At 38.8% G+C, this 121,896-nt stretch overlaps 8 protein-coding genes and 1 non-coding gene across 13 annotated transcripts in view; 2 read left to right on the forward strand and 7 right to left on the reverse strand.

Moving 5' to 3' along the window:
* ctss1 (cathepsin S, ortholog 1) overlaps positions 1-1,653 on the forward strand; it is an 8,805-nt gene extending 7,152 nt beyond the window's left edge. For both annotated transcript variants that reach the window (XM_023271234.3, XM_055017769.1), the window contains exons 7-8: positions 857-962; positions 1,043-1,653. In XM_023271234.3, coding sequence (XP_023127002.2) covers positions 857-962; positions 1,043-1,142 — 206 coding nt within the window. In that variant the 3' untranslated portion in view covers positions 1,143-1,653. The remainder of the gene's footprint in view (positions 1-856; positions 963-1,042) is intronic.
* Positions 1,654-21,336: 19,683 nt separating this feature from the next.
* Positions 21,337-47,471, reverse strand: LOC111575036 (synaptic vesicle glycoprotein 2A-like). Its single transcript, XM_023279938.3, has 13 exons — positions 47,168-47,471; positions 39,930-40,655; positions 37,487-37,667; positions 36,513-36,664; positions 35,280-35,413; positions 34,995-35,084; positions 33,364-33,471; positions 32,232-32,320; positions 31,973-32,137; positions 31,754-31,887; positions 28,737-28,943; positions 28,499-28,658; positions 21,337-26,633 (listed from the first exon to the last, which is right to left on the reverse strand). The coding sequence occupies exons 2-13, from the start codon at positions 40,537-40,539 to the stop codon at positions 26,450-26,452; spliced, it is 2,214 nt and encodes a 737-aa protein (XP_023135706.1). The 5' UTR covers positions 40,540-40,655; positions 47,168-47,471; the 3' UTR covers positions 21,337-26,449.
* A 4,954-nt stretch (positions 47,472-52,425) lies between these two features.
* Positions 52,426-60,307, reverse strand: sf3b4 (splicing factor 3b, subunit 4). The gene is made up of 6 exons (XM_023279963.3): positions 60,212-60,307; positions 59,110-59,238; positions 58,449-58,991; positions 57,147-57,314; positions 54,776-54,934; positions 52,426-52,764 (listed from the first exon to the last, which is right to left on the reverse strand). The coding sequence occupies exons 1-6, from the start codon at positions 60,243-60,245 to the stop codon at positions 52,595-52,597; spliced, it is 1,203 nt and encodes a 400-aa protein (XP_023135731.1). The 5' UTR covers positions 60,246-60,307; the 3' UTR covers positions 52,426-52,594.
* A 2,156-nt stretch (positions 60,308-62,463) lies between these two features.
* Positions 62,464-74,627, reverse strand: lix1l (limb and CNS expressed 1 like). Its single transcript, XM_023279976.3, has 6 exons — positions 74,054-74,627; positions 69,979-70,142; positions 69,529-69,669; positions 68,328-68,423; positions 67,262-67,339; positions 62,464-65,582 (listed from the first exon to the last, which is right to left on the reverse strand). The coding sequence occupies exons 1-6, from the start codon at positions 74,385-74,387 to the stop codon at positions 65,331-65,333; spliced, it is 1,065 nt and encodes a 354-aa protein (XP_023135744.2). The 5' UTR covers positions 74,388-74,627; the 3' UTR covers positions 62,464-65,330.
* A 7,246-nt stretch (positions 74,628-81,873) lies between these two features.
* On the forward strand, positions 81,874-84,538 carry LOC111575059 (type-4 ice-structuring protein LS-12-like). The gene is made up of 4 exons (XM_023279966.3): positions 81,874-81,961; positions 83,014-83,082; positions 83,181-83,304; positions 84,172-84,538. The coding sequence occupies exons 2-4, from the start codon at positions 83,034-83,036 to the stop codon at positions 84,359-84,361; spliced, it is 363 nt and encodes a 120-aa protein (XP_023135734.2). The 5' UTR covers positions 81,874-81,961; positions 83,014-83,033; the 3' UTR covers positions 84,362-84,538.
* A 296-nt stretch (positions 84,539-84,834) lies between these two features.
* On the reverse strand, positions 84,835-94,437 carry LOC111575041 (polyadenylate-binding protein 1A). The gene is made up of 14 exons (XM_023279941.3): positions 93,705-94,437; positions 90,068-90,261; positions 89,346-89,461; positions 88,894-89,033; positions 88,656-88,750; positions 88,436-88,573; positions 87,966-88,061; positions 87,419-87,785; positions 86,592-86,702; positions 86,331-86,476; positions 86,140-86,224; positions 85,864-85,994; positions 85,491-85,590; positions 84,835-85,217 (listed from the first exon to the last, which is right to left on the reverse strand). Exons 1-13 carry the CDS (start codon positions 93,895-93,897, stop codon positions 85,498-85,500), a joined length of 1,905 nt encoding a protein of 634 aa, XP_023135709.1. The 5' UTR covers positions 93,898-94,437; the 3' UTR covers positions 84,835-85,217; positions 85,491-85,497.
* LOC111575070 (small nucleolar RNA SNORA5) lies at positions 88,177-88,312 on the reverse strand. Its single transcript, XR_002746706.2, has one exon. It is a non-coding gene; the product is annotated as a small nucleolar RNA SNORA5 (small nucleolar RNA).
* Positions 94,438-96,330: 1,893 nt separating the features above from the next.
* Positions 96,331-106,114, reverse strand: LOC111575028 (14-3-3-like protein). 3 transcript variants are annotated; one of them, XM_035952684.2, is made up of 7 exons: positions 105,589-105,686; positions 105,242-105,279; positions 102,715-103,016; positions 100,946-101,069; positions 99,683-99,846; positions 97,960-98,055; positions 96,331-97,841 (listed from the first exon to the last, which is right to left on the reverse strand). In XM_035952684.2, exons 1-7 carry the CDS (start codon positions 105,669-105,671, stop codon positions 97,755-97,757), a joined length of 894 nt encoding a protein of 297 aa, XP_035808577.2. In that variant the 5' UTR covers positions 105,672-105,686; the 3' UTR covers positions 96,331-97,754. The 3 variants fall into 3 exon arrangements, with proteins under 3 accessions (XP_035808577.2, XP_023135694.1, XP_023135695.1); XM_023279926.3 differs by lacking the exons at positions 105,242-105,279; positions 105,589-105,686 and adding an exon at positions 105,960-106,114; XM_023279927.3 differs by lacking the exons at positions 105,242-105,279; positions 105,589-105,686 and adding an exon at positions 105,721-105,875.
* Positions 106,115-111,368: 5,254 nt separating this feature from the next.
* On the reverse strand, positions 111,369-114,679 carry znf706 (zinc finger protein 706). 2 transcript variants are annotated; one of them, XM_055018203.1, is made up of 4 exons: positions 114,542-114,632; positions 113,470-113,595; positions 112,443-112,578; positions 111,369-112,249 (listed from the first exon to the last, which is right to left on the reverse strand). In XM_055018203.1, the coding sequence occupies exons 3-4, from the start codon at positions 112,575-112,577 to the stop codon at positions 112,154-112,156; spliced, it is 231 nt and encodes a 76-aa protein (XP_054874178.1). In that variant the 5' UTR covers position 112,578; positions 113,470-113,595; positions 114,542-114,632; the 3' UTR covers positions 111,369-112,153. The 2 variants fall into 2 exon arrangements, with proteins under 2 accessions (XP_054874178.1, XP_023135696.1); XM_023279928.3 differs by lacking the exon at positions 113,470-113,595 and having other exon boundaries at positions 114,542-114,679.
* Between the last annotated feature and the right edge of the window lie 7,217 nt (positions 114,680-121,896).

A 121,896-nucleotide genomic window follows, 5' to 3' on the forward strand; every position in this document is an offset into this window, starting at 1 on the left:
GATTTATCTCCATAATTAGTCATTTTTGTAGGGTTTCAGGCTTAATATGTATTCTATTCAAGTGTAGAAATATTTTAGATAATTTTTATACTCGTATTACTCTAGTAAAATCACATATTACCCATATTCCATTGAATATGGGTATCTTTTGACCCATGTTGTGCATCAAAGGGTTAAATCCATGTTTTGGTTTTGGTATCACCTCGGAAATCGAAGACATTTGTTGAGAATTAAATCAGCTGAATGATTTTTGTTGGTAAATTTAATACAGAACAGTTCTATAAAATGCCTGGCCAAAAAAAAAAAAAAGGTTGCCACCGGGATTTAATTCCATTGGATATCGAATGCAACACAAACAAGATGAAACAGTCAAATCAAGACAATGTTTTATATAGCAGGTCTATGGCATTATAAATGGTGTCATGAAAGTAACCGAATAAGACTAAACACCGAAGTAAATAAACTATATTGTTATTCAAGGTGTGATTATACTAGAGTAATGTGAGTATAAAAATTATCTAAAATATTTCTTCACTTGAATAGAATACATATTAAGCCTGAAACCCTACAAAAATGACTAATTATGGAGATAAATCTAGCTAACGTGATATATAGTTTGACACTACAGTATTATAAATTTCAGGACTTAATCTAACTGATATAAACATCAAGGTTAAAACTCTACAGTGTTAATAATTATGCAGATTAACCTGACTTATTTAGAGCTATTTATTTTAGTATTTTACTGTTCTAGTTCATTTTATAGACTTAAAGTTGTCAGAAGTGTACAAAAAAGGCAGCAAAATGTTACTTGACCTTAGTAAAGTCTCTGATATTAAGCATGTGCATCTCTTAGGTTTATATAACGTTCCTAACTGCAACCCGAGGTTAATAAATCACGCCGTCCTGGTTGTTGGCTACGGCACAGATGCAGGACAAGACTACTGGCTGGTGAAAAACAGGTGAACGTCTTCATCTCTATTAGCAAGAGAGTAAAACATACGTGTCTCTGATATGAAACGTAAATGTTTTGTGCTTTCAGTTGGGGAACTTCGTGGGGAGAAGAAGGCTTCATTCGCATCGCCAGGAACAAGAATAACCTCTGTGGCATTGCCAGCTTAGCGGTTTACCCGACACTGTGAAAATGTGGCCTGCCACCTCTATATAGGTTATTTAATTTAATATCCAGATGTTTGGGATTTTTTTTCTTAAGCAATTTAAAGATATAAGTGCAGACGCTGGCCTAAACATAAGAAATGCCAAAGACAATTTGTTCAAGAATTACATAAAATCATTGTTGCCTGATCAGCCTGGTAGCCTGATGGCGTGTGACTGAATTTTTGAAGTATTTAAGTCTTAGTTTCTCTTCTTTTGTTGGAGTTTACACTGGAACACACACACACATTCCATATATTATTTAAAGACTGATATTTAAATGTTAGCTTTTCACTGTTAGACTTAATAGATTTAATAAAACTCATGTCAGTCTTGGGAGAAACAAACAGATGAAAGTGTCTCATCTGCTGTAGCTAATATAAGTTATTTTGGGGTGACATGGAGATTAATGATCATTATTATTTTTAATAGGAGGAGGAGTTTTTCTCTTAGTAATTTATGTAAAAAGATGAGAAAATAAACATTTTCTAAACTGGATTCCTTTTGTTTTTGGTGGTGGTTAATAAGGATTTTCAGCCTAATATGCCTTTGTGTTGTTTTGCTGCAGACCTCATTTGTTTCTCCATTATTGCATGTTATTTGCCCCTTCTGTGTTTGACAACTATGTCTACAAATGCAGCTCATTTTTCAATGCAGTCACATTCACTGAAAAGCCGCCTGGTTCTACTATGACAAAGTGGATTTAGCTTATGTAGCGTTTCATTTCTGGTGCAGCTGAGCATATTTAGAACATGTTCAATAAGCATAAATGTCACTGACTCATTGTTCTAAAGCAGGAGTCACCAACCTTTTTGAACCTGAGAGCAACTTCAAGGGTGGTGAGTAGTACGAGGGGCACCTTGTTTGATACAAACTTCCTCAATAGCAAACTTGTGCCATCATATTTAAATAATAATAATATGAAAATAATATGTAAAAAGACTTTCTGATCACATTTATGTTAATTATTCCTTACAATAATTATTAACGACGATTTCCACAACAATGACGGTAGGAAACACACACATGTTTATGGAAATCTGTTCCAATATTTAAAATTCAGAGGTATTCCATCTCTGAAACTTTTGTAAATATCTTTCTTGGCAGTTTTGTATGAATCAGCATATTTGCAGCATTTTGTTCAAAATCACACCAGTTACATTTCTGTGCAAATTATCACTTCTAACATTTTTAGGAAATCATTAACTGTCATCAAATCAAGCTTCATTTGTACAAACCCCTACCTTTGGAACATTTTTGAACAATTCATGAACTCTGTCCCATTTTTGTACAAATTATCAGTTATGTAAGAAAAAAATCAACTCTTTCACATTTTGAAATGAATCCTATCACATTAGTACTAATCACCAGCATTTTTCACCAGCATTGCAACATTTTTAACGGATCATAACAACAAATCATTACACGTTTTCAACAAATTATTTTTCACATTTTTGTGTAATTGCACGGTGTTTTGAATGACAACATGTTACCTCTTTCTCTGTCTGTAAATGTGTGTTAGTGGGAAGCCTGGCATTGCAGAGCTTATCATGTCTTACCTTTACCTTGCAGCTCACAGTTCAGATGGTTCAGTTTCCCAGTGATGTCCGTTAAAAATGAAAGGGCAAGAATCCACTCAGTGTCCTCAAGCAGCAAGGTGTCTTCCCCTTTGGATTGCATCAACTCTTTGATTTCGGCCAACAGTGACAAAAAAAAAAAACGCTGCAAAACTGTTCCCCTGCTGATCCATGGGGTTTCTGTGTGTAGTAACAGATCACCATGTTCAGCTGACAGCTCCTCTATCCGCTCTGAGACCTCCTGATGAACTTTCTCCGTCCAGCTCCCTCTGTATTCTTTGGTCCGCCACCAAAGACAGAAAAGTCTCGACCTCTTCATTCACCCACAGTACAGGTCTGGCTGTCATATTAAAATTATGAAGAACAGAGAGTTCCGTGAAGAGCAATGCACACCGTCGCTGTTTAGTTTTTTTTTAAATGCCGGTTTTGTTTTTTTTGTTTTTTTTTTCAGAGGTTATAGACTCTTTATTGTCATAGTTTTTTTTATTTTTTTTTTATTGAATGTTCATAATAACATTACATTTATTATGCCAGGGGTTTTAACTTAAAACAAAACAGTGAGAAACAATAATGTTCAACAAATAAATAAAAATAATATAAAGACAATAAAAAAATACAATCAGCAGTTATATTGCATGAAACCTTCCAATGTTTTCACAGCTTTGGGATTTGAAGGCCGGTTTTGTTTTCGTGCTGGAGTCGCTCTCGTGTGTCGTCACTCCCTGTCCAATCAGTGGCCTGCACTCCTGTCGAATCAGTGGCTTGGGCTATGTTGACGTCACATCTCGGCTCACTTCATCTCGCTTGGAGCCTCGGCCGAGAAGGTACAGAAAATCGTGCCTGATACCATGCACTAATCCATATGGAAACGCTCGCAAACAAAGACGAGCCGAGCCGCACCGCGCCGAGTAGGTGCTTGTGGAATCGCGGCTTATGTGCGCTACCAGGTGAGTAGTTAGCATGGCAGCTTTGTGGCGGCTAAAGTACAGTCTCTCCACATTGTGCCGCTTTGCCGACGGAATAGTCGCCCCCGAAATAGGACACATACATTTATCTTTCGCTGTCGTAAAAAAGAACTCTTCCTCCCAGTCATTGTGAAAATAGTGTTTTCTCTTTCACTTCTCTGCAGGGGTGAAAGTAAGCCGGTACGGTCCGGAACGGCGTTCCGGTAAGAGTTTAGGTCCCGGAACGGCGTGGTACGCAGATCACGGGAGATGAGCTGCCAGCTCAAAACAGTGAACCGGCCGCGGATCCCGCGACCCGTGCGAATCGTACTCGTGAACACAAAAAAGTGATGCTAAAGCATGAAGCCTAAAACATTAAGCACTTTATTTCCTACGTAAATTTCAAACACGAGATTATTTTTGCTTGCAACGCCTCCGTGGGCGTCTGTCTCGCTCACACACGAGAGCGAGAGGCGAAAAGCCAAACCCGGCGAAACTTTTCCTTTACTCTAAGCCGAGTAGCCGAGAGCGAATTGAGCATGCGCGGTCTGCAGAGGGGTGCGTTTGATTTGATGTTCGGGGACACTTGCTTCTGTCAAAACCAATCATTCACACAATAAATTTGAAAGCGGGCCAATGCAAATAATAAATGAAATGACAAATAAATGTGTATGTTTTGATAGGGTAATTTAAAAGACGATTTTTTGATACTTTGCGAGGATCAAAACTAGAGAGAAAGAAAGAAAGATAGAAAGAAAGACAAAAAGAAATAAAGATGCAGAGAAAAATTGATCAAATATTTAAGCGGAAGATTTCTACTGAAAATGAATATGTGCAGCCAAAGAAAAATCCCAGAGAAGATGTGAGTCAAATAGATCAGATTCAGGATGAGGACAATGAGGACAACAGAAGAGAGCCAGCAGCAGAATCAGAGGCAAGCCCAGGTGATGCCACATCCAACTATCCATCTATATGGACTAAGGAACAATACCACCAGTTCAAGGATAAAAATGAATGGCTCTTTGCTAAAAATGGAATGCTTGGTTGCACATTATGCCACAATGTTAAAGACCTTGGTGTCATGTCCTCCCGTGGTGTGAATATTGCTGCTAATTGGGCTGAGGGAAAAATATGTTCATTTGGACAAACAAGGGAAATTCAGCTTACGTCGCTAAGGAAAAAAATAAATGAGCACAAAAACTCCCTTGCACACAAAGGCAGATAAAATACTGCAAACAGCAAAGAAAGACATATTGATGAATATAAATGCCACAAGTCAGGAATTTGCCTTTGAGACAACTGCCAGAGTCTTCAGAACAGCTTATTATGTGGCCAAATCTAACAAACCTTTCACTGATTTTGAAAGTTTGATAGACCTGCAGGAGGCAAACTCAATGAATTTAGGCCGTGTTTTACACAGCAAAACTGTGTGTGGACATTGTGGATCATGTGGCTTCACAGATGAAAAATGAGATCTTGAAAAAGATTATCAAAAATAAGAGTAAACTCACCATACTGGCAGATGAATCCACTACAGTTGGAAACAAGTCCACGCTGATTGTGTTTCTTAAGGCGAGTGTTGCTGGAGCCATGGAGCCAATAGCTTTCCCACTGGAGCTGGTTGAGTTGGATAGTTTGAATGCAGCTCACATCAAAGAGAAACTCCTAACCTGCTTGCAAAAAAAATGGTTTAAGCTCTCAACTGCTGCAAGAACAGTTAATTGGATTTTGTAGTGATGGAGCAAGTGTGATGCTGGGAGTGAAGTCTGGAGTCGGAAAGCTACTCAAGGATGACTTTCCATCTATTGTGCTGTGGCACTGCCTTAACCATAGGTTAGAGCTTGCTGTGGACCAAGCACTTGATAAAACAGGAGGAACAAAGGACTTTCATGCTTTCCTGGATTCACTGTATGCCCTGTACAGCCAGTCTCCTAAAAACACGAGAGAGCTGAGCGAATGTGCCCACAATCTACACATCACCCTCAGAAGAATAGGGAAAGTGTTTACTGTTCGCTGGGTGGCTTCTTCATGGAGAGCAGTCAGTGCAGTGTGGCAATCATACCTAGCCTTGGCACAACATTTTTGTGAGGCATCAGAGGACCACAGCAGAGACAGTAAGGAAAGAGCCAAATTTAGTGGATTGTTATCCAAGTTGTGCTCTGTCAGTTTTGTCAAAAGTCTGGCACTGATGGTGGATATTCTAACAGAGCTGAAAAACTTGTCTGAAATACTTCAGAGCAGGAAGACCACAATCCCTAAGGCCCATGAGATGATGACCATCTATGTGCAGCGCATTGAGAGCCTGTGTGACTACCCAGGGAAACATACAGTGGAAGCAGTCCAGAGTGAGCAGAAGATGATTTTCAAGGGGGAACAACTGAGAGTGGGAAAGTCCCCCATCATTGATTCTGTTCAGTTTATACATGCAGTTGTTGAAAATATGAAGCAAAGATTATTTACAACGACAGCAAACAGAGCACAGAGCAGTGTGGTAACTAGCCGCAAAGAGGCTTACAACAGTCTGATCAATCAGATGGCAGTCCTCAACCCAGACAGTTGGGTGCAAGACAATCCTCACTATGGAGAAGAGGAAGTCAAAGGTTTATGTGATGTCCTAAGCATTAATGACAAGGAGGCACATATTGGATTCACTGAATACAAAGCAAGTGGTGGCAGAAGCATCCCTGACAAGTTGAAGAAGTTGTTCACAGCAGTGAACACCCTCTCTGCAAGTAATGCAGATTGTGAGCGTGGTTTCAGCACAATGAACAACATCCTGACTGAATACAGAGGACGTCTGACAACAGTGAATGCATCCAATCTATTGCTCATTAGTTCTGTGGGCCCCCCCTTGCAAGAAATGGGATCCACTGCCCTATGTGAAAACTTGGCTGGGGAAAGGCAGAAGAGCAGCTCATGCAACAAGTGGCATGGCACGCAGTGACCCTACAGAAGATGACTATTTTAGCCCACTTTGGGATATGTTGTAAGCTTCAGATTATTTTAAATATGTTGTTCTTTTTCAAGTTAGTTCTGCCATTCACAGTTTATACATTTTCATGTTGTTTACATTGTTGCATTGTTGCACTACAAATAAAAGCCTGTTTACATAACTGACTAGACTTTTTAAATCAATAAATGTATTTGATGAAATTAAATTATAATTTAAAAAAAAAAAAAAAATTAAAAAAAAAAAAAAAAAAATATATATATATATATATATATATATATATATATATATATATATATATATCATGATTTTTCAATTTATCTACAGTACCAGCAAAAAAAAAAAATCTACTTTCACCCCTGCTTCTCTGTCATATTTTAGGGACAAAAACTACATCTAGCTTCCCGAAGTGTCTGCATCCGGACACTGCAGCAGAATGACGTGGTGGTTTGACATGCGCAGTGAACTCTGACTCGGACAAGGTCGAAGTTCATTTACACCAAAGACGTTGTTGTTGTTTTTTTTTTTTGTTTTTTTTTAATAAATATTGTAATTTAAAATCTGCATTAATGTATTTCCGATTTAAAAAGAACAGCAACTATAATTTTTTATAAGGAATTTCATGGTGACTAGTGTTATTTTTAGAACGTGTTGGGGGCAACTCACATGGTCTCTGCGGGCAACCAGGCACCCGCGGGCACCGTGTTGGCTACCCCTGCTCTAAAGCTTTTAATTATTCTCTAACGCACAGTTTTGATCTGGCAGAAGTTAAAATGTCCGGTTTTTGGGAGAAGGAGACTTCTTGTACTTCAAAACTATGTTTTTTTTATTGAGAGCCCAAGGTTGTTCACTTATGGTCTAACCGTTTTGCAGTTATTTCCGAATGAGTTTTAGATTTATTTATTTTTTTGGAACTTTTGAAATTGATTGAATTAGTTAAGCACACAGAATAGACAAATACACTTCTGTGATCTATAGAAACTACATTAGGTACAAAAGGAGTGTGCTCGGCATGCTTGTAAAAGCATTAATACTAGTAGCAGCAGTTATAAAGAATATTTTTAATACTTTTTAACACTCCACAAGCGTGACTCCAAATGGAAAGTAGTGCTGCTCTGGATGTGCTATCAGTTTTCTGTTCACAGTTTGTTTCTGCTGCCACCAAATGGCTTAAAAATGCAATGAATGCGCTTTGGATTATTTGCAGTGAGCATGGAGACAGATTTAGATTCAGCTTTGTTTTTAGCTGTGAGTCTTCATGTTTTAGAGCCTCTATTGAGGATAACTTCTGATCAGGGTCTGTTTGATTTTGAATGTCATATCATGCTTTAAGTGTATAGTATCAGTCACTTTTCTGCATGCATTTCTTCATCTTCAAACCTATGTCAAAACATGAAGATCTGTCAAAACATACCTTCTCTAAATGTCATGCATGTGCTAATGTCTCCAACATCCTTTACAGTTAGATGGATTTGTTCAGCTCAACTGCTTTTAAATGTAAAGTGGCATCACCTGGAACTGTTTAAACCTGCTACTGCTCTCCAATCAAAGTTGAAAACGAGTCTTCGGTCTGTTTGATTGCTTCTCTGTCTAGATCTGAAGGAAAACTTCTTCTTTTTCCCAGATCCTGAAAATGTTTCGGAGCCTGATTTTCACCATTTTGTGTGGATTTGCAGCGGCCGATACCAGTTCAGAAATGGATCAGCACTGGGAGCTGTGGAATCAGACGCATAACAAAGTATATTTTCACCAGGTAAAAACCTGAGTCTTTGATCTTGTCAGATTAGACACTTTAAGAAGATGGGTTCTCTGTTTCAACAGTCAGTGTCATGTGAGGTGTGTCTTTAGTTTAACCAAGTCAGTAGACTAAGTTTAGTTTGGGCATGAAAACCTGTTTAAGAACTTAATCTAGAGGAGTAACTGGTTGGTTTCCTGCACTAAACACTGATTTTAGTCACCTCTGTATCCCTCAAATGATGTGATGACATGTGGTCATTTGTAATGTACTGTGTTCCAGATTGAGGAGCTGGGTCGCCGACAGATATGGGAAGAAAACTTGGAAATGATTAACGTCCATAACCTGGAAACCTCTTTGGGTTTGCATACCTACAAGCTGGGGATGAACCACCTGGGAGGCAATGTTCCCTCTAATTTTTCATGAGTGTGAGCAAACACACAAACTCCCTGAGCGTCCCTTGGACCACTGTGAGCAACATCAGACGTGTGCACTGTGGTCACACCAGCATCACATCCATTCAAGTTACATGGTTCATTAAAAGAATCAAATTACAGCATTTACATTTCTGTTAAAACACTTTGTCAACAGGAGCCAGTTGAAGGCTGCAGTGATTTTAGTGACACTACAATGTATAAGAGTGAAGTTATTGAATATTTGTCTCTCTTTACTGTTGCAGCGGTTTTGCAAATTGCAGACGGACCCTGTTCACTCCATAGACACCAATGTTATTCCTGTAGCTTGAAAGACAGCTACTTTTGATAAAACTGGGCTTGTAGCACATTGTCTGCCTTGCAACAATGGGAAAGAGGCACCGTTTATGTTTTGACAACCTATATCTAATGAGTTATTGATGCTGGAAGTCCGAATCTGTGAATATCTTTCCAACTTTACTGAACTTGGGGCCACTACCACCTAAGGAGTGATATATTTAATTTTGAAAAAAGCATTTAGCCATACTTAAAGCTTTAAGTGCTTTATTAACACGGAACTAAAAATTTTGTATTGTTTTATTATCACAGCTTCTGTCTGAAAAGAGGTGGCATCATTTTAAACAGTGAAATCAAACTAACAAAATGTAATGACCAACCAGTGAGCAATACTGGATTCTGCAAAAACATAAACAACTTTTTTAAAAATCTAAATCTTATCTTAACACAGTTAATGTATTAACTTATTTATGTGTGTATGCATGTATTTATTGATTTATTTAGTACTGTTAACATATCAGAGTTCTGAGTGAATTTTTCTTAAGATAGGCAAAGGCCATTTATTGATTACATATAGGCTATTAAATGTTTATTAAAAAATAAAAAGCATTTTAAAAAAAAACAACTTAGGCATTTATTGAGTCACTAAAATACTGTAGAGTACAGACCACATCAGCATGATTATAAGCATCCTCTGGTAAATGAACAACCAGATACTGATGTCTCTCACCATATGGACTTCAGGAGATGACTGGGGGATGATAAACTGTGACCTACTGGTTGGGTTCTCTCTGTTCTCATGTTTCTTACATGTTTGTCCCCTGACAGCCGGGTCCTAATGTTTTTTGAGCAACACACCATACTATGATGTTTTTACAATGATGGTTCTACTATGGAACCAGTTTGACATGTTCAGGTGTTCTTTGTGTGAAAACTCAGAGATTTCAGGTATCAGAAGGTGGTTTTCAACTTTCTTTGTTAACTTTCTGCTTCAACTTTAAACTAAATTTCCTTCACTAACCCAGCCCTTTGGACTTCCAGTAAGCTGTGTTCCCATTGGCTATCCAGGTGGCTGCTTGGTATTATCAGGAACACCTGAGCAGCTCAGTGTCTTCCTGCTTTATGTGGCTGCAGACAAACATTTCCTCTGCTTCTCTTCACCACCGAACCGGGTTTGGCTCCGTTGCTTTAGTTTGTGCTTTAGGCGTTGGCTTGCAGCTTCCAGCAGTAAAATAGTCTTTAATGTGTTTCTTGGTGTGTTTTAGGGCTTTGTACCGGATAGTTGTCTTGGTAAATGTGGTTCTTCAGCCACAGTTAGCACATGGTGCTAATGTGTGCAGTGATTAGTGGATTTGGTGCAGCTGAGTTGTGTCTTTATCTTGGCTGTAGTGAGTCTTTAGAGGTTTTTGGTCAGACACATTCTGTATTCTTGCTTGAGAACCAGCGTTGGTTGTCCAGAAGGTAAGAGTTCCTGTCCTGATTCTCTGTTCTCAGAGGTTCTCTGGTAGGCTGCAGGAGACTTTAGCGTTTGGGTTGTGCTAGTTTGGTTTTTGTATGGTTTCATTTGGACGACTATCTTGAGGCCCCTCCATGTGGTTTAGTGAGGTTTTCTGGAACAGTTCTACAAAGCAATCTGCAGCAGAAGAGACTTTGAGAGTTTTTAGGAAGTTCTGGAGAGCAGACTTTAGAGCAGCAGAAACATTTGTCAGCAGTTTGAGCAGGAGAAGGTGAGCTTCAGAGTAGAAATAAGATGGAAACCTTCTTGACCCGTGTGGTGAGGTCCTGTACCAAGAGTTTGAGCAGGTTGTGAAGAGTCTGTACTTATTTGGTCTGAAAGCACAAGAAGAGTTGACTCATTAAAGGAGAAAACAGGAGATATTGTTGGTTCTTCTATCACTCTGCAGTTTCCAGTTTCCTTAGACTGAATATCAAGTTTATATTTTAAATGATTTACCATGTGAGCCCAAGAAGACTTCAATAAACTCCCTCCATCCCCTGGACACAACATATTTTATTACCATGTTAAATCTTTTTTTTTTTTTTTGTTTGTTTTTGAGTTTTATTCATAGTTTTAATCATAGTTTGTTCTCTTTGCTTGTTAAGTTTTGTAATCTGTGTGAAAGGTGCTAAACAAATAAAGTTGAATTGATAAACTGAATAATTGACCAACTCATGATTGTTACAACAGAAGTATTTTCATTGTGATATAAGGGTTTGTTTCATTTTTAAGGTTGGGGTTAAAATCTTGACAGAAAAAAAATTAAAGAAATAAACTACAGTAAAAAAGCAATTAAATGAAAAAAAATTAATATAATAAAACTTTTAAAAACAAAATTAAACATTAAATACAATTAAATTATATTAGACCAAATATTTAATTAGATAATTAAACGGAAGATACAAAGCATGTAATTATGAAATTCAACAAAATTTTTTAAACAAAAATATTAAACATTAAAGTTTTAAACAAAATTTTAAACAAAAAATGAAATATTTTAGATAATTAAACATTTAAAAAATACTATTAAACAAGAATATTACACATTTAGAAAAATACAAAACATTTTATTAAATTATTAAACCTTTAAAAGTCAAAACATTTAATTAAAAAATTAAATGTTTAATTAGAAAATTAAATCTTAAAGACAATAAAACTTTAAATAGGAATTAAACAGAAAATACAATGAAGCATTCAAAAAGAAAATTAAACGTTAAAAGGTGGTAAAACATTTAAAAAGAAAAACCTTAAAGATTTAATCGAAAAATTAAACATTGGGAAAGAAAAGGAAATTTTTCAAACAAGCCGATAAAACATTTGAAAAAACAACAATTAAACATTAAAAAGACAAAACATTTCAAAATCAGATCAGACATTAGAACTGAATCAAAGGTGAGAAAAGAGCAAAACTAAACATTTAAGAAGAATCAAACTAAAGACAAAACATTTGAAAAGACACCAGTTAGACTTTAGAAGATCAAATTAAACACAAGAAACAATAAAATGATCAAAAGAGCAAAAACAGATAAAGACCTTAAACTGTTTTCTAGTCTGAAATGAAAACATCAAGTTGTTTCTTCAGACATTTCCTCTTTCTATGTTCTTGGTTTGATTGTGGACATATTTACTAAGAACTTATTTCAAAAAACTGATTTCCAGATAAAGTCTACTCGAGGTTGAAGGCATTGATCAAACTAATGTTACCTTCTAATCTCCACAAACTTTACTTCAGTGAAGAGAATCAAAGTTTGTTCAGGATTTCTAAAAAACCCACAGGTGAAAGTCTGAGAAGAACTCAGATGGATGGTCTAAATGTGAAATCAAGACTCATGGTCACAAGTTTTAAGGCTTCTGTTAACCAGAACGTTCAAACTAACAGAGAAGTACTGAGAAACTTTTAAAATTTCAGTCCTCAGACTGTCTAAAGGTTCAAACTAAGAGAGAAGTACTGAGAAACTTTTAAAACTTCCGTCCTCAGACTGTCTGAAGGTTCAAACTAACAGAGAACTACTCAGGAACTGAGAAGATATCACTCCTTGGACTGTCTGAAAGTTAAATCTAACAGAGAATGACTGTTGGACCTAGAAAATTTCAGCCCTCAGACTGTCTGAAGGTTCAAACTAACAGAGAACTACTCAGGAACTTAGAAGATATCAGTCCTTGGACTGTCTGAAAGTTCAATCTAACAGAGAACTACTGTGGGACTTAGAAAATTTCAGCCCTCAGACTGTGTGAAAGCTCAGGTCCTGAGGACTCGGGAGGTGTGGAGGCTTTGGAAAGTCTTGGAACTGAGGGTTCAACCCTCCAGCACAAAGGCCGAAGTCCCACCTCCTGAGAAAATCGGTCGAGTCGAGACTCGAGTTAAAAAAAAACTCGAAAACGACAAAAAATAGATGATAAATGCGCAAAAAAAAGGAGAATTAGTATCTGAGCGAGTAGCTCAGGGGAAAAGAAGACAGACTCCCAAGCGGAGGGTCGCAGGTTCAAGACCTGCCACAGGCCTTTTTCTTTGTTTGTCTTTGTCAGGATTTTGATAAAACTTAAGAAGGGTCTGGTCTTGAACCAGCGACCTGCAGCTCCATAGGCAAATCCTTAACTCACTGAGCTACAGATCAGATGAAAAGAAATGATTTCGTCGTCCCTTTGGCATCGTAGTTCCTCAAGTGACCCCATGGGTGGAGCCAAGGCGGAGTCTGGGTGGAGTCAGGGCGGAGAGTAGGCGGGGAGGTGGGTGGCGGCCTCCCCCCTCTACTCCCCCACCTCCCCCCACCGCCCACCACACCTTCCCCCGCCCGACGAGTTCTTCGAGTCTCGATGAGTTCCTCGAGTCTCGGCAGGTTTTCCCGAGTTTCTGGAGTTTCCACGAGGTCGGAGGCAGAACAAGTTGTCATGAAGAGGTGTTGAAGTCAGCCAAGATGGACTGACTTTTTACAGCGACTAGAAGGAAGACCACTAGAAGAGCAGGTCTTTAACCACCATCCATAAAATCCATGGAGTTGACTCCAGAGAAATGAAGGGAGGTCAACTTTTATCAACCTCCATCCACATGTTCAACTTGATATCTTTACTTTGACATTTTTAGCACTACAAACCTTTAGTATCACACTTTATTATCATTTATTAGGACTTTAATAGAATCCACCAGCAGATTTAGTTTTTGTTGAGAAACTTTATTCTTGTTGTCATGGGATTGCAGTATTTATAACTGTTCCTTCTATTTGACCTCATGTTTATTAATTTTAGTGGAGAAAGTTATTTTAGTTGTCGACTAGTCTCTTAAAAACCAAATAAATTGGATTAGTCAAGAGGTTTAAATTTCTTACTTTGTCCCATTTTAAATATGACAAAAAAATATAAAAATAAAGCGTCGAGACAATTTGACCTGTAATTGGCGTTATATAAATAAAATTGAATTCAAATTGTATGTATCTTGTAATGTTGGAGTAATTCAGCCATATATGCTTGAAAAGACATTTTCTTTGACCATTAATCTGTTGTTTTCTCCAGTAATTCATCTCTTGTTTTGGTTTATAAAATGTCAAACCCAAATATATTCAGTTTACTGTCATAAAAACCAAAAAGATTTACATTCATGATGCAGGAATCAGGCAGTTTTTCACTTTTCATCTTAGTTTAGTCTTAAAGATAGTTGATAATGTATGAATTGTTGCAGCTTGTGAGCCGTAGAAAGTTTTAATGTTTGGGGCCGAGTGTTAAAAAACATTTAGAAACAAACATCAACAAAACACTCAACAAAGATTTGAACATCATTAAAGGGAAATCCAACTTTTGCATGACAATGTCTAATTAAAGGACATTTATTTCCAACATAAATGTGTGACATTCATCCTCTGGAGCTTTCTCTTCACATCGTCTTCCACCTGGACTGGTTTGGTCGGGAGCATGTGCAATAAACATTTGAAAAACTGCACTTTAACATCAATGAATGACACTGAAGTTTAATCTCTACATAAATGAGACTGAGTCTGGATGTGCTACTCTGTCATTAACTCCTAAGTTTAGGGAAAGTTCAAACAAAAGAGGACAGTTCAGATAAGACTTGAAAATGAGCTGATTTTGAACAAACATCTCAGACTTTCTGAGCTTCAGCATCTCTAGCAAGATATTTTAACAACAAGCAACTCAAGAGATCCAGAAGTTGGAGAGTTAGCTTTAGCTGAGCCAAAGAACATGTGGGACGCTAACCTAGCAAACATTTCAGACTTTTCTCTGTGAATTCTGAGAAATAATTTCCTATTTAACGACAGAGCTACATATCTTAACTCAGTCTCATTAAAACAGACTCTAATTCAGTGTCATCCATCCATATTAAAGTGCAGTTACCCAAAATGTTTGTTGCATGAGCTCCAACAAAACCTGTCCAGGTAGAAGGCCACTTTGACAAACAGGAAGTGGAAGATTCCAAGCAGATTTATAGAAGGGGGAACTGGACTGTACTAAGTGTGGTCGAGTATAGAGGGGTGTTTTGTGGGTTTTTAAGGGTGATAATGATTATTAGTGAGAAGTCTGGAGTAGATATTCATTTGCAGTAAATGAAAGTATTTAAAATCTTGGAGTTAAACTTAGAAGAACACAAACTCTAACAGAAAACTTTGTTGATACATTTTTGTTTTGTTTACAGATGTTAAGTTAAAGGAGTTTTATTCGTTACGTCTAACCAATCAAATCACTCCAGAAGACAGAGCGACCACAGGTAGATAAAGGTTCAGAGCCAAAGTAGCGCCATTTTTAAATGTATTTATTACCGTAAATCAGTAAAAAATAAAATACTGCTAATCAGTAAATCAGTCAGCCCACAATTACTACAATTTTACAATGTATGTCTCTTTCCTTTGACTTGTTATTTGTACAATATACGATGTATATGATGCCGTTTTTTCATCCCAAAGGCTATACTATGATGTTTTCTAAGAGACATAATGTGCTACTCTGTTTGTTCTGGCCCTGCACTCCTCCTCTGTTGTTTTCTGGATTGTACTCAGCTTCATGCCTTCGTCCACCAGGCCTCCGTTGACTCGTCCCGCCTGCCGTCTCTGGAGCTGAAGCTGGATTGGAACAGACCAAAGTACAGTCCAATCACGATGCCAGCTGCCTCTCAAAAGGCTCCTTCATCTGGCAGGTGGCAGCACTTCTTCTGAGGGGAAGCTGAGCTGGCCCGGCAGAACTTTGGAGATGTGTTCCAGTGGTTGGTGGATATGTGGGGAGATAGAGAGAGACCTTTGAATTGTTCACAAAGGAAAACAGGGAACCCATTGGTAGTTTTAGTTTAGGGTGCTACTGCGGTGTGTTTTTGGGTTTTAAGAGGTGAACAGGAAGAGTTTTTTTTCGTATTGATTATCTTTTACTTTGTTCCTGGTTGGAATGCCCATCAATGTCAACATGGAGTTCACTTTTAGTTCTGTTTATTTATTTTTATTTTACTAACACCCATTTGTTTTTAACCCCCTCACATGTTGTGTTGTTGTAAACTTACTCTTTCAAATAAATACTCGTCTAACTCTCTGGAAACCAGCGTTTGTACTGTTTTTGTGTTGCTCCTCACCTACTGACAGCTGTGGACTAAAGGCTATACTCTGACGTTTTTAGAGCGACATGCTATACTATGTTTGTTAGGCGACACACTATACTATAGGCTTTTTTAATTGACATATTACTGACCTTTTTTGTTTTAGTTTTTTGTTGTTTTTTAGCAAAATATTATAAGAATTTGAACAGTTTTAAAACTTACCATACTTTTACTTGTGCAATGAAATTATTATTCTATGGCATTTTTTAGATGACATATTATACTCTGATGTTTTCTTGAATTACATACTATTTTGACAATATACTGCACTATGACATTTTTTGAACCACATATCATGATTTATAATCTAGATTTTTTTTCTGTTTTGTTTCTTGACAGGATTACCACAGACCTGACTGTGAACACCGTTGACACCCACCTGAGGGAGATGCTGTCTAAGATCTCAAGGCTGCTTGGTTGTGGTCTTTCTGGCACGTACTCTTCAAAGATGAGCCGGGAAGTTTAACACTGATGGAATGACACCAGGTCTAAGCTGACAAACTTCCAATTCCTCCTCAACCCATAGTCTCTGGGAAACCTACATGGAGTAAGAAAAGTAGACAGAGAAGTAAGTAAGTCTGTACACAACATATTAAAAAAGAAATCATGCTAATAAATTAAGTACAAATAACTGAATTTGCCAATATACTGGAGACCAGAGCTATTTAATTTGATAAGTATAACCTTGTTTAATAACATTTCAATTATTTGAGAGCAGTCCTAAAGAACTGCCTGTAATCCCAATCATAAAATGGGTTTGGAGGAAGAACATAGATGGTAATCTGGATATACATGAGTTAGGCTTTATAACTACTATTGGTAGTATTGGTGGTAGTAATAGCAATGTGACTACTACTAGTAGTAGTGGTAGTACACTAACTACTGCTGCTGATACTGGCACTGCTACTACAACTTGTAATACTATTACAAATGCTGATATTACTTCTATGACTCTAACAGCTATTTTATACTACTACTGCTTGTACTTTTAGTATTACTACTACTGCTTGTACAACTATACTACAGCCACTATTAATCGTCTGGTATTTGGTTGTCAAGCTGCTAGCTCGCCTTAGTGTTTTGCTAGTGGCTAACTAGTTAGCTTTCATAGACTGAAAGCTCTCAACAAGATTTCATAATGAAAAAAGAGCCAAAAACTATTCTTACCTATGAAAAGTCATTCCTAGTTTCCTTGTCTCAATCGTACGACGTAGTGTGTAATTGTATGCAGCACAGTGAGCCGGCATACTTGTTTCCGTTTTCACGCCGTCTACATCAACGGAATGCACTGAAACTTTGCCCCCACTAGCTTAGCCTCGCTGTAGCACGCAGCTCAAAGGGGCGTGTCCTATCTACTCATTCATATCTATGACAACAACGGTGGCTACACATAAGGACGCCTAACGTTGATTAGCTGCGTAAATACCATTATATACAGTCTATGGTAAATACGTATGTGAATCGCATCATTGGCTGCAGCAGCCAGTCACTGGTCACTCACTGACTCACACTGAAAAATAGCACAGAATGAATTGTTACGTGTTTATTTTATTTTTAATTTAGGTTGGATTTTTTTTGTGTGTGCGCAGTGCAGATTTTCTGTGCGTGGACAGCAGTGCGCAATTGCGCAAGCGCACAGCTTACAGGGAACAGTGCTGGTGAGCATTTACCTCCAACCACTCTATGTATGTTTACATGTGGATGATAGTTACAGGGGTTTTCAGCACTGTCGGGGATTTATAAGTCATTTTTGGTGACTGAACCATTGTTTTCAGCATCTAAGCTATCACTCTTAACATTTCTGTGGACTGTCATGTAATCTAAATTTGCTTGCAGACTACTGAGGAGATCGCAGGAAGTCCCACAGGCACTATTGTTCCATCCGACCTGGACAGGAATCCTTCAGACTTCATCTGGGTCAACACCTCTCTACCAGATTCACTGGACTGGATGGATGCAGATCTGGTAATTGAGGTCAAAAAACAGGTGAGGTCATCAGCAGGCTACATGCTAACACCGAACATCTGGACTGTTGTGTTACAAGCAACCTGTCCGTCTTCTAGGGTGGTTGCGCCTCTTGTTGGGCCTTTAGTGCAGCCAGAGCTCTGGAGGGGCAACTTAAGAAGTCTGCAGGCACCTTGAGGTCCCTCAGTGCTCAGAATCTTTTGGACTGCTCCCCAAAATACGGCAGCAATGGGTGCAAAGGCGGCTTCATGACGCAAGCTTTCCACTACGTCATAGAAAACCAGGGAATTGACTCTGATTATTCTTACCCCTATACAGGAAAGGTGAGTAAAGATGGTTGTTTGCAGGGTAAAACTACAAGTATGCTGACTAAGCCTGGACTCCTTGCACATCCCTTCCTTTCAGTATGGTCACTGCCGCTACGAGCCACAGAATCGGGCAGCTAACCGCTCAGGCTTTGCATTCTTATGAGATGGGGATGAACGTGCATTGAAGGTGGCTGTGGCTAACATCGGGCCCATCTCTGTTGCAATCGATGCTTCCAGCAGGAAGTTTGCCTTCTATCGTCATGGTGAGCAGTCATACCTCCAAAACTAATACACAAGTTTAACCATAATGGAATTTAAGGAGGTGAGCTGTTGTGACAGCATTTATATTTGCTTTATATTTATATTTGCACTTTGTGCACCTGCTTCATGTGACCAACAGGTGTTTACCAGGACGACTCCTGCAGCCACAATGTGACCCACTCAATGCTGGCTGTTGGCTACGGCACACAGAGAGGACAGGACTACTGGTTGCTCAAAAACAGGTCAGTTTTTGGGAATTTTTAGACGATGCAAATAACTATATTCTCCTGTTTTCCATCATAAAGGTAATTCTAGTTCTTTTCAATTAGGGTGTGAAGTACGGAGACGAAGGATACATTAAAATGGCTCGAAATAGCCAGAGCCAGTGTGGCATCGCCGACTACGCTTGTTTTCCCATCATATGATCAGAGGGTTCACATTTCGGGATGTACATCTTTTAAAATAAACTGCTTGTTCCTTAACTTGTGGTTTTTCTTTATTATTTAACTGATGAGCTGAAGATTTTTTTAACCAAATGCTCACTCACTACAGTTTTATGATGCTGAAACTTTCTTCAATGCCTCAAGGACATCCACACTACAGAACAACTACCAACAGATGCACATTTGTGACTTTATCTGTGCATATACTAAACAAAATATCCATGTCATTTTAGCCCTTTGACTACAGCTTGAATGTTGTTTTTCCCAGCAAACTTGGTCTTAGTTGTTTTTGGAGACGTTTATCGCCTCTACTGTGCACTTAGAAGCACAGGTCAGTCCATGGATTGCCACAAATGTGCATCACCGATTCCATTAATGCAGAAAACTTGTGAAGTACAACTTGTTTAAGTTAATTGGACACCTGGATACCATGTGCAGCTACAGTAAAACTACATGGATCAAAAATATATGAGGCATGCAGACTGTTGGGTTTTTTCTGACTTATAAAAAAAGTCAGAAATTCTATTTCTATTCTGTTTAGGAAAAAGTCAAAAGAGAGCCCAGAGAAAGACAAGAATCTGCTGTTGGATGGCTGGATGCCAACATGTCAGTTCGAGCCATAGCCTGGCACTTGAATGTCCAACTCAACCATTTGTCATCTAAGAAATAGTTTTGGACAGCTCTGGATGAATGTGAACGACAAATTCCTGCAACTGAAAATGTGTACCAGGATCGAAAACCTCGTTAACTCTGCCTAAAATCATTTCTAATACAGAGCTTACTTGGTTGTTTCATGAGATCCATTCTCTTGTACAGATCTTACTTGTTGCATTGTTAAAACAACAAAATCTTTTTAGAAAGATGAAGTCATAATTTGTTCAGTAAACTAGTATTTAACTTAAAAATTGTGATTTTTGTCTATCGTTAAATCCCTACTTTCGGTTTGTTGGACGTCAGTGTGTTTCTTGTACAGCAAGATTTGACCAAAGAGAGGAAAATAACTCCATTTACATACAGTGCCTCTCCTCCTAAGTGGCTTTACGCTGTGAAAAATAAAAGATTGCATTAAAAAATACTTGCCCCAGTTTTTGTGTCTGCAAATTGAATACAATATTATGAGCTGAGTTTCTATTTTTGTTCAGGATAATAGATGAAAAATCGGAATAACTGAAAATAGTGAATAGATGGAGGGATTTTTTTTTGTTTGTGCCAAATCAAAGCAGCACAAATGCTAAACGGAGCCTAAACTGCAGCCTCAAAGCAGCACCACTGTGGTGGTGTAAATGCTGGAGTACTTCTGACAGGGCTGTAGAGGAGTAATAATAAATAGGATGGTAACTGTACCACTTGCTAACTGCAGATTAACTTCAGAAATAGTGAAAACAAAGATGGATGGTTTGCTTCTGAGGCTTTGTGCACACATACAAAAGCTTTTTTTTTTTTAAAGGAATGAAGAGTTTTTCCTCCTTCATTCTCAAAGAACAATGTATGCACATGAAAATGCAAAAGCACATTGCTGAGCATGCCAAATGAGCAGGGAGCCACACTGGTCAGTCAGAAGCCTGCAAAACTCTATGACAGGTTCCATTAAGGCATCAACAGTGGCACATGGAGGAAGCAGGAATCGTGGGCACTGATTCTAACTGTACATTTATGTGTTAAAATGTAAAAAGTCCTGTTAGTAAGGTCAGCATCAGCACTATTTTGGCCACATCTGCCTTGTACAAAATCATGTAAACGAAGAAGTTAATAACAAAAACTCTAAATATCTTTACTATGGATGTAGTCTTCCATAAGGCCCATAACTGAGTCATCTAAAATAATTTTTATGAATAGACAAAAGGCCAAAACAAATAGAAAAAAGGTACATTTTAAAAAATATCCTCAGTTTAAGCTTCTAACACGCCAGCCTGATGCTCTTATCCTCAAAGATGCGATAAAAAGAAAACACATGTGGGCAGGATTTACCAACTGATAAGTGCAGGACAGCTGAAACACTGGATATGTGCCAGTTTTCAGCAGAGTAGCTGAAACTGAAAGAATCCTGAGGCATCCACAGAGCAGAGGTTTTCAGAAACAAGACACTAAACTCTCACCAGCAACAAGAAGCGACACTTTTAACGATACTTGTTGCAAAGTACAACCTCAAAGTATGAAAATATATATAAAAATGTTGAAAATAAACTGATCTCATGCCGTTCAATGCAGTCCATGACATTTTCTTTTCTTTCTTCAAGTTTTATTTCCATTATGATTTATCATTTCTTCATAGAACTGGATAAATGGCACAAAAGTGCAAACTCCAGCATAATGAACAACTCTCACATAAAATAAATACAGCACCTTTTCAGCATCACTAAAATATTCTCAATATCCAGAAGTAATAAATACTGAATGTACCAAGATTTTCAGTCTTCATTTACAAAACACAAAGACAACACACAATAGATTTTTGTGTCATATTGAACTTTTTTTTTTTTGGAATAGTTTTCCTTGAATCTTTTGTTCCACAAATTCCAAATATTTGCACGTACAAACATCTACAGTTTCTACACACAGTACATTGAATTTTGAATTGAACTCACATTTAGAGTAGAACTTGTATCAGTTAATAAACAGGTCAGAGTCAAACTAAAGAGAACACAAACGGAAACTCCTTCGGTCCCAACTAACAGTGAAGGATTCGTGCAGTTCTTTGCGGATGAAGGAGTCGTTTTCTGGCATGGTTCGGTCCGTGTTTTCTTTTTTTTTTTTCAGGATTCATTCAGGACTGATCTGTGTGCTCTTAAGATTTGAGTAGACAGAAAGCATGCCATAAAAAAGTCCTCCACACCTTTGACAGACCGCCATCTTCAGGCTGGTGTTCGCTTTGTTCATTTGGCCAACATCCCATATCACTGCCATAGATAAAACTCAAACCTGCAACCCTTTTGGTAGTTTATACATGTATATATTCATATATATATATAGAATGAAAATTCTACACATAGTAACATTAAATAGTAAACTTTTACATTTTGGACAGGCGCTTCAATTTGACAGAGGGCGCTCTTTTGGTGAGTTGATAAAACCGCAGTCCCTTTGACTTCTTGTTTCCTTAGATTTGGGGAAAGCCTCCACTTTATTGCTCAAACTTCTCCCTTTTACACGGACCCATGTGAACATACGAGTTCATGTCAAATTGTACTTTTTCTACATCATTTATGCACATTTTTCCTCCTTTCACTTAAGCGTATTGCCCATTTCCGGGCATAACTATCTTGCACTTCTGCGACAAGAAGAATTGCATGATTACAAGCATCCTCCTCAGAAAGTCAGGCAATTATCTATATATATAAATTTATATATATATATTTATATGAAAAAAAAAATAAAAAGTTACCTGGGTCCAAGGTAAACAAGGAGCACAGTCACCACTAACTTACTTTCAGAACACATACTCAAGTTTCACCAATTTTTAAACCCACTTTGATTAAGAACAATCACTGCAAGCAACAAATCTATGTCATCATACAACAATGAAAACACTAGTTCTTGCTTTTGGACAAAACAGCTGGCATACAGGACGTCCAAGAAGTCAGACAATACGATACAAACATGCGTCACGATTGGTTGAATACAGAATTTTTAGGGGGGTGTAATTGTTTCTGTGAATTTAGGATGCGATCCATTTTCGAAGCGGAGGAGCAGACCGTACGTTACCTCTGAGAATGGGGTTCGTTTCTAAAGACTGAACTGTATCAGCAAAAGAGCACCCAAGTCTGTTATGAAGAAAAACACAATAAATTCTACACTGCATATATTGCGTTAGGTTTCTTCTCCTCTTTTTAGTGTAAATATAATCCGTGGTCCCCAACTGAGCTGTGTTCATCGCAGGGATGAAAACATCGCAACAGAAAAGAGTAGAAAAATATGTGACGGACGATTTAGTCAGCATATGCGCACACACACACTCAAACAACTCATCCAAACAGTTCTTCCAACATGAACAAGACGAGACAAATCTGTTCATTGAATACACAAAGTTCTGAGGGATGTGCTACGAAGCAAGTTTAACAAAGTCGGGCTTTCTGAGAGTTCCCTAGCGCAACAAAACTTAAACCACAATCAACGATAAGGGGGGTCACAACAGTCTTGTTTGCTGAGGTTTGCTTTACTAGACTCTCTGTGTGCTTCCATAATAAGGTGGTGTTTTTGTTATTTGACTCTTCTGCACAAAATAGACTCATCGTGTGCCACCCACTTCAGTGGAGATGAAAAGGTTGTTCTGGAGAAAACATTGTAAGACATTGATTTTTCCCATTCTGTACTTACAATGCAGCTGCTTATTTCTTCTGTCACAGCTACACATTAGAGCTCTTAAACTTCATAGATTAAAACAGGATACTGAAGAAGTGCATTTAGATCTGACGCGGTCTCACGAGGAAAGACACGTGGAAATCACTTCAGTTTTTGACCAAATCAAACTGAAATGAATGTTATTAATTGAATATTCTCTTGTATATACTGATAGATCAGTGTCCTATTAGCTGCAACACCAGCAGTGTGAAACCAAGCATTTATGCATTTTCTTCATCATCGAATAAAGGCTTTTGAGTTCCCATGGCAACTTGATGCACAGAGTTTCTGTTTGCTGTAATTCCACGGCTTTGTTTACCGGTAATACCAACGTAAGGCTCAATAGGTGTGCAGATATATACCGTATTCTTGCTATGATTCTGTATCGCTAATGGAGACTTGTCAGGAAAAGATGGTCAAAGGGAGACACTTGATTTAAATCCCAAACTCAGGTTAGCGGTGCAGCATCAGTTACCATGGAGACCTAGCAGGTTTAAAGACAGCCACCTTCTTGACGTTTAAAACTCTGACTTTAAGCTCAACATACCTCGCTAACCCGCTAATCTCACTTCACAGCACAGCCCTCTGATCCTCAGAATCGAGATTTGACAACACTGAAGAACAGTCAAGTGTTTAATGAGGAGACTGATTCCTGTAAATGCTAAATACGAAGCTACGGTCAACTGGTGGTTAGCTTAGCTTAGCATAAAGGGGGCAACAGCTGAGGCAGGCTAGCTGTTTTCCCTACCTTTGAGTCTTTATGCTAAGCTAAGCTGGATATTTATATACTCTGGGAGGGAGGCCGATAGCAATGCAAACACACATGTTCACACACACGCACGATCCAGAGGACGTTTTTAGGTCAAACATCAAACTCTCACGTACTCGCTCACTGATTGTCAGCACACATATTGATGTACACCTTTGGAAAAATGATACTGAAGTACAGCGATACGTATAGATGATGATACTGTACGTGATCAGCTTCCCTTAAGTGAGGGATTCTGTTCAATTTAGATCAACAGCATTAAGTAGGTACCATTAAAGACCACAGAGCAGAAGCACAGTGACATTTTCACTCTGTCTGGCGAGAAAGGATGACGGAACTGGAGCCCTTAACATAAAAATTGGACTTTTGTGCCATGCTGCCTGGTCAAATATTTGTGTTTTTTCTTCTTCTTTTGGTCCCATTTGATTTGCGCTTATGAACATAATGAACTCATGAGAAAATAGCAACCAAACAACTGCTTGACTGCTAAGTCAAGATCCACTTACTGGCATTTTCAGAAGCTGACACCTGAGCAAACTCCACTAGTTAGTAGGTGGACCTTGACCTAACTACACTGACCTTTTTGTTTTTTGTTTTAATATTAAAGCTGCAGTGTGGGACTTTTACACATAAATTAACATCTGTTGTATTCAAGGTCTTCCCAAAAAGTTCAGAAAATGCTGATTAAACCCAAAAGCGGCCGATAAATCTCTAAATGTTTTGCAGTATACCAAAGTTTTAAATCTGGTTTCTGCAGCGTAGCATTGCATTTTAACCAGCAATGATTGGTTTGCCAAAGCTAAATATGGCCACAGCAATTAGGATTATGGTGGAGAAACTCAGAAACTCTACAATTAAATCACAAGCAGACGTAAACAGTGTTTGTGTAATTACTCTCACTGCCAGAGGGGGGAGACAAAAGTTCCGCACTGCAGATTCAAAGCCGATTAATGTAGACATGATATGAAGCTGGACCGTCCTGTAGGTAGAATATGAATGATATATTACCACCCCTGAGCTACTGCATTGAAACTATCATAAAAATATGTGCCTCTGCTGTTTTTTTTACATTCTGCTGTTGGATAAACGATTGAAAAAGATGGTCCACGTGGCTGCATTCATTTGCACCAAATGATGGGGTTTAAACAAATAAATCAGACACACTCTCTTCCTCACACATGCAATAAGACTCACGCACACACGCACACACGCACACGGCTAATTTAGGCAAATATTACACATTACCATCTGCTCTCACATCTTGACCAAAATCCGTCCCACAGACATCCCTGCGTTGCACTCATCATCACACTGGGAGGGAGAACATTAGTAGAACACTGAGGAACTGGATCAAACTGTTCCCATTTACAACAGAGAATCCTGTGAAATGCATCTTGACCTGTCTGCCTGCTGTGTCTTCTGAGACCGTACATAGAAGAAGACCGGAGTTATTCAGGGACAAAAGCAACGAGACTTCTTTGTTTCTGAATAAATCCAGCCTCTGTGGAATGTTTGAACAGTATTTGGTAGAGAATAACAGCGCTCAGCGGGTCTGGCTTCAGTCGGAGGCAGTGGTCAGGGGTCAGGGGCGTTTCTAAAAGAAAATATTCATCTTGAAATTCACGGTAAGATCTTTTTAAAGAAAAAACTTTTCGACAAACACGTCTGAATGGAAACTGAACTGCACCATTAACAGCAAATCAAACAGCAGCACTGTAAGCCAGCCACTGAGGTTGAGGACAGACGTGAAAGAAAAACACTGCAATCAGATCTGAAAACTGACCACATACATGGACCAAATCATTCCCCCAGAAACGGCTTTTTTTCAGTCCCATCTCTTCATTTAACCTTTCTGTGTCACTGTGGGCATTTTATCCTAACTGCACATTTCCACTTGAACCCTGTAACTCTTCTGTAAAAGATCACATTTTTTTGTACAGAGCAGATGGAATAAAGATGCATCAGGTGTTCTGAAGATACAAATGTGTTTTTCTACATCTGTGTGCTCTTCTCTTATTATCGCTGTGTGTCTGTGTAGACTTTGAATGATGCAAATCCACATTTCAAAGGATTCTGGGCTTACAATGGGGATGGCAGTCAGCTCTGTTGGTGTGTGACGGGCAGCGCTGAAGCTCTCGGGGATGTTCGGGCTCGAGTTGTCAAACACAGGCTCCAGCTGTACTCTGCTGCTCACTAATGGTCATCTGCTTTACTGCAACACTTGGCCTCTTGTTTCAGGCAGCTTTGTTGCGAGGAAACTGCCGGCAGCGAGGGCGCCGGCAGCGAACAGGATGGGCACAGCCTTGGTGATGCCCACAAACGACTGGAAGATGCTGATGCCCAACACGGCCGCCAGTTTACAGAGAGCGTTCAGGAAGCCGAACGCCGTGGTCCTGAAGACGACAAAACACACAAACACAACATCAGTGAGGAGTTTTAACTATACTGATGAGGAATTTCATCCTGTTTGTACCTTTTTCTGTTAAAATTTGCAGAACATATGAGTAAAAATAGGAGGTAAAGCTTATGAGGACAAGATTCCAAATTAATTTTTAAGTCTTTTCACATTTTTTTCTGTTGTAGATTCAATTTTAAAGAGATGAAATTAATAGTATTCTTATTAGTCTTTGCCCGATAACCCTTAATGACAAACTGAAAACATGTTTGTAGAAAGTTAAAGAAATTTATTAAATATCTAATGAAATTTACCAAAGGGCTGTGGCACTAAAATGTGGTCAGTTGCATTTTATTTGCTTTGATATTCTGTATTTTAAATGGAGTCTCACCTATGAAAAATTGACTTTATTGAGTTTAGAAAGACACTCAATGGCTCCACTTTTAAACTCTAGCAAATCATAGATCAGGAGGACGGTATAAAACCATTTTTAAAGTTATTTTTTCTTCTTGATCATCCTGCTAGTACTAATAATTATCATGTATTGCATTTGCAGTAAACCCATTTATAAGACAGCAAACAAACTGTGACTGTATTTTTTAAAAATTGTCAAAAAAGAAAATAATCTCACAGAATTTACAAAGAAATTCTGCAAAGAAGCACTTCTGCGACTTATCATAATAATCAAACCAGGAGGAGACATTAGAGGATTTTATTTTACTTTTATTACCAGTTTCTCCTGTTTGACTTATGATTATTTTATTGCTTCAATAAAGTTATTTTTATGAGACAAGAGGGTCATAATTTTGCAATCATCATTTCACAGAAAAAATTATTTCTTCTGAGGGTCATGAATGTCAAAAAATATGTATAATCTCTATTGCCACCTTGAAAAAATGCTTAATAATATTATAATACTGGTTATTAAACCAAAATCCATGCTTGTGGTCATAGCATTTCTGAAAGTTGAAAAATCTTGATGTTATCATTAAAAATTTGCCAAACCGGCTCCATTAAACACAATGAAAACAGAAAGAATCTTCAAATTTCCAACTTTCCAAAAGGTTCTTGAAGTACTCATCTGTGATATAGAAGTTTAAAATCGTAATATTTTAATACAGTCATTTATTCTGTATGTGTCCTGTAAAAATATAGCAAAAATAATATTTTCTAATATGCTTTAACCAGATTGTGTCAAAAACCAAAAACATCTGCATTCCTCAGTGCAACCATTAAACCTATAGAGACTCAGTTGTTTCCAAAAGTCATATGACAAAAATTCAGACACTTCTCGGCTTAACTGCTGGCTCCACAGAACAGATAATACACAAGTATGTAAATAAATTAAAAATGTAAGTAGTAAAATCTTTTTTTTTCCAGTTTTGGTAACAACTGTGGGCACTTTGAAAAATGTTGCACATGTTGATTCCATTTTTTAAAAACTTTGCAAAATAAAAAATCTAAAGAAATGCAAAGATTTTGTTTTTCAATTATGATTTATGGCATTATAACAGTATCATTATGCACTTTTGAGTTCTCTCTGCTTCTAGCCGTGGTTGTGCTCCTTCCATAGAGGTGCAGGATTTTATGTTGCAGTGAAAAACAAACCAACAGTGAGCAAAAAAAGCAAGATTAAAAACTGCTTGGGTTTCAAAAGGTTACATAAAATATGGATAAAATGAATAAATACAATAAAACACTGAAAAACAATAAAAGAAAATCACAGAACTAATAAAATCTCATGTTGTAATTGAACCACTGATGACCCAGATCTGTGGGGGGACAACATGAACTTCATCCTCTCCACCAGAAAACAGAACCTCCTCTGTGCTGCAGCAGAGAAAACAGCTGCTCTCCTGTTACCTTTTATCCGACGGATAGAGCTCCACTGTGATCACATCCAGGGCGTTCCACGAGGCGATGCTGATGCCTCCGAACAGACACAGGAGGGCGATCATCCCCGACTCGCTGTTGCCGAACATCAGGAAGAAGCAGCTGACGCAAGATATGACACTGGATCCGGCTGGGTGGAGAGAGACGTCAGATTAAAACAGCCTCGATGGTGACAAGTGAATCATCTGCACTGATCAGCTTTACCCACCCAGCATCCTTAAACGCCCGATCTTATCCATCAATAGAGCCGACACGATGTTGCCAGGCAACACTGCCAACGTGCCAAGAAAGTTGACGAAGTATATCATGTAGGCATTGTTGAAGTCGTCGCTGAAGTCCAGCATGCAGCCTTCTTTGTTGTGGAGGAACGTGCTGTTGACCAGTTTACAGTTGACGAACCTGTATTTGAACAGATCTGAGGAGAGGAAGAGAAAAGACGGGAGAAAAGGGCTTTACTGCTTTGTTTTACCGAATCTAAAATCCAGAGATCTGTGGAATCTTGAGGAAGTGACTGACAGCAGACACTTGTCAGAGCTGGAAAACACGATTTCACCTCTACTGCATGTTTTCATGGTAAGAAAAAAAGAAATTATTGAAGATAATCTGCAAAAAAACATATATTAGTTATCATTTACAGCCATAAGTCTTTGAGTAGGATTAGTTTATTAAAAAATATAACCTTCATCCTCTCATTAGCTTTTCCTCAAACAGGGGAAGAAAAGATTAAATCATCTCTTAGCAAAGGAAGCCAGAGCATTACAGCAGCCACCACACAACCAGTCCTTTGCCAGCGTCTGTTTTCAATCAAGATTCCTTTTTGGCAAACATAAAAACAGCATCCAGTACAACTGAAAGCTAATTAAAATATACTGTCTATTTTATGTTTATTCTCTGCATAAACCTGCAGCCTGCACAAACATGATATTTTCTGATGGCACCACTGAAACTGCTCCCATCCCAATAACGGTTTGATTTAAAGGGAGTCAGGCATAAAAGTGCTGAATGATCATAAAGTTTTAGATGCGCCAATGACACAGACAGAAAGGAATGCATCACTGGCTTCAGGGATGAGAAGACGGAGACTCGAGCTGCTGCTGAAAATCAATAAATCTTTCACAGTGATTCTTTTTTAGTTCCTCTGCCGTGTTTCCCAGGGCTGGATGTGACATGTTGATTTAAAGCGCCCAGTTCAGATCAAAACCACACGCAGCTCAGTTACTGCAGCGACTTTCAAACCACCACATGGAGTTTGAACTGATTCTGCTTCAACATACAGAAAAGCTGAAGCTCTCTGGTGCTGATCCGACACATTCTGACATCTGCTTTCGCCTTAATCATGATCTGTTGTTTCCCCCCATCGTGTGCTCTCAGAGAGTAGAGGCTGGATTTGTTTACGTTGCCGCGGTAACAGATCTGCTGCAGCGTAACCCAGGGTTACCAGCGAGAGATTGTTTCTATGGTTGCAGACCTGCTGAACACAGAGCCTTGTTTTTCCTCTATTTGCACTTTAGGTCAAAACGAATCCATTCAAAATTCAGATGTCATCCCGAATGATTTATGTCTTTGCTGAGCTGCTGAAAGAGACGAAGAATGATTGATCAACAGCAACAAAGAAATTTACATTTGGTCAATGATTTATCAAGTCTCAAATGTGAGGATTTGCTGCTTTCGCCGTTTTCTATTTTCAATGTTTCCAGACTGCAGGATAAAACAAATATTGTTACGTTCAAGGCTAAATGATCAACAAAGCAGCTGTTGAAGGATCGGAGGTTTTCTGGTGGCAAGGACCTTCTATAGCTTTTTTGCTCTTGTCTTGACATTTTTACTGACTGTAGACTCATTGTTTACTTCTCAGGATTTATTGGACTATTTATTGTACTAAACTCGACAAAATCTGGAATCTACATTTACAACATTTTACCAAGTGCCCACAGGTGTTACAATTTTCGATTGGAAAATATAGCAACTATACATACCGTGGATTCTTTATGACTTACATTTTTTGTTTTCTTCCATATCTGTCTCCTATCCTGCTGGGTGAGAGCACAGACTGAAGTTTCGTTACATCACTGTTTGTCACTGCTGAGTCAATTATGGCTTTTCAGTTGCGCTGAGCAGTGCATAACTTTTAATCTTTGACAAAATCTGTATGAAGCAAATGGTGCGTTTTTGGCAAATTTTCAAACAAGACATGTAGAATGAAGTGGTTTTGATGAAATGTCATGAATTGAAGCTTAGATTTAGCTAAGTGTTAAATAGTTAAAGGACTGTTGAAAACCTGAAACTCTGACAATTCACTCTGTTTTCACAGTTTCTGGCTCTGATTAATGGTGAAATTTGGTCCTTTTTAAAGATAACATGCCTTCCACACCCACCAGCGGGTTTGAGGTTCAGAGGGTTAATTGCAAATTAGTGAAAGTATACAGCATCCTCAGACTAAATTTATTTTTTTTTTTTAAAAAGGTCATACTGTATATATGCATTTTACTCTATCTTGAGGAACTCTGTGTCAAAACTTAGTTTTTCTACCTTGAAAATTTCAGTTGATATTATGTTCATATGCTACATATTCATTAACCTTTCATTGGGCCATAATATTTGGTAACTTCCGCACACATTGAATATGTCATTGCTCCCGCCTCTCAGTGAGGTCGAGAAGCATGTGGTTTTCACGCAGCCAATCAGCAAAGTTCACTGTACTTTATAACACACTACATCATGACATTTGACCAATCAGCAGAGGCCTGGAACGTATCAAGCTTTCTCGTTTCTCCGAAGTTGGAAAAAGATGGACTTGCGGCTCGGTCCTCTTCCATATTTGTGGTCGAAACGTCAAAACTAACCACGGTTATTTGAAGAAACTCACACAAAGTGATGATGTATACATTTCTTGGAATGTTTTGTTTTTAGCACTAAGGAACCATATGTGTTAACTTCGGTTACCTTGAAGTTCAACATGAAAATTAAAAATTGAGAAAAATGACACAAAAGTAAAAAAGTCTTATGTCCTCCAATAACACTCTAGAATTTAAATTTTGAATTTCAAAGTACGTCATTGAGTTCCCTTTAAAGGGTTAAGAAACCTGAGTGCAAACAAATACGAACAAATTCAAGACATACAGCAAACCTGGAGCAAGCAGCAGGTTTAGTAAAACTTCTCCGTCATGCCGCCTCCTCACTGCACATCACTACTGAACACACAGTAAATGACAAAGTCATGTTTACCTGTGTTGTAAAACAAACTTGCAATGAAGGTGCAGTTTCTGAAGAAGGTGTGTGTGGAGGTGATGTCCTCAAAGTAGCACTCCTCGAACACAGAGTCCTCAAACACCATGGACTTCATCTTCAGGTTGAGGAACCTGTGAACAGGAAATACTCTCAGTTTTATACAGTATTCTATATTGAATGTGACAATAACAAATTCCTGAAACAGAAATAGCTCACTTGACATTGAAAAAGTGCCCTTGGCGATGCACTTGGTTTTCCAGGGTGAAGTTAAAGGTGACGTGCCCCACTTGTTCCTTGGTCAAGGTCTTTGTGCGAGACTCATATTCCTGCTTCTGGATGTACTTGATCATGTCTGGGAACCACACCGTCAGACCGTAGTAGCTGCAAAGTCATGGGAGAAAAGACAGATGAAATAAAACCGAAAAGTGAGCGTACAGGATGGCAACATCTGAAGTTCTCTGAGCCTTTAGTTTACCTGAAAGACATCGTAAACCAAACAGCCATGAGCATGAAGGTCGTCCGTTTATATTCTGGGCTGAAGCAGGCAAGAATGTTGTTCCGTATCTGCAGCATGTGAATGACAAAGAAAACAATTTTAGATGAAGAGACGGACTTTAAGGCCCTGAAACTTCCTGCTTAGATTTGTCTGATTGTGCCACATGCTCTCATTTGATGTCTGATGCATCTTGTAGAGTTGGAATAAATTTTATGAAGAGAAGATAACCACAGTATGAAAGCAGCCAGGCTTGGACTCTTCACAGCTTCCACATAAAAACATATCTTTAGTGCCTGAACTCTTATTGTCAAGACCTTTTTTTTTTTTTTTTACAGTCGGCATTAAGCAGGTGGTAAACCAGAAGCAAATTCAGAAGAAGATGGAGGGTGTAGGCGTGCGTGCATGTAGCAGAACGTGGGCAGAATGCAAATTAAAATCAGGCACGGAGCTGGTAAAGTTTTCCGCCCAAAGCAGTGGTGCTGCAACAGTTTGCAACTCACTAAAAACACCAGTTTGAACAGATGGCAGTTAAATATAACCACATAATCACTGTCATGGATTCAGTCACACATCCCAAAAAAAGAAAACAAAACAAGAATAAGGTACTTAGGGGGAAAAAAAGCACAATATTTTCCCGCAAAGCGAGAATCGATGGGACCAAATTAAAATTGAGAGGAGAAATTAAAAACGTGAAGCAACTAATTTATTTTCAATGCAATTCACCGATAAAACCAAAAACATGTCAAGAAGAAGATATAATTAATAAGAAGAAGGATACATAATATTTTAGCTACACTTAAGCAGCTATGCTTCCATCCACGTCATTAGTTTCCACTAGTGCCAGCTCCACTGAGGCCTGAGCTGTAAAACATTCAAGTATTATAACTGTAAAACAGCAGGTTTAGGTAAACTGAGAACTCAGGGGCCTTTTAACTCCACGCTTTAAAACTTGATTAAAGGCACTTAGTTATAGCTTTTAGTTCAGAAATGCCTGCAGACAACAACAAACTACACCAACAAATCCCCACATGAGCCCACACAGCATCAGTTTTTCAGGTTAAATAACCATTATATGTAAAGTATTCTTTATCTCCAAGAGTTTTTCACTCACCTGTTGAGAGAGGCTCATAATCTTGAGTCTGTAGCGTTGCCAGACTGGAGTGTCGGTGCCGGTGTCCACCAGCTCATCCATCTGCTTCACAGTCTTGATTGTGGTGACCTTGGATCAAAGAGACAGAAGTCATCCAGAGGCACGACTTCAGCTAAAAATTCTTAATTATTAAGCAGCTTTTCTGTAAAAGTTTCCCTAAATCTCCTCATGGAGAGAGGAATAGCAAAGTCAGAGGTAAGTATTTAAGCATCTGAACTCTAAAACCCACCAGCATGTTTGAGAGGCAGAAAATCATTTAGAAAATCGCTAAAATTACACCATTTGGAGTTGTTAGAAAGCGTAAAAACAGAAAAAATCTTTGGATTTTCTACTTTCTAACAACTGTTGAGCAAATCATCTGTGACTTTCTGTTCTCCCTGAATAATTACCCAAATCTAAAATCAGGACAGCTCTTAAAAATCATTTTTCTACATGTCTCTTTATAAAAAAAGTCCCACAAAAAAACTATTTGCTCTGACCAGATTCTGGACCAGTGACCAACAATCTCATGACAAAAATTCCGGGACTTTTCGGCTGAACTGCAGGCAGTGTTTACACAGAGCAGATAGGAGATAAGCGAGGAAACTATTTAAAAATACAGCATGTCGTCGACATTCGTACCAGTATTAGAATTTCCTGGGAACTTAATAAATATGTCAAATAATCAAAGAAATTCTGCTTTTCTTTTTTTTAATGATTTATGGCATTATAACTGTGTCATACTGCACACAAGACATCTTTTTGTTCTCTTTTTGTTCTCTTTGCTTCTGTTCTTGGTGTTTATTGCAATGAAAAATGAGAACACAGTGAGTAAAAATGTGCCAGAAGCATCCATCCATCCATTATCTATACACCCCTTAATCCTCATTAGGGTCGCGGGGGGGGGGCTGGAGCCTATCCCAGCTGACTCAGGTGAAGGCAGGGGACACCCTGGACAGATCGCCAGTCTGTCGCAGGGCTACATATATAGACAAACAATCACTCACACATTCACACCTACGGGCAATTTAGAATAATCAATTAACCTCAGCATATTTTTGGACTGTGGGAGGAAGCCGGAGTACCCGGAGAAAACCCACGCATGCACAGGGAGAACATGCAAACTCCATGCAGAAAGATCCCGGGAAAGCCGGGACGCGAACCAGGGATCTTCTTGCTGCAAGGCGAAAGTGCTAACCACTACTCCACTGTGCAGCCCGTGCCAGAAGCAAAAAAACAAAAACAAAAACTTGTTTAACATACAGTGTCAATCTAAAGCCTGATGAAAACGATGATAACAAGACAAAATTGTTGAAAAAAGATACAGGTTGTACCTTTAACCACATCTTTTTTTGTTTGTTATAGGATGGTTTTTCAAGATTTGAATTGTTTGCATGTTAATACCCTGTTACATAATGTTATTTGTAGCCTAGCTATAGTAAGAATAAATATTTCCAAGCAAAGGGAAAACTATTTCTAAGCATCTGACTACTTTAGTTACATTTTTGCAAGTGAAAGTCCCATTTGTCTCTTTTTCATTGGCGATCCAAGGTGATGATCGCTGTGCAGCTTAGAACAACCAGTTGAGATATCTGGGTTGGTAAGATACTGACCGTAAACACCCTCTCTGGGTATCCTTTGGCTCGCATGTTCGTGTCGTGAACTTGTTTCAGAATCATCCAGCCTTCGTCATGTTTGCCATTCTATTTGAAGAAAGGTGAAGGTCACACTGTTTGCATCTTTCTTCATTATACGTGACTAGCTTTGAATAAAAAATGATCTTCATTCAAGACAATTCACATTTAACTTGTGTTAGCATTATGTTAGTAATGAGTCAGATATGAGTAAAAGCAGCCAACACTGTCAGACGGGGACTCTGTCAACAAACATCTGCTAACCTCTAAGTAGAAGCGTGGGCTCTCTGGCATGGCGTTGAGGGCAGCGATGGCTGCAACAGAAGGAAATGCGCAGACTAAAACAAACACACGCCAGCTATGGAACTGATACGCCGAGCCCATCTGGAAACTCCATCCTGAGAGGAAGAAAACAATCCAACACAAAGAAATGAGCTCACACATATCTGAGGACTTACAGCCAACAGCCATCACTGTAGTCAAGTCAATAACAGAACAGGTCAACGCTCGATGTCATTAAATATATTAATGTCACATAACACTGTAAGACCCGTGCTCTTATTTCTTCCTCCCTCGAGGGGAGTCAGAGGTCAGCCTCAGTGTTTCTGTCTCTGGGTAGGTGCCTTGCCTTAAAGTAAGTAAAAATTAGGACAATCGTCTGGGTCAATATATAACTGAGGGACTTCTGAAGTCCATGGGATATATCTTGCATACATTTTTATGAAAAGTTTAAAAATAATGTTTTTTATGTTCATTATGATCATGTCTTTACAAATTCCATAAGTATTTATTATGAAGACAATCACTTATTATTAAAAAAATGACTGGATATTACTAAAATGTCAACTAAATAACCATCCAAATTTAATAACAACCACCTTCTAATCAGCTAAACATTAAAAAAATGAGTTTATTCAAAAACTGTTTCAATTGTGCTCTTTTTATTAAGTTGAGATAATCATGACAGATGTTTCTTTTTTTGGCAATACATCAAATTTTATATGGAAAATAACAAATTGTATCTGTGTCCCAGAAATCACTTTCCACTAAGTTCCCCATTACAAAAACACCTCTCAAGGAAGTGTGTTAATTCCAGATCACATGACCTGCTCCACATGATGTCATTTCCTCCTGAAGAAAAGACTGGCCAGACTCCAAGGCTTTCTGAGTTATTTAATATAAAGTAGTGTGTGAGTCAAGTGTGGATTTATGGCATGTCAACAGGTTTACTACAATATCTTTATAAATAACTTTCAATTTCAATTTTACTCAATTGTATATATAATATTTAAAAGAATCTTTGTGTAAAAATGCCATGTGGTGTTTGGTTATAGGCGGCCATGTTGATTTTAGGCCTGAAAACAGCAAAAATGTCAACTATGATACCTGTCAATCATGTTCCAAAAAGTCCTGCAATTCTATATTGACCCATCTGGTTTTGACAATGCAGAGGTGGTTACAACGTTGTACTGCCAGTAGTTGGATAACTGCCCTCACCATAATGTGGGATTATAGCCCAGGCCATAGCGGATGCGTATATTCCCCCAATCATCCAGAACATGCAGAGCCAGCTGAGGTGTTCACCGCGCTTCTCTTGGGATAGAAATTCAGAGTAGTAGGAGAACACAATGGGGATTGAGCCACCGATTCTGCAAAACACAGAAAACAAGTGAGCCCAGGGGTGAATTACTACTGTTGTCAAGATTACTGCACGATTGTTTACTGCAAAGCAAATGCTAAATACCACTAAATACTATATACACTTTACATATAGATTCTTAAAAGTGCTAATAAACTTTATCATATCAACAGGAAGCCAATAAACCTCAAATCACTGTATATGAAGCTACAACTGTTTGCAGTTGGAGTCCAAAGACCTTTAATTCACTGCCCTGGTTGTTTCATTTGCTCACTGAAGCTTAAATATAACTATATTAAAATATCTTTATGTGCTCACCAAGGTGCAAAGCAAACTTAGTGGGAAAGCGATTTTATTTTACTTCAAATGGGAATAATATCAGCTTCTCAATTTACCAGTTCACTAAACCACAGAAACTGCGTTCAAGCATTTTGCTGAAGAAGCTTGAAAACTAAACGTATAATAATCCTTTCCTATTGTTGTTAAACTTAAAATTATGCAGTCAGCCTAAAGATTACAATTTTTGAGGGGAAATACAACATTATAGTTATGTGTGTTGGTGAAAAACAAGCTTTTAAAATGTACTAGAATGTAAGAAAACAAGTAATTTTTGTATAATAATGATCATTTTTGAAATAAAATATTTGTGTAACTACATTAAAACTGTTGTATAACTAAGTTAAGCTCAGTTTAAGTGATTTTTGAGGTGACTTGTGTTTCCCTCAACCTTGCTGGATTGTACTGTGACACTAGTCCAAAAATAACCAGCGTTACAGTGCAGCAACAAACAAATCAGATCAGAGTCGGTGGTGAAAATCGCTTTCACATTTACCCAACGCCCGAGAGCAGACGGCAGAACAGAAAGGTGCTGTAACCCTGGACGAAGGACGAGAAGAAGGAGAAGATGCTGTTGATAGAGAGAGAGATGAGGAGAGACTGTCGACGTCCTATCCGGTCGGCCAGAGCGCCCCAGAGGAAAGCCCCGACCATCATCCCAAAATACACAATCAGACCTGAGGACAGAGAAAAACAAGAAACAAATGTGTCGTATTTTGCTTGCTTGTTTGTCTGTTTTACTACAGAACTCTTTGTGTATTGTGACAGATGTGAGTTCATGTCGCCTCTCTTATTTTCTGCTGAGCCTCTAAGGTGAGATTACAGGCTTTGTGCTGCTGACAGCAGTCGACTCAAAACAGGTAAATGGTTTTGATGACGGATATATAGATACAGTAATTTCTTTTTTATCAGTCAGCCAGTCAATTGCATCCGACGGAATCGGTGACATGAATGAAGTTCTTCATCCAGCTCCCTCTGTCCAGCATTGCAGTCAAAAGTTCTTTGCCTTCCAGACCAGTTTCTTCCTCTAGCAACTTCCTTAGTGTTGTGCTAGACCCACCCCTTCTGACAGCATCAGGTTTCCATAGCAATACTCGACCAGCTGCTTCCTTGTGTCTCACCACATGTCCAGCCAGGGCTAGTAGGTGATGTTTTGTACCATCCTTAGATTCTGGTAAAGGTCCCATCAATTCTTTTTGAGAGTGTCTTCGATAATGACCAGGAGTCAGATCTATAGAGTAAGATGGATTCCACTGATGCCTTGAATACTCTATTGAGAGGAGATCTGTGTTGCCCTCAGGAGTCTTGACTACCGCAGAAGTGTTCACATACATAACTTTTTTTGCTTCAACAATAGGAGGAGGGATTCCATGCCAGTAGAATTTGAAACATTTTATTTCTGTCAATTGAGTCAAAAGCCTTCTTGAAATCAATGAAAACCAGTGTTGCTTCTTTCTTGTGGTTTAATACCTCCTCAACAATTCTTCTAAGAGCTAGGACGTGCGCAGTAGTTCAGTGAGATCACCTAAATCCATTTTGACATTTTGAGTAAATCGTCAATGACTGGTCTAATTCTTGTTCTTTCTTTTTTATCAAGTCTCAGTTAAACAACAAAATTAGCTCATCTCTCAGTTCCTTTTGACTTCAGATCCTCCCAGAAAATGTAAAAAAAAACCTGTAGTTTTATATCTTCTAAAGTCATGTCAATGTTAATTATATAGCACATGTCAAACAATGAAAGTTCCCAATGGAGATTAAGACTTAACAAGACAATTGTACATGACTAAAAAGCAACAGTGTGAATAGTTATCATTGTTTAAGGACAAAGTCATACACATTTACAGGAGTAAATAGCGCACTTACTGGGGACTAGGCTTCTTAGTGCATTACCACCCAGTGGATGAGTCTAGTAACCTGAAAGCAGCGCCAGTAGTGCATATTGCAACACTCCTGTGAATGTTTGTCCTCAAACAAAAGCAAGCAAACAAAATGAAAACCTTCTTGTTCCATGTTGCCACTAGTGGTTAAAAAAAACACAATGTAAATATGCATCCCTGCTTAAGTAGCTCCAGGATGGTGTACGTGGGAATGATTCAAAATAAATTTCAGCGCCCAAGTTCATGTCACGAACGAGTGTGTCGCCAACAGCAACAGTGTGACTCATTTAAGTGTTTTAAATAGTTCTTGGACAACAATGAAAGTCTGCGGTAGAGAGGAATAAGGTGCATCAGGTCTTGGATGCATAGCCAATACTGTAGAGATTTGTTTACAACGCGAATAATATGGATTACAAACAGTATTATTCTTTAAAATCCCTCTTCGGTCTTTCATTGAACCCGTAAAAACTCATCTCTAAGATACATATTTAGGAGTTTTTGAATGAAAATTAGCATTTCCTTTTGTAAAATGGCTTAAATGTAACTACACTACACTTGCTTCCTTCAGATTGCACAGATCTATAAAGTCTCTTCCTCTTTTTGTAATCATGACAGCTCGAGCACACCAGCTCACCCACTCTAGGACTATTCTACATTAATACATGTTGGCAAGACGCAACATTGGAGCAATTCAACCATACATGTTCCCACCAGAAACCGATGCTGAAGACCAACAGTAATACCGAAAGTCCCACCCAGCAAGTTGACTGGATTGGTTCCTTAGGTTGGTATGAAACCCAGGAAGTCTGAAAACGTGTTTTTGAGCATGTCATCAACACACTGCAGTTTCAAGTCAAGGCTCTGACTGTTAGTTTCACTCGTGATATGTCTTCAAATATACTAAAAACACCATGTGGACATGTTAACAAGGTCCAAACATAACTTGAGTTTGACTAAATGTGGCCTTCTAAAAGCAAAAAGTTGTAAAAATGTATCATAAAAGTGTCAAAACATGACAGGTGCAACAGAGGGAGGAGACTAAGAGCTGTAGAAGAGTCTTACCTAGCATGCTTTTGTTGGGTTCAGACAGACACATGTCCTTCTCAGCGCTGGGGAGAACAAACCCGACCACGAAGATCTCCACGCCGTCAGCCATCAGCGCCAGCCCCAGCACAAAGTACAGGGTCCACTGGAACTTCCCGTGACCACACTCCTGCAAAATGGTCTCATACTGCTGAGCCAGCTCCTCCTGGTCCTTCCTCCTCTCGGCCTCGGACACGCCGACGTCTCGGAACTGCTGAGCTCCGGCCCTCACCGATCCTGGACCTCCGGCCAGACTACCTTTGCCCGAATCCGCCCTGGGAATCCCCTGGTACTCGCCCTCGTAGATCTCATCGTCCTCGTCGTGGCCCTCGGTGGAGTCGCTGTGGCCGCCCTCGTCGTCGTTGGCCGCCTGGCTGTCTCCACGGTAGTATCCTCCGTCCTGGCTCCCCTGCATGGGGTAGTCATCATCGTCATCCTCTTCGAAGCGGCTGTAGGAACGCTTGCTGTACTCGTCGCTCATGCGGTCCACCGAGCGGCCCACCTTCTTGCTGGCTTGCCGCTTGACTTCTTTGGCAATGTCTTTGGCACCTTTTATGAAGGCAGTCCGGTTTTGGTAGCCGTCCTCCATTTTTATAGAGGTTCCGAAGAAGCAAAAGGAGGTCAGAGGTTTATCTGAGAGGCCACTTGAGGCGCCAGGCCTTCAGACTCCCAACTCACTTCACTGACAACTGGCTCTTCTTATGTCTGAGGAGAAAATAGAGATTTAAATGGATCGTGTTGTTTAAACCCTCGTGTCGTCCTGCGGGTCAAAATTGATCCGTTTTAAAGTTTGAAAATGTGGAAAAAAATATGTTTTCACAGCAAAACTTCTGATGTCCACATTTTCAACATTTTTGGGAAACATTTTTTGGTGTAAAAAAAGAAATGTTAAAAAAGTTTCTTAAGAACATTCACAAAAAAAATCAACCAAAATCCAGCAAATTTCACTGGATTTTGGTTGATTATTTTGTGAATGTTCTTAAAGAAAATATTAGAAGTTTTACTGATATATATGGAATCACTTTAGATATTTTTAGGATTTTTTTGGAAGATTTTTACTCATTTTTTGAAAATATTTACAAGAATTTTCTTGCCAAATTTCGGGGATTTTTTTTAAAATAAAACTTCTAAGGGAAACTTTTAAGGAATTATTGGAATTTTCTGAAGCTTTTGCAAATTTTTTGCTGGATTTTTGGATTTTATCAGACAAGGAAACAATATTTTTTAGTTCCCGTAAATGAGGACAACAGGAGGGTTAAGTAGGTTTTTAGGCATGTGGTAGGATGAATTTGGTAGGAAAAGGATCATTTGATGGCAAGTTAAAAGGCACCAAGTGGCATTTCTGGTGATCTTTTACTATGGATAGAGAATCATAAGTAGGGTGACCAAGCGTCCTGTTTTCCCAGGACATGTCCTGTTTTCACATCCTGTCCTGCCCGTCCTGGTTGTATTTTTAGAAAGTGATGAAAATGTCCCGGTTTGAATTTTGCCATTAAATTGCCCGGCACTATGGCATTATTTATTTATTTTGTAATACAGATGAGACATTAGTTCTATCATTATTTCATTTGTTATTTTTGAAACTTGCCATAATGAAACATGTTGAGTAACTTCTGAGAAGCGTATCTCATTGCCGGGCCAAGTGTCTTTGTTTTCGGTAGTCAAAATATGGTCACCCTAAGCATAAGGGCACCCAATGGTCAGAAATGGCTGCTTGAGATGACATATTTAGTTGGAAAGTTGGTCACAGAGAGAAAACACTACAAAAAAGATGCAAAGTAAGCGATGCAACATGAAGATCACTTCATCTCTGCACCCAGGGGCTCTATTGTTCATTATCAATCCATGTCTATTAACGTTCAGACACATTCTCTTTTTCAGTCTGCTCGCAAAAGCACTTAACCAGCCTTTAATGCTGCACTTCTAGATTACACCTGTTGCATGTCCATATCCAGCCAGCATGTGTTCTCTGCTGAGTCACACTCGGGCCGGAGCAGTAATTACAGGCCGAGACATCAAACCCTGAACGCTGAGCGATGTCTAATGGATGTGTCTTGGTGCAGAAATGCCAAGAGGGCCTCGGTTCACAGCGAAGAGCTCTAGTATGTGACCGTGACTCAAACAGATCAGACACTAGTGTGCAACAAAATAAAATCACTCACTATGAGGTCTTCACTGTGTAACCGCCCAAACAAACATCTCTTCATCGTGTAATTTAAAGGCTGCTCACAGAATTTTACATTACAATGCAAATTCTAGAGCAGCTTAAGAGAATAAATATCAAGTTTACTGAAGAAAACTAATAAATCACACAAAGTGGTAAATGTTTTAAGCCGATTTAGAGGTGCCGTGTGCCAAAACAAATTGGGCTTGAAATTGGGAAAAAGAAGCTGGGAAATAAATGTCCAATTTACAAATGAAAAACATTGTTCGAATAACATTTTACAGTGCCAACATGTTCAGTTCGTAGGCGATGCCCACGTTCATATGCTGCTGCATTAAGGCGCTGGGACTTGAGTCGGCGTGCAATAAAGCAGCACGTCACTTTGAATTTGTGGTGCAGTGAAACAACAGACAGATAATGATGAGAAGTCGCTGCAATGTTCGCCTTCACTCCTGCTTCAAAAACCACGTCTGACAGGTAATAATGGACCTGATGGAGCTTCAAAATGTTTGAAAGATATGCGGCGTGCACAGGGCCAGAGACAGGATTTTATAAAACACTGAGGTCACGGGTCAGAATCTCTGAGGCGGCATCTTCCAGTGCTGCTTTAAACCCTCGTGTCGTCCTGCGGGTCAAAATTGACCCGTTTTAAAGTTTGAAAATGTCGGGGAAAAAATATTTTCACAGTGAAACTTCTGATGTCCACATTTTCAACATTTTTGAGAAATCTTTGAACATTTTTGGTGGGGAAAAAAAGAAATGTTAAAAATGTTTCTTAAGAACATTCACATAAAAATCAACCAAAATCCAGCAAAATTCGCTGGATTTTGGTTGATTTTTATGTGAATGTTCTTAAGACAATATTGGAAGTTTTACTGATATATATGTAATCACTTTAGATATTTTTAGGATTTCTTTGGAAGATTTTTACTCTTTTTTTTTTGAAGATATTTACAAGAATTTTCTTGCCAAATTTGGGGGATTTTTTAAAATCAAACTTTTAAGGGAAACTTTTAAGGAATTATTGGAGTTTTCTTCTTGAAGGTTTTGCAAATTTTCAGAAATTTGGGGAATTTTTTTGCAGAGTTTTTGGATTTTTTTCAGACAAGGAAACAATATTTTTTGGTGCCTGTAAATGAGGACAACAGGAGGGTTAAAGTCCTCTCTACATTCCCATTATATAATTCTCATGGAGAATCCTGCAATCTTTTCAATATATTTGAATTTATTCTAATATTTTTTGGAGTAAAAGCAGTGAAATATAAATATATTTCTGCTGTGGCAATGTTACATTTGTTGCTCGAGTGTACAGAGGAAGAAGATAAATCTTTTTGAATGCATGAGCTACAAAAATCCAAATAATACAAGATATATCAAACACATAAACGACACAATACAATAATATCACACATTTACAGCATAAAATAACAGTTTTAGTTCAATTACACCACTGAAAACAAACTCTTCTCTGTGTAATAAGTACAGGTAAGGGCCAATATAATATCCAAAAACATCCACCAAGGTGTCCTGTATCTATTTCTAACACATCTTTGCCAGTCACAGGGCAGCTGATTCTTCACTGTCAGCATGATGAGCAGATTTCCTGGCACAGATCAAAGGAGCCCTACCAGGCCTGGTCAGAGAGGCTAAACTGTAGGACGCTAACCTAATAATATCTAAGAGCGAAGCACTTACAGGCCTGCAATGCCCAGCCCTAACAACAACAAGCATAGACGCCTGTGTCAAACAATATCACAATATCAGCAGTGTTTGAAGCCAAGACGAGACGGTAAGCAACACAAGTGGTTTATTTTAAAACTCATTAACAACTATCATCTAGGTCCATATCTAATTGCGGGACTTTTTGTATCATAGTTGACAGGTATCATAGCTGACATTTTTGCTGCTTTCAGGCCTAAAATCAACATGGCTGCCTATAACCAATCACCACATGGTATTTTTACAGAAAGATTCTTCTAAGTATTATTTATACAATTGAGTAAAATTGAAATTGAAAGTTATTTATGAAGATATTGTAGTAAACCTGTTGACATGCCATAAATCCACACTTGACTCACAAACTACTTTATATTAAATAACTCAGAAAGCCTTGGAGTCTGGCCAGTCTTTTCTTCAGGAGGAAATGACATCATGTGGAGCAGGTCATGTGATCTGGGTAACTTAGTTGAAAGTGATATAATTTCTTATTTTCCATATAAAATCTGATATATTGCCAAAAAAAAAATCTGTCCTTATTATCTCAACTTAATTAAAAGAACACAATCGAAAGAATTTTTGAAAAAGCTCATTTTATTATTGTTTAGCTAATTAGAAGGTGGTTGTTAAATTCGGATGGTTATTTAGTTGACATTTTAGTGATATCCACTCATTTTTATTAATAAGTGATTGCTTCCATAATAAATAATTATGAAATTTGTAAAGATGTGATCATAATGAACATAAAAAAACATTACTTTTTTTTCCAACTTTTGATAAAAAACATATGCAAGATATATCAAATGGACTTCAAAAGTCCCTCAATTATATATAGACCCATCTACCTGCACAGGTGATTTCACTTTTTCCATCTGGTTAGACTCTCAGAGCAGTGTGGGTGTAAACACACTGAGCTTCATCAACACTAGAGCTGCACAATACCGGGAAAAACTCACAGTGTGATATTTTCTTTGACTGTGATGTGATATGTTGCGACATGAAAAAAAATTACAGGAATTTCATCAGACTACTTGAGTTTTTGGTACAGAGTTACAGTAAATGGTCAAATCAATTCACTGCGTTCGCGTCATATAGTTGTAATTATTGAAAACACTTCCAACAGAGTCTCTGTTTGTGGTCAATATTACCCTTTAAGTAGCTAAAATACTTCCATACAACTCACACTGCACTTCTTTTTTTAATTAAATATTCATTTTCAGTGTTTCTCAGCTGTTCCTCATTCATTTTGCTGCACACATGTGGAGACTGTATGTTAGCAAACTCTGTGTCTTGTGAACAAAGTTTTAAAAAAAAGCTCAGTGCATTCAAGAAATCTTAAATCAGACAAACTTTACTTGAAAATCTGTCATGGAAAATGAGAACCCTGCAAATTTTCTTTCTGTATCAAGCAGTAAAAACAACAAAAAAACTGTTAATCTGCCCATATGCACACATAACATCGATGCTGAAACAACATACTGTGAGGACCTAATCGACACCTTCATTTTCTTGCAAACTGTTTTTTTTCACAGTCTTTCCACAGTTAGAGACATACAGCTGCCACTAAGAAGATCAATGTCTGCTCTGCTCTAATAAGTACAGATACGTTTCTCATTAAGGTATGACAGCGAGTCTACAGAAGGCTGAAACTTCAGCAGCTAAATGGAATTCAGCCATCGTTAATCTTGTTTTGTGAGCATTTCCTACTGCATGTTAAAATATCGTCGGTGAAAACAGCCTGTTAGCAAGAAAAATTGAAATCACCTGACAATGTTTGCATAATGTAAACAACACAGCTCCGAGTCAATATTGAGTAAAGAGAATTACATTCTGGTTAAATAACAAGCTTGCTGTCAGTCGATTAGGTAGCAAACAAAGAAGAAGTGAATAGAAAAAACAAAACGTCCTTTGATTAATTCAAATAAAGCAATAGGCTACAGCTAAAAAATAATGTAAATAAAACAGCGAAGAATGGAGTGTAAATGCTTCCCATGTTATTCTGATTAAACATTTATATATTTTAATAACGTTTTCAGTCTTGTTCTCATAGGTTTGACTCATTTTTCTATATATTTCTGCACTTTGTTATCATCATATTATGTTACTCTGAATTATCCTGTCTGTGGCGTTTCATCCATTTCTTGCATTTATTTATTTCTGATAGTGTTTCCTCGATTCCCCTGCCCCTTTTCTAGATAGATAGATAGATAGATAGATAGATAGATAGATAGATAGATAGATAGATAGATAGATAGATAGATAGATAGATAGATAGATAGATAGATAGATAGATAGATAGATAGATAGATAGATAGATAGATAGATAGATACTTCATGCAACAGGTAAACAGCCTCTACTCTATATTAATCCCCATTCATTCATTTCCATGCCTTGTTTTACAAAGAAACTAAAAATGCAAACACTAGTCTGAGGCAAACAAAAGCTTTGAGGCCACTTTTCTCATTTCCTCGCCGTTGTCAAGTTGACAGCCTCTCTGCAGCTCACACAGGCTGCAACACACAGCTCTGACAGAGGATGGAGGAGAGGGAGAGGAGGAAGGCCCGAGGAAGAGGATGAGGAGGAGGATGGATGGGATTTTGCTCCCTGGTCTCTAATTTTGCTTTTTTTTTTAATCCTCTCCTATTCAAAAATCAATCAGCCCCAGTTTACCACTTGGCCGGCTCACAGCACATGCAGCTTATTAAAGCGTTGGGGAGATTTCTATCAGCAGCAGAGTCGTGATGAATAATCTGGACACCTGATAGCATCGCATCAACGGCAGCCAGAGAAATCCCCCCAAAAATCTCCCCGCAGGCCCAACATTCGGCCCGTTTCCAGCATAAAATATGCACTGTGTTGCTTTTTTTTTTTTTTTTTTTTTTTTAGCTCCTTGCAGGATTTGGTGCATTTCACAAGCAGCAAACAGCAACGAGAGTCTGCTTTAAAATGTGCAAATTTAAGCTTTCCGTGCAGCCAGAACTGTCTTGACTGATTTTAAGAAAAAACCGCCTCCTCCAATCAGGCCAATTTACACAGTGGAACAATTCGGCTTGGTTTAAATACAAATCTGTGCCCGATATTAGCCGATTATCTCATCGCCTCTCACCCCGACATATGCGCTCATTCTTGGAAAAATCCGCGATGGCAGCAATTTGTCACGACTTGGATTAGATGATAAATCCAATTCACAAAAATCGATCTGTGCAGAGCAAACGGTTGCAGAACACGCCCATCGTCTCCTGCTCCTGATGTCTTAACGCTTCCAACAGCAACAAAAAAGAGGAAAAAGCAGCCACTACAGCTAATTAACCCACGCGTAAAAATAGGAAATCTCACCTCGAGACCCTGCGATGCGAGCGTCCCCTCTTCAGCTGATGGTGGTGATGATGAGGATGAAGGAGGAGGATGAGGATGGTGATGCTGTTGCTGTTGAGCCGGGCGGCGGTGATGATGATGATGATGCTGCGCGCTTCAGGAGGAGAGAAGCCCACGCCATCCACACACACTCAGTGATGCGCAGGGGTCCCCTCCCCCACGCAAACCCTTCACGAGCACATTAAAACGCCTTCATGTCCACGGAGGGGAGGGTGAGTGGGTGAGTGAGTGTTGGCGCATCTCTGCACACCATTCTGCGCACACTTCTTCCTCTCAGCTTTAACGCAGGCTGTTGCGCCTTTAAGGCAGTTTTTGCGCCATTTTACCACACTGGTGATGGTGGCGCAGAGGATTTCCTGCAAAACACTGCTTTATATGTTCAACACATCCCTCATCGTGCCTTTTTTTTTTTTTCTACAAAATACACGATTGCCTGCGCGCATGAATGTCAAACTGCGCGCACAGACAATCGCACACGTGCAGGCACACCTGACTCCTGTTGCCATGACGACCATTTAAGATTTTTCTTCATTCTTCCCTCCGCATCAAGACCTGCGACGTAGAAACGTGAGCCTCCTTCACAGACAGTGATGTCATCAATCCTTCACATATGATTTCCTCCGTGGACATGAGGGACTATTAGTCATTACTATAAAGCTGCGTGGGGCTCAGATGTGCACTGAAGTTTGAATACATTCAGCTCAAGGAAAATCTACAGGTTTCGTTGGATCATGTGAGGGAGGAAGCCAAGATGCTGAATGCAGAAAAATCTCAGGTCTTTTCATTTTGGAGGAACATTTTTTTTGAATTAAAAAAAAACCCACCAACCAGTGTACCTGATACAAGAAAAGAGGGAAAAAGAGTGGAAATATCTCAGCAAGGGGGCTAGAAAAAAATATCTGGAATACTGTAATGTTTAAAAGGTGTGAAAATAACAGCAAATGGGTCAATATATAATTGCGGGACTGTTTGTAACATAGTTGGCAGGTATCATAGTTGACATTTTTGCTGTTTTCAGACCTAAATTCAACATGGACGCCTAGAACTAAACACCACATGGCATTTTTACAGAAAGATTCTTCTAAATATTATTTATACAATTGAGTAAAATTGAAAGTTATTTATAAAGATATTATAGTAAACCTGTTGACATGCCATAAATCCACACTTGACTCACACACTACTTTATATTAAATAACTCAGAAAGCCTTGGAGTCTGGCCAGTCTTTTCTTCAGGAGGAAATGACATCATGTGGAGCAGGTCATGTGATCTGGAATTAATACACTTCCTTGAGAGGTGTTTTTGTAATGGGTAACTTAGTTGAAAGTCATTTCACAGATACAAGTCATTATTTTCCATATAAAATTTGATATATTGCCAAAAAAGAAATATCTGTAATGATTATCTCAACTTAATAAAGAGAACACAAAACAATTTTTGAATAAGCTCATTTTATTATTGTTTAGCTGATTAGAAGGTGGTTCTTATTAAATTGGGACGGTTATTTAATTGACATTTTAGTGATATCCAGTCATTTTTTTTATTAATAAATGATTGTTTCCATAATAAATAATTATGGAATTTGTAAAGACATGATAATAATGAACACAAAAACATTACTTTTTTTTACTTTTAATAAAAATGTATGCAAGATATAGCCCATGGACTCCAAAAGTTCCTCAATTACATATTGACCCAAATATCTGTAAAATCATATCTGCTGATAGAAATACTGTAGTTTCACTATCGCACAATGTAAAAGAACAAATTATTATTCATAAAAATAGAGAATTTAATTTTGAATTTTGCTTTACAGTCAACATGTTAATTCATATTTTTTTCTGGAATTTTGGCAATTTTCTGTAATTTAAAAAGAGAATGGACAACCTGTAAAATAACTGTAAAAATATTTATAATTTTTCAATCTGTAGTTTACATAATTTTTCTTTTAACTAAGGGAAATATCTGTATAGTAATAATATTTTTGCAGATTTAAATACAGCAACAATAGTGTAATTGTACGGTCAAATGTTGTTTTTTGATGTGGATATTTGGGGATATTTACTTATCATCTTAGTTACTTATTACTTATGTGCATATTAGTACTTTTTCAAATGCAGTTAAAAATATTTTAAAAATACACGTAAAAAATAAAACATTAATATTCGTTTACAGTGTAGTAAGAGGCAGAAGCTGTAGCTAAACTGGTATACATACAGTACTTAAAATATTAACAGTTCCAAAGAAAGTACTAAAAACAGTGAAAGGAATAGAATTTTTTTTTTTTTTTGTCCCAAACAAAATGAGACAAACTAATCGTGTCCCAGAGTGTTTTACTCACGTACAGTGTAGACCTCACCATCTCCATCACATGGTAGCCTGCTTTACTGGAAAAATGTAAAATTACTAAGAAAAATATCACAAAACCAAACCAACCAACCACCAAACCAATCCACAAGAAATTAGATACTGACAAAATAGGAGCAGGTAAACCTAAAAAAGAATCCCAATGCTGCACATGAAAATGATATTTTCCACATTGGAAGTCTACTCACCACCTCTGGTACGGACCTTTAACACACAGAGTGACTTGAAAAGGCTCAGTCAAAGCACCAGATCAAAACTACATTAAAAGGCTGTTTCTACAAAGGCAGTGTGTAACAGGCTAATTTATAATTGATGCTTTTACTGCAGCCACAAGAGGAGCAGCAGACAGTCTGGCTACAGGTGTCTTAATAATGTAGCTCTGAATAGGAAACTACCTGTAGGGAGGAATCAGATTTGAAACTCTGATCACTGATGTTGTCATAATGAGAGATTTACCTGCACTAGAGGAACGATCGCCACCACAAACAGTAGAATGTTGTTTTGCTGTTATTAACCTATAAGCAACATTTTAATGGTGCAAAATGTTATTTCTCACTGTGAAGTGAATAAATCTTTCATAAAAACTGTGCAATGTGTGGACATGAAAAGAGTGTTTAGATTCCCTAAAGGCAGAAGAACTAATGAGATGTTAGTTGTTTCTGGTTTTAGAGCAAAATATTGAAAACAATGACAACTCCTGGTATCCTGTAACGAGAGGTAGAAGCAGTAGTAAAAAGTAAAAAGAAATAGTAAAACTGCAGTTTGAAAACAGTTCCACTAACAGCACAGCACAGATGATATAAGGACAGCAGGTATTACTAACTAAATACATTCAAAACTAAATTCTGAATATGGTTCATTTTAGTGTTCCATAGTATAATCTGCGCTCTGAGTGCTTTTCCTGTTTCTGACTGGAACACATTCTAAATCTTATTCAGCTTGCAAGCAAACTGCAAAACAACTTTCCCCATGCAAAGTGTGAGCATTCAAAGAAAATTCAAAAGCCAAGGCAAAGAATTTTTCATTGACTCAGAATATGAGAGCAAAATATGACAACTAGTCCTCATCCAGAGCCACAGGTGGAAGCAGCAGTAAAAGTAGCACGCACTGCAAAAATACTGCAAAAACAAAAAGTAAAGGAGGTGCTATTACCAATATATTCTTGAAAAATGGTTCATTTTAATATTCCTTAAGATGTAACGCAATGTTCTGTTACTAATCTGTAAGTAGATTTTAATGTAGCACTCTATCCATAAACCGTTAAGTTCGTTTAGCTTGCAACCAAGCGCCACTAAAACTGTGTGGAGCATCCAACCAAAGGTTTCCTTATTGACTCACTGGAGCAGGATCACACCACAGTCATCTTGTTAGATTGTGTTATTTTAGGGCCAAGGAAAATGACAACTACTGGCTACACTCCTATGAAGTCTGATGTAAATATTCAGTGCAGTCTCAGCAGTAAACTTTCTCCTTTCATTGAGCACCCTTCAGTTATACAGAAAACACAACAGAGACCCACAAAGCTGTAGTCAGCAAGAAAAATACAGGTAGAACCAATAACATTACTGGTAGCTCCATTTATCAGATCCAGTAAACAGTGAGTCAGCAAGCAGGGAAACAGCAAACCTCAATAAAAAGTGAAGAGGGCTCTCTAGCAGGGAGTATGGGGCACCAGGCTCGCTGATACGAGCCCTTTGGTCCCTGTACAAAGTGAGAGCTGTGTCCGCATGCTCAGCACAAAGTCAGACATGTTTCCAGTGGGTGTTGGATTCCTCCAGGGCTGCCCCTCGTCTCCGATCCTGTTTGTGGTGTTCATGGACAAGATCTCAAGGCGCAGCCAAGGTGAGGAGGGTGTCCAGTTTGGGGACCTCAGGATTGCATCTGTGCTTTTTGAAGATGATGTGTTTCTGTTGGCTTCCTCAGACCATGACCTTCAGCACGCATTGGAGCGGTTTGTAGTCGAGTGTTAAGTGGTGGCGATGCGGCTCAGCCCCTCCAAGTCTGAGGCCATTGTTCTCTGCCGGAAACTGGTGGATTACTCCCACCAGGTTGGGAGGGAGTTACTTCCCCAAGCGAAGGAGTTCAAGTATCTCAGGATCTTGTTCACAAGTGATGGGAAAATGGAGCAAGAGATGGACAGGCGGATTGGTGCGGTGACAGTGGTAATGCGGGTGTTGTACCGAACCGTCGTGGTAAAGAGTGATTTTTCAATTTACAAGTCCATCTACGTTCCAACCCTCGCCTATGGTCATGAGCTCTGGGTAGAGACCAAAGGGATGAGATCGCGGACACAAGTGGCCAAAATGAGCTTCCTCTGCAGGGTGGCTGGGCTCAGCCTTAGAGAGAGGGTGAGAAGCTCAGACATTCGGATAGAGCTCAGAGTAGAGCCGCTGCTCCTTCACGTCGAAAGGAGTCAACTGATGTGGTTTGGACATCTGATTCAGATGCCTCCAGGGAGACTTCCTCTGGAGGTTTTCCGAACACATCTGCCTTGGAGGAGACCCCGGGGTAGACCAAAACCTGCTGGAGGGATTATGTACCTTGTCTGGCCTGGAAATGCCTCGGGATGCCCCAGGAAGAGCTGGAAAGCGTCACCCGGGGGGAGGGACGTCTGGAACAGCCTGCTTCGTCTGCTGCCTCCGTGACCTGACCTCGGATAAGCGGACCAAAATGGATGGATGGATGGATCTCTAGCAGCCCTACGTTTGTTTAATTGTTGTTGTCTCATAAATAAAATCAAAAACAAAATAAAGGCTTCTTCATCATCATCATCATCTTTTGATGACCATGTAAAACAACAGAACTAAAGATGTTTTTAAACTAATATTTAAGAGTGAGAAACAAATCTAAATCAAGTACTAAAAATTTTATTTGTTGAAGGTCGTTCATCTGTACAATGACCACAAAAAAAAAAAATACAAACAGGTGGTTAAATTATTTAACTGTTACAAACTTGAGTAGATCTAAAGACGGGTTTAAAAAAGCAAAAATGGCAGCCTGTTTCTGCAGCTGGATGGAGATTATGGTGGCATCGGTGCTCTCATGGGAACCCGAGGAGGAGCACCCGGGGGTCTCGGTGGCATAGGAGGTCCTCTCTGGAAACCAAAGGGAGGTGGACGAGGAGGACCAGCACCGTAGCCGGGTGGAGGCATCGGGGGAGGCCCTCTCATACCTGGAGGGACGGGGTGACCTGAGAGAAGCAAAGAAGGAACACAATCTGATAAAACATCTGATAAAGCACTCGGAAGGAGAAGTTATGTTGAATAAAAGTCTGTTTTGAGGAGAAAAAAGTATCTTGGGATAAAATGTCCGCTTCATGTTAATTAATTGTTAGTATAGATTGCGGTATTTTGTCTTTCAGAACCCTTTCTTCCCACTACTTGTGTGTTGTGGCACATTGTCTGTTCTTGTGTTCTGAACTCTGATCAAATCTGTCATCTGATTTCTCATTTCTAGAACTTGCAATAAAAACAACAATTTTACACAAAGCTACCAATACTGGATGCAGATCGAGGTGAAATTCAAGCCTGTCAGTGCACCCAAGGGGTAAAAAAAATGTTTTGAGGCATGACAATTATCATCCGGTGATTTTTTTTTGCTACAGAGTAAATAAGTCAACAACTCGCCTCTAAAATCAGCTTTGGCAAGAGTGATTCTGTCAAGGAGAATATTGTGAATGTAGCTGCCAGGGAAAAAGTGGCAGCATGAAATCCAGATTTTGCAAAGACAGTTTGAGGTAATTCTGTTTTCTAGCAGTCATTATGCTCCCTGGCCATCATTTCATATGGTACTGGGATTTAATGGTTGGTCATAGCAACAGTCACATTGTGGGATTTTGGTTCCAAGTTTGACATTTTCAGAAATTCACAACGAAAATTGAGAATCATCACATTGCACAGCATAAACAGGGCATTAAATAAGCAGTGAAAGATAACAATGATAGAATCAATTTCCCACTCATATCATCTGTTATGTAAATGGATCTCTGGATATTAGAGGTTATTGATTTTTGTGTCCTGGTTGAAGAGTGTGGACTGATCTGGTCTCCTTGGTGGTTCACAACCCAGGTTGTATTTTTAACTCAGAATTGTCCTTTGGTTTTTAATTTCTTCTGCAGACTAAGAAAAGGTCATCCGCTCCTTTATCTCTTCCAGACTCGACTACTGCAGTGAGCTTTACTCTGATACCAGCAGGGCAAAGCATTCAGACTTTTCCTGACATAAAACACTGCTCCCAGTTGCTTCTAAAACATACAAAGAGAAGCAAGCACTTTATAGCGACTACCTGCGAGTTATAAAATCGATTTTAGGATTTTTTTTGCTCATTTTTAAAGCTTTGTATCCTCTAGTTCCTATCTATATCTACTATCTTCTACATCCATAGAAGCCGGATTACTAATTGAGATCAATGGCAGAGTTTTAACAGTGGCACCTAATTCTCATCTTGCCACTAAAGGTGACTTTTAAGACTGTAGATCTCAGCCATGTAAACTCATACAATTTTAAATCTCTGAATATTCATTTTTATCAAATTACTTTTACATAACTGATGGTATTTGCTATAATCAGTATTAGTATTGGTCCCTGTCAGAGTAAGAAAATCTTAGCTGCTGCTTTATGTGCAGCTTCATATGACAACAAACTGTGTTTCAGAGGTCTACTATTAGCTCTTCACTCTTGGAAAATCCAAGATTTTATGGCACAAATGTGTCTTCTTTTGCAGAACCTTAACTATGAGACTGTCTTTTAAAAATCACTGTGCTACAATGACAAAATCAAGTTTATCAACAGCAGGACTGTGTCAATACTACAAAACACTGAATCTGTTTTTGCTGTACATAAAAAAAAATGTTATGTCATTGAGAGAAAAGCCTTCAGTTAGTCATTTACAGAGACACTGCTTTGAGTTCTTCTTCTCTCAATCTAAAATAAAAGGTGTCATTTTCAAAATGACTTTGTATATGCTATTAGCTTTCAGATTTTTAGTGAGACATAAAAAAGTCCAACTAACAGAGGTTTTCCTTTTGCTGCTGGACAAAACACTAAATCTATTTTTGCGCCATCAGAAAAACAGTACGTTACTGAGAGAACCCTCAATTATTCTTGCGAAGGTATACGGCTTCAAGGGTCTTCTCTTTCATTTATGAGCCAAAGACACTTTATTTTGACAACAAAGACTTGAGGAGATGCCACTGTGCTCACCCATGGGAGGTCCATACGGTGCTCTGGGAGGCATGCCCATAGGTGGGGGTGGGGGCATGCCGGGGGGCGGCGGTGCCCGTTGATTTGATCCTGGTGGAGCAGGGGGTGGAGGCACCATGCCAGGAGGAGCAGGAGGAGGCATGGGCATCTGAGGCATACCTTTGAGACAGAAAAAAGTTCAATCGTATGCAATTGCTGGAAAATCCAACTATTACCGTGGATTTATGCATACAGGGCATCCTCGACTTATATCGGAGTTCCGTTCCTAGGGATCAAAGTAAGTTGATTTTCGCTGTAAGTCGGAACTCCAGCGAAAATGTAAACAAAGTCATTACGTGCATCACGTTATGATCAGTTCTTCGGAAAAACCATGAATACCAACGACTTTCATGCATGTGTGAATCATTTTACAAGATATGATAACTGGATATTGTAGCGGACTGGTATTGTCGATGTTTCATTTTTATTGTTCAGTTTGAGATTTACCTAATGTCAGTGAACGTGTCATGTTTAGTTAGCTCACCTCTGATTGGCTGAGAGTCTGCAATAGTGTGTGTGTGTGTGCGTGCGTGCGTGCGTGCGTGCGTGCGTGCGTGTCGAGCGAAAGAGAACGGAGAACAGCAGCTAATTCTGGAGCTAAATTAGAGAGTTTTTGTAGTTATTCTGATGTTGGCTACGGCCCACAGTAGAATGTGTGAAGGTTCAATAAACGACCAGAGAAGCAGATAAAGTCTCACTCATTCATCAAACAGAGTCACTACATTTTGGTGCACTGTTTTTATAACTTGACCGATGTTCGTCAGCGTTTTGCCCTGTTCTGAGCGTTTTATCATATCTAATTTCACTTCCATGGAGATGGCTTTCCTTTTCTTTGTAGCATCAGAAGAGTCTGACTTATGCTTGGGAGCCAGAATGAAGGGCAAAAAGTTAGTGAAAGTAGCACAATCCAAGGTGGCACAAAACCGGCAAATGTAAACAAAGCCGTCATATGGCGCTGCATGACGACGTGTTCATCTGTTCTACTTGTCAACTAGTTCCACATAACCAGTTCCGACGTAACGCTGTAGGTCGATGACGTCGTAAACCGAGGACCCCCTGTATTTCAAACGAAGCAGCATATATGATATCATGACTGCTTTTCAGGGTCAATAAAACTATTTACACAGGGTCATACGCTTGGCAACTTGTCTTTTAATGTACATAAACTACAAATCTGGCATTTGTGTGTATACATACTTTTTCTTGATTTTAAATGTTGTAAATATTGAGTCCTGATGGCTACACTATGAACCGAGATCATCGGGTTAGTGAGGTATGTTGAGCGTAAAGTCAGAGTTTTCAGTGTGATGAAGGTGGCTCTCTTAACCTCCTAGATCTCCATGGTAACTGATTGCTGTGGAGCTAACCTGGTCAGGAGCAGATTATGTTCAGAGTTTTGGATTTAAATCAGCTAGAAGCAGTGTCTCTCTTTAAACAAATTGTTTTCAGACTAAATCACTGAATGAGGTCGTGTAGTTACAGTGTCACATACAGTATGCATCATGTTGCTATCGGAACCCTAGGACACGTATTCAGTGATACAGAAATCACATAAAGATACTTTTCTGTTTGGTCCTGATTTCCTGTCAAGTCCGTTTACACTGTCAATACTGCAGGTGGTAGAACAGAGTTTAGAAAACGTACTGGTATTTTTATCAAAAATATTAAATCAGTAACATCAATTTCACTTTGATTTGGCCAAAAATAAAAGTGATATCCTGCATTATAGGACAGGGTCAGACCTAAATGCACTCCACTACAATATCATGTTTAAATACACGAAGTTTAAAGTTTAACAGCTCTAATGTGCAGCTGTAAGGTGGAAATAATCAGCTGCATTGATGCGCTTTTTACCGTCATAATTACTTCTTATTTTTGTGCAGAAGAAGAAACGCTTGACAGCCACTTGTATATGAATGCAAACAGAGTTTGAAGTAGAAAATCTGAGTTAACAAAGAAAGTTGATAACCACCTTTGTGATGCCTGTTAATTCTGATTGAGGTTTTAGTTTTTCCTAAGCCAATTTAAACAAAAAAAAAAGCCTGACTACATCAAACTTTCTTCATAGTTCAGCACTCTGGTATTGATTTTTTCCATCTTTTGTGATTTCTTAGATTTCATTTCAGACAGCCAAGTCAAGAGGAAAACAGGACAACGGTCACTAAAAAAAAAGCCACCTGTTACCCTCCTTTACCAGTTTTAGAGTACAACCACTTCAGAAAATGTAAAGATCGAAAGCTCTAATGCACATCAAAACTTCAACAAACACACTGTTGCATAACTTTCTACTTGCAGCTAGTGTGGAAAGACATTTAAAGCATTAAAGTCTTACCTGGATGCATGTTGCCAGGGGGGAAGGGTGGTGGTCCAGGTGGGGGTCCTCCAGCACCCTGTGGGCCCGGCGTCCCTGCTGTTGGCGGCATGGGCATGTTGGGGGGCATCGTTGGAGGCATCGATCCAGGAGGAGGAACAGGAGGGAAGGCACCCGGAGGAGGCATGCCTGCACAGAAATATGTTGTATTTGCATTACAGCTTTACATTTCATCTGCGAACTGACTGATGATTTAGTTAAACATTTATTTCAGCCAATGTCATTACCATGTAGCATTTCATTAAAGGGCCAATTTCTCAACTGTCATGTAGAGTTTAGTCCACAGATTGGCCAAGATTAAATCAACCCAATCTCTTTATCACCTACTGATAAAAAAGGCATCAGTCAGAGCGGCACAATTACATTCCCTACAGGATTCTACTTCATCTCAGCATCAGTAAAGGAAACTTATCTGTTCTTGTGCCACATTCAGCTACTCAATCTACACCCGTTATTCCGAGACATCTGCTATATATGGATTATGACACTGAAGCACAAAAGAAACACACCAACACCAATGACAACGGCTCAAAGGGAAAAAGGAAAATCGTAGATGTTTAACTACACCACCAACTAGAGCTTTTAGACCCAGAAATTGTCCGTATTCAAATGCCAAATATTTTCATTTCAGACTAGTTGAGAGTGCATTTTAAGACAATACTTCTTTTACAATGAAAGGAGGTATAACTGACAGAACGTAATGTAACAGAAAAGACACAAAAACTGTGTGTATGCAGGAGTCATTGCATGGAGAACGACAGTACAGAGAAAATTTAAGCAAAGTTCACTTTCAAGAAAAAAGTAAAACAGAATAAAATATAATGGAAGACTTTAAGGATAAAAATACCATTCTAGTCATACATTATTCTATATCTCATCTCAGTCTAATATTGAGCGAATAAAGAGCAAGTCGACATGCTGCCTGTGAAGACACACGGAGTAAAAAAGAAGTATATCTGATCAGTCAGACGTACCGCTGAATTATGCAGGTGAAATACTTCCTCAGTAGATAGACCGAATAGAGATCAGAGTACAGCGGCCATTTTGCTTCTGCATCAAATAGGTAGATACTAGACTAGAGTATGTTCTCTGTAATTGAACTTAATAGTAATGAGTACAGGCTCTTTTTTACATCAGTTAAACAACAGTAGCTGAAAATGATCTTAGCAATAGTGATTAAATAACCACTTCAAAAGGAAGCACCAAAGAGCACCCTGTATATTGTAACATTTATCCTGAGCCCCAGCTGTCTTCCAGTCATACCTGGCATCGGCATCCCAGTTCCCATCGCGGTCAACACCGGTGTCGGTGCAGACGGAGGTGGAGGAGCATCCGCAAACAGCTGGTGAGGCCTGTCTGCCTGAGACAGAGGGTTCTGTGCAGCCAGGAGTCGCTCTGCAGCCGAGCCGTGACGCTCTCCTTTGGAATCTTTCTTGAAGGCGTAGGACACCGTGATGGGCCTGTTGCAGAGATACTGGCCATTCATTGCCTCGATGGCGGCGTCCGATGCATCAAAGCTGGCGAAATTAATGAAAGCATAACCCTTGGAGTTGCCGGTGTCTGGGTCTCGCATGATCTTCGGCGTCTGGAGAATCACTCCGAAGGCACTGAATGTGTCATAGAGCAGTTTCTCATCAATCTCTGGGTCCAGATTACCAATGAAGATGTTAGCACCGACATCCAGGTTTTTGTTGTGTGCTGAGGCCTTATTAACCCTAATTGGTTTGCCATAGAGCTTTATCATATTCATAATTTTGATGGCATAGTCAGCATCCTCTTCACTAAGGAACTCCACAAAGCCATAGCCTGAAAAAGTAAAGTAAAACAGCTGTTCACGTTTGTTAATTACAGATATTGTTTATGCATATGCATGCTTTTACAGGACTTACTCTCCCTTGATTGACAGATATTCTTTGATACTCACCTTGATGTTGGCCAGTGACCCTGTCTTTGGGCATGTGTGTGTTCACCACAGGACCAGCCTGCAGGAAAAGCTCCCATAATAACGGCTCAGAGACTTTCTCATCCAAGCCACCAACATATACGGTGGCATCTGAGAAAAGAATTAAAAACAATTTTCAAGTGAAAATGTCTTAGAAATGTGTACAAATGAGATAAAATCTTAGAATAACTTGCAACATCAAAATACAAGGCAAGAGGGATGCTTAATTTCTGACCACTGCTAATTATCTACATATATGCTCATATTTCTGTTTCATATCACTTCTAATGTAATGGAAATGACACGAATTTTATTTGAAGTCTGGTAATCTGTGATGGAGATTTGACATTCTTTAATATACTGAGTAAATGATATTGTTTACTGACGACAAATAAATTGGTTTATCTAAATGCAGTCCTTGTACACACACAATGAATGAAATCCATTACAAGTGGCAATATTGATTAAATGAATAAGAAAATAGCATTTTGATATGCAAGCCAACTGATGTCTTCTAACCTCTTCTGTCACTCATTAAAATGATCAATAAGCTAACCTATCTGTTAGGCTTCTTACCTAACATATTTAAATTATCTAGAGGTCACGTCTGCATATTTCTTCATTATCGAAAGCTATGTAAAAGCACCACCATAAATATTAGCACAATGAGAAACAGCAGTATGAAAATTTAACATCCGCGACCGAGCTCTGCTACAAGCTAGTATGCTAAGCTAACCTTTTTCTGTTAGCCAACAAAACGTAGCTCTGATTCTTATGAGCTAACAGCAACTGCCACATTTTAAAGCAACCAAAATAGCCACTACACTTTGGTTTCCTGTGTATCGCGCAAGCAAAATGAATTAAAGTTGAAAAAACGACATTAAATGGCTAAATGAGCAGCAAGTTCAGCTAACAACTGAAAACTTCCATGTGACCGGCCGGTTCTTAACCAGAAAATACCGACTAACGAGGCGGTCAACGGCGCTCAGCGAGAAAAGCTGAACAGTCTGACGTATAATCTAGAAGTATATTTATAAAGAGGCTGAACAACACAATGAAACAGGCACATAAATAAAGGATTTACCTTGGTTTCTTTCTGAAATTGGTCCCGCTGCCATGTTGAATGACCAACGCAGGGGAAGCTTTGTAAGCGGATGCCCCGCCTCTTCCTGCGCTGTGTGTCAGAATAAAATAAAATAAAATAAAATAAAATAAAATAAAATAAAATAAAATAAAATAAAATAAAATAAAATAAAATAAAATAAAATAAAATAAAATAAAATAAAGGATATCAGGCTTTTTTGGAGTATTTTCTTTATCTTGCTCTTTTTAATGTGCTGCCCTTTGCCCACCTAATTACCCCTCTGGGATAAATAAAAATTTTTCTGATTCTGATTCTGATTAAATCTCATCTTAAAACTACGGTGGCCGAGAGGTGCAAACCAAATTTACATAATGCAAAACACTTTTACAACCTCCAAGACAAATTTACAAGCGATAAAACACTTTTACAAGTCCGAAAACACTTTTACAAATCCAAATTTAACCGGAAAGGGAATGTCCCAACTCCGGGGTATAACCGGAAGTGACAACGAGGAGCGGCTAATGCAACTTTTCGTTGTTGTTAATGGTGAACCATGCGAGCGGGTGACTGTTGCATCGTGGCCCAAATAACTTTGCACAACATCTCAAGTTTAGTTCAGTTGTTTTTACTGAAGCTCGTGCACAATCACCAAGCACATATCTTTTAGGTACCGCTTCTTCTGTGGTTCTCTCACAACAGCAACATTCAGTAGGTAACATTACGCTCGTGCGCCCTCTAGTGGAGAAACCGTATAACAACAATATAACATTGTAATAATTACTGTCCACAGTATACTTGTACATTTAACTTGGAACAAGCCTTGGTATAACATTTAAAACAATATTATTAAATCTCAGTATACCACAGTGATGTTTTGCCCGTTTTGTGGGTAACATATGAACCGATTGACGCGGTTTTGGTTTTCGTGTGGTCGGTCTTTAGAGTGTTTAAATGTCGCAGATCAGACCGACAGAGTGCATTAGCCGCTCCTGTTGTCACTTCCGGTTATACCCCGGAGTTGGGACATTCCCTTTCCGGTTAAATTTGGATTTGTAAAAGTGTTTTTGGACTTGTAAAAGTGTTTTATCGCTTGTAAATTTGTCTTGGAGGTTGTAAAAGCGTTTTGCATTATGTAAATTTGGTTTGCACCTCTCGGCCACCGTATAAAACTCTCCTGTATTGTATTACTTTTCTTAACAGACTGTTTTGCTGTAAATATTTAAATAACTTTGTTATTTATATCTTAAGTTCTGTTTGTCACTTACTTTTATTATATCTTTTCAGTCTTAAAGCACTTTGTAACTTTGTTTACAGAAGATGCTATATAAATTAAATGGGTTATTCCAAATAATATGAGCCAAATCTACAAAAAAGTTCCCACCTGACTCCTTCAGAAATAACTGTTGCTGGTTTTTTTTGTCTGTTTTAAGATAAGTCCTTTATTTCTCCCCACGCCAGGGGAAATTCACATTGTTACAGCAGCTTATGTAGCAATAGACGTAGTAATAGAAATAAAATAATAACATAACAGTAGTAATAATATTTACAATAACTGTGGGATATATAACATACCTATGCACAATTTTACCATCATAACATTTTTTTTTCAAATGTCATAATGATTATATAAGTTAATTATTTGTATCCAGAAGGAATCTGATATCAAAAAGTGTGTAAAAATTACACCTTTCATATGTTTGACCAGCCACCTATCCGATGTGGTGATATGACCTTTGAAAGGCTATTTGAAATACACTTTTAAAGTTTTCTCCAGTGAATTATAAAAAACAAATAAGACATCCATAGTGTCAATAGTTGTGTCTATTAGTCTATGTCATCCATATCAAATTGGAGCAGTGTTTGCTATTGAAACTAAGATATAGTCCATAAATATATTACCTAAATTGCTCTACTAGACTTTGGTTCTAGATTATGAAGTGGTGTACTTGAAGTGGATGCAAAATTTGGTTCCTATTTACAACAGAGCTCAAATTTGTTGTTCATCCAGGAGAAACTTTTATGGGGCTATTTCCAATACTTATGAAGCTCTAAGGGCTCCAAAACACTGTAAAAAAAATTACACAAATTAGCATTAAGGTAAGATTTTGTGTGGCCTGAGAGCACAGATGTTACATCATCCCCACCACAAAGGGTCAAAAGGTGACGTCAGTTAGTAGATTATGTTCATAAACATCATTATCAATATAAAGTAATGTGTATCCTTCGAAAACAGATCAGCGTGACAAAGAATAAACATTTGTATCAGCCAATTTATTACATTTACATATAAATCTACTAAAAGTATAAACATGGAATACAAAATGTTCATAGAAAATACATACAATTAGGGCCTTGAGAAACACTTTTATAAAACAATACTGTATCAAATATGAAACATAGAAAAAGAGAACTTAATCAATACATCATGCATCAAAGCCAACACATGAAAAGCCAAAGACATTTTCTTTTAAAAATGAAGAGCAAAAAAAAGACTTCATTGATAACGATCACAAAAGAAAAGTCAAAGGCATTTGCAAGAAGAAAGCTCTCAGATTAATGGCTTGTGGGCAAAGAAATCACACATACTGATCATCTACATGAAAAGAAAAAACACAAAAACACACAACTCAAGATCTCCAACCTCCTTCCTGTGACCAGCTCTTTTTTTCTCATTGATTAAGTCATTTTTTTTTAATGAGTTCACTGGACGATACTCACTGGAAATATAATTGCAGACAAGAATCTGGGAAGCTATTTAGCTGAAAATATAAAATGTAGTAAACAGAAGACAAAAATACAAAATGTCAGATTAGAAGGGATGGATTCAAGGTGCAGATTTGTGAGGTCAAAGTGTTTTTAGTATTTACTGATGAGAGCTGCAGGGTTTTTACCAAAGAGGCAAAATTATTTAACATTTTAATACCTGTATTGAACACAAAGCTTATTACACAAGCTGAGTACCAAACCAAGGATATATGTTTATAAGGTTGTCATTTTAATAGATCTTTCATAATCGAATAGCATATAACATAATAAAGGAACAGTTTGACATTTTAAGATGAGAAAGCTGACATCATTCTCATGTTGGTACTGTTAAGTGATTAGCCAGACTATTGCTTGCCCGACTAAAGAAGAAACTAACTTCTATAAAAGTAGAAATTTGTAAGTTTTTATTTTTGCATTTCTGTTTTTGTATGCATTACACAAGTAACATGTAATGCATCAATTTGTGAGCTTCAGAGGTGCTGTTTGGCAGATTTTTGCTGCCTTAAAGCAGAGCTAGGCTAGGTGTTTCCATCTGTTTTCAGTCTTTATGCTAAGCTAAGCTAACTGGCCACCGACTGTGGCTTCATATTTACCAGACAGGAGTGAGCGTGACGTCAATCTTGTCATTTAACTTCCCAAAAGGATTCCTTTGAGATACTGTAACAGTAACATAGCATGTAACCTTTAACATTATCTTTACACGTAAAGCCGAAAACAAAATCTTTTAAAGACCCCATTAAGTGAAATGCAACTTTTTTTTTTTTTTAAAACATTGCATGCTATAAATCCCATAAAGGCACAGTGATCCCAGAGAAGAGAAAAATCAACTAACAGAACAATACAACTGGTCTGGTTTCAATCATTCTCCATCTCTTTCTTGTGTTTTTTTTTTTTTTTTATTTGCCATCTCCTATTTTGTGTAATCAGTTTCTGCTGTGGACAATCCAGCGTTCAGCACCGAAAACAAGCTCTCCTGCTGTTTAACTTTCATACTTTCAGGCCACATTTCCTTCCAACCAGAGCCACGATATCAATTAAACCCTCGCCTCCTTTGAATGGGGTCTTTGAAATGCTACCTGTTAAAATGCCTTCATCTTTATAATGCATTAAACATTTTAGATAAACGGAGCAATATAAAGATTTACATGTACAGTATGAAAAACAGGCAATAAGTGCAAGTTATATTACATATTTTAAGCCTATGGACAAGCCAGCAATGGCCAAAAAAAAAAAAAAAAAATTACAATTTCTGCTTTCGGTATCTCAAAAAAGACATAAACCACAGGAGCTGGTACTGTTTTGTATTCACTATAATGACTCACGCATGATGAATCATTTTCTGGCCTTAATTTGACCTCCAAGGTTGAGACCTCCAAGTACACTTTAGTCCAAACAAACACCAACTTTTTTTGAACTCTTCTAGCTGACGCACACAACAAACACAATCTGTGACACGAAAATACTTCCAAAGTTTAACAGCGTTGGCTTAAGCGTCCTTTAGTTGATAGCACACGGAAAATATACATTCGGCTAGTGTCATGGTCACCAAGCAGATCCTAAAATAGTCAAAAGCCACCACAAAGAAAAACATAGTGATGGCTCACTATCTGTTCTTTTTTTTAAACCTGAGCTGACATCTACAGACATTTTTTTTGTTTGTTTTTTGCAAAGTACCCACATACTATTACATGACTTAAAATGAGGATTTAATGCTCACTGGAATTCTTGTATTATTTCAGGGATGCAGTTTTTATATATTTACAGTCTCATTAAAACTGTTGCAATAAAGCTGAACACCCAATACAGAAAACCTGATGTAATATAGTTCATTTCTGTTATTATTTAATATTTTAGAATGTTTTGTGTATGAACAGACACAGGGCATATTAACATCCCAAATACTATACGCAAGAAAATGCAACCAAAAATCCTTAAAGAAAAAAAAAGCACGCAAGTCTGACTGAAGAAATGATCTACACCTCATGACTGTTTGGTTTGATGGGTCATAGTAGCGTATGTCCCGTACATTCACTGACCAGAAGAAGGCTTTCTGTAGGTCTGCATTGAGTATGTAAACCCTAGTTATGTAGTCTGCCTAAGCATTTTTACAGGCATTTTGTATAAAAAAAAGCACTGTTATCCTGTAATCGCTAGGCACAGAGAGGTAACGGCTATAGCGGCAGGTGGTTATTGAACAGACGGATATGCATTTTGTAAGTCAAGGCCTGATTACCTGGTCCTCACAACGAAAACGAAACCTAACAAAGTTCAGACAGGTCACCTTTATATCTACGAAGCGATCGATACTGTTACCAGGAATCCTACGGAGTGTGAAGGCATGTTTCCGGTTGGTTTAGTGCGAGGGCAGAGTGGCAGTGTTGGCGGCGCTCAGCTGACCCACAGCCAGCATCAGGATGTCTTTCTTCTCTTTGTAAAAACGCAGTTCTCTGCCTGCCAGCCGGGCGTCCTCCAGCTCTCGCTCCGTCGAGGCCAGCTCCTGCGCGATGGTGCTGGCCACGCTCTGCTCCCGGTTCACCCAGTCGGCGGCCATCTGAGTGCGCATGTCGTCATCCAGAGCCCGATGGGAATAGTGAGCCAGCACCTCCTGCAAGGCAAGGAGTGACAGTCAGCTTCGTGGGATGGTCGAATGGGTACTACAGGACGAGGAAAAAAGCTGGCTGAAGTTGGAGGAACAGCCATGCCCACTAGTGCCTCCAGAGACAATAACATTCTTGGAACAAAAGAAGACTAAAACTAGAAATGAATGGATGAATTGCTCTTGAAGAGTCTGGTCGCTTGTCAAGAAGAAAATGGAAGCCCCTTTAACTACCTCAAGAGCAGTTAACCCTCATGTCGTCCTGCGGGTCAAATGTGGAGAAAAAAATATATTTTCACAGTGAAACTTCTGATGTCCACATTTTCAACATTTTTGGGAAATCTCTGAACATATTTTGGTGGAAAAAAAGAAATGTTAAAAATGTTTCTTTAACAACATTCATGTAAAAATCAACCAAAATCCAGCGAAATTCGCTGGATGACAGCAAAATTCCATTTGTAGTTAGGTTCCTTTATGAAGTTATGGGCTCCTATTATTAATTGACTTTAATTTAATTGGAATTTAAATATTTGACAGGCTGGGGGAGATATGTTTGTTTTAACTGCAAGTGGAGATGTAATGATATTTGTGTCTGGATTGTGTATTTTTACATGCTTCAAAACCCCTTGCTTCTCTTTAATTTCATTTATCTTTAAACTTAATTTAAATCTCCTTTTTATGCGAGTTTAGATGAAGCCATGAGTTAGTCGTGTTGCCACATTGCATGTTTTTATCATGTGTATGTTTTCGTTTGTCCATTTTTGAGCTGCATATAAATATGTATAAAAACATGTAGTTTAAATAAAAATTGGGTTAAAAAAAGAAAAAGAGTCACAGCTGAGAGTGTGATCATGTAAAACCATGTGGCTTGAATAAACATTCTTTCTGTTATCTGCATTTTGAGCTGCTTAACCCAGTGGGACTTCTGTAGATCTTCAGCCATAACTCTAAAGACAATAGACGTTTCATGTGCCAACTATCCAGCCAAAACCATAAACTGCCAAGCACATAAATAGATTTTTTTAAAGCATGTCGTTATTTGAAGCTTACTATGGAATAAAGTGCAAAATAAAGCAAATTTATTATGCTTTATTGTCATGAATATCAGGTTAATAATAATGCCAAAGCATAAGAAAGGTGCAATTAGATAAAAAGTGCATGAACATAAAAAAGAAAAAAACTAATTAAAGGAGAAAAAAGAATGGCAAAAAAGAGAAGGGAAACAGTGCTGTGTGTGTGTGCGAGATGCGTATAATAGGCTATGTCAACATAATTGTCACATTCAGTGAAGTTTTAATTATATGTCACTCATCTTGTTACTTATTTCTTGGAGCAACTTGAAGGGTTTATGTGGGGATATTTTTAAAACTTGGCAGTGCTTTGTGTGAACTGTTTTGTAGTGATGTCTTATATGTGTAATTTAGTGGCAGGTCCCTGATCTAAAAGATGCTTCCAGAATAAATAGAGCTTAAGTAACTAACTAAACTCCATCCTTTTGGCAGCCTGTGTTAGAATTTATATAGATCTCTTTTTGTCCTCCGATTGCTGCAAAATATTCTGCCTGATTTATCTGGAACAGCTCCTTAATGACATATAATTTGCTCATTTAAAGACATCAATACCACAGCTGAAGACCACCACTGTACTTGGATAATTGGAGTCATCTGTGACGTGGTTTTAGTGTGTACCTGTCGGGAACACTGTCGTTCTCTCATGGCTTTCAGGCTTCCATTCCAGTGCAGCAGCTGGAATACAGTCATGAGCTCCTGAAACACAACCAAGAAAGCAAGAATAAGAGACCAAACTCACTTAGAATAATCAGATTTTAGTCATTCAGCATGGCAGAGCATGAACGATGCCCAAAGACTGTCTGTTTCCAATTAGAAACAGAGTTAAGATGTTCTAGCTTTCAGCTCCATACTATTAGTAAATGACTAAACAGGACACATGTGGGCCAAAACTACTGTATGTAATCCTAGTGGAGCTGCGTGGACTCAAAACATTCCTACATTTATCAAGCAATGTTGCTGTGTTGTCTTTTAAAGGCCCTGTTCTTTTGTATCGTATGTGTAGTGTACACGTTCATACTGAAATCTTTAAAGTCAGCATCAGGGCTCAGGCCTTGCCAATGATATTAAGTGTAGAAATAAAAAAAAAAATTAAAATGCTACTATAAGATATTTACTCTGCCAAGGAACATCGCGGAGTTATGTTACAATCGGCGTACATTTGTGTGTCTGTCTGTGTGCAACATTACTCAAAAACAGACACAGATTTAGATGAAATTTTCAGGGAAGGTCAGAAATGACACAAGGATCAAGTGAATAGATTTTGGCAGTGATGCGGCTTATAGTCTAGATCCACGGATTAGTTAAAGATTTCTGTATCATTGTGAGACAGTGGCATGGCGTCACTGTAACTATGACAACAAGTGAATGCTACATCAGCTGCCTGCTGATGATCACATGACTGCTATCCTACAGCAAATCAACTGGGACTTATCTGTTGGAAATCATAGAAGGAACAATTGATTAGATTGTGGAGTTGTTTCTGAGTCCCATTATTCCTGTCGCCCGCTACATATTTAGGTCACGCGATTTGGTATCTGTACATAACATACACATGCATAACACAAGCCTGTGCTCAGGTCATTTTTCATTAAAGAGTTCTTCCGTCTGAAACGATACAAGACTGAGCAGCCTTGACGGAGTACTGCGCTCTCTCAGTGCTTTTCTTGTTCTGATATTTATTCACCTGAAACTCCAGCATGGACTTTCCTTTGTTGGACTCAAGCATGAAGCGAAATGCCCCGATCCCTGTGTTGGGATTGTCGGCCTCTTCTCTGTTTCCCTGTGAACAACAACAGTTAGTTAATGTCAGCCAAACACTGCTTGACTTATATACTTGCTATGTACTTACTTATCCAAGTAAGCAAAATTTTCCTTCTTTTCAAAGCATCAGCTATGTGGTGTGATCAACAAATTCTAAGTGTGCACATATAAAGAGCAATAAGCTTACAGTACCTAATTTAAACTTGTTTGCTATCCCCCTTAAAGCAGTCTTTTTGTACAGCAATACACTGCTCCAAGTGCTTCTGCCACATTTGGGATGCTCCCTGAAAGTGGCTGACAACGTGCAGGGCCATATTTGCGATTTCACCATGGATGTCAAACTCTGCGTAAACGTCAAATTCTGTGTCAAATTGACCCAAGCCCAGTGTCGAGGCTCATCACTGAAGATGACGGTTTGCGGCTACAATCAGGACACCAAACAGCAGTCTTTTATAGGCCACAGTCTCCAAGACCAAAGAAGCCACGTCCAGGAGTATTCTCATCATTTTGTTCGACATTCATGAATATGTCCAACTGTGACAGACTGTCAACACTGAATTCTACTGTAATCTCCTGAGGCATCTGTGTGAGAACATTTAGCGCAAACAAACTGAAGCATAGCGTATGCCATCGTGTCAAAGTGTGTCTGCTCACAGTACGTTTGAAACACAAGTTTTTTGGCCAAACTAACACAATCATTGCGCTGAATGCAGATGGTGTTTGACATACAGGGAGAACAGGACTTTAAGGTAGCAAATGTGGCAGGAGCACTGGGAGCAGAGTAGTGCTGCACAATGGGACTAGCTTAAAGGGAAAAGAGGTTACATTTAAATGCATCTAGTTTTTGCTTATAGACGCAGAACTTCTTCATCACATCCATTTGTGTTTGTGTGCCGGTCAATATATAATTGTGGGACTTTTTGTATCATAGTTGACATTTTTGTTGTTTTCAGGTCTAAAATGAACATGGCCGCCTAGAACCAAACACAACATGGCATTTTTAGAGAAAAATTCTTCTAAAATATTCTAAAATGAACCTAATGCATAACATATTTCCTGTCATGTTTCTGGATGCACATTAAAATAGACACACATTTCAGAATTCAGTAATTATTCTAACTTACATTGAAGGAGGCCAGAGCCTCATTCACGCTCTTCTCAATGAAGTCGTCTGTAATTCGGCGCGAGGGATGCTCATTAAAAACAGAGTTCATCAGGGCGATCTTGGCAGCGCTGCGCCTCGCCTCAGCCTTAGTGGGACAGAACTGTCAAACAGCGACGACAACTTGTATTAACGGTCAGATTCAATCAGACACACAGACATTCAGTCAAAACACCAACGACAGCCAGTGTTTATAGTGAGTGAAGTCATCCAAGTGTGGACAGATGTTGAATTGTCGATTTGTGGTGTTGAGTTTACGTCTATATTTGGCGTGTCTTGTTGCTGCACGAGTGTTTGTGACATTATTTGTACAGTATGAAGGGTTTCTTCCAAATAAAGCACATTCACTGCAGTCAAATCAAAAACAACACCTTTTTTTTTTAATGAGTTAATAATCATTCAGATGCTGTACCTGGAAACTTCCAAAGCAGCTGCCCCCTGGAAGGCTAACATAGCAAACATATGGAGGGCTGTTGGACGGCACCATTTCATAAACAACTAGAGCTCCGTTCCGCAGATCGGCTCCTCTGGTCAGCTTCATCTGCCAAAACTCCTGTAAAGCTTCCACCACGTTTACTGAAAGACACAAAGACAAAAGACGCTTGGTAACACCACGGTACATGAAACCATTACTGCAAATTTACATGTGCTTGTCTTTAGCTGCTGGCCGAGCTCTGCAACATCCTCTCTAAACAAAAAGATGGAAAGGGCCAGGGGAAGGTTGTCTCCAGGATGCCAGAGGTTTTTCCTGAAAAGATTTCAGTTACTGCCGAGAGGAAATTCTGCATCACCTCCGAGGAGCCGCTTAAAGAGAAGAGAAAATCCCCGTCGTCCGTTAGGAAACAACAACATGAGAGAGCGGTAAATTCTGCAACTGAGTCATAAAAGAGTATTTGGGTTTGGGTCTGCAGGGAGATGTGAGCGGAGCCAGCATTACCCAGAGTTCTTTGACTCTTGTTGTCTCTCGGTTCTGTCCTGCTGAGCTCTCACTGTTTGAAACCAGGACAGGCAGAACTGCTTCTCACTCACGTCCAGGCGGGAGCTCGATCAGAAGGTTTTAAGGCTGCAGCTTTGTCTAACATAGAAACTGAGGCCTTAAATGCAAATCGTTTTTCATGCTCCTACTGTGGGACAGCTAAACGGCCAGGACACACAGTCCTCTGGTTGCTAGTTGGTCATAAAGTAATAATTCATAATTCGTGTGCTTTGGAGCTTTGCAGCATGAAGTTATATACAAATAGACATTACTGTGTTACTTATTTACTCTTATACATCTTATGGATGGATGGATGGATGGATGGATGGATGGATGGATGGATGGATGGATGGATGGATGGATGGATGGATGGATGGATGGATGGATGGATGGATGGATGGCTGGATAGATCGATAGATCGATAGATCGATAGACAGATAGATAGATAGATAGATACTAGGGAAATTCAAGAGGCGTCTGATCAGTACCAAACTCATCCTATAGCATGACAGTAAGTCCAAACCAGAGATTTAAGAAAAATCTTCCCTCCTGAGACAGATGGTAAAGCCCAGACCATCTGATCCCTGATCTCAACTTCCAGTCATTCTGGGATTACATGAAGAAACAGCTTAAAGATGCCGAGAAGCACCTTAAAAAACTGTCTGCAAGCGTATCTAGGAGAGTCAGTGCTCACAGCTTATATTTATTTAAGTTTTTTGCCGTTTAATGCCATTTGTATGATGTGAATCTAAAGCTCACATGTATATGAATCCCTGATATAAACAGGTCAGTGAGCTTAAGTTGGAACTCCATATAAGACTTTACATTGGATGTGTATTAGATGCAGTTTCAATAAACCTGGGGCAAAACAAAGAGAGCACAAAAAAGCAGTTCAGACTCTCATGAATATTATTTTTGGGCATGTACACTGCTCAGGATAGTGAAACATCCTCACATTTTAGTCTATTTTTGTCAGCATTTAAGCATTTCCTTCCTAACAAAAGTGGAAAAAGAGAGGAAACATTTAAAGATAGCAAAGGTTCACATGTGACATCAGTGCCGGTCCAGAATCAGGTCCACTAAGTGATGGTTAGATGGCATGAAATCCAACAGCAACAACCTGCACCAACACCTCTGATCACAAATCAACACCTTCACACACTTTTTCTTAAAATACTCCACAGGATGGATTAAAATGGATGTTTTTAATGTTAACAACGGCACCAGTAAAAGTAGAAAGAAATGGGTCTTTTAAAGATAGAACCTATTTGAAGCAGAGAAAAGCCAAATTACATCTTAATGTGGGGGAAATATTTTATTACCAAAAGCCTAATAAAACGGTCTTTATGGCGCTGCCAGTGTTGAAGCTGTTAAGTAGCCTAAATGGGATAAAGGAGAGACGAGGCTGTTAGTCAGAGCACACAGGGACAATCTTTTGGAAATAAATCCTATTAGCACAGGACAGGAACACTTGTATTAGCTCCAACTGCCAGCATTATTTCATTGCTTTCAGTCTAATGTAAGTTTTCAGCGTGTCTCTTGATGAAGTGGGTAAACTACGACTGCCAAGAGAATCAAAAAATAATAAATCAGCAAATTCTAAAAAGAAAAAAAAATATAAAAGGTTTCTATTACTGTACAAACCGCACCCATCTGGTAGTACTTACTATGATGTATAGTTTGGATTTAACACAAAACATATAAAGAAACTCTAATTTCCCTAATTAAAAGCGGGATATAACCAGATTTTTTGTAAATCATTTTCTGTCTTTACCACAGACAAAGGTCTTTTGTTTCTCAAGGTTAGTAATAATTTTCACTTCACATGAAGCATTTTGCCGTGTCCAAGGTGAATGTCATGGCTAATTTATGACTATAATAGCTCATTGTTGGTAAATGTAATCCCTCAGAGCTGTGCTTGGTAATCCTACAATACGTTGATGGAAGCCTGAGATCAGAACAATGTAGATTTTCTTTTGAAATGTGTAGATACATACATTAAATAGAAACAGATTTAGAGGGTATTTACAACTTACTATGAAACTAAATGCAAAAGAAATAGGGCATGACCCAGTGACGACGCCTTCAGGGATGTTACCTCAGGAGTCACTTTGATCAACACAAGCTTGTTATTTATGCATAAAGTTAACTGAAATATCAAATTTTGATGTTGGTCTCACTTTAACTGTAATCTAAATGTAACATACACTTAGAGAAATTACTTTTTGACTTCATTTTACCTTGTCCTCAGTCTTTAGTCTTTTTGTTACCTATTAAGTTGCTGTATTAGATGATGGTGAACATATTTTATGGTATTGGGCTGCTTATCCTATATTAGGGGCCATCTTTACTCAGAAAGTCCTACTTTAACTATCAATAAACTTCCATATGATTCTCATGTAAACAGTAAAACATGCTAATTCTTTAAAAATAACATTTTGTGCCTAAAATTATTGAGTAACAGTCCAAATGACTCTCATGTAAATAGTAACACAAAACAAAAGTGCGTGTATGTACACTACCGTTCAAAAGTTTGGGGTCACCCAGGCAATTTCATGTTTTCCATGAAATCTCACACTTTTATTCATGTGCTAACATAATTGCATAAGGGTTTTATAATCATCAGTTAGCCTTTTAGCTAACACAATGTAGCATTAGAACACAGGAGTGATGGTTGCTGGAAATGTTCCTCTGTACCCCTATGGAGATATTCTGTTAAAAATGTCCACCTAGAATAGTCATTTACCACATTAACAATGTCTAGGCTGTATTTCTGGCTAATTTAATGTTGTCTTCGTTGAAAAAAAAAATGCTTTTCTTTCAAAAATATGGACTTTCCTAAGTGACGCCAAACTTTTGAGTGGTATATGTTCTCCTAAAAAGCAATTTTAGGTTCAAAATAATGCACAAACCTCCTTATGACTACAATGTTAACAGCTAAGCAAAAGCGTGTGCATGCATATTCTTCAGAAAAGCATTTTCTTGCTTCAAACTAATTCATAACCTTTCTTATGACTAACGCAAACAGTAAAACAAAAGTTGAAGCATCTTTTGGTTCAAACCCTCCACATGACTGTCATGTAAGTAGTAAAAAGAAGTTTGTATATCTATATTCTAGTAGGAAAACAAACCCAGGGGCTGATTTTGTGCTGTCAGACTATAATAACCACTAATTTTGATTTTAAAGCTGATTAAAGAGCAGCATGTGATAGAAGTATCATCCGACTGGACATGAAAACTGGCTGTATCTGGAGTGGAGTTATGTTGGAGACATCTAACCTCAGTTTATCCACCATCCTACTATAACAAACTAAAGCAGGACACTTTTATCCCCAGAAACACGCCTGGAGACACTGCATGAGGATTTATGTGACACCGTGCAGCTGAACATAAACATGACAGGAATGCAGCTTTATGGGCTTTTTCCAGCTCAAAGTGTCTCCACAGAGTCCCCTCCCCAGCAATAAACCAACACGTCTCCATCTGTGGACGTTTTCACCTCCGGACTAACCTCTGCCGTAACCTTGCGTGTGCTTGGCGAAGCTCCGGACCACCGCCTCCACCGCCTCCTTCAGCACCGCCGGGTTCCCGGGGTGTCCGGCGGCCCCCGGCCCCAGCCCCGCTCCCATCCCGCCGTACAAGCTGTGGAGCTGCAGCGGCGGCGGCGGGGGAGGAGGCCCGGACGAGGCGGACAGAGAGGCCGGGGAGGGCAGCAGCGGCGCGATGGGCACCGTCACCCCGGGCCGGAGGGAGGAGCGGAGGGTCCCGGTCGGTCCCGAACCGAAGCCGATCCCCGGCTGCAGCCTCTGAGGGCGGATACTGTCCGGGAGAACGTTAGATTCCATTGTCCCGACGTAACGTCTGCGGAGTCCGGCTCTGGAGGAAATCTGGAGCGACCAACCCGACGGCTTCGGCCGAAAAAGTGAGCTGGAAGGGCTGAACGAGGGAAGCGTTGGCTGGATTAAGTCCGTCACCGCCGAAATAAGAAGTTATCCGACGTTGATTCGACACATACCAGCGCCGCCGTTCATCCTCACGGTGTGGATTAGACTGCGGGTTTGTCACTCAGATGCTGCCTTCACGGACCGCTCGGTTACGCGGCTTCTCTTCTACCCACGGCCGTTAACTAGCCTTTACTGTCCTGTTAACATTCTTTCTGTTTTACCGATTTTGCGGCAAATAAGCTGATGTCCACTACCAGTCAAAGGTTTAGACACACCTTCTCATCCAATGCTTTTTATTTATTTGTATTATTTTCTACATTGTAGATTAACCCTCCTGTTGTCCTCATTTACGGGCGCCAAAAAATATTGTTTTGTTATCTGAAAAAAATCCCAAAAATCAACAAAAAAAATTCCCCAAATTTCTGAAAATTTGCAAAACCTTCAGGAAGAAAATTCCAATAATTCCTTAAAAGTTTCTCTTCAAAGTTTATTTTTTAAAAAATCCCCCAAATTTGGCAAGACAATTTTTGTAAATATTTTCAAAAAATTTGTAAAAATCTTCACAAAAAATCCTAAAAATATGTAAAAGTGCATCTCACTGCTGCATCACCAGTTGCACTACTGGGGACAATTAACCCTGTAAGATCCAAATACAGAAAAAATGAACAAAGAAATAAATAAAATGAACAAAAAAAATTACACACACACACGCACACACACACACACACACACACACACATATATAAACCCCAAATATCAATAATAATAATAAAATAAAATGAAAAAATATAAATAATATATAAACTCAAATATAGAGGAAAATCAGCAAAAAAAGAAAAAATACATATGTAAAACAAATATATATATAAAAACTTAGCAAAAAATGAAATAAACAAAGCATTATATATGTAATTTTATAATTTTTTATAAAACTAGAAAATTGAAGTAATAATTATAATATATAAACTGAAATATAGAAGAAAATGAACAAAAAAGAAAACAAACAAATATAGTGAAAAATGAATATAGCGAAAAAATATATACGTATTTATATACATATATATATATATATATATATATATATATATATATATATATATATATATATATATATAAATAAAATAGAAAATAGCATTTAAAACAGAAAACTGATGTTGTATTTCTGCAGCAGTGAGTTTTACAGGGTTAAAGTGAGTGATAACAAGCTGTTTCTAATTCTAATTTAACACAAAACCCCTTTGTACATATGATTTAAACCTTTGCCCAGTGATGTGAAATATAGTGTGACTAAAAATGCTACTAAAATGGCACTAAAAATTCTAAATAGGCTAATGACAATACTGGATATGTGTCTAGGGCACTGATATGTAATATTCTGTTGAATCTGACTAAAATCAGTTTAGAATCTTGTGTCATTTTATTTTTTCCATGTGTGGGAGCTGCAGATTTGATTGTGTATTAACCTGCTTGTGGATTGTTGTAGCTTAACCAAATTTGTCAAAAAATCTTTGTCCTACTAAACTGCACATAAAAAGAGACCAATTTCGTTAGAGGTTTTATCAGAATCCAGAGTAATCCCTGTGTTTTTTTTTTGTCGTTTTTAAACTGGTCTGCTGGGCCTCTTGATTTGTGCCATCAGAAAAAGACTTTCTGCTGTACAGGATGTAGATAGATTTTTTTTTCTAACTTTTTGTACAGGACCTGAAGGCAGCAGCGGAGAGTCAGGGAAATATCAAGCCAAGAAATCTGAGCCTCCTCTGTTCTCCTCTGGCACCAACAGAGAACAACTTGAGTGTGGGTTTACAGCTCCAGCTCTGCTGCCTGAAGCATGTGATTAAAAGTTGGACGCGGAGTAGCTCAGTTTACTCGATAAGAGGGAGGAAAAGTAAGGATGATCCCTCTTTGAAACAGTAAAAACACAGTGCAACTTTCAAGTACCTGGGTTTGAGTCTGAGCTGCTGGACCACCAACACGGAGCAGAACAAAGACTTGAAGAGGAAATGAGACCTCCTCTTGCGCACTCCAAATGTTTTTAGGACTCTCTGGGTCTTGTGTAATTTTTCATTCTTTCTGCGGTCTGGGATAAGGCCAGGGAGGTCCAGAGGAGAAACAAGGGAACATTTGAATACATCTTTTTTTTTTCAAGCAGAATCTGCATTTTAGTAAAAACAGCACCTCATCTGTTTCTACTAAAAAACACATTGTAGACAAATTAGAGTGAGAGAGAGTGAGTGAGAGACGGTGAAAATCTCACAGAGGCCAAGAAAAAGACAAGTGATGTTAACTACAGCATGCACACAAAACAGAAATACTAAACAGCAAAGTCACATATCATAACATCATAATTGTAATGAGTGTTTGGCTCGCTGGAGGGCGTGCTCTCGTTTCAGGACATGAGTTAATGACCTCAGCTATGCAGCTCCCTGGATCATGTCCACTTCCTCTGACATTTGGACACTGATGTTGCTCTTCAGTTTTCTAAGGTTTAGTTTGATCACTTTTAGTTCTTTTTCAACTCTTTGTAAGATTTACTGTCTTTCACTGTCGATCAAATATCGTGACCAACATACATCCAAACCATGTTTTATTCTCTGCTGTGAGATCACTTGTGGAATATTTGATTTCAGAAAAACACACTGGATCATGTATGTCATATTATACTCCTTTTTCACTACATGTTTTTAGATCCGTACGTTTATCTCACAGCTATAGTGACTTTACTGATTGGGAACTGAGCATGAAAACTACAGTAACACAATAAACTTATAAAATATAATGACTTGTTGGACCCATTGTCATGTTTGTAGTTCCACCAAAGAGACATTTTATTCTCTTATTTTACACGGTGCCCTTTAAACATCAGCTTGAAGCCAAAGATGGTCAAATTATCGCGTGTTAAACAAATAATCAAGCAAACGTAAAAGAATAAAACAGTATCATAAATAAATAAATGGAGAAAAGTAAAGTGAAATTAAGTATTAAGACTAATATTATTATGTTTAATGTATCGTGAGCTGTTTTCCTTTTAGAGGAGTACATTATCTGTTACATTAACTTTAATATGCCTGTACATAGAGGGAGGGAGGGAGAAAGTGAACTGTTGTTTGAGACTTTTTTTTAAGGCATAAATATGGCATTTTTTCCATGACTTAAGTTGAAGTACTTTTCTTATTTTGCACAGACAATGTTTACATTTGGAAAGCCTTGTTGCATTTGAGAATACATCCAATGGGGCATCACAATAAAATTAGGCATGATGTGTTAATTCCATAACAGAAGATATGTGATGTTACCTAAAATTAGTTAAATAGCCCACATATATCAGTATCTGTTGATATCGGAATTGGAAATTGAGAGTTGGACGATATCGGCATATCAGTTATTGTCAAAAAAGTCAATATTGGACAACACTAATAAAAACCATTTGATTTGTTAATGAAATTGCTGATTGAAAACTATATGAAACTGTTCAAATTAGTTCCACTGCTAAACTTTAAAACGGTGCTTATACAAATATCACTTTATGCATTTTCCCAAGAGAAAATGTTCATTTCAGGACTTACTTCTGCTTTTAATGAGTATGTGACAACTTTTTTGACACTGAACTATAAGCCCTTAGTGCAAAAATTCTGTGTTTGGATGAAACAGGTTCAGGAGCTCAAAGACATCTTGATATGAAGCTTTTTTAAAAACAGCATTGTTGTTTTTTCATACTGATATTTTTTACAGTAAAAGCCTGGTTAGCAAACACATGCACATTTCTTAGCTTACTCTGCTTACCACCTCTTCCTGCTATATTTTTAAGTATTCGTGTCGAGGCATCCTCACATGCCTGACATACCACAGAGGGGACGCTTCCACATCTGGACTCCTTTTTAGAGGATGGGTCTGAAAGACATAAACAACACGGATCATTTTCACCGGGGGAGTCTGGGCCGGTCACCGGACACGGAGAATAATCTCAGACTGCAAACACAGTCCACGATCCCACATCTGCTTCTGATTAAACCTTTTAGAGTCAAAATTAAATTTTCAAATCTCCAGTCCAGGATTTTTTTCCCACCAGATGAAGAGAGACTCGAAGGCTTGTTGCACACCGTTTATTAAACAGCTCGTGTTGTTTATGCTGCCTGCGCACTTAATATCGTTTAGGCATATGTATTGAGTTATTTATTACTAACCTGGGTGGGGTGCACTAGAGAAATAATTACTTTACAGCGACCATAAAGATATAGGGGTAGCAAAAAAACAACCTGTTGGATGCAAACCAAAGGTAGAAGTTTACATCCACATCAATGATTGTCATACAGAAGGCTGCTTTCCAAAGCGCAGCTAAATGAGGCCTTTTTGAAAGATTATAAACTCAAGTTAAAGTCCAGAAAGACTGCTTTTGGTCAATCTCAGTTAAAGCAGCAAAAAAGTTAAATTAAATTCTCACAAATATTAAAGGTTCGGGAAGCTTTTCAGTGTTTAAAACCAGCCTCAACACCTGGCTGACGTCAGCACAAAACTATCACCACCAATGACAACCTTTCATTCATTGTGTTGACTGATTGTATTTATTATCTCACACTGATGGACTTTTGTATTTTTTATGTACTGTATTTAGAGCTTTGTGGTTGTTCTCTTTTTCCTGTACCTGCACAGGGACAACAAATGCAAAATAGCTGGTTGCTAAGTCTGGTGCAGTTACTTTTAATTGTGCGCTGTCCCTCCAAAAATGAACTAAACAACTTGTGTTTTTCCCTGAAAAAATGTTTTTTCAACACTGTGATTTCGTTACTGGCCTTTATATTTGGACAGTCTAGGGAGGACAGCCTAACATTTGGTGCCTAATTAAGAGAGCTTGAGAAGGCAGCTGCACTTTTCTTTTCGTTTCTTGAAGACGTTTCACCTCTTTTCCAAGAGGCTTCTTCAGTTCTAACTAACCAGTGGGAACTCCCATTTATATACACTTCCAGTCAAAAGTTTGGACACACCATCTCATTTAGTGATTTTTCTTTATTTTCATGACTTTTTACATTGTAGATTCTCTGTGAAATAAGTCAAAACATGTTTTATAGTTTCGATTCTTCAAAATAGCCACCCTTTGCTTTGGTTTTCCAACAGTCTTGAAGGAGTTCCCAGACATGCTGAGCAACTTGTTGGCCCTGTTTGCCTTTACTCTGTGGTCTATTTCATCCCAAACCATCTCAGCTGACAACTGATGGCCCAACCCCATAAAGAAGGCAAGAAATTCCACATATTAACCTTGACAAGTCACACCTGTGAAGTTAAAACCATTTCAGGTGACTCCCTCGTGAAGCTCATACACAGAATGCCAAGAGTGTGCAAAGCAGTAATCAATACAAAGGGTGGCTATTTTGATGAATCTAAAATAAAAAACATGTCACAGTTTGTTTGCTACATAATTCCATATGTGTTCATTCATATTTTGATGCCTTCAGTGAGAATCTACAATGTAAATAGTGATGAAAATAAAGAAAAACCATTAAATGAGAAGCTGTGTCCAAACTTTTGACTGGTAGTGTATACAGCTGAAAATGTTACTCCAACTCACATGGCAAACGGGGAAATATCTCAAGACTACATAATAAGCACCTGATAAGTGGCATCGTAGAGCCCCTCCTCCTTTAATATCTTTTTAGTCATTTGTCTTCTCTTCAGATTAGAAAGTTTCACCACCATTACCTCGCCATGAGTCATTTCTTACCTGGCAGTTTCACAACTATTCACACCTCGTGGCAGATCAGTCTTGGGTCTTTATTGGGCTATTAGCTATATAATGTGATAGATGTGACCTAGATGACTGAGAATCTGCATGAACGCCTGAATAAAAATAATTTGAAATGTTGATCTGACGATGGTGCCTAAAGAAAACTACTGGGATTATGAAAGTGTTTACAATATATCTTAAGGGGAATACGAATGTGTGCACCAAAGTGTTGAGACACTTAAAAAAAAAATCCTAAATGTCAACTGTCATTCAGATTTGGGTCAATATATAATTGCAGGACTTTTTGTAACATAGTTGACAGGTATCATAGTTGACATTTTTGCTGTTTTCAGGCCTAAGATCAACATGGCCACCGAGAACCAAACACCACCTGGCATTTTTACACAAAGATTCTTCTAAATATTATATATACAGTTGAGTAAAATTTAAATTAAAAGTTATTTATAAAGATATTGTAGTAAACCTATTGACATGTGATAAATCCATACTTGACTCACACACTACTTTATATTAAATAAGTCAGAAAGCCTTGGAGTCTTGCCAGTCTTTTCTTCAGGAGGAAATGACATCATGTGGAGCAGGTCATGTGATCTGGAATTAACACACTTCCTTGAGAGGTGTTTTTGTAATAGAGAATTTAGTGGAAAGTGATTTCTTGGACACAGATGTAATTTGTTATTTTCCATCTAAAATTTGATATATTGCCAAAAAAATATAAACATCTGTCATGATTATCTCAACTTAATAAGAAGAACACAACCAAAACAATTTTTGAATAAGTTCATTTTATTATTGTTTAGCTAATTAGAAGGTGGTTGTTATTAAATTGGGACGGTTATTTAGTTGACATTTTAGTGATATCCAATCATTTTTATTAATAAATGATTGTTTCCATTATAAATAACTATGGAATTTGTAAAGACATGATCATAATGTACGTAAAAACATTATTTTTTTTTAATGAAAATGAGTGCAAGATATTTCCCATTGACTTCAAAAGTCCCTCAATTATATATTGACCCATTTAACTGTTCACATTTGTATGAAGTTTATCCTCCAAATCCATTCAGCAGCTGCTGAGATGTATAGTGATTTGTTTTCACTGAGAGAACTTAATGTTTCACAGATTGTATTGATCTTAACACAAATACACCCAGTGAAAAAGTACGCACAAACAACACTGAGTCATCAGTGAAGCAATCTTTTAACCAGAACTCATCTATCCAGCTGGGAATTCACAATAACATCACAGATCTTGATGAAGGTCAAACAAGAGCACAAACACCCTGTACATAAAACCTCATGATGATAATAAACCGTAATTAACAGAAGATAGAACCAAAAGCTACAAAGTGCAGCAGCAGTGTCCACGGTACAGTGAAATGTGAAATGAAACTATCAGTTGTCTGTTATCATATCTGCTGAAGCTGACGGTATCAAAAGTTCTCAGCGTGGCCTCAGTGTAACCATCATGATGCTATTACTGGCGATTAGGTGTATTATTTAACCTAAATGATAAGATGCTCATGTTGGACAGTCAGCAGAGGGACTGTTGGACTTTGGTTCAGTTTGCCCAGGTGGCACATGGAACAGCAAGGGTCAGGCACAAACATCCAATAATGCCTCGTGTCTTTATCTCATCCAATCACATTCACATTCTCATGGGGCTGCTGGACTATAAAAAGTGGGAGAAACCTGGATGAAGGCACCATCCGGTCCAAATCTTCCTGCAGTACAGGTGAGTCTGATCTTCTTACGGGCTTAAAATGCATTTAGTGCTCTGAGATACACATTTTCTTTTTATCTTCTCTGAAATTTAACCAATAGTTAATATAGTTAACGCTTGATTTTGGAAGTAAATACTTGAGTAAAAATGTCTTACTGAAGATCGAAGTACTTGATTTTTCCAGAGGTTACAGCTCTGTCTTGTAGTCTCTGTAAGCTTCTAAAATGAATCTGTAAATGAGAGCTGAGATGCTGATAGTAGCAGAACATTGCATTCAAACATAGTAATGACAAAATTCTCCATGTATTGTACAGCTACAACCCATGTAATGTAGCAACAGAGCAGCAAAGACTGAATTCTAAGTAAATATAAAGGAGACAATTTGAAGAAAAAAGCCTTAAAAATAAATAATAGAAGGTACAATTGTGTGTTGTGTTGATCCTGATTGGTGTTAGTACTTTAAAACTGTGATTTGTTTCAAGTTTTAACTGGTATATTTTTACAAAGCCAACTAAATCTGACTGAAAATGTGTGAGAATGAGTGGATAAAAGCAATGAGGTGCTTCATTTCCCTTTTTTTTAACGGGTAAATGATGAGATATCTTTTTCTAATTCCATTTTAATTCACAAGATTTACACTGATGGTCAAACATTTAAATGTCAAAAGCAAAGCAATAGAAGAATCATCATCTGTTTTACCTTGTTTAAGGTTCTTTATCGATCTTTTTTTGTGATAAACTGTTGCAAAGACTCGCAGTACTGGCCTATTAAAGAAGCATTTAAATCAGATAAAGTTTATGACTAATAATATTTATTTTATTACCATGTGACAACAACCCAACCGGAGGTTCCTAGAAAGTTTTATCTCATCTATGTGAGCAATAGGGGACCTTCCTATACACAACTTCAGAATAAACAACCTCATAAAGCATCTTCATAGGTACATTTAGGGCAAGTAATTTAGCTGTCAATACTGAAGCTGTCAGGACAACAAAATTAGACATGAAGATGCATTTTAAGACAATTCAACCTGCAAACATAATAAAATAATGTTTGTTTTGTAGGTCTTATCCAGTCAGCAGTCATGAAATTCTCCCTCATCGCCGCCGTCGTCGTGCTCGCTCTGGCACAAGGTATGACCAAAATGAGAGATATATTATTAAAAACACAGCTGTGGGAATAGAAGACTTTTTTATACAATAACTTTTTACTTTTTTTTGGAAACCCACAGGAAGCTTCGCTCAGGATGCCACTGATCTTGAGAAGCTCAGTCAGTACTTTGAGGACATGAAGACCAAAATGACTACAGAGCTGACTGCGATCATGCAGAACCAGGATTTTGCCAACCAGGCTGAGTGAGTAGAAAAGGCCCCGACACCTGGAGACACACTTTGGACTCGAGTTCAGGATAATAAAGATCTTACTGATGACCATACTGGACATTGTTCACTCGTAGATACCGAGCAACAAGCTGTGACTTGCTCTGTAAACCACATCCGATGAAGAAAACTTCACAATCTTTAAAGTAAACACAGGGTGGAATGTAGCTTATTCTGCTTATTTATTATGCTGCATTTCAGCTTAAGACTGTATATAACAAATGATCAGTTAATAAAGCATGATTAAGTAATCTGTTACTATATTAGTATAACAACTACCAAGCAGTATTTGAAGTTAATTTCACCAACTATAGTATTTAATACATACACATTAGTAACAATAATTAACATTTTATTATTGTAGAATAGTGTTACTTTTAACCCGACAACTAAATAAGGAAAGTATGTTTTTAGCAAGGTAAAACCATACATTCCTTATTTAGTTGTCGGGTTAAAAGTAACGCTATTCTATAAAAAGAAACCACAAAAAGAACATAATCAAACTATTATATTATTGCATTAACTAGTTAGCAGCATTCTGAGTACTTATAGGTTATGAATTATTTTTTCCGAAGTGATACTGTACATTCATATCACAGTGTTGCTACATTTGCCGTCTGATTTCCTCAACTTTTCAGAACATAAATTAGTGGAGGAGCTCTGTTGCGTTGAATTGGGTTGTTTGTTGTAAAAACAGCCCCTTTCCACTTGCCTTTACCATCAGAATTCATAAAAAAAAATCCCAAGCTTTCAGCAGTATATTACACAAAACTAACAGAGCCTGTGTTGCAACGTGCAGGGCAGACAGGTGTGTTTCTCATTTATCCTATTCCTCCCCTACAGGACCGTCAGGACCCAGCTGGAGCCCCTGGCCACTAAGCTGAAGGAGGTTGCCACCAACATCGAGGAGCAGCTCAAGCCCCTGACCGACAACATCCAGGCCCAGGCCCAGCCCATGGTGGACAACTTCCAGAAGCAGATGGAGGCCATCTTCCAGAAGGTGACAGAGCACACCAAGGCCCTCGCCAACTAAATCAGCTTCCAAAAGACTCAAACTTGCCCCCGCAACACCATCTCCCGTCGTGGGCCGAGTTAACGGAGCTCCTTGCGTCTGAAGGCTGAGCCTGAGTTCATGGAGCCTAAAACGTGTTTCAGTGCTTGCTGACGTTGACATCTGTGCCATAAAGCGTAATAAAAACATGGAACACAACTTTATTGTCCGTGTCACTTTGTGGGAGTATAATAGGTGCTTTGACCAGTTTGCCATAAATGTTTATCAGTAAACAGATACTTAAAGCACATTTACGAAAACATCTTCAAATACGATCAGGTTGCTATGGGGTGATAGAACACGCTTATCCTTGTTTCTTTAAGGGACTGCAGATGGAAATTAGCTGAAGGCTAACTCTGGTGCAATACATCAAATGGAAACATTTATGTTAAATGTTGTACATGGTCCCTTTTTAAATAGATAATAATAATAATTAACGGCCAACGACAGACACATACTGTTTTATAACTTTTATTCAAGCAAGCAAAGGTCAGGGGAAATTTCACAACAGGCTTCTACAGCCCAAACATTGAAACATTTAAAAGGGATAAAATGGCAGAAAGGAATGTTTTCAATCTTATTTTAATCACAGAATTCTCCTCTAAAATCCCTCCGAAACTGATTGTTTTTTTCATTTTTTCTCTTTTTTTGGTGGATTTTCTCTTTTTCATTCAGCAAACCAGACCTGTTTTTCATTTCAGATCTGGCAGGAGATTTGTTTCCATTGTTTTTTTAATATATTATTTGACTTATTTTTACTTTGTTTTGTGTATTTTTAACTTTTTCACTGTGAAATTCTTTTCTCTGTCGGTGAAGCTGGTCTCAAGGTTCCCCACTCCTGTGAAAACGGCAAAAATACAATTAGTGCTACTTTTTTCCACCCACATTTCCACACAATTTGTAAGTAACATTCACAACTTTCATTTCATCAGCAAGCAAAACAAACACTTTGGCCTCAGAACAACCCCAGCTTTATGGCAGATCTGAGACTACGTAGATTCAGAGAATACAGAGTGTGAATTAGCACACTTTATAAGCTAAGAGGTTCAGTGTAGAACGTCTGACAGCGGTGTCCTGCCTCGTTAAAGCAGCTCTAGAAAGCTAGCTGTACCTTGGGTTTAGACACTTGGGACACCAGCTGAATTTGTCACTGTCTTCTGAGCAGCCTCCTTGGCCTGATGAGCCTGCAGCACAGCCACTGCCTCATCCACCTAAAGAGACAATGACCATTAATGTTAGCAAAAACACAACATCCGGCTGACATTTCTAAAGTGCTCTGCTTCCACAAGATCCACTTTTTCCTGCATCTAAAACATACTTTCAGTCAAAATCATTTTTCCCTGTCGATGGTGGAACTGCTTCCCCGTGACATTTATATTAAGGCCAGAAAGCACTCTGCAATCATTTTTAATATAAAGCCACGGTGAACTCTTCAGAGAATGAGCCACAGGAAGCTGTCGATATTAACAGACTTAAATAGTGACCTTGGAGCGGAGAGACTCTGGTGACTCCAGCATGTGGAGCAGCTCTGAGTTGTCAATCTCCAGCAGCATGCCAGTGATCTTGCCTGCCAGACTGGGATGCATGTTCTGGATCAGCGGAAACAGGCGCTCACCTACAGAAGTGACAGATAGAGAAGATTTACAACAGGATGTCATCAACTCCTGCCAAGGCCTGGGACGATACAATGTAAACACACACTAAATACAAGACACATAATGCAAACTAAAACGAGGTAAGGTGCTATGACTAAACCGTACCCAGCATCTGCTTCTGTTCCTGTGGTGGAGCAGCAGCCAACATGGAGGCGGTCAGAGGCTCCTGTCCCTGAACATGAACTGCAGGCTGTTTGGAAGGAACAAAGACATTTTTTCAACGCATATCAAACCTGAACTTTTTCCTTAAATGTCAGGCAGAAAAGGCCACCTGACAAAGAAATGTGCATCCCGACCTGCTGCATGGCGACTTGTGGCTGAGTGGTCATGTGCTGCTGGGGGTTGCGGACTCCTGCGGCGTACTTGTACTGAGGTACTCCACGCACAGGAGCTGCTGCTGCAGCAGCTGCAGTGGATGGGCGGGGGCCCATGGTCTGAGCGGCTGCAAGAGGAACCAGCACAGTAAGAATCATCAAAATGCACAAAGAGATGACGTATACATAGCTAATCTGTGCTTGCTGAATAGAAAGACTACTGATTGTGTGTAAATAACTTACCGACACGCTGGGTGGACATCATGCGGGGCACCTGGGAGGTAGGCCGCATCGTACTGAAGGCCTGGGGGCGTGGTGCTGAAGGACGCATGGCTCCTGGCATGTTCTGGAAGTCTATGGACACACAAAACCACAGCAGTTTAATGTACCGTAATTTCCAGACTACTGAGCGCACCTGAGTATAAGCCGCATCCACTAAATTTAAAAAGAAAAAAAAATTTGTACATATATAGGCTGCACTTGTCTATAAGCCGCAGGTGTCCACATTGTAACATGAGATATTTACACAGACAGATTTTTTAAACTTATAATTAAATAAATGCCCATTTTTGAAACAGTGCCTGTACCACGCATTGAGTCAGTTCAGGCTGTCGACTCCAACGTCTCACCATGGATTCCTTGACGCCGAGCTGATGTGCAGCTCTATTTCCTTCTTCGACAGGCAGATCGATTACCTTTAACTTAAAAGCTGCACCATGCATTTCTTTGTGAGCTTTCCATGAAGAGGCTGTGTGTATGAAGCGCAAAATGACTGATTTGAAGAATTTATTGTGAGTGTGTCTGATTTAATTCGAACAGTTTCATTGGTCCACTGTAACCTGTTCAGTAATTTCATTCTGATGAACGTATTGGCGGCATTAAGCTCGCCCGTAAAAATCTATACATTAGCCGCATCGTCGTATAAGCCGCAGGGTTCAAAGCGTGTGAATAAAGTAGCGGCTTACAGTCCGGAAAGTACGGTACGGGTACAATATATAAAAAGTTTAGTTTGACTGTAACTTAATGTGCTTTTAAAATGAGAGGCATAGTGACACAGGACAAATACTCACGCTGTGGTCGGACACCTTGTGTGGTCCATCGCGGGCTTGGACGGAGCTGGGCCATCTGGCCAGCAGCTGGGTAGTACGCAGCTCGGTTCTGGGCCTGAGGGATGGCTGCCATAAAGTAGCCAGAGGGCGGGGCAGGCTGGTACGGGTTAATGACTGGATTTGGCACTGCACGCACACTGGCCATGCGCTGCATGTACTGGTTGGTCAGGTGGGCTTGACGCTCCTCCTTCCTCTGGGCCAGAGCCACGTACAGTGGCTTAGTGGCAACAATGCGTCCATTCATTTCTGTCACAGCTTTGGTGGCCTCTTCTGGGGATGAGAAGCAGACAAAGCCAAAGCCTTTGCTGCGCCCACCTTCCATCATCACCTGAAAGACAGAGAGAAAACTTTGACATTAAAATTATATTTAATTCTACACATTCAAGTAATACTGACCCTATAATACAGGGTATATTCAGCTGAAGAGCACCGGTACCAGTGACGAAAAGCTTTTCTTCAGCCATCTATTTATTGCAGAACATTGACAAATAAAAGACTATGCTCCTACCTTGGCACTGGTTATGGTGCCGAATGGAGAGAACTCCTTTCGCAGGCGTTCGTCCTCAATTCCATCATCAAGGTTCTTCACATACAAATTGACACCCTGAAAATAATTACACAAAAGTAAACTTGTGTTCTTTTTCAAAAAGCTACACTTCAGGCTAGAATACTCCACCACTAGTGGAGTAAAAATATTCCCTGAACAGATCTTTTTAGTTTTTTGTCTGCAGTACATATTTAACCCCAGGATCCATGATAAAGAAAGTGGGGCCCATGAACTACTAAGTCACTGTTGCAGCTGTTTTGGCCAGTGCAGCCTACTAAAGAAGAAGCACCGAATATGACAAAGCTGCAGTCTTTACTTCACCAGACAAAGACTTGTACAACAACATTATTTCTAAATACATATTTTGCATTATAATGCAACATTTTGTTAGTGTAAGTTGTTATCAATCGATGTCATAAACAGAAACTGACCTGATAACGGGTCATCCGGTCTTGTTTCATTTGTTCAAATTTGCGCTTCAGCTCCGTCTGTCGCTCCACCTTCTTCTGGGCTCGGCCGACATAGATGAGCTTCCCATTCATCTCCTTCCCATTCATCTCATCCACTGCCTGAAGCAGTCAAGAAAACACAGTCAGCTTTGCGGCAGGGAATACGGAAAGCCTTTCCTGGCGTTCACCAAAAGAAATATACCTTCTGGGCGTCCTCATGCCTTTCGAAGCTGACAAACCCGAAGCCTCGAGACTTTCCACTGTCATCTGTCATGACTCGAATACTCATGGCGTTTCCTAAGCAACAAAGAGATCACCTTTAATTACTATTTTGCTCCATAGTGGGGCTTTTTGTTTTTTTATTTACATGCAATCAACACAGGCATGGTTTATGAACAGCACAGAAGCAAGTAGTTGGAAATATGGACACCCCAACTGACCGTATTTATTAAAGAGTTCCCTCAGCTTCTCATCATCCATGTCTTCACCAAAGTTTTTAACGTAGACATTTGTAAACTCTTTGGCTCGGGCACCCAGCTCAGCCTCGCGCTCTTTGCGAGATTTGAAGCGACCCACAAATCTGCATTGGAATGACATTTAACCAAGGTAAAAATAATGATGAATCTAATATTAAGACACACCTTAAGTCTTAGAAATGAGTTATGCATATAATCCCTTCACACATCCAAGACACATTGACTGGAACTGTACTAAAACATAATTCTGCAACCTTCTGCAATCTCGTTATACATTGTATAATGACAATAAAGAATATTCTATTCTATTCAAACTCCATCACACCAGGTGCAATAACAATTCTACAATGAAGTCTTGTCCCTCCCGTGTCACACATTAGTAGGCACCCGAACACTTCAAAACCAGTTTCACTTACACTTTTCGGTCATTGAGCAGCATGCCATTCATTTTCTCAATGGCTCGTTCAGCTGCTTCCTGAGTCTCAAAATGCACAAAGCCGTAGCCTTTGGAGCCATTCTCGTCACAAACCACCTTAGAGAAAGAAGAAACATGCTGCTTTTAAGCCACACACACACATGCAGCAACACTTTATTAAACCTGAACTGCCTGTTGGAGCCTACTAAATATCAACTCACTATTTCACACAATGAAACTGACTTTGCTGTGGCTTTTCCGTTTTTTGCAGGGGGATGTGGCTTTTGTCAAAAACCTAAACTGCATTTCTGCTCACCATTTCCCTTGAATGTATTTCTTTATTTGTTTGGTCTCTTTGCTAGATAGAATCTATTGTTCAGAATTTTAATGTTAATTTAGATATAAATTCAATGTTAGGCTAAGTGCACAAATTCCTCTTCCTAATATTTTTTTCTTCTTTTTTTAAGATTTCCAAATAATTATGCCATCTGCAAGTGTAAATCCAAACAATGATGCATTATTAATTGTATAAACACTCGGGTTAGAAGTGAGTATTGGGTGAAACATCTGTGAAGTGGGGAGAAGGCCTTACACAACTCCAGGCATCTCTGGGAAAACACTGACATGCAAAGTGAGCACACAATCACACAACAATGACAGCAAACCAACCCCCTTCGGTTCAGGTTACATACAACAAAGGAGAGAAAGCCACTAGCGCTTTACCTTGCATGACAGGATGTTGCCAAAAGCAGAGAAGGTGTCATAAAGAGCTTTGTTGTCAATCGACTTGTCAAGATTCTTGATGAAGATGTTTCCCACACCGCTTTTTCTCAGTGACGGATCGCGCTGCGACCACATGATGCGTACAGGCCGCCCCTTGATCACATCAAAGTTCATGGTGTCCAGTGCACGCTCAGCTGAGGGGAGGAACACGAGAGAATCACACAGTTATTTAATACATTTAAAATTTCATGTGATACTTGGTGAGGGAGGATTCCGCTCTGTTTGTCCTCGGATGACAGAATATGTTAATGCTGGGGTTAGTCTTGGAGGGGAGTTCTGGGTGTGAAACTGGACTAGCAGGTTTTTCTTAAGGTCACTTTAAAAGGCTAAAAAATGGGCAATCAGCACAGCCATGGTTTAAGCACATTTACATTCATTAGTCCTGCTGATGCCAACTTCCTTTTAGCTCTTTACCACAAGGCAGCTAGACAGTAGGTGTTGCAGCACTGATCTACCACCTCTGGTCTAGAGTTTCAAACTGGGTCCTTCTGACCACCAGTACATCCACATAACTGAAGCTGTACAGACACTAGAACATTAAATGATGTTAATATTGAACAGTAATGACAGCTTCACAAATCTATCCTTGTTCTAAAGATAAATTGTAGGTAATCTTACTTTAGCTGTAGTATTTCTGACAGCTTTTACTTTAGTTAAGTCATTTGATGATTAATCCTTGACTAATAGTTTTCTAGTGATCTAGAAAATGTTAAGAAAAAAAAGACCACCACAGTTTTTGAATAAAAGCTGTCATGTCATCTAAACCGCCAAAGTGTTCAGTTTCCCCCAGCACATTGTTGCGACCACCCTGAGGCCAGACATCCTCCTGGTTTCAGAGGAGAAAAAGAACATCATCCTGATGGAGCTGACAGCGCCATGGGAGGACCGTCTGGATGAGGCCCACGAGAGAAAGAGGACCAGATATGAAGAACTGGTCATCAACTGCCACAAGCAGGGCTGGAAGGTTAAGTGTATACCCATCGAGGCTGGCTGCAGATGGTCTGCGAGGCAATCACTCGACAAAACCTTGAGTGCACTGGGCATCACCGGAGAGGAGAGGAGAAGAGCCATCAGGAACATCACGGAGGAGGCAGAGAAAGCCTCAAGATGGCTCTGGATTAGTAGAGGAGATCAATGGGGGGTAGGATCAACCATGGCTGGGTCGCCTGGGTGAGGGTGTCTCATGTTGAAAGACCAGAAACACCCGAGGACCCCAGGTAACATCACTGATGATGTGCTCAGGAGCATGCAAGAGATGTATTCTATCAATCAAATTGTTCATTATGAAAAGTAAAAAATGACATAAACCTGCAAATACTTACATTTGAGAATATGGAAGTGGTATTATTTGACATTTTCACTTAAAAAGGCTACACAAATCATCAATGAGCCCTCTACTATTTATTAGCAATTCTGTACTAATTAACCAACTAATCACTACAGCTCTATTATGACAGATTCACTGAGTAGTTCCATTTCATGTTGTGCCTCAGAAAGTAATGAAAATACTGGAAATGGACCAGACCTGTGCAATAATAACTGCTCACATATCACAGTTATAGTGTTAGATAAATGACTCAAATAACTGCAAAATAACAGGAGCGCTGATGAATACTGCAATAGCAGGTGAGGGAAGGCAAAGTAATACACATCATAAGATGACAGAAGTTTGCCATTTTAGCATTTCTTTCGTTATATATTGAGGAAGCTGTTCCTTTAATACTTTTAACCACGACAACAAGTTTAGAGAACGAAAAACACACATGACACACCAATCAATCAATCAATCAAACAATCAATCAATCAATCAATCAATCAATCAATCAATCAATCAATCAATCAATCAATCAATCAATCAATCAATCAATCAATCGCCATGTCGTTCAGTGCAGGCGATCATTTCTCTCCATCTAATCTGGTCTTTTGCTTTCCGAATTGTGACTGTTGCCCTTTCCATGTGTACACTGTAAAATAAAATGTTATTTTTACAGTAAAATTCCAGCAGCTGTGGTTGCCAGAGCGCTACTGTAAAATCACAGTAAAATATTTTCTTCATTTATGGTAAAGAAATGTCTTGATACTGCTGATTTTACGGTTAAAAAATGTGCTTTATTCAATATTTTACTGTTTAAAGTAAGTAAGAAAGTTTGAACCTTTAAAGACAATTTAGTTTTACATGAAAATTTATAGGACAACACCTATAACATAAGGTTTGTGTGATCTATTATACATACAACAGCATTTTTCCATTATCAGCACAACAGTTAGGGTATTTAACTTTTAATAAATGTATTTTTAGGAAAGATTCCGGTTATAGCTGTCATAAATATTAAACCATATGCCCGTTCATCAATTTGACAGGTCCAAACTATATTTTTTACAGGAAATAAATGCAAAAATTGCCATGCTACTTGTCATATATATCACACCATGTTTCTGTTCTCAGTAGAAACTGTGAAAACCGGTATTCTTTTTGAGAAATAAACGCAAAAATTACTGTATTGATGTTATACATATTACGGAATGTTTCCATTAAATAACTGTGCAAGAGAATTTTTTTTAAAAATAGTTTTCTCCTGATTAACTTATCTATGGTGATTCAACGTTAAACTGTCTCAAACTGTTTCAGAGTTTACAGATTTTTACTGTCATGGTTTGATCGTTTTTCACCGTAAAATTTACCAGCATTTTTTTTTTGTGTAGCCATGATGTCAGTCTATCTATCATTTTCATTCTCTGTCTTCCTCGTCCTCTCCTTCCCATTCATTTTTCGAGTTGTAACGATATATTCCAGGGTCTCTTTCCTTATGATGTGTCCAAACAATGCATATCATGACACACCAATAAATATCATGACACACCATGATAGGGAATTAGTTCAAAAACTCCAGAGCAGATCTCAGTAAAAACACACCCAAGAAGACAAATGCAGCCCTGTGCTCTTATCAGTGGTATGCAGAAAATGTTTTGTGGGGGGCAGATGTGTGCTTACATAGATAGGGTTAACATTTCTAGGAACTGACACATTGTTGTATACCAGCCTGATGCAGAATAATGCTCATCTGACTAACTAAACTGGCAAGTATTGGTTTTGTTTGTTCACACATAGAGCATTCTGGTGAATTTTATGCACCAATTTGTGCCTTTTTGAACAGATATGTGTGTGTGTGTGTGTGTGTGTGTGTGTGGTATGTACTGAGGGGTCTACACTCTGAAATCTAAAGCCTGTGCTGCCAAACATTCTAGGCAGGTTTACTTTTAACTGCTGTGTCAGGTCTTTCGGGATTAACAGTTGGGGTGTTGTCCTGGCAGAAAAGAGAGAAAAATGGGCAGTGAGGATCCACTTGGCAGCTAGCATCGCACTGCTACAGGGCCAGGGTGGGCAGGGCTGGGCAGGGCGGACACGCTGCTGTGCTGCTACGCCACTGCTGGGAGGTTCAACTGGGGAGACCCTGCCGACAACATGTCGGCCGCAGTCACGTGTAGAAGAAATGGGCTAGCTCTCACTTGTCATTTTAAAGTAGACACTCGTTTTTACCCATTTTTGTAGCGTGTGTTGTTTTAATTAACGGCTTACCGTCCGCTGGCTGCTGGAAGTTGACATAGGCGTATCCGAGGGAACGCCGGGTGATCATGTCCCTACAGACCCGGATCGAGAGGATAGCTCCGGCTGGGCTGAATTTCTCGTACAGCATGGCTTCGGTCACATCTTGATGCAGATCCCCGACGTACAGTGAGGCCATGGGGTAACTGGGAGCGCTGGGGTTCATCTTTTTTCTTTTTTCGTCGACCGCGGAGGCTAGCAGAGTAACTGGACGAAGCTTGTTTTAGCTAACGGAAAAAAGTTTTCGAATGCTCGGTTCTCTAACGGTCACTAGCGTCAGTTCGGGGCAAAATGCTGATACGACCGTTGCCTGGTCAGTTGGAGTGTTTTCAAGAAAAACAACATAAAATGAGTTCGCTAAAATAACACTCAGCCGACTTCTAATTGGATTAAAACTGTCATTCAAATTTGACACGCAGAGATAAAAAGCAAAACTAGCGTTACTTGGCCTCGCTTCTGATCGGTAACACGTCGACTGATTTTTTTTTTTAAGGCAGCCCCTTCTTGTACGTTACCGTCCAGTCCTCGAATGTCTTACTCCAGCTTCACCGACTTGTTACAAAAAGAAAAAAAAAAAAGATTTTTTGGTTTTTTAATGTTTTGAAATTTTTTTGTATTTTTATTTTTTTATAGAATGTGTGCCGAGCGAGCTCAGGAGCACACACGCACTCACACAGCACTGACAGCTGCGGTTGAGGGGGAAGAAAGCTACGGGAAGTGGCTGCTTATATACCGGTGGGCGCGTCACCGAAATGGACCAATCAGCTTCTAGTATCGTTGGAAAAAAAAAATAAGTCAACAAAGGGGCGTTGCCCACAACTGTACGCATGATGATAAAATCATGCAAAACGTATTGTTAAAGGCTGGAATTGACTTATTGTATTGACAACAATAGCTCTTTGTTAAGTGGTGCTGTGCAGAACTGGCTTGTATACATAGTGGATGGCAGCGGTTTGGATCTACATGCAGCCTTTGTCAGCAAGAATTACGCACTAAATCCCAACTGCTATGTAGCTCCAGTATTGGAAATACCACAGGCTGATCATTCCTTAGCCTCCAGTGTGACATTATGCTCCAAGGGTACCACATGACAACACCCACTTCACAAGTATGAGGTCATTCAGAACTTGTGATAATGCAGGAATACATCACACACAAATCCATTTAAGTGTAGCAGTTTTCACAAATGTGGTGTTCAGCCCCCAAACATGTGACTCTTGCTACCAGGGTGATAACCAAAGACAGTAAATGGGCCTACTGTTTAAAGACAGGATAATGTGACAGACTTGCGATTCTTCATGAATTTGAGATTAACAGTGTGGCAGTGATCTCCGAAAAATGCTGCTGAATCAAGCTTAAAGTGACAATCTTCTGTCTCATGGAACATCTGCATGCATCAGATGGCTCTTCAGCCTTCACCATCTGCAGAGGGCAGTGTTGTCAGGGAAAAGCATGTATCCATGTACAACCGAGCCAGAACACTGCAGTCTCTAATGTCATGCTTGACAGTTTTAATTTTTTCACAAGAACCCAGTGATGTAATGAAAATATAGATTTTTATGAGGCAACTTACAGTTTTTTATCAGGTTGTGTCCCACTTAGAGGTCAAGATTTGAGAGATTATCTAAAGTTATAGCTTTAATTTCACCGCTGCTGTGTTCAGTAAAGGCAGTTCTTGTCTGTGTGCTTGAGGACATTCAGTCTCCAGCCACCTTAACTACATGTGACAGCCCTAATTTCTGTATTTGAACATAGTAACATGCTGACATCACTGCAAGGATGTTTCCATGTGACCAGCTGACATGGTAAATAGGGGGAAATAGAGCTGATGAACCCTCAGTGGTGGGTGATTCTCAAGGAGCCAACGTAAGATTTGTCTGACTGTAAAGATTTTGAAGAACTTTAACATAAATTTCAAAGTACACTGTGTCTATTATGTGTTTTCTTACAGATTTTTGAGGCACAAATTCACTACTGTAATGCATCTGGAAAAAATGTCATGGTATAGCTGCATAATTTAACAAAATGTAGCCAAATATAATGGTTTTAATCAGTTTATGAAGGAATATTTTAGGAAATAAAATGTCTAACCATGTACCTTTCATTACTGCTACACTATGTTCATGGACCGGTCTTTTATCATTAATGTGATTTATTTGATGATTTATTGAAGGTACATGACCAAAAAGCCTTCATGTTTAGTCATTTAATAAAATGTTTCAGGTCCTTTATACTGTGTTTGAACATTATTGCTGTAAAACAAAATCATAAATTGTTATGAACTGTTCACGTTACAACAGTGAAATAATTGTTTGCATTAAAATATGTTTAACACATTTTAGGTGATATCTACTAACCTGGAGCTCAGTGAAGAACTTGGTGTCAGCAAAAAAAGTAGTTTACATATTTCTAAAACAAAAAACAGATTGTGGTGATGAATTTACTGCCTTACAGTGTCTCTAAAAATATGTGAAAAAACTAAATGTGCACATAAAGTACAGTGAAATCAGTTTCTGTGTGACATAAAAGGGAAATTATATGCAAGTATGTATTGTAAGGACATTGCTATACATACAAAGACACACAAAGCACAGCGTACTCCATTTGAATGTTTTTATTCCACTTACATGAAAGCACATAACCAAGTAACATACTCAAGGGTGTAACTTGCAAATCCTGAATCCCTCATCCCGTCATTTTTTTAAAAAACTGAGATACTGTAATTAGGAGAAACTGGCACTACTCTGTGACTACTAAATGGCCTTAATGCAGCTTTCTACCAAGTTACTTTAATATTCAGTTTATATTAAGCATGGTTTTAGTTCGTCTTTTCATGATGTACTTTCAACGAAGATAAATGTTACTGTAAACCACCTGGTTCAAGCTAAATCCTAAGCAAAAACCGCCCCGTTTCAAAGCACATCTAACCCTCACACCATACTACTGAGAACTACATACATTCCAGGAGTCAAATCAAGAGTCAAAGGGAATAAAATACACCAAAAGAAAATACAAAACACCTGAATAGAAAAGAGTAGAAAGCCATATAAAAGCACATGGCAAAAGTATCCTCTGCACTGCTGAAGAGATAAAATATAAAAAGTTATAGTATCAAGCCATTTTACCAAGTTGTTCACTTTATCTTAGGCTGTTCATACCTCGTCATACCTTGGTATGCAAAACTGCAGGAAATTATAGTCTACACATTTCACTGAGAGTGAAAAGTTGTCAGTAAAATGGAATGTAATCTTCTCAACAAATCCGTCAACCCAAGTTTAAAGTACAGTTTTCAGAAGTAGCCATCATACAGGAAACCCTTCCTATGCCTGAAGGCACATTGAACCCATTGAGCCATGACACATGTACCATCCATAAAAACACTACCTGCTACACTGGACACTGACAAGGCGGGATGGATAGAATATGGTAATAGATCTTTACCAAGGAAAAACTTGGCTACGGTATATAATCACTGCTATTGACAGATGTAGAATTTAGTGAATGTGACTATTTTTTTTTTTTTTTTTTTTTTAAACACCCAACATTGCTTCAAAGGAGTTTTGTGGACCAAAGTATCACAAAGGTTTTAAATGTTCAGTTCAAGTAAAAACATACAAATGACTAAAGTTAGAGGTCGAGGTTTTTTTTGTTGGTTTTTCTGCAACAGCAGCAGTTTGCTACAGTGAATAAGGTTAAAGATCACGGGGCTGAACTGGTTCTAAAGGAGGGATTTCATCTGGAGTGAAACAGACAAAAAAAAAGAAATATGAACATTCACTGGTTCACACAATGAGTAATGTTCAAAAGAAAAAACTATTTATCCCATTCTTTTCTCTGTGGGGGTGCTCAAACAATAACATACACGCTTCAATGTATCTGCACACACATACTGTACTTTACACACTGCGAGTGTGGTGTAAACATACATATCTGTGCATGTATGTGCACACACAACCACACACACAACTTAGGCTGGTGAGAGGTAAAAAATGTGTGTGTTGGGTTTTTTTCCTTTTCAGAAGTTCAGTTCTTGTCAGCTGCCTGCTCCGTCGCCTCTCCTGCACCATCAAGCTGACCCTCGGGCTCAGGCTGGTTGTCCGACGTCCACAGCTGCAACAGAGCACAGCACAAGGGATTTAGAGCTCGCTCAGAAGCAAGGAGGGGGAAACCTTTGCATCTAAAACATTTAGGCAAGTTTGAAAAGCAATGTGAGGAACAAGACACTCACTGTCAGATTGTCACGGAGCAGTTGCATGATCAAGGTGCTGTCTTTGTAGGAGTCACAGTCGAGCTGGTCAAGCTCAGCGATGGCGTCATCAAAGGCCTGGAGCAGACAGAGCCAACAATCAGCGCTTTCAAAACCAGTGTACAGGCTCCACAAGCGTCCAAGACAAGTTTGGGATGATTTGAAATAAACAGCAGCAGGGTGGTAATAATTTGAATAAGGAGGAGCCGATATACAGCTCAAGATAAAAGGGTGGGTTTGTGCCGTGACGCTACAAATAAAATGATGAATTAAACAAATATGTCTGCTTAATGTGCTTTGAAATGTAATAACAGACACATTAAATTGAAACATTAAAATTCTTGTTCTGGTTACAATGAATGGCGTAACCCAAAAAGTCTAATTTGTTGGGCTTAATCATTATCCAACATCAACATAAAGGAATTGATTGTTTTCCTTCTTTTTAAATCTACTGCAATGTTTGGTTGCAAGACAAATCCATCATGTGTTTTCTCCTGTTTTCATGAAGGGAACAGTTTGAACCTGATAACATCTCCCTCCTATCTGTAAGTATAGCTGGCAACTGGTTAGCTGCCCACCACCATCGCTAATACTCACAAATCAACACATATCTGGATTGTTTAATCAATAAGAAACAATTTATTGTATTATTAAGGGATATGGCCCTCTTGGTTGGGTACAGTGACTTCTTTCATGTTATTGTCCTGAACTTGCCATTCAACCAATGCAGGGTGTTTCATTCAGTTCCAGGCCATTTCCAAAAACAATCAAAGATAAAACACCTGCTAGGATTTTGTTTCACTCCAGTCTTCTATTTTTTAGAGATTTTAACAAAATCCTAAAATCCAGCGTCATCGGAAATGAAAGTTAGGTCAGGTAACCCACCTTTCTGCAACTGAGAGTAGATGACAGAATAATGATATTTAGCCTCTTTACGCTACTCTTCCAGTATGTTTCAGGATAGATTTTGAAATTATTGTACTGATTATAGGCTCTGGAACAAACAATCTGCCTTTTAAATACCTTCTTTAAACATGCTTTCAGTCACAGTGTCTTTCTAACCCAAACAACACTTTTCATTTTCCTAGAGTTTTTCCTTGTTTTATGACTTGTCGGTTCTATGTTGATGCCTTGGGAAGCACTTTGAAATTTACATTTTGAAAAGCTTGACAAATAAAGATGACAATTTTTATGATAGTGCTGATGATCACAATAGTAAAGTTTACCCTGACTACCCTATAGAGGAATGAATGTTGTGTTTCACGGTGTTTACTGCTGGATCTGATGAATCTAGCAGGAATTCCCTGAGTGACCTCCAGCTAACAGGCAGCTTTCACAGAACACAGGCGTATATTGCAAAAAATGTGCTGCTTAATTCCAATTAGTTGACTTGGCTTCCTCATGTTTTGCATGCTGTCTCACTGCCACAATGTCATGGCCTCAAGGGACATTTAAGTAGAATGAAGTCAGCGCAAGTGTTAATAGGTACACATGCTTCTCCTGGTTCTGCCCTGTTTGGTGCAGGTCTGAGTCATAAAAACGGAATCAACATCTCAGCTGTAAAATAAACTAGCTGCTTACACAACTACCAAACCTATTTTAGCTTCATATTACACTTTCCAGCAGTTTCAGGACTATTCTACCTGTACAGAAGCCAAATGGGAGTCGTTATGAAATCAGACACTAATGAGTAATGGGTTCCTACCTCCTTGGCCAGTTTGCAGGCCTGTTCAGGTGAGTTCACGATCTCATAGTAGAAGACAGAAAAGTTCAGAGCGAGGCCGAGGCGGATGGGATGCGTAGGCGTCATTTCTTTTTTGCTTATTTCCAAGGCTTCGTTGTAGGCCTCTTGTGACTTGCCGATGATCTCTTTGCAAAGGAAAACAGAGCAGTCAGGAGGCTTCAAAGACAAGATTTTTTTGTGTAAAATCGTTTTGTGTGCTTAATGGTGCCAGTTCTTCATACAATACTATACAATGTTTACTCATTAAGGATATAGAAAGTACTTCAATGTGTCTTCCTAGGTCTGCCTGATACTAATAAGAAAGAAGAGAAATGCCAAAGGGCACGAAAGGCAGCGAATCTTCTAAACTAACAAACAAAAAAAAACAATAAATGTTGGCAGTTTCTCACACACACTAAAATGTATTGATTAACACTGCCGATTGGCTGTTTTAGCCCTACTGCTCGACAACTAAAATTCTCTTCAAAACCAAAGAAACATCAGGCATGAAAGCTGCATCTCTCAGAAGAAACCCTGTGAGGAAAGTAACACATTATAGGAGATCAATGTCTCAGTGGGAAATAAAATACCCCCTAATGAACAGCAAAAATGTGATTGGAGAATTTCTTATCAAGGTCTAAACAAGGTGTCAAACCAGATCCAAAGAGGACTGTTTTGGATTTGTTATGGATAAGATACTTTAAAATTTAAGGGATTTTTGTAGCAAATATGTTGCTGAAAAAAATGAATCTATAATTTACAAGACAGCCTGAAATCAGCGATAAATAGGAAGCAAAAAAAAAAAAAACCATCACTTGGGCAGTTTCCACAGCAAACATAAAAATTCTAAAATGCCTCCCAGCAACCAGTCGCAGCCAACACCCAGGTTTTGCGCCGGTTGCCATGACAACCCAGCAGCTGCCTTCGCCTGCATTTCAGCTGACAGGTGTAGGTCAAGGACGGACGATGTCAGTATTCTGGCCACAAACACATGAAGCAAGCCCAGTCCCTTCAACATACAGACAATTTTAAGGACCCCTGATCAGCGCATATTTATCCCGTCATTCAACAAGAGACAAGATCGCACAGCTGCAGGTGTCTTTAAAAGGAGGTTGTGTGTGTGAAATCGCTTGCATACTTTTCATGAACCCTGGGTACAAGAACAGAGCAAGATTTCCTCAAGTAACTGCTTGAGAGAGATGAATGGAACGATCATTAGCAACATGTGAGGTATGCTTTACTTACCCTTCCTGTTTTCTTCATTGGCCACCTCGGCTTCGTAGCGGAAGTAGTCTCCCTTCATCTTCAGGTAGAAGACTTTGCTCTCACTACACTTTGCGTTGGGGATTAGACAGTTGTCGAGTAGATCCTGCAAGTGCACATGGGAAACTTTAACGCTACAGGTATGGAACTCCATACAAAACTCACTGTTAGTCATTTCCTAGGCTTTAAATTGGACATGTTTATTATTTTGACCGACTTGTCGTTTGTCTTACAATAAAGATTTTAAAGTGATGTACAAATAAAAGATTTTAAAGAATGAAGGGTGCTGACAGGTGGATGAAAGCAGGTAGAGCAACAAATCTATGGTATCGGATGGGAATCCACATTATACTTTAGCACTAAGACTACCTTGCAACACAGAGTGGAATGCGTCCAACAGGTGTGGCTCAGCTTGAATGGGGTGCATACTTTAAAAATTGCAAATATTAATTTAGGAGTTTTACTTTAAAGCTCACAGATTTGACCTGAATGGACGAACATGTTATGCATGGTAGCTCAAACATACATCACAAAAAAATCTTTCTGAAAACATATGGGCCAAGAAATAAGCCATGCAGATGCTGAAAATGTCTTCATTTTAGATCAATCAACAACTGAAAAATTTTCGCTCTGGATTATGGAAATAAGGACCACTCAAAGTGATGCCCCGCCTCCTGAAAAGCAGAAGCGTGGTAATGATGGATCCCGTGGACATGCTCTGTGAGGCTGGCTTTATACTTGCCACTTCCATAAGTTTGCGAGGGTGATGGAAATTCTGAATCTCCTCAAGTCCAAACAGCTACTATGCTACAAGAGCAGCAGTCTCATTTTGCCAGCCCATTCTGTAGTACATAATTCCGCCATACTGAGAATAAACGCTGTAGCTTGTTTGCATTTCTTTTACCCAATCCCAGCCATTGTGGGCGTAGCTAAGCAAAAAACGTGGCTTCGGTGTTAACTCAAAATAGTGAAGAGTGGAACGGTTTGAGGAACAGCGGCATGCAGCGATGCCAACTCTGTGTTTGAAATGGATAATAGTATGGTAGGTTGCTGTGGGTTCCCATAGTGAAGAAACGTGAACACACAGAAAGCAAAAGGAGGGACAAAGGTGACCCACATCCTTCATGAGCTGAGTCAGACTACCAGCAGCGGTGCCCATGCATGTAATAGCGATGGCCAATCAGTAGGTGTCACTACTGGGAAAAGACAAAACCGCTCACTGGCTGCCCATGAAGAACATTTTTCTTCTGTCTCCAGCACATGGATTTTTAATAAGTACACGACACTGGATTCCAAGATGGCACCCATTTTCTTTACTCAGCAAGCATACAGTTTTCTATCCACTGGGATGATGTCATGCACATACATCGTTTTCTTTGTTTTGGGCAAGGTTCGCAAAAATAAAATCTTCACAATTTGAAAAAAAAAATAATTTCAAGCAGAAAAACTATTTTTTTTAATGTTCTGTGGATTGTTTTACAAATATTTATACTAGCAGTCTACAGGGGAAATGCTTCTATAGTGTGATGCAAGGCTGACTGGCCATAGCCAAAGCAGCTCTCTTAAAGATGCTCTGGCAGACCACAAGGCCTCAGTCATGGCCTGAACACACCTTACACCAACTGAATATTTACTGTGTTGCATCTCTTACTGTCTTTCCATCCAATAGTCACAATTCTCGCATTTATTCTTGTCACTCATTGACACCCATCTACCCCCTTCAGCCCGTCTCCACTGTCCCTGCTCCTTACCAGTACATCCTTGCAGACGTCATTGAGCTCCTTCTCGATTTTACATCTGTACTCCTTGAAACCTGTGGCCTTCCCGCTGTCGTCACACTTCTGCTCCAAGCTGGACACGATCCTCCAGGAGGACCTCTTGGCCCCCACCACGTTCTTGTAGGCAACAGAGAGCAGGTTGCGCAACTCGTTGCTGAGCTCCTCTTTGAGCTTTTGTGTGATCTCCTTCATGACTTCGGCCATGTCTTCATAGCGCTCAGCCTGCTCGCACAGCTTGGCCCTCTCTATCATATGTTGTACTTCTGCCATGGCTCCTGTATGGGTTGAGGAAGGAATACAGAGGAGAGAGCATTGAGACAGACAAAACAAAGGGAACAGGAGACAGGATAGGAAGACAGAGGAGAGAGGGTTGGGGGAGGGCAGGCACAAAAACAAAAAGAAGAACAACATGATGAAGGCAGGAACATTGGTTCGATCATTTAAGGTGAATGGAGGAGGACTACAGTGCATGGAACCATGTTATTATTCCTGCATAACTTGATTTCTAAGGTGCGCATTTAAACACCCTGACTCAAGATACACCTACATATTTTAAAATCTTTAGAGGACATAAAAATTGGAATTACATAACAGATAGTGATGACTTTATGTCTATGGAGAATATTGCAAGAACAAAAATCTAAGTTGCTTGCTTTTTGCTATAATCATATCAGCCTTTCAGCCTCTTTCAAAGCCTGGGTAATTTGGGTGTGTGCACACCAGGTTTTGTTTAAGTGTTTTTTGGATATTATTCAGCTTGGCTCATCTGGCACTCAGACTGGCACAGACTTGATTTATACTGGTGACTAAAGGCCAATTCATGCTTTCCATCTCTGCAAGGGTTGGCATGATGTAAATTTCATCATACATTGAAGTATGTGACAGCCTGTGTGGACAGTCAGGGTACTAAAGTACAATCCGTTTACCCATCAAATACCAAAAATAAGAAAAATGTATTTTTAACCAAGGAAACTGGTACATTTTCCCATTTCCTTGTGCCCAACATTGAAAATTAAATGTAACAAAATGGAAAACACAGCTCATCTTTTGGTTGATTTGTTACTTTTCCCTCTCCAACTATAAATTAAAACGGGGTGCTTTTGCTTTTTTTCCACTGAACACTGGTGAAGTAAAAACACTCATTAATGTAGAGGGTGAACCAGAAGTCAAGTTAAAGTGCAAATAAAAAATTTTTTTAAAAAGATAAATGTGTAAAAACTTTAGTGTGACAAGAAACAGTCATTTTGTATACTTTAATGTATATTAGTGCCCCAACCATGGGACCCTCTGTAGACATCTGCAATCAGCCCAAAATTTGTTACCACCCAGACCAGGAAAGCCACTGATGTCCTCCACATATTTATAATTCAGAATTTAAAGAACAGTAATTGAAGTAGTCGCTGGTGGACATGGGAGGCATTTTGATTTGTTTTCCATCGATGGAGACCAAACACGGCTGGAGGTTCTAAATTCTCCAGGAGTCTTGCGCCACGCACAAGTCAGGAATACTTACAGCAACACAATGCAACGGGTAACTAGGTGCTATAGCCTGTAAAAAGAGCAAGAGTGCACATGCTTGCCTCTAGCTTACACATCCAGAACACAGACACAGCCTACTGCACATTTATGGAGCCCTTCAAGTGGACCCCAGCAAACTAGAACTGCAAAGTTGTACAGCACCAACATGTGCACGTGCGTTCCAGCAAGAGTGTATCATCGAGGCTCATTTTACTTGGTAGTCATTGGAGGCACGGCGAGAGAAAATGGTTGTATTTGTACGTAAGTTGCACAAGAGAAAAAAGTTCCAGCTTCTTTTGCAAAACAGCAAGATGAATTAAGCATGTCAAGCAAAGTGTAGCATTTTGTTGCCTCAAAAGGGCCAAAATACTTTACATAACTCATAATAGGGATACAAATGTGCATCCCTCTTCACAATGCATGCTTTCAGATTTTTTTTCTTAATCACAACTTTTAAAGAAAACGGAAAAATGGACATTAAACGACGAAGAATACCCCAGAAGACTGTCTGACCTATTCAAAATGTAGGGCTAGGACTGCAACCATTAATTATTTCCATATATAGTTAATATTGCAGATTAGTTTCAAACATTAATTGCAATTTCCCAGAGCACTAGGTGACAGTTGTGTTTTTCCTCCCAAAAAAAACAGCCCAAAAGGCCAAAATATGAATTTAACTATCATATGAGAAAAGAAGAAAAAGATGCTGTAATCTATGTCTAAAAAAATGGTTGATTAGACAAATAAGAGCAGCAAAATCAGATTTTTGACTATAGGTTTAGTATTTTGCTAGAAATGCCCTGCAAAAATGCATCTGCAAGAAAAAAATTTAGAAAAATACAGAATGCCTATAATCAATATTTGTCTCTCAAATCCAATTCATTTGCCTGCTTTTTTTTTCTTTTTAAGATGTAGGCCACTTCCTAAGGAGAAGAGTTACACTGCACAAATAAATAAATAAGCAAATTTGCACATTGCTTACCAACCCGTCTTGTATGAGAATCACCGAATCTGTGAGCCCTGCATTTTAAACAGGGGGGAGGAAAAAAAATCCCTCAATCAGTGAGTCAGATTTCCCAACACGCAGACACCTGCACCCTTCTCAGGAATGTCAGCCACCCAGTTTCACGTCACGATCTCTCTCACACACACACATACACACACCTGCCCACGAGCTCATACAATGTACGGCAAGAAGGGCAAAAAATAAATATAAATAACCTTCCTCCGTGAATTACATGTAACATTTTCAGTGTTGCTGCTGTTTAAATGGCTGCAGTCGCGCTAACATGATAACTGCTGGACTGGAATAAAGGGAGGCTAGCTTACTTCGGTCCACAGTGAACGCCCTTTTTCGCTTCCCGGAAAACGAACCAGAGCTGCTGCTGCTTTCGTGAGCTGTAAACGATCATTTTAGATTCTTTGATTCCCAAAAGCGAATGTGGCACACGAAGAAGCTACCTGCTAGCCACGGCGAACAGAAAAAGACGGCTCAGCGTGCAGCAAGCGGCGCTCCCCCCTTCAGTCAGCGGCTCGAACAATGACGGAGCAGCCGAGCATCATCAACCATTTCAACTTTACGGTCGCAGAAGCAGCGGTGAAGGCGGGACGAAAAACGTCCCCGGAGCCCGCCGAGAGCAAGAACGGACCTTTACATATCGATATTACCGAACAACTGCGGAAAATAAAGGAGAACCAACCTGTGAGTGTCGTTAGACAGCGTTGTTCCTGCTTCCCGGCCGCACAGCTGACGATCTCTCCCGCTCATCCACGGGGTTTCCCTCCAATCAAAGACGCGGCAGCAGGGTCGCACCGGGACGGCTGACGTCACACTCGGGTTGCTAGGGTGACCGAATTTACAGGCAAAATTTTGAAGGGCGTGAGTCAGTTAGTGGAAAATTTGTTAAGATTTAAAGTCTTTCTGTAGTTTTTTCTACAAGAAACCTATTTATTTTTTAGATTGTGTTCCCAAATAAAATAACCAATTTGTATTCACAACAGTATTTCTGTCCGTTTGGTTCAATGAGCCCTCATTCGCTACTGTGGAAGTTTTGTGTATATATATATATATATATATATATATATATATATATATATGTATATATATGTATATGTATATATATGTATATGTATATATATGTATATGTATATATATGTATATGTATATATATGTATATGTATATATATGTATATATATATGTATATATATATATATGTATATATATATATATGTGTATATATATATATATGTGTATATATATATATATGTGTATATATATATATATGTGTATATATATATATATATGTATATATATATATATATATGTATATATATGTATATATATGTATATATATGTATATATATATATATATGTATATATATGTATATATATGTATATATATGTATATGTATATATGTATATATATGTATATATATATGTATATGTATATATGTGTATATATATATATATATATATATATATATATATATATATATATATATATATATATATATATATATATATATATATATATATATATATATATATATATATATACACACACACATACCATGAGCGTTTTCCCGGTGTGTGCGCAAAGGCTCATGGGAGATGTAGTTGTTTGTTGTCTTAGGTGTGACGGGAACGAACTCAAACTGTGCTGCTGAATGTAGCAAGCAACTTGTCTGTGTAGTACGTTATCATTCACAGAGATTGTTTGAAGTGCTTTACAGGCAAAGTAACAAAAAAAACATAAAATAAATAAGAGATGAAATAAAAAATAAAGAAAAGGAGTATAAAATTCATTAAATTGAATTAATGGAAGAAAAAACTGTACAGACAAGTTGAAATAACTAAAAAAGACAGAGATTTTAAAAAACGTAAAAGATAAAGTATAGAGTGAAACCGAATTTTTAAAAATTAACCTGATTAATTAAAACAGTGGACAAAAGAGCTGTCTTTAGCTTACTCTTAAAATGACAACATTTGGGGGAAATCTAAGTTATGAAGGGTTTCAGCAGTTCGCAGGTTAATAGCTAAATGTCATTTTATCTTGTCTGGTCTGAACTTTAGGCACCACTAACCGACCAGCTGCTGCACATCTGAAAGACCCTCCAGGCTTGTATTCAACATATCTGTATGATATATTTTGACCCCAGACCATTTAGAGACTTATAGGCGATAATTAGTTCCTTAAATTCAATGCTGTTCCATTTTTAACTGGAAGCCAATGCAATGACCTAAGAATTGGAGTAATGTGTTCTCTTTTTAGTGTTTGTCAGTATTCTCACAGTAGCACTTTGAATGGGTTGCAAATGAGTAATGGTCTCATTGAGGGGGGGGCAGTAATACAGTTGTAGTTACCAATGTCTCTTAAAATAAGGAACAGAAAACACTATAGTTTCAGTGCTTTGGGAAAAAAAATCATGACAGAATGTCTTTATGAATAAATATTCAACTTGAAAAAACAGAAGCTACCCGGAAGTGGTGTTATCTGTTGTGCAAATGTCATAAAAGCACAAAGCTGTCAGTCGTTGTGGAAGAACTTGTCTCTAGGAGGAGTGCGTTGACGGATTAGGCTATGATATGCCATCTTTCAGACTCAGTTCTTCTATCATCATTGCAAAAGGAAAACTGAGAAAAAATCAAATGTACATATATGTCTGTTACACACACCTGCATGCACAAGATTACGCAAGATTCTACTGGCACAGTGCCATCATTGTGAGGTAACTTTCAAATAACGTTAAGTTTCTGCTAATGCAATGTATATAACCCACACACGCCTTATCTGGTCTTATGCAGATGTAAATTCGGCAAATCTGATTGCGCTTGTAGACCAATATAATAGTGACACCTCTGAAGAGAGCTACCCATCATGATCCAACTACCAATTAGAAATTTTAATAATTTAATGCAAAAAAAATCCCTCAGTATGTGTGATATGATGTGCCTTGAAACTGTCTAATCTGACCTTTGCCCAGACAAAGAGATGACACTTCATGGTTCATCTTCCTTGCTAATCTGCATTGCTTAAGTTTAAAGCACTGTGGCTCTCCCCACTTGCATACACCACGCCCTTTACCTAGTTGCACTACTCGTCCAAATGTCAGTGATTTTAGAAACTTTTCCACTCATGAATCATCCGTCTTGACCCTGTAAGACGTGTGTGAAGGTGTGCATGAGGGCACAAGTGCAGACAAGTCCGTGTGGCCTCAAAGTTTCAAAGAGTGGTGACTAACTGGTGAGTTGCTCCAATGCCACAGATAAACCTCAACAGCCCTGTGAACAGAGAGATGAATCATGTGTGTAGAGGTTTTTAATTTTATTGTAATTGCTAATTAGAAGTGTCTAACCTTCAAATGAACATAGTTATTACAGCCTTTTTTATACATCACTGAGTGAAAGGGATGCTCCCCAAAATATCCACCTGTGGAACAAAGTCTTCACTCTCCTTAGAAGCTTCTTTTTGTTTTTCAGCATTAACCCTCGTGCCGTCCTGTGGGTCAAAATTGACCCGGTTTAAAGTTTGAAAATGTGACAAAAAAATGTTTTCAAAGTGAAACTTCTGATGTCCACATTTTCAAAATTTTTGGGAAATTTTTGAACATTTTTTGGTGGAATAAAAGAAATGTCAAAAATGTTTCTTAAGAACATTCACCAAAAAAAATCATCCAAAATCAAGCGAATTTCGCTTAGTAAAAATCTTTCAAAAAGATCCTAAAAATATCTAAAGTGATTACATATATATCAGTAAAACTTCTAATATTTTTTAAAGAACATTCACATAAAAATCAACCAAAATCCAGCGAAATTCGCTTGATTTTGGATGATTTTTTTTAGTGAATGTTCTTAAGAAACATTTTCAACATTTCTTTTATTCCACCAAAAAATGTTCAAATATTTCCCAGACAGTGAAAATGTGGACATCAGAAGTTTCACTGTGAAAACTATATTTTTTTCCACATTTTCAAACTTTATACCGAGTCAATTTTGACCCACGGGACAACACGAGGGTTAAGAGATAAAATTACAAATTATGATATTACTAAAGATATAAATAAATGCTTTGCAAGTAGGTTTCCAAAAGGCTTCACCTTAATTTAACTGGCTTTCTGAGTTATTCTTGTTGTCGATGGCAACAAATTTCTCTACTGACTCTGAAACCCAAGACAGGCTTGGGCTCAAACACAAACACGGCCACTCACCAATATGATTCAGATGTTGTTTTCCTAAAAAGAAAAATGCATATAAACAATTGTTTGTACTCTGGTCTAAATTAATCATAGAGGATTTAAATGAAAGACAAGTAAAGCCATAAACCACAGACTTTCTCTGTTGCCAACACAGTGAGAGCTCAGATGGAAGTTTGTGCCTGAAAATAGACGACCTACAGCCGGGGAGAAATCCTTCACCTAATTAAAACAACTAATTTCATCTTGTGCTAGCGCTCCTCTTCTTCCTGTCAGCCCCGTGGTCGAATACAAAGACAGGTCATAACACTCATACATAAGTGTGTGTGTGTGTGTGTTCGTTTGTATGAATGAACGTGTGTTGTGTTTGTCCATTCACAAGTTTACAGATGGGAAGGAAGGATGTGGAGTATGTGTGAGGAGACGGGAACAATGTGGGCTATGACTCACTCATCCGAGCTGTTCAAACTATTAAAGCAACAGGCAGCATGGCACTGGCCCTGCTATTTTTTTTCTTCTGAGCAGTCAGAAAAAAAGGAAATCAAGCCTTATTTCCTATGAAAGGCTTTAATTTCGACAAAGAAAACAGATGCTGTGGCTCTTTAACCCTCCTGCGGTCTTCATTTACGGGCAGGAGTTTCCCTTAAAAGTTTTATTTTTTTAAAAAATGTCCCAAATTTGGCAAGAAAATATTTTCAAAAAATGAGTAAAAATCTTCCAAAAAAATCCTAAAAATATCTAAAGTGATTACATATATATCAGTAAAACTTCTAATATTTTCTTTAAGAACATTCACAAAAAAAATCAACCAAAATCCAACGAATTTTGCTGGATCTTGGTTGATTTTTTTGTGAATGTTCTTAAGAAACATTAACATTTTTTTTTCCACCAAAAATGTTCAAAGATTTCCCAAAAATGTTGAAAATGTGGACATCAGAAGTTTCACTGTGAAAATATATATTTTTTTCTACATTTTCAAACTTTAAAACGGGTCAGTTTTGACCCGCAGGACGACACGAGTGTTAAGTGACTGTATGACAAGCTCCTGACACATTCAAAGTAATGGTGTGGTTGTGTCACGTCTGTATGACACGCTTACAGATGGCGTGTTCTTTCCATATTGGGCTTAACATGCATTTGTCATAGCTGTGGAATAAGGCCACAGAACATGAACGAGTCAGTCACATTCTTTTACGCCGCTTGAGTAATTTTATGCAGTTTTACTCATTTGAAGGCAACCACAGATGTGTTTGTTTCACTACAATTTTAACACCAGTTTCCATCACCTGTGCATCTGTTTTTAAACGGCCACCTAACACAAGGTATTTAAACATTCAAGTGACTCAAGTAAAAGCTTTTACGACCTGTGTGGCTTGCTTTTGATCCATATAGTCACCTCTACTGGCAGCCGAGACTAATTTATTCATTAAAAAGTGTCACGGATTATTAACACTGCCTCCTGGGATGACGTTCAATTACTTTCTGAGCCTCACTGTCTTCCCTCCAGTAAATACCGCGTATACAAATATATTCATTACCATTCATTAATTATGGCACATTTACAAAGATAGAGGAGACCTGATATCCAAGGTCAGAGAGACTTCTATTTACTATTAAATGAGCGGAGCAGCAGAGAACTGCAGTTACTTTGGATGTCTTTGGTGCATTGAACTGTCAAAATCTTGAAACTTAGAGTCAGTGTTAGTTCACCAAGCCAGAAAAACAAGAATGGGCACGTACGCAGGATTAGTGTAAGTGATAACCATGAGAAACTACCGTCAGTCCAGACAGGGTGGAGTCTTTCAAATACTATCTACTGAAAGGCACAATATCTACGTGCAATCACCATAATCCTTCCCATCAAACCCACAAAACATTATCATAGAACCTAAAAAAAACAACAATACAGCACAAATACCACAAAGTAAAATTTAATAAAATGGTATAATACATCATTGGAGCATACATTCATTTTCCGAGCATATAAGTTGCTGGCGAGCTCCCATAAAATTTAACTAACTTACAATTCATTGTAGCCGCTTGCAAATGGCTGACAGATTTCACATTTTAGTGACCCAACATGAAATTCTCTGATTAGCTCTATTAAGGATTGCAGTATAACAGGGCAGACAGCGTTGTGGAGGAGTTACACAGTGAACAGCTGCGCAAAAACAGCGTCACAGCCTCCTTTTGATTCAATACTCAAAGCATTAACAAAACGGATGAGGTCACTTTTGTCACTGCGTTAACTTTAATTCTCCCACCCAAGCCAAATCCATAGTTTACCTCAGTCGTCGTGTTTATCTATAGAGGTTCAGTCAATCCACAAAAGCTTTGGAGAAAGAGGTACAAGAGCTAGCAGCAAGAAGTATTCCTATATGCACAACACACCAGGGCAGTTCTGAGAAACTGTGTGAAACTAAGGGGGAGGAATCATCTTTCACCCCTTTTCATTGTTCATAGATCGTACAGGTCTACAGCGGCCCTGACATCAAAACTGCATTTGAGTCTAGCTCTGCATGTATTTAAACACAAGCACATAGGACGGGATGGGAGGAAGCATTGCATCAAAGGCAATCTGTCCTGTTAAAGGATAAATGAAGCTTCATGTTGGTTACATCAAATCATCCAATGCTGTCAGACTGACAAGTGCAGAGTTGGTACAGGGCCTCGGAGAATTCGGCGTCCAGGGGTGACCACTTATGCCTCCACTCCTTCCAGCTCAGGGGGCAGAGGGGATTTTGGGTGCTTGCTCTCGAAGTGCTGCTTGAAGGTTTTTGGGTCCGGCATCTGGGACTGCGGGAGGGCACGAAAAATCCAAATATTAAAATCAAATTTAGGCAAGAAGGCCTTATACTTCATTTAAACCTTTAATCCTAAAAAAAAGGGAAAAACATGGCATCTGATTTACAGAGTTAAAAAGGTGAATAAAAAAAATCCTTTTGCCATCCTCAGTCAGACTTTCAGCTCTCTGGGTCGTCTTACTTACCCTGCACACAGCGCAGGTAAACACTAGCGCCGCCTTGGCTGCTGTCTTTTGATCATGACCCTTGGCCTTCTTCATCTCCGCCTGTTTCTTGGCATTTTTTTGCTGGGATTGAATCTTCTGATGCCCCCGTGCCATCCTGGCGAAGACGAGAACGAAAACACAAATGACTTAATGTTTACGGATAAGCATCGCCAGCCAGTCAGTAGAAGTTTATCAGTAGTTTGTGTGCAGAGTGGAGGTTCGTAATTATATCAATCAAATGTCAGGTATGGGTGATAGGTCATCATAAATTATGGGACGGGCAATTCTCTTTTGCTATATCTCTCACAAGATTAGTAAATAACCTTCCTTATGCGCAGTCTAAAGTTTAATGGCTATAAACACTGTGCAAACCAAGAAAAGAGCTGGCTACTCCCAGAGTGAGGAAAAGTAAACAAGATAAAGCTTCAGTTTGACCTGAGCTCAGATGCTTCGGGATAAACACACTCAGCAGGCTGGGCCATAAAACCTGGACTTACATTAAGGGAAGGGCTGACTGATTTCAGGACTAGAAGTCACCCTTATGTACTGCACTATCTTGCTAGCTCGGCTGAGAAAAACCTGCAGCTACTTTCAATCTGACACTTCAGTTTTAAATTCTTTTCAAAAGTACTGCTGCCAGGTTTTAAGATGACAGACAAGTTTGTAGCAACAGGCCCAGATCTGGCCGGTTTGCTACAAAGTTATTTGCAATTGGCTTTTTTGGAGGGCGGTATCTGAGAAACAAGTTCTCTCTTGCCCATGTGCACATTTAAAGGTCGATTTTTACTCTGGGGTTTGATAAACTAGTTTTTCCAGTCCAGTAAGCACTCTGTCGAGGGAACTCTCACTAAGCACATTCCTAGACAATGGTTTAGGTGGATACAAGTAAAAGGGTAAGGGTTAGAAAACTTAGGGCTTAGCCTTTAATATGTATTATGGTCAGATTAAGTTGTATTTGATATATTTTTTGTAAGGTTCTATTTCTTAATAGACAGAGTTGCTCTACCTCTTCTGTTCCTCTCAATCCGCCGTTCAGCAGGCAGATGGGTTCCCCCAAAGAGCCGGGTTCTGCTCAAGGTTTCTTCCCTGTTAAAAGTGTGTTTTCCTTGCCACTGTCGCCTTAGGGCTTGCTCTGGGGGTTCAGGCATATGGGTTCTGTAAAGCATCTTGAGACAATTTGACCTGTAACTGGTCGCTATATAAATAAAATCTAAATATTTAAACTTGTTAGGTTACTTCATAATGCCAATGCACTTGTGTATGGCTCAACAGCTTTAAATGTGCCATTTAAATGAGTGGCAACTTTAACCCAAAGGCCTTTAAGGGGCCACAAGACAAAAATGAGCTGCAGGCCCCTTGATTTGGACACAGAACTTAACAATGACTGTAGATTGATGATAATGCAGCCCCCTCCTTTACATTTAAGTGTGTAAGTGTAGCCTTGAAGGGAGCTACCCACTTTACCGTGTTGGTGATCCAGCATTGCTTGCTAGCAACTTCTATAAATAGCCCTCTGTCAGTCAGCAATGTGTTCAGTGTTTAGTACAGTTGGTTAACTTTTGAAAAATCTCTTAAGTTACAGCTAATTACGCAATATATTAACTTATACCAACACCACATGGTAAATGGATCATTAAAAAGTAAGCAGTGTCATTGGTGCCTGGGTGTTTGGACATATGAGGTTGTATCTGTGGGGTGTTTCTCCAGATGTGGAGACAATGAGCAAAATACAGGTGAACATGCTAACATTAGCTAACTGTTTCTGTGATTCGTTCTAACCCGGTGGTATCTATTTTAATACGCCACAAACGTGCTCTCAGGTTACGTTTCTTCACACAAACCGTTAACTCATCGAAGGTCGTGAAGCCCTTGACGTGACTCCAGTTTGTTTACACCAATTCTTCTGTGAAGTGTCACTTATTAGCTTTAACGTGGTTTAGCTAACATTAGCTCTGTAGCACGTTAGCTCGCCGACTAAACCATATGGAGTTTTAACTGACCTCCGGGCTAATGTTAGCGATGAGCACGAACAGCGTTATACCTCATAGTGCATATTTATGAAAAATAACAGCCCTTACCTGTTTTAAATAGGAGGACGTGTCGTTTGAAATGTGCCCACACACAAATGTGACAGCTGCTCGGTTCTCACTGACAAGTGAACCGTCGATGCCGCGTTCAGGGACACCCACAAGCTCACAAGACTCAGATATTTATAATCAATTCACGAGATTCAGAACTTGTATTTGTGTTATTTGTTTTTAAACATAATATATATAACTCAGAGCCACACATGTTGAAAACAGTGTAAGGAATTCATTTTGAGGAATGAAACGGTAACATGAATGAACATCATAAAACCAATCAGAAGTATTGCTGTAATGGTTCGTGGAAGAAGAAGTATTATACTAGTAGGTAATCTAACGTATCTTTCAAACATAAAGCACCTTGCTGTAGGGAGCTTATGCATTGAATAAAGTAACAGGATCGTGGGATAAAACATCTAAGCACGTAGCGGGTGAAGGAATTTCTACGATTTTATGAGGAACGTGAATGCACCGGTAGTGCTGTGTAATGAAGTTAGCATGCTGCAGATACATGACATTGGCAATGTTGCCCTCCAGTGGCAGAGTTTAACTATTACAAACAGCACCTTTACATGAACATCAACGCAGAGAAAGGAAGGCATTTAGAGACAGATTAAATTATTAAAAGAATCATAATTTGTCCAATTGAATCAAATCAGGAAATGACAACAATAGAAGTCAGCTTAAAATGATGATTTATTTGCAATTATTGCTTCATAATGACCCCAAATTGGAAGTTATGTTCTATCCACTGAGGTATAAGGCCTGCCTGCCTGCTTCCTGTTTCAAATTGGCAGATGAAATGCTTTTCTAATGTAATTCTCAGTTTTGTAAGCATTTATACATTTCAAATTAAGCTTATTTATATAGCATGTTTAAAGCAACCCAAGTTGACCAGTGTGTGGTATATGTTGTAAGACAGTCAAGAACAAAGGTTTGTGCAAAAAGCAAGACAGAATAAAGACATGTACAATCAATTTGTGAAACAAAACAAAACAAGTATAAAATACAAAAATATTAAAACCACTAAGTTCAACCAAAAGTCATTGAAAACATGCACTGCTTGAGATTTTGCCTCAAATGTGTCAATGGAGATGAAACATTTAATTAAAAGAGGAAGGATATTCCAGCTTTGGAACTGCAAAGGCACAGTTTCTCTTATTTGCCAGCTTCTCTGGTGCAAGGCAGCAACTGTTCTGAGGATCTATGAGGTCCAGAAGTAGAGTAGGAACAGATGAGTTCTGAAATACACCCAGGTGCTAACTCATGCACGGCTTTATAAACAAATAAAAGAACCTTAAAATCAATTCTGTATTCAAGAAGGAGCCAGTATGGGGATGCAAGTACAGATTTAATGCTTTCCATTGTTTTTTGGTACTAGTTAGGAGTCTTGCAGCAGCTGCAAAGATATAGAAAGGATAAGCCAATCACCAGCTACAGAGAACTATAGTAATCTAGTCTTGAGTAAAATCAATGCAGTGATCAAAGTCTTACAACCATTTGGCTCAGGGGTGTCAAACTTATTCTAGCTCAGGGGCAACATTCAGCCCAATTTGATCTCAAGCGGGCAGGACCAGTAAAATCCCAGCATAGTAACTGCTTAATAACCACAATTCCACATTTTTCCTTTGTTTTAGTGCAAAAAAATACGTTCTGAGATTTTTAACATTTAAGGAACTATCTTTTCACAAAACACATTACAACTTACAGATCACAGATTATCTACAAAGGCACAAAACATTTAGTCACAGGTATCTGGAACTGAATTATTAAGTATTTTACTTTCAGAAAAACAAAAAAAAACAAAAACAAAACAAAATATTGCAAAAATGAGACACAAAATGACAAAAGTGACAAACAAAATGACAAAAAATGAGATAAATGACATGAAACAAAGCAAAAAAAGAGACAAATCTTTGACAAAAAAGTTACAGAGCAACAAAAAATGGACAAACGACACAAATGAGACAAAAAAATTACACAAATGACACAAACAAGACAGAAAATGACAGAAGCGTGAAACAAAATGACAAAAATGATGCACAAAACAACACATAAAGCAAAACACAAAATGACAAAAATAAGACAAAAAAGGCAAGCAAGACAAAAAGGAAACACAAAACAACAAATGCAAGAAACAAAACGACAAAACGGAGACAAACGACAAAATTCAGACAAAAAATACAAAAAACACCAACAAAACAAGACAAAATATTACAAAAATGAGACACAACATTACAAAAGAACAATGAGCAATCTAGTATATTACTTTACAATTAAAACAAGTTGTCATAGTCTAGGAATTATTTCAAATTTATGGTTTACAAATTTACAAATTGCAGTTAACGTCCTCTCTGTTATTTTTACACTTTACAAAGTCGTCCTGCGGTCCGGATTGGACCCTCTGGAAGGCCGGTTTTGGCCCATGATCCGTAAGTTTGACACCCCTGATTTACACAGATGGCGGCTTTCAATTAGGCAATGTTCCTCGGTTTAAAGTAGCACCCTTTTACCACACAGTTAAAATGTTAGTCAGATTTCAGTGATGAGTCAAAGATGACTAATATTCCTGTATGAGCATGAAGGTCGGTTGTCGGTGGCCTTATAAGTGGCTGATAATGGTTGTTGTGGAGTTATTTTCAGCTTTTCAGAAGAGAAGCGATGAAACTCAAACAGGAAAATGTGAAAGTGACACTAAATACAAAAACAAAACCTTTTTTATTTGATGATGGTTATGAGTGTATGCAGGTGAATTTACTGCTCCTACACACAAAAAAATCATTACATTGAAACTGATCTAAGGTAAAAGGGAATACTGGTGACAATTTTGTATCACTGTGGATTATTTACCAAAACTGTATTAAGGTATGTGTTGTTAAGTGTTGCAGTCTACTCTAGCTCTATTTCAAGTTACACTACTGATCATTAATAATAATAATAATAATGTGTGAATTTGCAGGTTTTAATGTCACATGCTCATCATTTGTTACAATTAGCAATTCATTTAGGATAGTTGTAGCAGTCTTTCAATTTTATTTTAATGACATAGCGACAATTCCCAACACGTGTCATCCCCTTGTGCTTCACAGAGTAAAGTGAAGACCATCCAAATTTTGAAAAGAGAAACCCACCAAATGCAAAGAGTACTTCGGATTCCCTTTAAACAAACACTATCTGACAGTGAGAGGAAACAAAAAGCCTCTTCTTTACTCGTAAGAACAAAACAAAACAAAACAAAACGAAACAAAACAAAACAAAACAAAACAAAACAAAACAAAACAAAACAAAACAAAACAAAACAAAACAAAACAAAACAAAACAAAACAAAACAAAACAAAACAAAACAAAACAAAAAAAACTGAGACAGAACCAGGCACAGAGAGGGCGGCCATCTGATAGTACGATAGCAGAGTACTGAGTAATGTAAGTAATTTAAAAAAGTTGCACACTTAAATATTTTGTTGGACTGCATTTAGCTTTGAGTACGGCACTCATTCACTGTGGCATCGTTTCAGTAAGCTTCTGCAATGTCACAGCATTTATTTCTGTCCAGAGATGCATTGATTTTTCACCAAGATCTTATACTGATGATGGGAGAGTCGGACAAAGTCTTCTCCAGAACATCCCAAAGATTCTCAATGGGTCTGAGGTCTGGACTCTGTGGAGGACAATCCATGTGTGAAAATGATGCCTCATGTTCCCTGATCCACTCATTCTCAATGTGAGTCCATGAATCCTGGCATCGTCATCTCAGAATATACCTCTGCTATCAGGGAAGAAAACCTCCATTGATGGAAAGACCTGGTCATTCAGTATCTTCAGGTAGTCAGCTGACCTCATTCTTTGGGAACATAATGTTGCTGAACCTGACCAACCCCAGATCATAACCCTAATCCCCACAGGCTGGTAGGCACTAGCCATGATGAGGGCATCACTTCATCTGCCTCTCTTCTTACCCTGATGCCCCCATCACTCTGGAACAGGGTAGATCTGGACTCATCAGACCACATGACCTTCTTCTATTGTTCCAGAGTCCAATCTTTGTGCTTCATAGCAAACTGAAGCCTTTTTATCTGATTATCCTCACTGATCTTAGAGCTACACAGCTGTTTAGTCCCAATCCCTGGAGTTTCCTTTGCATTGTGTGTGTGGAAATGCTCTTACTTTCACTATTAAACATAACCTTGAGTTCCACTGTTAATTTCCTACAATCATCTAAGAGTTTGTTCTGACCACATTTCTTCCTTGAAGATGATGGTTCTCCACTATCCTTCAGGTTTTAATAATGTGTTGGACAGTTCTTAACCTGATTTTAGTAGTTTCATCTCCTTAGTTGTTTTCTTTGCTTGATGCAGGTCAATAATTTGACCCTTCTGAGACAGATTAACAACCTTTCCATGACCACAGGATATGTCTTCCAACACGGTTGTTTAAGAAATGAGAAGCTCCTCACTGCATCAGCTAGGGTTAAATAAGTTGTTGCAGCTGAAACGTATTCATCACTGCAGTAATTATCCAATGGAAGGTTCTTACCTATTTGCTTAGTTAAATCCAGGTGGTGACTTTTTTTTTTGGCCAGGCAGTGTATATCATTATGTCAAAAATAAATCTATTTTGGTTTAAATAAATAGCCCAACATTAATATGAAAATAACAATAATGCTGGGTCATGATAACCCACTGGGTGATGTTAACATACATCTGTACTATACTGATTCAAACTGGGTCCAATTTTACCCCAATGAGTGTCTCTATATTCATATTCAACAGGCCTGACTAACAGCAATGAGTTGTTACTGCATTTTATTTATTTTACTGCTCCAATTTTTACTGCTCTTGTTTTTTCACGTGTGTTTCTACCCAAATCATAGCATTTAAATTCAAATTAGATACCAGCATTATAAAATGTGCTGTTTGTCAGATCTTTTTATTTCTTGAATGTTTTTCCCCCACATTCTCTGATAGATTTATTTTTTAATGAAACACCTCAAATCTCTTGTTCACAGGATGAAAACCCTTTGAAATATACTTCAAGTTTGAGAGATAAGCGATGAACGACATCCTCCCTCAGAGCAACACTAGGGGGCAGGTATGGAGGAGGACTTAGACTGAAAATGTACCGCCAGCAGCCACAACATGTGCACACAAGCACAACTGAAAACACTGAAACACACTTAACTGCTGCCATGTTAAATAGCTTATTTCATCATCACAACAATCTCAGCTTCCACTCGATTATTTATTAACTTTTTTATTTTTAATTGCAGCTCTACAAACACTGGCCTGCACAGACCGTGATGTGCTCCACAGGGCTGCATTAGATGTTTATCTCTTCTATGTGTCACTGTGGTTTTGGCCTCTGGTTGGAACAGTGGAACCGTTCAGGGCCGCTCAGTATTTGACTAAATTCAGCTGCTATGTAAATGAACTGCAGCTATCTCATGATGGAAACACAGAGAAGCTGTCTCAGTTACACCAAAACATCAGCAAGTCTGTCTGTGAGGAAAACAGGAAAAGCAGAGCTGTTGTTCGTCCTCTTATGAGTTGCGTTCATTCATTCGTCCTTATTAGAAAGATCGAGCAAACAGTGTGAGTCTATTTCGGCTCCTGTTGGAAATCTTCCTGACAGTTCGGTGTCATGACTTTTCTTGAGAGAAATCTTATCATTGTGAGAAAAGCCTCCAGCCAGCCGTTGCGTCCCCCCACCCCCCGCCCCTGCTTTTTTCTCCCATCCTAAGAAAAGAGAGACAATCTTTTCAGTCCTTTGTGAAAGCGGGAAATATCTCTCAAGAGAGAAGGATGTGATTATGCCTTCAGAAGGGCGCAGAAAGTAAAAGAAAGAAGGTGGGGGGAAGAAAATGACAAAAGCCACACATTGCTCAAGTTCCCCCACCCTGGAGGATGTTGTGCAGGGACTTGCTAGCTTAGGTTTGGGGTGGGGTTGTCCAGCCTCAGGGCCTGTGTGAAAGCAAATCTTCCAGGTGTCAGCTATTCAATAGCAGAGGAGAATATTATCTGGTTGTCCATTGTTTGTATGAAAAAGCAGGGGTTTGCCGCAGACAGCCTGAGATTTTTTTTTTTTTTTTTTATCCTATTTGGGTTCTTACTTCCCGCCACAAGCGCTTTCAGGTTCACTTGTGTAAATTATCTTTGACCTGTCAGGGGGCAGTTTCTGTTTTTTGTCTTTCACTGCATATCTGAGGAGATTTGAAGAGTTTTTAAAGATGCATTTCAGGCTTTTTCCACATACAGAAAGGGGAGAGCGGTGATTATGATGGGTGACCTCCATGTTTCGTTAGAGGCTGTTGAGGGAAGAGGAAGTCGGATTTCATCTTCCCTATTAGCCACTTCCTCTCCCTGCTCCCGCTTCATGCTTTCCCCTTTTTTTTTCTCCTCCAAACCAACAGGTTTTGCCAGAGTCCACTGCTGCTGCGACATGCCACAATGTTGCCAGACCAGTCGGGCCGTACACAAGCCATGACACAGTCACAACACATCCACATGCTGGTAACTTTCACTGCAGCCTTCAGAGGCCTCGAGTCACGTGACACGACACACATAAAAAGCACTCACACACTCACCCGGAGTTTCTTAGTGGGGGGTTGGTTTTGCAGTGTAACAAAAGAACCGCCCTGTGTTTCCAGCAAAGCAAATGTTTCTGCTCATTGCTTCATTAAAACTGACCCTGAGGTGCCCCGAGAAATCGCATCAAAAAGGCAAATCAGGCCTTCAGGGAGGAAAAAAAGTTAATTTCTTACCTGGACACACGGAGTACAGCTGAAGGAGAGGCGAGGTCTCGGGTCGGGGAGACATAAGCCGGTCAGACAGAGGCTGATTGTGAAGGCGCTGACAGATCAGCAACAGCAGCAGCTCTCTGATATTTGGTCCAAATGTGACTGTTGGTGAATGGAGTCAACAGCACTGGATTGACTGACAGTTTGAACACAAATGGAAAGGAATTGGTAGTAAAGAATATATATTACGTTTGAGCAGATTTTGTCTAAGCTGGTAAAGTTGTAACTGAGGTCTAAATATGGTCGGAAGAGCTGAAATATGTTCATGTTGCGTTGTATGATGCCCCACAAACATTATCAATCAAACTTTGACTGTATTGCATTCACTTACATACAGTTTAAAGTGCTTTATGACGGACTGACAGACTAATAAAAAGACAGTAAAAGACAGAAAAATAAAACAACTGGACACTAAGACAGACGTTTGAACTATGGAGAATACAATATTTTTTTAAGATATGAAAGCAATGAAGAAAGAATAATAAAGAATTAAAATAAATGAACATAAAATAGTTTAATGAAAACTTAGAATACATTTGTTTATGACTCAAACCAG

The sequence above is a fragment of the Amphiprion ocellaris genome, chromosome 15 (genome assembly GCF_022539595.1).
Source record: "Amphiprion ocellaris isolate individual 3 ecotype Okinawa chromosome 15, ASM2253959v1, whole genome shotgun sequence".
Lineage (NCBI taxonomy): Eukaryota > Metazoa > Chordata > Actinopteri > Pomacentridae > Amphiprion > Amphiprion ocellaris.

Bases quoted from the DNA above. Each gene is read 5' to 3' on its own strand.
- znf706 (XM_023279928.3), bottom strand. From the start codon at position 112,577: ATGGCACGGGGGCATCAGAAGATTCAATCCCAGCAAAAAAATGCCAAG. The intron at 112,250-112,442 runs GTAAGTAAGACG...GCCCTCCCGCAG, and splicing joins TTACCTGCGCTGTGTGCAGG to TCCCAGATGCCGGACCCAAA.
- sf3b4 (XM_023279963.3), bottom strand. From the start codon at position 60,245: ATGGCAGCGGGACCAATTTCAGAAAGAAACCAAG. The intron at 57,315-58,448 runs GTATGACTGGAA...ATTTCTGTGCAG, and splicing joins AACTGGGATGCCGATGCCAG to GCATGCCTCCTCCGGGTGCC. The intron at 54,935-57,146 runs GTAAGACTTTAA...TCTGTCTCAAAG, and splicing joins CCCTGGCAACATGCATCCAG to GTATGCCTCAGATGCCCATG.
- LOC111575028 (XM_035952684.2), bottom strand. From the start codon at position 105,671: ATGATCGTTTACAGCTCACGAAAGCAGCAGCAGCTCTGGTTCGTTTTC. The intron at 103,017-105,241 runs GTAAGCAATGTG...CAACCCATACAG, and splicing joins TTCTCATACAAGACGGGTTG to GAGCCATGGCAGAAGTACAA. The intron at 98,056-99,682 runs GTAGGAACCCAT...TGTCTGCTCCAG, and splicing joins CCTGCAAACTGGCCAAGGAG to GCCTTTGATGACGCCATCGC.
- LOC111575036 (XM_023279938.3), bottom strand. From the start codon at position 40,539: ATGGAGGACGGCTACCAAAACCGGACTGCCTTCATAAAAGGTGCCAAA. The intron at 35,414-36,512 runs GTGAGGGCAGTT...TCTTCCTCTCAG, and splicing joins GGCTATAATCCCACATTATG to GATGGAGTTTCCAGATGGGC. The intron at 26,634-28,498 runs GTAACAGGAGAG...TGTCGTCTTCAG, and splicing joins CTCTATCCGTCGGATAAAAG to GACCACGGCGTTCGGCTTCC.
- lix1l (XM_023279976.3), bottom strand. From the start codon at position 74,387: ATGGAATCTAACGTTCTCCCGGACAGTATCCGCCCTCAGAGGCTGCAG. The intron at 69,670-69,978 runs GTACAGCATCTG...GCTGTTTGACAG, and splicing joins GCTGCTTTGGAAGTTTCCAG to TTCTGTCCCACTAAGGCTGA. The intron at 65,583-67,261 runs GTACACACTAAA...CTTGCCTTGCAG, and splicing joins AACGACAGTGTTCCCGACAG to GAGGTGCTGGCTCACTATTC.
- LOC111575059 (XM_023279966.3), top strand. From the start codon at position 83,034: ATGAAATTCTCCCTCATCGCCGCCGTCGTCGTGCTCGCTCTGGCACAA. The intron at 83,083-83,180 runs GTATGACCAAAA...GGAAACCCACAG, and splicing joins CGTGCTCGCTCTGGCACAAG to GAAGCTTCGCTCAGGATGCC. The intron at 83,305-84,171 runs GTGAGTAGAAAA...CCTCCCCTACAG, and splicing joins GATTTTGCCAACCAGGCTGA to GACCGTCAGGACCCAGCTGG.
- LOC111575041 (XM_023279941.3), bottom strand. From the start codon at position 93,897: ATGAACCCCAGCGCTCCCAGTTACCCCATGGCCTCACTGTACGTCGGG. The intron at 89,034-89,345 runs GTAAGTGAAACT...ATTCCAATGCAG, and splicing joins CTGCTCAATGACCGAAAAGT to ATTTGTGGGTCGCTTCAAAT. The intron at 86,703-87,418 runs GTGAGTATTTGT...GTGTGTCCATAG, and splicing joins ACAAGGTGTCCGACCACAGC to ACTTCCAGAACATGCCAGGA.